The sequence below is a fragment of the Rhododendron vialii genome, chromosome 5a (assembly GCF_030253575.1).
Source record: "Rhododendron vialii isolate Sample 1 chromosome 5a, ASM3025357v1".
In the NCBI taxonomy this organism is placed as follows: domain Eukaryota; kingdom Viridiplantae; phylum Streptophyta; class Magnoliopsida; order Ericales; family Ericaceae; genus Rhododendron; species Rhododendron vialii.
In genome coordinates this window covers 3,292,523-3,436,701 of record NC_080561.1, presented here as the reverse complement: position 1 = coordinate 3,436,701, position 144,179 = coordinate 3,292,523, and the positions used below count along the sequence as shown (strand labels likewise).

The 144,179-nt window shown below is 41.6% G+C and overlaps 5 protein-coding genes across 7 annotated transcripts in view; all 5 read left to right on the top strand.

Annotated features, from left to right (window-relative positions):
• Positions 1 to 2,494, top strand: part of LOC131325766 (uncharacterized) — a 5,522-nt gene extending 3,028 nt beyond the window's left edge. Inside the window, exons 3-8 of one of the 2 annotated variants that reach the window (XM_058358206.1) lie at positions 320 to 646; positions 738 to 920; positions 1,012 to 1,194; positions 1,273 to 1,680; positions 1,798 to 1,920; positions 2,008 to 2,494. In XM_058358206.1, the coding sequence (XP_058214189.1) occupies positions 320 to 646; positions 738 to 920; positions 1,012 to 1,194; positions 1,273 to 1,680; positions 1,798 to 1,920; positions 2,008 to 2,342 (1,559 nt within the window). In that variant the 3' untranslated portion in view covers positions 2,343 to 2,494. Of the gene's footprint in view, positions 1 to 319; positions 647 to 737; positions 921 to 1,011; positions 1,195 to 1,272; positions 1,681 to 1,797 lie in introns of both variants that reach the window. The other variant, XM_058358207.1, reaches the window with a different exon arrangement.
• Positions 2,495 to 36,082: 33,588 nt separating this feature from the next.
• On the top strand, positions 36,083 to 142,701 carry LOC131326911 (uncharacterized). The gene is made up of 14 exons (XM_058359818.1): positions 36,083 to 36,989; positions 42,225 to 42,653; positions 42,736 to 42,876; positions 43,005 to 43,283; positions 43,434 to 43,528; positions 44,365 to 44,749; positions 44,872 to 44,946; positions 45,196 to 45,443; positions 45,832 to 46,015; positions 46,116 to 46,210; positions 139,938 to 140,319; positions 140,446 to 140,520; positions 140,842 to 140,994; positions 141,119 to 142,701. Exons 1-14 carry the CDS (start codon positions 36,083 to 36,085, stop codon positions 142,183 to 142,185), a joined length of 4,515 nt encoding a protein of 1,504 aa, XP_058215801.1. The 3' UTR covers positions 142,186 to 142,701.
• On the top strand, positions 97,358 to 99,208 carry LOC131325786 (inorganic pyrophosphatase 2-like). The gene is made up of 4 exons (XM_058358235.1): positions 97,358 to 97,450; positions 97,848 to 97,972; positions 98,067 to 98,256; positions 98,735 to 99,208. Exons 2-4 carry the CDS (start codon positions 97,854 to 97,856, stop codon positions 98,981 to 98,983), a joined length of 558 nt encoding a protein of 185 aa, XP_058214218.1. The 5' UTR covers positions 97,358 to 97,450; positions 97,848 to 97,853; the 3' UTR covers positions 98,984 to 99,208.
• On the top strand, positions 103,420 to 105,036 carry LOC131325789 (uncharacterized). Its single transcript, XM_058358239.1, has 2 exons — positions 103,420 to 103,849; positions 104,941 to 105,036. The coding sequence occupies exons 1-2, from the start codon at positions 103,577 to 103,579 to the stop codon at positions 104,980 to 104,982; spliced, it is 315 nt and encodes a 104-aa protein (XP_058214222.1). The 5' UTR covers positions 103,420 to 103,576; the 3' UTR covers positions 104,983 to 105,036.
• LOC131325772 (uncharacterized) lies at positions 105,968 to 108,736 on the top strand. Of its 2 annotated transcripts, none has more exons than XM_058358215.1 (7): positions 105,968 to 105,996; positions 106,518 to 106,826; positions 106,918 to 107,100; positions 107,192 to 107,374; positions 107,453 to 107,860; positions 107,978 to 108,100; positions 108,191 to 108,736. In XM_058358215.1, exons 1-7 carry the CDS (start codon positions 105,978 to 105,980, stop codon positions 108,520 to 108,522), a joined length of 1,557 nt encoding a protein of 518 aa, XP_058214198.1. In that variant the 5' UTR covers positions 105,968 to 105,977; the 3' UTR covers positions 108,523 to 108,736. The 2 variants fall into 2 exon arrangements, with proteins under 2 accessions (XP_058214198.1, XP_058214197.1); XM_058358214.1 differs by having other exon boundaries at positions 108,188 to 108,736.
• Positions 142,702 to 144,179: the final 1,478 nt, after the last annotated feature.

Genomic DNA, 144,179 nt, shown 5'->3' with positions numbered 1-144,179 from the left:
CTCTTTATAGTCTCCTATTTGGATAGTTGACAGGAAGGGAAGAGAAACCATGGTCCCCCAAATAGCCGATCTTTGAATCTTTCCAAAAGTTAAGGGAATTAAAGGGGACGTGAGTCATGGTTATTATAGGCACCCTTAACAGTTCTGAAACCCTCTGATTCGCATGATAACCAATTTTGTTCTTAAATCTTACTGACAATAGGTGTCTGTTTTTTATGATCGGTATAATTGAACCTTCTTTATTGTTCTTTCTATCATTTCTCTTTTTCTCTTTTATTTTCTCTCGTATCCAATTACTTATTTCATTTTCTCCAAACAGTCTCTAAACCCCCCGATCAACATGGAGAAAGGAATACATCAACCGCACGCGAGACGCCATCACATAATGTGCAGACTGGGATGGAGGTTGAACTGTTTGGTCAAAATGAGGTGGCAAATGTGTCTCGACGAGATTTTATGGGAGGCCCAATTGCTTTGAATACATCTACTGCACGTGAGACGCCATCACATAATGTGCAAACTAGGATTAATGTGCAAACTAGGATGGAGGGTGAACCGGTTGGTCAAAATCAGGAGTCAAATGAGTGTGGACGAGATTTTATGGAACGCCAAATTGCTCTGAATACAGAAAGTGGTTTAATAATGGGTATCATGAAATTTTCTTTCTAGTATCCATTTCTCTTCTTCTCTTTCATTCCCTCTCGTACATAAGTATTTCTTTTCTTTTCTCCAAACAGTTTCGAGACCCCCTGATCAACATGAAGAAAGGAATACATCAACCGCATGCGAGACACCATCACATAATGCGCAGACTGGGATGGAGGGTGAACTGTTTGGTCAAAATGAGGTGGCAAATGTGTTTCGACGAGATTTTATGGGAGGCCGAATTGCTTTGAATACAGAAAGTGGTTTAATAATGGGTATCATGAAAATGGCTTTCTAGTATCCATTCCTCTTCTTCTCTTTCATTCTCTGTCGTACATAATCACTTCTTTTCTTTTCTCCAAACAGTCTCGAGACCCCCTGATCAACATGGAGAAAGGAATACATCAACCGCATGCGGGACGCTGTCATGTAATGTGGAGACTGGGATGGAGGTTGAACCAGTTGGTCAAAATCAGGAGGCAAATGTATTTCAACGAGATTTTACAAAAGGCCCGACTGCTTTGAATACAGAAAATGGTTTAATAATAGGTATTGTGAAAACCCCTCCTTTTCATGATTCTTACCCTGGTAATTATCCTATTGATTACAAAGAAAGTGAAAACGCAGGGAGTTTCTCTGAATGGGCAAGTCAAGTGAATGATCAATCAACTTTGTCCACTCCTTATCAAAATCACAATGCTCTTGTATTTCCCCAGCCTCAAATAACATCGATGCTAAGTGAGAACAGGGGTGGTTCAATAGATTGGACGAATTCTTTAGCTTCACAAGCAAAGCCCTTTTCAGACAGACACATCTCTGGATCTAGTAATTTGGCATTTCCTACATGGTCAAATCAAGCGGCTCCTAGTCAACATGCGGAAGGTCAATCAGTGAAGTCCACTGTTTACCCAGATCACAATGCAGTCCACTGTTTTCCGGAGGGACATGTCTTTGAATCTATTTACTGGAATGAGCATACAAATTCTTTAGCTTCACAAGCAAAGCCCTTTTCAGACAGACTTATCTCTAGATCTGGTAATTTCGCATTTCCTACATGTTCTGAATCTTCTGATACAACTATCCATTTCTCTTCTTCTCTTTTAGTATCTTTCCAACCTAATTTTTTACCTTTCTTTTCTTTTTCCCTAACAGTCTGGAGACTCCCTGATCAACTGGAAGGTCAAACAATGCAGTTCACTGCCCATGCAAATCCAAATGCTCTTGGGCTTCCACAGTTTCAGATAGCATCGTCCCAGGTGCCAAGTGCGAACGAAGGTAGGATAGCTTCACAAGTTGAGGCCTTTATTATGGGACATGTCTCTGAGTCTAGTAATTTAGCATTTCCTGAATATTCTGATGCAGCAGCTCCTAGCCATCCTATGGCTACTATTCTCCCAGAAAGACAAGGTCCGAGGTCCGTGAAGGTAAAGGCAACATATGGGAATGGGAATAGGATAATAAAATTCCCGCTCCCTCTCACGTCTGGAATTAAGGAACTGATGCAAGAAGTGTCAAAGACACTGGACTGGGAGCTTGGTAGTTTCGATGTGGATTATAAGGATGAGGATGGGGAGTGGATTTCAATGGCCCGTGATGATAATGTAAGTGAATATCTGCAACTTCTCAAATCATTAGGAAATCAAGCAACCAAACTAGAGGTTCGTAAAAAGGTTCCCGATACCACAAATATTTTTTAAACCTGCGGATTATTGAAGCAGCAAAGACCATAGTTGTGTTAGTTCTAGGAATAATATTACAAGGTTGATGCCAATTCCATGTTCCTTGTGTAACGAAACATTTCCTTGCCAGATTTTAAACATTTCCTTGCGGGGATTCTTCGTGTTCACCATCATTGTTGCATTATCGTGTGCATGGTGACGGGGATGAGATTTTTGGGACCATAGGCCCTTTACGTTATGGTTTGTGGGGTTCATTGATGGAAGAGTTCAGTCCTAAATTGTTGTTTCTGCAGTGGCTATCATCAATCATCAATAAGATTTCTCTATCACGTTGACAAAGAAAGAAAAAACTTAAGCCAAAACAACCGCCCTAGTAATGTACAATCCTGGCTCAATACCGAAGTCATTTTCCATCGATTTGAAGTGTATAAAACCTTCTTCCACTGCCTCTGGGCTAGCAAGCCGATGAAACCGCAACGGATGTCTCTCCGCTGGGCAGCAACCCTGCCGTTCTGATTTTTCCGAACACAAGCAACCGGTTATCCCCTCCCTGTCTCCCCATTACTTGCATATATATATCTGTATAGAGTTGAGTTTTGTTTACCCTTCATTTAAAATGGTGAACATTTTCCTATTTTTTATTGATTGAAATGGTGTGTAGATCCCACCATAAAGTGATGTCATACTTACCAGAAAGTGTATTGCACGGGTGAGACCTATACCATTTGAATCAATAAGAGAGAGGGTGAACAAAATTGCACTCACCTGTATATCATCAAATAATGCCATGGCTGAACATTCCTCTTGGCGGAGGCGTCTGTACATTGAGGATTTAGTGGTCACATGAACACTTTGCTTAGAATACATGTAAAAATTATAGACTAATCTTGTTTTGAACGCCCAATTCAAATATCAATGAACACCCAATTCTAAAAGTTTTGAACATCTAATCCAAAAACAATTGAACACCCAACCCAACTAATTAAACACTCAACTACAACTCAATAACAGTCCATCAATGTAGGTAATTCATATTTGAGTACTTAACACATTACTTCAAATAAAGCTCACAATCCGAATGGAAAAAAATTGAAAAAAAGAAATCTATTGATTTAAGTATTATACTTTGTATTCTCTCTCCATCTCTATTGTTGATAGTCTAATTGTGTTAATGTTGCATTCGTGATAATAGCGACTTTATTATTTTTTGTCTAGTTAGCTTATAGATTACAAACAAAACTTTAAAAAATTCAACTACATGGCAAATCTCCGATAAAAAATTTAAAATGTTGGCCCCAACATACTCGCTACAATTTCTTTCAAAAGAATTTTAGTAGATTAATATGCCGGTTAAATATTGGAACAGAATATGAGAATTCGTCTAGGACAACTATAAAATTCAACACCCTCCATTCTCGAAACATTGTCTACTACGCAATACGATAACTTTTAAAAAAAATTAAAATATATATAGTATATATTTTTAAGTCCTCATTTCGCCTCATAGTTAATTTTTTTACATTATGGTTAATTTTTTTTGTCTATATTATTTATACTAATAAATGAGGTTATGCACATATATTATTGGTCAATACATCAGCTCATAGAGTTAAGGTAATTTCTAAACACCCTATTACAAATTCTTGGAGCCGTCACTACCTCTTGGGCAATCTAGATTTCCCAGCAAGCATCTCTTATACTCCTCTTTTTTTTTTCTTTTTTCTTTTTTTTTGAAAAACACTGTGAACTTGTTTAGTTCATTGTTTCCAACATTTAATATTATCATTAACAAGTTTTCACTGTGGATTTTTCACAATAGACCCTAATGAGGTATTGCGATTTATTGTACAAATGTGTATGTCTGCCAGATGAATATGATTTTTGGTACGCATGAAATGCTCAGGTTTCCAGAAAAAATGAATGGTTTATGTCACAAACTTAGACGTAGAGGACTCACAATTGAGCACACTTCGGGAGTGGAGAGCCTTGGAGCACTACAGTCCACAGGAACCCCAAGTCCCCCGGAGAGCTGTTCGGTGTTTGCGAATCCAAAGGAAAATAAGGACAACGACGCGTCGGTGAAAGTCTACACCACACAGAAGGGTAAAAAAAGGAAACAAACAAAAAACAAAAAGGGTCTACACCATACGGAGAAAGGTTTGTTGGGATTCACCGGCCGGCGACATTTGTGGAGTTTGGATTCAAGGGATCCGGAAGATGAGGGCAAAAAATTTCTGACTTGGTGAATTTTGAGAGTTATAAGGAGTTTGACAAGGGGGTAGGCAAGGCTTGGACGAGGTTTTACTGGTTGTACGAGCCTCCTAGTACTGATAGATCGAGCTGATTAATTGCTGCCATGGCCAACTATCCTAAATTTGACATCTCCTCCTTGGAGCTGAAGAATAGGTTTTACTCTCAGGTTCTTTCCATCTCTTTCCGTGAGTTTGAGCTGAGCTGAAAGTGTTGATGGCTAAAGTGAGAGAAATCATCTTCCTCCGAAGAGCTCAAGTAACTCTTGGATCCAACATGGTTCCCTTAATAGATCCAAGTATATTTTTTTTGAACAAGCAAAGAAAAATTTTATTAATAGAAGAGGAAAGGAGAGTACATATAAAAAGCTAAGAGAAAGCATCACAACGCAAAGAAATCCAAGTAGCCTAGCAAAAAAAAAAAAGAAAGAGATCCAAGTATATATTATGTTAATATGTTGGCACACTATGTTCATGTATTGTGAAAATCGTGATAATTCTAGGTTCTGTAATTATCGAGTTGTTCATTATACGTAACACAATTACGAAAACTTCAGATATCACTGCTATGGCAAACGATCCTAAATTTGAATCAATACATTGGTAGAAGGTATATATTCAACTTCTAGGATTGTTTTCCGTAATCCGGCCCACAATGGATGCAATTGGGCTGCTAGAATTACTGCTCCAAGTGAAGTCGAAACAGGGTTGTTAACTGACGAGATTGTCCTCGCATGGAGGTATTGGGGCAAAATGAAAGTCTCGGCGGTGAATCAATCATATCTTTCACTATGCAGAATAGGAGAAGCATGAAGATTAACAGTGACATCAGCTAAATCGTCGTGGATTTTTTGTTTTGCCATGACAGAATCCAGTTCTCCACGTACAGCGCTTTCAATCCATTGTTGAATCAACAGATTGGAAAGCTCCGTGAAAGTTCTGATTCTGTCGTGGAGAAACAAGAAATCCACGATGTTTCAGTTCCTTTCGCCATCAATTCTCCTGCTTCTCCTATTCTGCCTATAAAAATATGAATGATTTACCGCTCAGACTCTTGTTTCATCTCCAATCCATGCAAGGAAAATTTCTTCATTCAACAAAATTGTTTCGTATCCAAAATATTTTCTGTTTAATGTTTTATGCTTCAATTTCCAGTATTGAATAAAGATCGGATAACTGTTTTTTGCATTCTACATTCGATTGCGTCCAACAACATTTGCATCCATCGTCAGCTGAATCATGAAAAACGATCGGGGACGTTATAGTCCACCTCGCTATCAAGGTATTTATTCACGTGATTTTGATCTTACGAGTTGGTCCTCCTCCTTTGAGCTGGAGGATTTTCCGTTCTCCGCTAATCCCTCCTTGATTGCGATTAAGGATTTTAATCACTGTGCTCGTATGCTTCCCAATCTCAAGAATAAGGTTAGCTTTTTGTTTATATATGTAGACCACTGGTTATTAGTTTTTTAAGTGCAAATTTCACAATGATGAATTATACTGTTTTGATGACACTTGATTTAGTCGGGTGGTCTCGTTTAGAACTGACCCTTCAATTAATGACTTATCAATGCTACTCCTTATTTTTCTCTTTTTTCCCATTAATTTTTTTTTGCTAAGCTAAAAGGGTGGAGGAGTGGACAACCAGGCATAGCAATCCTCTCCTGGGTGTGATCATAGGGACGCCAGACTCGCGACGGATCCCGGGAGGGACCAAAGAGCTATAGCAACTACCGCCCCACTAAAGACTTAATAGTCAATTTGCAGCTCAATTTGGAGTTGTTATAGTCAGTGCTAACCATAGTTAATATGTGTGAATGAGTTTTATGATGTCGTTGCTTTTGTTTTAATCTAATCCCACTGCCGTCGTGTTATTTTTGCTGCCGTTGAGGGTCTCACGTTTGTTGAAGTACGTTGATCATGGCCTGTTGTCGAGCTGTGGTGATGAGCAGATCATCGTATTTACTATTTACCACTAACCACAGAGACCGACATGATGCCGCTCTGCTCTGCCCAGTTAACATGGATATTTACACTCATATGTCCTTACCCCAGCATGTAGCCTTACCAGATTAGGGAGAGATTGTGCAGCCTGATTCATTAGAACAAAAATCATATTGGTGGTATTTTTTGGTTACAAACAATAGGACGTATCAGAGAGGTCTCATTGTGTTAGTTCCGAGAAGAAAAATATGAGAGGCATCAAATGGTGCATGATTGACAATTGAGAGAGTACTTAGTTAAGTTGATCAACGACAAGAATACCATCGACGATTTTGATATTCCAGACAACAACGCACGTCTAGTGAGGGCATATATATCAGAGCGGGATTAAATAGGGTATGCTTAACTAAGAGTGAACTGAGTATAGATATAGATGATTTGACATTGCCGGATGCTACAGAAAACAAAGCTCATCTTGTCAAAGCATATTAGAGTTGATTTGTTTTGCCTCTTTCCAAAAAGCCAAATAGGGAAGAGGCATTAAAGAGATAATGCGTTACTAAGAATATACTTGGTTTGGAGAATCTTCAACAACATTGCGGTGGTAGACGCAGTGGGGAATACATGATTCGTACATAGCAAGCAAGTGTTTGATCAAACTCTGGTAAAGGTGCTGGATGTTCTGAGCAATGACCGCGACAGTCTCGGAGTATATCGAGCTATGTGTATATACTTTTAGCTTAACTTACACAAATTCTTTATGTAATTTCAGTCTCAAAATAAAACACGCTCTATTCACTGAATAAGTAAAAAGATTATTGGGTTTTCAATTCCACCCTGGCTTTTTAGTTTTTAGCAATAGTTTTGCAGTATTAATTAACAGTTTTGATATACACATTCAAATCCGTGGCAGCTGCAAGCTCTCCTGTATCGTCAAGAGGAGACGTATAACCATGAACTGGCATACTTTATCTTTTCTTGCCAAAAATTATTTGCACTAAACTAAAGCTAAATTAGGGCCCTATGCAAAATCAATCTTCTCGTAGCATAAACAATCTCAGCCCTCTAATGTAGTGTTTGAAATCACAAAAAAACAAACATCCGATTTTAGATACGTAATCCAAAATTATATTAACAAAAAATGGAAGTAGATAGTCTTTCGTTTTCAGTCTGACTCGCCCTTCTCAATTATACAAACAATTGGCCTATATTAAATATAAACAATAACATAAGAGTAAGAACATCTCCAACCCAATACTCTATTTGGGAGCATCAAAATAATGTAATTTATTCTAAGAGTGATTGTGAAGGAGTTCACTATTCATGTTTACTCCAACCAAATACTCTATTTTCTACCTCCATATTTTTCAAAAACTCACTTTAAAACTCAAATAGTTCGCTCTATCCCTATAAAATTTGAATTCTCATTTTTCAAAAACTTTTCAAAAATAGTTGAGATTGGCCTCATGTTAAAGATAATGAAATTGTCTTTTAATTTGAATGGTATGAACTTTATAACAAATAGAAGACAAATATATGTGTCAATTAATTCTAGCACCACACCCAAACACACACCCACACGTGTGGGGCCCACCACTCATGTGAGTGTGGGTGTGGTGCTAGCAAGGTGGTTTATAACATGGGGAGTGTTTTGGGGGTTCTCTATATTTCTCGAAAATCCTAAAGACCCTGACCGTGCATGTCCTAGCACGCAAGGTCCAAATTTCGGGTTCTGCATGGATAATTTGAGTCATTCAATTATTTTAAAATAATTTTTCGAGCGGCTTGTGAAATTAATCAGCTCAATCCGATACTTGTAAGTGCTTTATCCAGTCTTTAATTTTTTCATTAAGATTACAGAATCAAGCACCTACACGTATAGTATTTAGTTGATTTTTCACATCCTGCTCGAAAAATTAATTTAATGGCACAAAATATCCGTGCGGGATCCTAAATGGGCCCTGCGTGCCAAGGTGTGCACAATCGGTGCACACCTAATCGATGTCCATAGCAAGGGTTGTATATTTTCTCACATCCTCCAAATATAGATGGTGAAACTCTCATCCTCTCAAATAGAGAAGGGTTGAGAGAATGGATTGGAGTGATATGGTACTCTCATGGAGGTATAAAGTATGAGTTGGAGGTTCTTAAGGGGTTGGAAGAGAGAGAACGGAGAGAATTAAAGAAAGAAGAAGAAAACAAATCAGTGGCCCATCAGAGAGAGATAAGAGTGTTTGGAGTTGGAGCATTGGTTTATGCATGTGAACTTACTACATTATCCCTTGATGTTTGAAAATTGAACCAATGAAATGGTGTGATGATGATTTTATGATGCCGGTCAAAGTTTTTGAAGGCATTCAAGAAGTCATCGCGTTGATCGGAGAGCCTTTTTAAGTGTTTTTTAAGTTTCAAGAGTCAAACACATTTTTCAATTCGTCTATTGTCAAGTCCTTTTTAATTTATGTTTTGAAAATTGTAAGTGTCTTTCCTGTTCTTGGAGAGTTGTTCCAAGGCCTATATATTCCTTTGTTATGAATGAAATCCATAGTTTGTGTGTTTGGCTAGTGAGAAATTTATCTTTTTATTTCATTTATGTATCTCTTAGGTGGATTCCTTAGAGTGGCCAGCGATTCCTACGCATGTCTTGTATCCCTAGTTAAATCCTCAGGTGGTGAGTGGTGATATCTGTAACCTGTTGGCTTTCTAATTTAGGTGGTGAGCGTTTATCCGTTTATCCCTTTTTACGTTTTCTTACTTCCCACCTGAAAAATCAAACATCATTTTATACATGAGTAAAAGCAAATAAAAAGAGAGCACAAAGAGTATGGTTCTGACGTCCCATGGAAGAGTGTCAAGCATAATTCAATTATACAAAATAATAACCATATGAGACAAACCTTATGCTTCAACAGTGGAGTGATTTCGGACAAAATCACCAAAATAGCACAATTAAATAAAATTTATATGATCCTTGTATATCAACAACTGGAAAACCCGACAAGAACGAGTGTCAGATCAACTGTGATTAGGCCAATCGGAAAGATTACTTGCTTCGCGATTCGGAAGAGAAAATTTAGAATTTTGTATTTTTCTCCAATAATCTGACAAGAAGTTCTTATACCACTTGCAAGATTTTATAAGAAATCAAACCATTGAAGAAAAAGAAAAAATTATATCAGATGCGTATCTATCGCTATGGGGGATGAAAAGCTTTAGTGTGGTTCTTCGTCTTCCTCCTCAAAAGCTCTTGTCTTATCTTAACCTTAGTCTTACGCACAATAAGATGGTATAAGAAAATAGGCTAGGGTTTGGAGTGGGGACCTTGACCACATATTTATAATTCCTGATTCCATCATAGCCTATCATAATCATCGATGGAATCATATTAGGGCTCTTTTAATTGGTCTCTACATATAAAACAAGCCCACACCATTTAATGCACGTGATATGACCCAAATACGTGTTAATAGAGATGTGTCTATTACCTGGTCACATTAATAGAACGATCACAACTTAATGGGTAATACAAACATCACTCAAGTCTTATTCGACGACATACAATTTTTAATTTTACGATCTATGTAGGTCCACCAACACAAAATTGCTAACATGTAAGGCTTGGACGAGGTTTTACAAGTTGTATGAGCCTTCTGGTACTGATAGATTGAGCTTAATCGCTGCTATGGTAAACTATCTTAAATTTGAATCAATACCGTGCTAGTAGGAATAGAACGTCCCGGATTGTTTCCCATTATCCACATGACGATGAATGCAATTGGACAGCTAGCATTACCGCTCCAAGCGAAGTCAAAACATGGTTGTTGAATGATGAAATTGTCCTAGGCATTGGGGGTGTAACGAGAGCCACAGGCTTTTCCGATGGATTTCCTATTTCGCCAGGACAGAATCATGTTCTTCACAGAGTGCTTTTCATTGTTGAATTAACAGGACTTTGGACTGTGTTGATTCAACAATCAACAATGGAAAACTCTGTATATGAGTCATTTTGGAACAGGGGGACTATAAATTAAAGTGTTTTTTTGTTTTGTATAAGCAAAAAAACTAGGATAAGTTTTTTTTTTTAATTCTGAAATCTCTTGATGAACAAAGGAACATATTTGGCTCGTGGTTGAAAATGTTTGTAAAATCTGACAGGCGTAGAGAGGCACTGCGCCGTGTCAAGCTTGTTAAGAATTAACATAGCAAATGAAATGATGATGCAAAGGAAAATAAAAACTTAACCAACGAGTTTGAGTACTGGACTCGTATTCATAAACAAACTAAAAAAGCCTATCGCTGACCAAAAAAAAACAAAACTAAAAGCCTAACTCTTGCATAAGTACAAGAAGTACAATCTAAGTCCCACGCACGACGTCTTTCTGATTGGAGCGGATAACGTGTCATGACGTTGACATCTGAACCCCTTCTAGAAAGGGTTCGCGGTCAATTCCCACCACAGTTAATAATTTTTATGGCGAAAGGGATATATTTTGACAGCTGATTTTGCCACTCCCCTATTTGTTAATGTCACACTCCTTTTTGTTTTTATTAAGATGAATTTACTAAAATACTCCTGCATTTGAAAAGTGAGAAAAAACAAGAATCATAAAGTGCATGGGTATTTTATTGGCAAAATTATTAGCCTATATTTTTGAACATTAGTAATGATGAGTATATTTTTGAACACTTGTAATCGAGCACCGAGGAGCTGATGCATGTGACTGGTAGCTGCCCGGCCACACTGCTCTGGTCCTCTTGGAGGCTCTGCTTGGAACGACACGATGTTTACTCGGCCAAATTAATCTTCCCCGATTATTCCGAACATCAAGCATCGTGGGGAACAGTTACAACTTCCCACGATCCCTTGATCAGTGGTTAACAAACCGTGAAACTCACCACCTTCGTCCACCTGTGGAATAACCGCCATCCACTCCCACGATCTAATCCCATATTTGATCTCCGAGGTTGTCTAGCACTCCATATCACGTATAAATATGGTAACTAACGGTAAGAAAAGGTACACATTCTGTTCATCCTACTTGACAGAGCATTTCTATCAATTCACTCACTGACTTAAGTTTTGGACGGTCCACGACTGGAAGCACTCCCGGTCAATGGGCTTTGTTTTGCAGGAACTCCTTGAAGACGGAGCTCATGTTGATTCACCATTTTTGTGCATCAACAAATAACATATAAAGACCGTCTGTTCTAGTGAACGGAAAACCCCAACCAGAGTGAAGCGATCAAACCCTTTCAGAAAGAAACAAACAAACAAATGAAACGGATTAAACCGGATCAAAATTAGCACGAGGATAGGATAGCCATCCAGTGGCTGTCCAACTATCCGTAGCGAAGACCGTTTACCTTTCATACCCATGGACTTGTTGAACATTTATACTAAAAGTCATAATTTTATGTAACGGATTAATATTTTACTCCGTATTATTTTATATTAATCAATTTTATCCTTTTTATGAGAATCTGTTATGGGCAATGTTTGCAAAATATTATTCGATGTTGTGCTTGTGTGTCTCTTATTCTACATAGCAGATGATCCAGTGTATAGAGTGCGACTTACACACGGAAGATTGGATTATCGTTTATTGTGAAATATAAGATTTAGTTTACGGTCTTCAATGGAACTAGACACATCATCGGTAGGATTGTATTACAATATTTTAATAGGTCTGTCTCTTGATTATAAGGAACGGTCCAGTTCCCATAAGAAGACGTTCTTGGGTGGGCTTGACAAGGGGCGAGCTGCTTTATGTTGGTGCGCCGCACGTGAAGGTGTGTCGAAACAAAAAATAAAAAAGGTTCAAGTTGCTTAACATTAGGGTTTTTTTTTTTTTTTTTTCTATCATCTTTTAAACATTTACACATTGTGTGAAAAATAAGCATGGAAGAGATGAGAAAATCGGAGGCCTTCCCAGGAAACAAAGAAAAAAATAAGAGAAAATAAAGAAGAGAAAAGAGAAGGAAAATACTAAGGGGAGGGATGAAGTAAAAGTGAAGGCTAGATTTTACTTTCGTCCTCCCAATTAATGAGGACTCAAACAAAGAAGAGGGAAACTTTTCCATTTTGTCTTTATTATTTGTTTTCATGTTTTCCAAACAAATCCTTAACTTGAGGAAAAGAAGGAAAAATCTAAGTTTTTTTTTTTTTTTTTTTTCTTTTTGCCTTGGTTGGTTTGAGAAGAAAGAAAGGAGAAATTAACCAACTATAGTATTACTGAATAGTAAACTCCTTTTAACATTTTCCTTACAATTTCCTTGGTAAATCTTTTATCTTCTCTTCTCTAGCTTCTTTCATTCTACATAAGTTCCAATTGGCTCATCTTCATGAGAGTGGACAACGATCCGATGATCCAAATGTGGGCCGGTGAACTCTTTCTAGAAAGGGTTCACGGCGCTAGACACAATAAATTGTTAAACCTAAACAAGGAAGTGAGGGATCCAAACGCACGAGCCTATTGGCGGATTGAAAAAAAAAAAAAAAATCAAGGAAGCAAGGGACCAAAAAGGCTCAGACTCGCCTGTTATATAACTAATATGCGGAAAGCCCAAGCCCCAATGAAGCTAATCAAAACTCATTCCCCGATCAAAATATAAGCGAACGAGCTGAAGATTAGCAGGGGCGCTACTACTTGTACGACACTACGTTCTTTGATAAATCTTCGGAGTAGTAGTAGTAGTAATATTTCCGAATGGCAGAAGGTTGGTTCATGGACCTCTGAATTATTCGAATGGAGCGAACCAAATCAACCCCCCCGCCGGTTTTCCGTGAACCCATCATCTTTTCCCTTGAAAACCACTTAGTCAATGTGCTCACTATTACCCTTCTCTTTTCTCTCCTACTTTCTCTTGATATTTTTCTCTCATTTGATCTTCATCCTTTGGTTTTTGATGTTATCGAATGTTTATATTATTCGGTATGGGGCGTCTTATGTCTTTTTTTGCTCCCATATCTAAAAAAAATGTATACGCTTATGGTGCAAATACGGGACATGAATCCAAAAACGCTCCTGACAACTTTCTGTGAACGGGCCATCTTTATCAATGATACGTTCATGTACATCTGTGTCCTCTTGGCTCTCCTAGTACTTTTTGATGATTGGTCTTTCGAATTGGATCTTCATGATTCTCATTTGATTGTCCTCTACATTATTATTTTGCATTTGGTATTCGGCCTCATAGCGTACTTTCTCGGGGAGATTTTGCAAACAACATGGAATATGGATGGCACAAGAGGGGGCCCTTTCCTCTTGATTATCCTAGTTTCTACTGATTGTTCTGACGAACTTGATCATCCTGTTTTTTTTGTTCTTTTCATGGGCCTCTTCATTATTTTTCATAGGTTCCTGACACCCAAGACGCTAGCTATTTACCCGAAAATTAAGGGCATAATTTCAGACTTGTTGAAATTTGTGAGGGGGGAAAACAGGGAAGAAAAACCATTGGCGGATTCTGATTCTACAAACAGCAGGACATATCAGAGAGAATGCATTACTAAGAATATACTTGGTTTAGAGGATCTTCAACAACATTGTTGTGGTAGATGTGATGCTGCTGCAAAGAGCTTTTGCGGTAAGCTTCTATTTTTACCTAGAACATAAATTATTGCTCGTTTGTTTTGGTATATTATCTGGTTATGTGACTTATGTCGAGTTGGAAATGCAGGTATATTTTTGTTTCTCTGCAACAAAAGGTTTTGTGCTAAATAACAGTCCTTGATTGATAATCATGTTTCGAAGTCTCCTATGCTTTTCTGCAAAATTTTTGATTCCGCTATTGAAATTTGGTTTGTGTTAGTTACCCCCCCAGTCATTTATTTAGCTCCTAATGGCCTCAAAATTAATCCATTGCAGCTATTTGTGATCCGGGATTGCACACAACAGATTCCCTTACTCGGAAGTCATTCGAAGTACTAGAGAATCTTATGCCCTGGGAACAGCTGAGGAATGCTATAGACATAGACCAAGCGAGACAGATTCAGACACAAATGTGTTGGAAACTATTTGATGCATGTGGGGGCCACCCAATACATGTGGACACATACTTTGGATGGCTCCGGACACATCTATGTCTGAATTTGTGTGACTCTGTTTGTAGCCATAGCATTTTTGGGGAACAGACTATTGACTTTGTACACTTCGTATCTGTTCCCGAAAAGAAAATTGTGACAATTAAGACATTTAAGAGAAAGTTCAGAACTATGAGTGCTAGTTTTGAGGATCACAACCGACATTGTAGCAGCAGCTGTAAAGGAGCTAGCCTTGGTGGTAAGCGAATGCAATTTATGAAGTTTTTCTTGTGATCTCACTCTTGTTTATGAACCATCTAATGCTTCTGGCGACGCACATGAAATTTGCGTTTTCTTACCTACTTATTGGTGCTCATGCAGCAGAGCGCAGGGGATCAATTTGGTACACAGTGAAGCGCATATATTGGCAACATGTGATCCATTGGTGCCCATTTCGACGAGTAAATCACTTTTATTTTCATGTCTATCAAGTCTTCTTCATTTTTCATTTTTCTTTTTTATATGTAATAGGTAACAGTAGTGATTTCTCCCTAACGTGAGTGGCTTCTTGGGGGGGAGGATTTTGGAGATCTCGTTGGGTTCGCTACTCGTGCTTCATTGGTACATTGCTCATCGCCTGCTGGTGCAGTGTGGCAGTCGTTGTGGTGCGGCGTTCCATTTCGGTGAGGTCCCGCCTGCCAACACTGTTGGGTGTTGCCGGTTTTGCCTAACCACGTTGTGGATCACGTCAAGTGCCAGGTGGAAGGCTTGGTTTTCTCTGATGGGCCGAGGCTCTGATCAGTTGTCTGGTTTGGAGATGTGGTCCGGTGGCGTGGTGGCTGCAGTTGGAGGAATTGCTGTGGTGGTTGCTGCTTGTGGTTGGTGGAGGCTGGGATTGAAGGGGGGCGGCTGTGGTTGCTAGTAGGGTTAGTGTTTTTTTAGGTTATGGGCTAAACGTACTTGTTTAAATCTAGCTAGGAGAGAGAGAGAGAGAGAGAGAGAGAGAGAGAGAGTAAACGTACTTGTTTAAATCTAGGAGAAGAAGCCAGAAATTACTGAACATGAGTAACCATGTGTAAACTAGGAAAAGAAAGACGTGCAATGCATAAAAGTCCAGATTTACTGATTACCTTACTAAACTAAGAACTGGGTAACAATGTAGGGGTATTCTTTAGGAGGGGAAAGACCAGCTGAAGTTATCAGTTTCTCTATGGAAGCGAAACTTGTTTCAAGGCTTGAATTCTTAATCGCGTATGGCATTCGACGACTTCGCCGTTCTGCCTTACCAAGTGGAAGTGAGAGTGTGGGGCACATAGCCTTCTCATAAAGCGAATTTGCTGCTACAAACAACAGATCATGGGGCAGACAACATCGGTATGGCTCTAGTGCATCTCGTCCTGAGAAGGAAAGAACCAGGGAAACAACAAACTGGGAGGGTATAGCTTCCCGTGTAATTACTTTTGATCATCTCCAACAACGTTTTGGAAATAAGCGTGAAGATGTTGCGAAGAGCCTTGGCAGTAAGTTACTGCTTGCCATGTTTCTCTTGTTTTCGACTAACTCACTCTTCAAGGAGAGCTGTATCACTCGTGGAAGCAGATATAACCATACGGTTTTCTCATGTTTATTCTTGCTCATGCAGTTAGCGTATCCACCTTAAAGCGCGTGTGTAGGCATCATGGGATTCATCGGTGGCCAAATCGGATAAGAAACAGAGGTAATTCATCCCTCTCCTTCCTAGTCCCCTGCTTAGATTGTTATTTGTTAAAGAGGAGGGAAATTGAGAGAAACCATGATGCCCCCATAATCCAACTTTGGAATTCTTCAAAAAATTGAGGTACTTGCATTGAAAGGGAAAGGGAGTAATGGTTACTAATTTGGTCCCTAAACTTCCTGAAAAAAGGTTTCCGATTATATGATTCACATTTTAGAACCTTCTTTCCTTTTTCTTTCTATCATCTATCCTTCCGTAAGAAGACCCAAGGTTTTCTTCTTTTTTTCCGCTTATTTTCTCTCCTAAATTTTGCAAGTTAAAAAGTGTTTACAACTATCCATTTCTCTTCTTCTCGATCTTTTGTCATCTTTCCAACCTAATGTTTTCTCTTCTTCTTTTTTCTTTTCTCGAAACAGTGTTGAGACCCCCTGATCCACATGGGGAAAAGAATTCATCACTCACGTTCAAGACGCTGTCAACAATTGAGCAAATCACAGTGGACAACGAAATGGGTTGTCAAAATCCGAAGCCAAATGAGTTTCAACCAGATTCATTTGAAGACCTAAACTTCCGGAATACAGAAATTGGTTCCATAGCAGAGATGCTAAGTGATTGGGATTTTCTAGCTTCAGAGGAAGAGCCTTCTCTGGAGGGACATGTCTCTGGATCTGTTAACTTGACAGTGGCTGCATGTTCTGACCCAGCTCCGTGCCAACATCCCATGCCGACTTTTCCCGACACGATGACTACGACGTCCCACATGATGCCTCATCTCGCAGCGAAGGGAGATATGAGGTTTGTGACGTTGAAGGTAACATACGGGAAGAAAATAATAAAATTTCAGTTCCCTCTAATGTCGGGAATTATTGAATTGAAGGAAGAAGTGAAAAAGAGACTAAAGTTGGAGCTTGATAGTTTCGACGTTGAGTATAAAGATGAGGATGGGGACTGTATTTTCTTAGGCTGCGACGAGGACTTGAGGAACCATCTGCAACTTTTTAGCAATCAAATAATCAGGCTATTAATTGTTGATAGTGATGCCAATATCGCAAATTTTCGTTGAAGCTGTCGATCATTGAAGGGAAAAATAACCGTAGGTAGGTCTAGTTTTAGAAACAAAATGACATGGTTGTCACCAGTTCCATGTTCTTTGTGTAAAGGAACATTTCTTTGTAGTTGGTAAATCACGTAAAATCATTGTCCTGCATTCTTTTTTTCTTTGCTTAATTGTCCTAGCTTTGTATGTTTGTTGATTGGCGGATTAATCAACTATGCAGATAGTCATCACATAAAATCAAACGACCACTGCGTTTTACCTACTACCCAGCCTCTCCACCAGCTCTAGAATTCTTGCATGTGTTCATTCATCCTTGTACTCCAACCGTGAGACTGGGTCCAATTAATCAAAGCCAGTGCTTCTCCTGCAAATGAACGAGCGAGCTAAGGCCACAATTTTTAGCTCATTTAATAAACGGGATGAGCCCAAGCCATAAGATGCTCAACTCCAATGAGCTTGCAAGCTGACCTATGCATATCTATTTTTTTTTTGTACTTGGAGACAAGGTCCTCTCTCTCTCTCTCTCTCTCTCTCTCTCTCTCATATGCGATTTGTTCAATTACATAGCAATAATCTCATCCGTTTTCTGTGTTTGTTAGGGCTTGCGCACAACACTATACACAATTACACATACTGTATTCGCTTGTGTGTTAGTGGTGGTGGTGGGATTCACCAAGAAGCAATTAACATAGTGGAAGTGTGTGCAGTGTACACGGGGGGGGGGGGGGGGGGGGGGGGGGGGGGGGGGGGGTCTCCAAAGCCTTTGTTGTTAAGCTCTGCATAGTACACCAATGAAACACAATTAGAAGAGCTATTTGAAATCCTTCTCACCGTAACCTTTGATGCCATTGAAAGAGCTACCAGAACTTCTATAGGTTATGTGTTTCACAGACAAACAGGAATACGTTCACTGAAGATTCAATACGGCCATTGTGATCGACCAATACAGAAAGTTGAGTCTTACCTTCACACCAACTCTATATCCAATTTTTGATTTTGTTTTTTGTTTTTGGTAATGCAGAGTGTTCCGGGCCAGCCTATGCACACTTTATACTAATTCCTAGAGTTTCTTCCACAACCGTTTAACACGCCTACGAGTGGGGTGAGATGACCCCAAAAGTTGTTAGCAAGGAGAATCAAACCTGAAACCTCAGGATGAAGCAAACATGCATCTATGTCTCAGGCCAAGACCACTCGGCCAACCCCTAGGGTTAACTGTACATCCAATTGTTTGTTGATCGAGGACGGGAAATGGAAGAACCTTTCAAATCTTGTAACCGAAACTAATTCAGAAACACCCCGACCGTCAATTATTTGAGGATCTCCCTCCCTTTTTTTAATAATTTCCTCTGCTAACAAAATCAAGAACTAAATAATTCAATATTTGGGACCAAATTGAAAGTGAAATTAGAAAACAATTGGGGAGTGAAAATTAATTTAACTTTATGTTTTCTCTTACGTTGATTACTTAATTTGCACAATAATTATTGTCCAATATATGTGATTCTAGGCAATTGGCACCACTACTGCCTAATACGGATGGGCCTGGCATCGTACTTAACCGTTACGTAACCTACGTGTTTCAACTTGTTCACGCAATTAACATTTTTTTTCCAAATTTTGAAAAGGAAAAATGCTGTGCAACCTTCAATATTGCGTTCGTGCTTACATCTTCCCCCACAACCAAGAGAGAACCAGCTGAACCATAGTGTATTGGTTTCATCATGACTATTGAGAGAATGTAAGTATAGAATAAATACTTTGACATTTTCATGCTAACATAGTCATTGCAATGGCTGATACGATAGGAAAGCCAAAAGACTAGTATCATAAATAGCGGAAAAAATGCAATCAAAGCTATTTGAAAATTTTAGAAACTTGAATAGTAGATAAACTCCTGCAAGCATATGCATGCAATGGTTGGTGACATTTTCTTCGAGCGAAGAATTCCTACCCAATTCGACTATAGGTACGTACAGAGAGGAGGGTATAAAAATATGTAAAAAGGTAACGATTCCATGTTAATGTGTAAAAAATTAACTAAATTAGCTATTAGTAAATTTTTAATCAATTCGTTCAGTTTTTGGTTTTGAATTCAGATTTTAGAATTCTAAACAAAAAAAATGGACGGATTAATAAAACACTAAAAGACATCCCATTTTGAACATATTTATACGCATTTAGTTAAAAGCTTATTCTCTACCCAATAAAGGTCTCAAATCATCTAAGACGTCCCACAAAACAAAAAACACAATTGTTTCATTTTTTTTAATCTTTAGCGATTATTTTTTCCTTTTGGTCATACTCCTTTTAACCTATTTAGATTCATTTTGTCAAGAAAAATTATTCTTTCAAAAAAATTGAAGAAAATTAAAATTTAGTTAAAAGGCCCTCAATGGCTCGTCTTCATGGTTGGAGTGTATAATGCTTAAGCCCCTTCTAGAAAGGATCCACGGCAACACTGTATGCTTCAAGCAGTTAATAATTTTCCTCGAAAGGGACCAAAAAGGGTCTTCCAAAATAATATATACTATATGTCAGGGCAACCACGATGCGTGTGCAAAATGATTTCGATTAAAAACAAACTTAGAGATTGTTGCTCAACCATTTGCATATTTTGTATTCTATTCTTTCTTTTGGTTACAAATGAATAACGGTCAACTAAATATCAAAACAAATGAATTAATCCCTTTTTTAAGTGTTCCTTACAAGCAATTTTTTAACCAAAAAATAAAAATACATTTATGCATAATATTTTCAACGGTATTGCTAACCTCTGGCCACTAGACGGAGGGTAATACACAAATAGTTCCAAATAAATTCGGATATTAATACATATATCATGGATAGTAATACACATTTTGCAAATATCAATACACATTTCGCGAATATTAATACACATTTTACCAATTATCTTCTACCCTAAGAGCATGTACATGAGAGTCGATAAACCTCTAAAATAAGCTACTTTACCTATGGAAAGTGAGGAAACCAAATTGCAGCAAATTAGGTAAAGAGGATGGCAAAATACATTTTGCTACAGTTGTTAGCTTCTTCTACCGAAGCACTATTCACAAGGTACTCCTTATTTTATAGTTTCCTCTCTCTCTCTCTTCTATGGCGAGGTGGTGCCGGAATCGTCAGACTTGGTGGTGAGGCGGCGGTCCAGGTCGACCCAAAAGACGGCGTAGGGCTTGAGGTCCCCGTAGCGTCAGTTGTATGTCTTCTGGTGCTTGGTGGAGAACAATTGATTTTTCCAGTGGCTTGGGGATATCAGATGTTGAACTCTTCAACTTTCCTGAAGAAAATTTCTTCTGCAAACCAAATTTCTGGGACAAAAACAAACAGTGCTTATGGTCAAGAAGAACTGGAGCACAGATCGTGATGTCGGGGTCAAGAGGCTTCGACGGCGGGCGAGAGGTTGTCGTGGGTGGTAGCGGTTTGACGGGGAATTGGGAAAGTTTTAAAAGAAAAAAAAAAGTGAAAGAAAAAATAATATTTTAATAAATGGTAGGTGAAATAATAATGTTGAAAACAACTAAACAAGTTCGATTTGAAGGAAGTTTCTCCTCCTCTCAAGCTCTCTAAACTTCTCTCTGCTAGAGTTCATCGGCCGCCTCCACCGCCTTGGGGGAGGTGCCTCCCTCCCTCTCCCCCGAGCTCCTTTCTCCTCCTCTCTCTTCCACTATCTCTCTTTCTCCTCCCTCTCCTCTCCTGATCCAAACCCCCTCTCACTTTCTTCCCTCTTTCCATCTGTATTTCTCGGGCACCACCCTGTCTTGTGGGGAGGGTGTGGCAACTGAGTGATGCACTCCGCCACCGACCAGAGGTTTCCTTGACTACCTCTGGAGGCCTAGCAGCGCTGGGTATCTTGGATGATGTGTGGTCGTGGACGATGGTGTGGTGGGGTTTCTGATCTAGTTTCTTTGGGTGGAGGTGTCGGGCGGTGGTGTGGTGGAGGTGGAGGTGTAGATAGGGTTTTCTAACCTTTGTTGTTACAGGTTTTATTCAAAATCGATTGGCAAAGATGGCTGTCAGATCTGGTTCAGTTTCTCTCCGACTGCAGCGAGTTGGTTGCGGTCCTCATGGATGGTTTGCTCTTGGTCGTCTTTGTGTGCCAAATTCTGGCTGACGGCCTTTTTGAGATCTCATTCGAGCGAGGGATCGGTAGGTTGTCTTCTCTGTTCGATTGCTGCTGCTTGTTTGACCATGAAGCTTGGGGGTTATTTCTGGGTTTTCTGCTATGTTTCGGTGGTTGATTTTGGTACCCATGCCGTGGCTGCCTCGGTGGTCTCTCTCGTAGGCCGGATTTCTGCCGCCAGTTGCTATATCTGGGAGTGGCCGGATCGGCTTAACTGCAAGACTGGGTCCTCCGATGGTTTGTACAGTGGTTGCCGCCGTTGCAGTTAGGGTTATCAGGGTTGGCTTGGGTGGGCCGATCCACGGTTGGGCCGGAATTTGGGTGTTTGGGTTGTTCTGCTTTATTTGGGTGTTGAGTTGGACTCTATTGTTTCTATGTTGTAATCCCTTGTAGACCCTTAGGTGTTTGGGCCTTTACCCTTTTGTGGTGTTTTCCAACTTTTTGTTGGATTCCCTTTTCCCATTTTTAATAAAATTTCATCTTTTGCTGATCAAAAAAAAAAAAGAAAAGATAATGTTGGTGTAGTTGTGAAAGAAAAAATTGATAGCCAAATTAGAATTGTGAACTATTCACTGTGTATTTTATCTAGTGATTGATGTACATGCTCTAAGGTTGGAGATTAGCATTTTCCTATTCCCAATTCCTGATATCTTTAATTTTGTGCAAAAAAAATTAATTAAAAAATTATACATTGAAGTATTTTATTTTTTATTCAAAAAATGGAGTCTTTTCGTAGGGGCACATAAAAAGAGACAGGGAGTATTTAAAAATATTCTTGAAACGTATCTTCTCTTAGAATGTTGGAAATAACTTGTTAGAATTTCTGTAAACTATAATAATTGGAGACAACAACAAAATAATAAAATATTGAGATAATTATGTAAGTACAAAAATAGGAGTTGGGAGTTGAAGAGAAAAATTATGTGGATTGAGTAATGCATAAAACGCTATCCTAAAAGAAGATACATCCCCACTTGCACCGAATTATGTAACGTTCTACTCCCAAGATAAAACAATCTTAGAAAGGTTTGTGTACAGCTAAAACTTTTCTCAAACCAAAAACCGCCCATATGCTTAAAATATCAAATTATAAGTGTAGTGAATGTCAACAAGTATATGAACCAAAAAATCATTTGTGTTCCGCTCCATGTCCTTCTCGATCTGTTTTTATAACTACTAGAGGCTGGGACACATGCGATACATGTGCAAGTCAAATTTTGTAAAAATTCGATCCAACAACAAGAGATTTCAAAAGAAAAAAAAAAAAAGAAGCTAGGATAAGGTTTTCTGTTTTCTTCTGAAATCTCTTGATGAAGAAAGGAACTTGTTTGGCTCGTGGTTGAAAATGTCTGTAAATCTGACGGGCATGGAGAGGCACTGCGCCATGTCAAGCTTGTTAAGAATCAACATAGCAAATGAAATGATGATGCAAAGGAAAATAAAAACTTAATTAACCAACGAGTTTGAGTACTGGACTCGTATTCATATACAAACTAAAAAGAGTACAAGAAGTACAATCTAAGTCCAACGCACGACGTCCTCCTGATTGGAGTGAATAACGTGTCATGACGCTGACGGCTGAACCCCTTCTAGAAAGGGTTCACAACAATTCCCACCACGGTTAATAATTTTTATGGCGAAAGGGATATATTTTTGAACATTAATTAGTAATGATGAGTATATTTTTGAACACTTGTAACTGAGAGCACTGGGGAGCTAATGCATGTGACTGGTAGCCACCCGGCCAGACTGCTCTAGTCCTCTGGGGGGCACTGCTTGGAACGACATTGCGTTTACTTAGCCAAGTCTTCCCTGATCAACTACTCCAAAGTTCAAGCATCGTGGGGAACAGTTACAACTTCCCACGATCCCTTGATCAGCGGTTAGCAAGCCGTGGAACTCACCACCTTTGTCCACCCGTGGAATAACCGCCATCCACTCCCACGATCTAATCCCATATATGATCTCCGAGGTTGTCTAGCACCCCATCCACTCAAATTGATTTGCAATGATGTGCTCAACTTTGAATTAGCCTAAGATTGGTCTTCTAAGAACATAGCAAATGAAATGATGATGCAAAGGAAAATAAGAACTTACTTATCAAAAAAAACAAAGAACTTAACGAACGAGACGTTGAGTACTGGGCTAAAATTGGACTTTGCATAATTGCATCGTATTCATAAGCAAACTAAAAGCCTAACTCTTGTATATAGAACAATTTAATAAGTCCAAGACGTCTCCCTGATTGGAGTGGATGACGTGTGTTATGACGCCAACAATTGAACCCCTTGTAGAAAGGGTTCGCGGCAACAATTCCCCCAGCGGTTAGTAATATTTTGGTATTTTCCGAAGTACCAAAAAAAAAACACAAAAGAAAACCTATAACTGTAGTCGGGTTTGTTGATAAATAAAGCACATGACCATATAATGTTTTTTTGAAAGAGGGCAAGAGGGTAATTTCACCTATCAAACTCACCTAGACAATTGCTGACTAGGTTAATTTCAATTTTTTGTTTCTTTCTTGGGCCTGCGTCTATTGGGCTGGCTCCCACATCGGGAGTTTGGGTTTGTGTGTGTGTGTTTAAAGGGTTCATTCTACCTCTCCCTAGCCAGCAATTGCCTAGGTGAGTTTGGTAGATGAAATTACCCTCTTGCCCTCACTCAAAAAAAACTAAGTCATGCCCACCCGTTGTGGATGGATCCGACCTCTGGTGTAGGCCTCTTGAGCCCGCCGTCGTTTTGCTGCGTTTCACGGTGAGGCTCTTGAATCTGTGTCAATTGGGCTGACTCCCACATCAGGAGTTTGGGCTTGTGTGTGTGACCATATAATGTTCATAAGCACAAAAACCCCCCACATCAGGAGTCAAATCAATCAACTATAACTTGAAAAGTGGGTGGATGGTGGATGCAATAACATCCAAGAAAAGCATATGAGACAAAACTCATGCTTCAACAGATGACATGGATCTCTAAATAGCACACAATTAAATAAAATATATATGATCCTTGTATATCAACAACTGGAAAACCCGACAACAACGATTAGGCCAATCGGAAAGATTACTTGCTTCTCGATTCAGAAGGGAAAGATTAGAATTTTATATTTTCCGATCTACAATAATCTGACAAGAAAGCTCTATACCACTTGCAGGATTTCATAAGAAACCTTAAACCCAAGATCTCATGTCAAACTATTGAAGAAAAATTATATCAGATGTGTATCTGTTGCTATGGAGGATGAAAACTTTAACTTTAGTGTGTGGTTATTCATCTTCCGCCTGCAAAGTTCTCCTCTTGATCTTTAGTCTCTACATATAAAACAAGCATGCATCACTCAACGCACATGATATCAACACACATGATATGACTCAAATACGTGCTAATAATGACGTATCTATTACTCGGTCACATTAATAGAACGATCACAACTTAATGGGTAATACCAACATCACTCAAGCCTTATTCAACAACATACAAATGTTTAATTTTATGATCTATGTAGGTCCACCAACAGAAAATTGCTAACAGATAAGGCTTGGACGAGGTTTTACAGGTTGTATGAGCCTTTTGGTACTGATAGATTGAGCTTAATCGCTGCTATGGTGAACCATCTTAAATTTGAATCAATGCCTTACTAGTAGGAATAGATCAATGTCCCAGATTGTTTTCAATTATCCACATGACGATGAACGCAATTGGGCCGCTAGCATTGCAGCTCCAAGCGAAGTCAAAACATGGTTGTTGAATTACGAAATTGTTCTTGCATGGAGACCTTGGGGTGTAACGAGAGCCGCAACCGCTTTTCCGCTGGAATGCTTTATATCTTTAACCATGAAGAATGGGAAAAGCATGAAGATTAATGATAAGAAAAGTTTATTCATCCTGGATATCCTATTTCGCCAGGACAGAATTATGTTCTTCACGCAATGTTTTTCATTGTTGAATTAACAGGACTCTAGACTCTGTTGATTCAACAATGAAAAGGTCTGTGCATGAAAAACTTGATTCTATCATTGCGGAACAAGTTGGGATGCTTTCCCTATTAATCTTTATGCTTTCTCTCGCCATTAATCTTTATGCTTTCCCTATTCCTCAAGGTTAAAGATAAGAATAATTCCGGTGGAAAAGCCACCGAGGCTCTCGTTTCACCCCAATATCTCCATGTGAGGAAAATTTTGTCATCCAACAACCATGGTTAGACTTGGCTTGAAGAGACAATTCTAGCGGCCCAATTGCATCCATCATCAGCCGGATTACGGAAAACAAGTTGGGATGCTCTACTCCTCCTACCAAGGTATTGATTAACGTTATTTTGATCTTATGAGTTTGTCCTCCTCCTTTGCGCTTGAAGATTTTCTGTTATCCACAACGAATCCTTCCTTGATTGCTACTCAAGATTTTTATCGGTGTTGTGATGCTTCCCAATCTCAAGACAAAGGTTAGCTATTTGTTTTCCTCGACCACTGTTTTTCCTTTTTGATAGTGCAAATCGTTCATGGGAGATTAGTAGTAGCGAATTTCATTATAATGGAGGATTAGATCATTATAAGTACAATTTTGAAAACTTGATTTAGTTGGGTGTTCTCAACTTGAAACTTCATTTAAGGCGACTCAGAAACATCATTAGACGTCGTCATCGTAGTGAAGGTTCCATGCATCCATATTTTGATGTAAAAAGTTACAATGTGAAATGAATTTATCTATGTTATTTCCACTCTTTGGCATCAAACTGTGGAAACAAATTTTAGGATTGGGTTATGGCTATGGGAATTAAGACGGGGTATATTCCATTTAGTATTGGTTTGATTGTTTTCTGGAGGTTGGTTGATTGCTTGGTTAGGTTAATTTTTTGGAGTTGATGGTGTATTGGCTTGGTGAGGTATCACTAATTTGTGACCGACATGAAAAAATTCGTAGACTAAATCAACCGGGAGTTTCGGGACTGCATTTTGAAATTGGTTTCATAGCGGGTTGCTCAAATTGATTTGCAATGATGTGCTCAACTTTGATTTAGCAGCCTAAGATTGTTCTTCTATTAATGTACCTTCTGTACTACTCTGTCCGTCCCAAAAATGATGTCCATTCACATCTCTCACAAAAATTATCTATATTATTTTAATTTAGAATGTTTTTTTATATGCAATATAGATCTTACTTGATAGATTTCACTTAATAATACCATGCAAAGTTTCTAAAATTATAAAAAAGTATTATAAATTACAAGACATGGATAATTTTTTGAATGGCGTGATGAGTCATTTTGGACATTCTTTTTGGAACAAAGGAACTATAAGTTAAAGTGTTTTTTTGTTTTGTATAAGCAAAAAAGCCAGGATAAGTTTTTTTCTTCTTCTTCTGAAATCTCTTGATGTACAAAGGAACATGTTTGGCTCGTGGTTGAAAATGTCTCTGTAAAATCTGACAGGCATAGAGAGGCACTGAGCCGTGTCAAGCTTGTTAAGAATTAACATAGCAAATGAAATGATGATGCAAAGGAAAATAAAAACTTAACCAACGAGTTTGAGTACTGGACTCGTATTCATAAACAAACTAAAAAAGCCTATCACTAACCAAAAAAAAACAAAACTAAAAGCCTAACTCTTGTATAAGTACAAGAAGTACAATCTAAGTCCCACGCACAACGTCTTTCTGATTGGAGCGGATAACGTGTCATGACGTTGACGTCTGAACCCCTTCTACAAAGGGTTCGCGGGCAATTTCCGCCGCGGTTAATAATTTTTATGGCGAAAGGGATAGTATTTTTGAACATTAGTAATGATGAGTATATTTTTGAACACTTTTAATCGAGCACTGGGGAGCTGACGCGTGTGACTAGTAACTGCCCGGCCAGACTGCTCTGGTCCTTGGGGGGCTCTGCTTGGAACGACACAGTGTTTACTCAGTCAAGTATTCCCTGACTATTCCGAAGTTCAAGCATCGTGGGGATAGTTACGACTTCCCACGATCCCTTGATCAATGGTTAACAAGCCGTGGAACTCACCACCTTCGTCCACCCGTGGAATAACCACCATCCACTCCCACGATCTAATCCCATATATGATCTCCGAGGTTGTCTAGCACCCAAGATCACGTATAAATATCCCACGATTTAATCCCATATATGATCTCCAAGGTTGTTAACCATTTTTATGGGTTGTTCTAGTGGTTAAGATCTGTGACTAAAGGGTTTTTCCATTATTCACATGACGATGAACGCAATTGGGCCGCAAGCATTGCCGCTCCAAGCGAAGTCAAAACATGGATGTTGAATGACGAAATTGTTCTTGCATGGAGGCATTGGGGTCTAACGAAAGCCGTAACGGCTTTTCCGCTTATATCTTTAACCATGAAGAATGGGAAAAGCATGAAGATTAATGATAAGAAGATTTCATTCATCCTGGATTTCCTATTTCGCCAGGACAGAATCATGTTGTTGAATTTACAGGACTCTGTTGATTCAACTTTAGATTTCTTAGAAGGTTCCAACCTAAAATGTAGAGACCCGTATTTTCGAAAAAAATCGTTTAAAGATTTTATTAATGATAGAATATCGAATAAATGTGAAATTTGTTAAATTTATTTGATATGGGGTCAATGTGATAGAATTGAGAGTGGAGGGAGTGAAAGTGTGGTTACTGTGTGCCCTATTATATATATGTATATGAGGGTGTGGAGGATTAAAAATCCCCAACCCTCTCTCTCTGTTCCCGATCTCTCTCTCTCGCTCTCGGCTCTCTCTCTCTCTCTCTCTCTCTCTCTCTAACTCTCACGCTCCAATACCCCAAAATACTTCGAACCCACCTTGATCTGCCGTAAGGTTTTCGTATTCAAGTGTTCTAGAGCTTGGAAATTCGTGGGTTTGAGCTCGGAGAGGAGTATTCGGATGATTCGAAGTTTTCGGAGCTAGGGCTTGCTTGGTTGGGCTTGGATTTCGTTCTTCGACTTCGAGGTAGGGATTTCTCACTTCTGTTATGTGTTTATGTGTTGATTCGGTGTTTGAATCGTGCCCTAAATCATTGTTTTCGTTGTTAGAAATGCTCTGATGGAGTCTGAAAATCGTTCACTGAAAACCCAAGTCCTACCGGTAGAAGTTTTGGCCCTACCGGTAGAAAAGCTGTCCAGTAATGTCATTTTCGTGAAATTGTGGTCTCCTACCGGTAGGAGAATGTGTCCTACCGGTAGGGAATGAAAATTCAGCATTTTTGGCAAAACTTCGAACGGGCATAACTTTTTCATCCGAACTCCGTTTTGGGCAAATTTTATATCGAAATTCATGTACCGGAAATCTACTTTCCAATGGCGGTGGTCTCATATCCTAATTCTTAGCCGATAAGGTTTGGTAGCCAAAATAAGATAGATAGGTTCATATACGTTGGGTAATCTTTTTCCTTCGAATCGTGGAGTGAAATTTGGATGTTCTTAGATTCGCCTTGTAAGGACCCGTATTTTTTCGGATATTATTTGAACATTTTATAAAAAAAAAAAAAAAATAATAATAAAATAAAATGTGAAATTGATTGAGTTTATTTTAATTGTGGGTCAATGTGCAAGAGTTTAAAATATGTGGGTGTTAGTGTGATAAGGTGCATGTGTGTATAAGTGTGTGTGTGCCAGGGGAAAATAATTCCCAAAACCCCATCCCATTCTCTCTCCCGTTCTCTCTCTCGGCTCTCTCTACCTCTCTCACTCCCTCACCCAAAAACTCACCTCTAAATTCAAAACCCACAACAAATAACCTCCATTCCATCTTCTACTCGTGTATTGTGGTCCGTATCGCTCCGGTTCGAGCTCGGAGAAGTTGTATTCCGGTTGGAACAAGGTTTTCGGAAAGCTAGGGCTTGTAACTTCTTGGGTTTCGTGCTCCGACTTCGAGGTAGGGAATTCTACCTCACTTTATATGCTATTTGAGTGTTTTTATGCCTTATTCGAGCTGGTATTGGTTGTCGTTGAGATTGGATCGAAACTTAAAATTTTCTGTCGAAATCTGTTGAAATCGTCTGTAAGTAACTCCTCCTACCGGTAGGAGCTTTTACCCTACCGGTAGAACGATTGAGAAATTTTGTCAACCAGCTCAAACGTACAGCAGCAGCTCAAAAGCTGCTCAATGTATCGAACTTCTACCGGTAGGAATTCCTTACCTACCGGTAGGTCAAGCATGTATCGAACTTCTACCGGTAGGAATTTCTTGCCTACCGGTAGGTCACGCTCGAATTTGAATGTTGACCTTTCTGTTTCCAAGTTCTACCGGTAGGACTTGCTTGCCTACCGGTAGGTTGCGTGAATTGGAGTTTATACCGGTAGGACTTGTTCACCTACCGGTAGGTCTAGGTTTTACCGGAATGTTAGCCTTTCTGTTTTCAAGTTCTACCGGTAGGACTTGCTTGCCTACCGGTAGGAGACTAGAAGTTTCACCTGCTTTCACCTGCTTATTTGAGCTGCTGCAGTATCTTTCAGCTGCTTCCCTATATCCTTCAACTCGTATGTCGAAGCTTTTCTTTGACTCTTATGAGTTTGTTTACGCATCATTCCAAGTGTTTTGGTGAGTATTACTCGTTCCTCACTTAGAGTGGCATTCAATGGACTAGAGTGAACATGTCTAGGGATTTGATGAGTAGTTTTGCAATCCGTTTTCTCTCTTAACTCGTAAGATTCTTAGATTCCCACAGTGCATGCTTTTACAGACTCCGAGTATAGAAACTAGATAATTGGGCATCGTAGAGTCTAGTCGTGGGTTGATATGTGGTATGCGAAGGTACGGGGGTGTACTTAGGGGTACGGTGAGGACGTGTGTATTTGAGTATATGCGATATGGTAGATTGTTGGTCTTATAATACCATGCGATTGATTAAATGGTCTTTGGATTTAATTGAATGAATGGATGTTTGTGAAATGGGAAGCGGAATGAAAGTGAATAACTAATGGACAGAGTATTGTAGGAATTTATGTATGGGCTTAGTACGTCATGTAAGATGCGGGTATGTAAACAAAAGAGGAGGCATGAACATGTATATTTGTGGAGTCACATAATGACTAATTAAAATTCAGTGGTATAACCGTTAAAGGGATGATGAAATTGATTATGAAATGATGTCGATTGTGAAAAGTGTGAAAGGTGACCCAAGTGGTCGTTATTGAGGGAAAAGACTCGGGGTGACCCTGCGCTCGAGGGAACTAGACCCGAGGTGACCCAACTGATTCATATTATTGGAGGAAAAGACTTGGGGTGACCCTGCGCTCGAGGGAACTAGACCCAAGGTGACCCCACCTGATTATTGTTATTGCGGGAAAAGACTCGGGGTGACCCTGCGCTCGAGGGAACTAGACCCGAGGTGACCCTAGTGATTATTTGATGGGAAATACCGGATTAAAGGAAAAGAAAGGTTTTGCAATTAAGGGATTTAATGAAGATCAATGTGGACACGAGAAAGATTGTACTATCATACGGAGAATAATAAGATGTTTTGATTTGATTATAGACAAGTGTGAGATGACGTGAGTTTAATAATGTAACTAGTTAAAGAAGTAAACGGCTAGTGACATTGATGTGAAGTCTAGGACTCTTAGGCGATAATTCGCAGCTTGTTGGTAGTCATTTGTGGTATAGGCGTATCTGTCAGTACTCATTCATTCTCGGTGCATGGTTCATTCAAATTGCATATAGCTTGAGTTTAGAATTTTCTACTGGGCTAGTGTAGCTCAACCAAATCTTTCTTTTCAGGTTCTGATGCCGGGCAATAGACTGCATGCATTATGTGCTTGACAGTAAAAGACTTTTGGAAGCTGACATCACTGGTTATTTTGTCATCTTTGTGAAGATCTCATTTTGTTAAAGGTGGTTTTGTAACTAATTATTACTGAATTTTCTTTTGACTAAAGTTGTAATTATCTAAACTTAAGGACTTGTTTGTAAATTAAACAGGTGGGAAACTCATTTGGGTAACGTATATGATATGCGAGGTTTCTCTTTTATTGAAATGTACTACTTAATTATGTTGAAAATCGAGGGCGTGACACGCCTAAGTACTTAATTGAGTGGTTTGACGAGGCTAGTGGTATACGAGGCTTTGTAGTGGTTGTTGGGTTCCGCGTGAGTCCTTTGACACCGAAACGATGGTTTAAAGAACATAAGGAATATAGGTGGGAGATGGTTGTATGTTTTGTCATGCGATGTGAGAAACAAACACGTAGATCACTCTTTAGAGTTAAACAACGCTAGGCGTGAGTACATGAGACATTTTCCTTATGTTTGACATGGGATACATTTCTTGCGTAGCTTCTACGGTTTTATGAGTGGCAAGGTAGAAATCTATGAATTGCTGAGAATGAGTTTACTTTGATGTGAGATGTGTGGATAGGTGGATGATAATATGAGAAACTAATAGTGTTATAGTTGCGAGTAGTTTACAATGGGGTTGCCCTTACAGTTTCTACATGAACGAGTCTCGCCTATGGATCCATTGTATGTGGATTGAATTTGTTCCATCTGTGTGAGAGGTATTTGTGGGGAGTGATGGGACTCCATGAATAGCCCGAAAAGAGCATCTGCTCCTGACGTGTGGCATTGGTTTGCAACTGTAATATGGAAACAAATAAAGGGTTAACGGAATGAATCCATGAAAGAAATGATTGGTTGTTCGGACACGATACCGTAGAGATGTACTTGTTACAGTTAAATGTGAGTTGTCATCTATATTGCGACATGGGATATCGGACTAGGTTGAGAGGCATTGGTAGTCGTGAGTAAGTCATATGGGTATTAGATCTTCGAGGTGTACTTAAATATTGGGGTGTAGAAAGTGAGCTTTCCTTCTGTAGTCGACGGTGGGGCTTTTAGTATACCCGTTATGTTGCCATTTAAGACACTGTATCTACTTCTGTCATTCATTCTACCTGTCATCCCATTTGCATATAATAGTTGTGTAGATTTTTCTACTGGGCTAGTGTAGCTCAACCTATCATTTTTCAGGTGTGAACCCGGAGCAGTAGAATGGAGCGAAGTGCATGCATTCAAGTGCATATTTTGAAAGAAGTGGCGAAAGAGACTCATGGACTTTTGATAAAACATGTTTTGGGAATGTAATAGAACCTTAATTCTTTTTTTTTTATGACGTAACATATTCAAATTCTTGGAGTTGGATCTGTAATTTAATGATTAGGACATGGTGAACTCTTTTGGGGTATTATATAAGACAATGTGAGGAATTTATTTATGAAAAGCTATGTTTATTTAAGTTGAAAATCGAGGGCGTGACATAAAATCAATTGGCAATATGTGTAGTAGCCTCTAGAATATGTTAACCAAATTTGGGTGGCTTAGATGAGCAATGTGGGACAAAGTCTAACACTCTCCCTCATGTGTAGTCCAGATGCACGTGAATGTGCGAATTGAGCTGACCAGGAGATTTGCTTCGGGCAACAGAGACTCTTCCACGAGAGGTCAGGCCATCCAAGACCTAGCTCTTATACCATGTTAAATATGAAAGAAGAAATGTTTTATTAAAAATATGATCAAACTATACAATGAGCTCCTCTATTTATAGAGAAGAGGGAGCCTAATTAAAAAAGAAAATCGTACCAATTAATTATGGAAGAAAATTATCTTAATTACAATCAAATCTCAATCTCAATATCACGATAAGTTCATGATATTAATTATTATATCTATTTATTCTAACATCCCCCTTCAAACTCAATTAAGTCTACCAACTTGAGTTTGAAAAAGTCCAGAGAAACCAGAAGTAACCAAGCCAAGCCAAGAGACCGTACCGTACCTGCCGGTACGTACCGGATTTGAGAGAAACCAGTACCCTAACCCCCAATACCGTTCCGAGCCAAATACCGGGCATTACCGGCTGGTACCAATCATCTCGGAAAATATCGGTCGGTACCGGCGTTCCGCCCTTTAAAAAAATAAAAAAACATTTTTCAGAATTTTAGCAAAACGTGGGCTTAACCATATTACGTGCGCGAGGCTCAAATCCCGGATTTGCACCCCCCCTGCGCGCGAATAACCCGTGAGAATTTTAGCAAAACGTGGGCTTAACCATATTACGTGCGCGAGGCTCAAATCCCGGATTTGCACCCCCCCCCCCCCCCCCGGCGCGCGAATAACCCGAGACGCGCACCCGGTTAATTGATTTTTGAATTAGTTTTTCCAAATTACCTTCGGCCACGGCCCATTTTTCCGAGCGCGCGAGGCCTCTCTTTAGGTCCTCATTTACAAGTCCACTAGTGTGCAAAGTCACTTAAGATGGAAAAGAGTTTTGTAACTAGGTAATGTGGGACAAGATGCAAGCACATGGGTATTTTATGATGAATTGCATAGTATGATGGATTTTTTTGAATTATGATTATATATAATTATTATATATATTGTAGTTGCGGTAAATCCGAAACGGTATCCGGTATCTGACCGGTACCGGTACGTACCGTACCATTAAGAAAATCGGTATCCTGGCCGGTACGGTATTCAGAACATTGACTAGGAGCAGCCAAGCCAAGCCAAGCCAAGAAATCAGGAGTAGCTAGAAACTAGGAAAAACTGGAAGAAACCAAGAAAAACCGGAAAACAAAGAAGCCAGTAGAGAAGAGGTATGGTGGGTGCAGGCAACTAGAAGTGCAAAGGAGATTGACAAAATAATTAACTAAGTGCCTGGCGGATGGCAGCGAAGCTTAGGCTGCCCGCCAGGAGCGAATATCCACAGGGCCTAGATCTTACAGTTTTGATACCATGCTAGATTTCTTGGAGGGTTTTAACCCAAAATCAATTGGCAATATGTGGAGTAGCCTCTAGAATATATTAACAAAACTTGGGTGGCTTAAATGAGCGATGTGGGACAAAGTCTAACATGAACAATGAAAATCTCTGTACATGAAAAACTTAATTCTGTCGTTGCGAAACAAGAAATACATGATGATTCTACTCCTCTTGCTGTTAATCTTTATGATTTCTCTATTCCTCATGGTTGAAGATAGGAGTGATTCCGGTGGAAAAGCCGCCGAGGCTCTCGTTTCACCCCAATATCTCCATGTGACGAAAATTTCGTCATCCAACAACCATGTTTCGACTTGGCTTGAAGCGACAATTCTAGTGGCCCAATTGCATCCATCATCCGCAGGATCACGGTAAACAATCTGGGACGTTCTACTCCTCCTACCAAGGTATTGATTCACCTTACTTTGATCTTACGAGATTGTCCTCCTTCTTTGAGCTGAAAGATTTTCTGTTATCCACAACGAATCCTTTCTCGATTTCTACTCAAGATTTTTACTAGTGTTGCGATGCTTCCTGATCTCAAGACTAAGGTTCGCTGTTTGTTTTCCTCAACCATTGTTTTTCCTTTCATTATAGTGCAAATCGTCCAAGGGAGATTAGTAATAGCGAATTTCATTATAATGGATTAGATTAATATACCATTTTGAAACTTGATTTAGTTGGGTGTTCTCGACTTGAAACTTCATTTAACGCGACTCAGAAACTTCATTAGACGTTGTCATCGCAATTAAGGCTCCGTGCATTCATATTTTGATGTAAAAAGTTACTACTACTGTATGTTATTTTCCACTCTTTGGCATCAAACTGTGGAAACAAATTCCAGGATTGGGTTGTGGCTATGGGAAGATTCATCTGACAGGTATAGAGAGGCACTGCGCCGTGTCAAGCTTGTTAAGAACATAGCAAATTATGATGCTAAAAGCCTAAGAGCATCCACGTCTCCCTTTCCAATTTCCTTTTGACACTATAATAACGAACAAAATCCTAAAAAGTGAGCTGCATCAAACTCGTTAGTTTCCTTGCTATTCTACAAATTCTTTTAACTTTGCTACAGTTCCCCTCTTCTCCTAACGAGGCACTATTCATCCACTTTGCAATATTTTATTGCTTTAACCCACTTGTTGGTCGTTTATTATTCTTCTATTCGGTGCAATTGTTGTATTTGGTAACTATGCAAGTGTGAATGCATTATTAATTACAGTATTAGTTATTTTTACAACTCGACTTCGAGACCAGCTTGCGCACATTTCAATTAATTTTGAGACCCTAAATCTCCAGTGACCTCATGATTTCTCGGAAATAATCGGATTGAAAATTGGGAACTATAAGTGAATGAGGTGAAGATTAGCAGGGAGGTATACTACTTCTACTTGTATACACTACCTTCTTTCATAAATCTGTGGGGTAGTAGAAGAAGCATATTTCTTAATGGGAAAGGTTGGTTCAGAGATCTCCTAATTCCAATGAAGCCAACCGAGTCAACGCTCCCGACGACGACGACTTCTTCCCTCAAATCGGTCATCTCTTTCCGTGAAACCTTCTTCATCCATTATACTCCGTTTGTACCTTATCTTTTTTCTCCTATTTTGTCTTGGGTTATTTTCTCCCATTTGATCCCCGTGATGTTGTTTTGAGTGGCTTCGTGTTCAAGGAAGAAGAAATGAAGCCACTGACGGTTCAAGGTTTGGTTCCTTCTATGGCGTTGTGTTCGTCTTCTTCGTCGTAGTCCAGCTGCTAATTCTGTTGCTGCTCATTTCATTCCTCTCTTTTATTTACATAAATGTCATTGGATATTTTAAAAATAATAAATTTGGGTTAAAATAAGATTTTGCCATTGGAGAGGCTCCTATCCAAAATGAATTTTTCCTACCCAAATTTGAAAAAGGAAAAGGGTAAGAACTGGGGATGGACTGACTTTGACTTCGAAAATGGGGGAGAGCCATTAAAAAGGGAACGCATCACTGAGATTACACTTAGCATTGATGGTGCGGCTTTCTTCAGTTTCTTGGCCCATATCTCTGTCCATATGGGCATTCTTATCCTTTTGCTTTCTCTCCCATCTCCTCGTCATTTTATTACCTCATTTGATCCTCCTCCTTTTGTTTTGGTCGGCCTCCTTTTCTCTTATTATTTTCTAATCGGCCTCTCTCTCCATCTTAGCTTCCCAATTTTGAAAAAAATTATGAAGCCGATGCTCAAGACGCTAGCGATTACCGTGAAAAATAAGGGCATAATTTCAGTCTCGTCGAAATTCGAGAGCGGGAAAAACAGGGAACAAAGACCATTGGTGGATTTTGATTCTACAAAAAACAACAGGGCATGTCAGAGCGGCCTACTTGTCTCTAACTCAGACAAGACAAATGCGCGAGAGGCATCAAAGGGACCGTGCATGACGGAGGAGGGTGCACTTAGTTTAGTTGATTCAACGACAAGAATATCATCCACGGATTTTGGTACTCCAGAAAACGGTGCTCATCTCGTGAGGGCAAATCAGAGCGGCCCTATTACGCTTAATTCAGAGGAGAAAGATACGAGTAAGGGACTAATTGGAGAATGCTTAACTGAGAGTGTACTTAGTTTGGATGATTCGACAAAACGGAAATCGTTTCCGGATTTGGATGCTACAGAAATCGAAGCACATCTTGTGAGCGCATATCAGAGTGGCCCTGTTGTGTCTCTTTCAGAGAATAAAAATGAGGGAGAGGCATTGAAGAAAGAATGCATTACTAAGAGTAAGCAAAGAGCTGCAAAGAGATTTCGCGGTAAGCTTCTATTGTTACCTTGATCATAAATGATCGCTCGTTTGTTTTGGTATATTATCTGGTTTTGTCGAGTTGGAAAGGCAGGTATATTTTTTTGGGTAGTCCTATGGTACACACCTCTTATTAGGGGGTGTACCATACGCACCATGATTTTAAACCTTTGGATTTAAAAGTAAATAATTCGAACCACCCATTCATTAAATCAATTAATAAAATGAAAAAATGATTTAGCAGGTAATATGTTATTCTCTCTTTCTTGACTCTCTCTCCCTCTCCCTCATTTGTAAAATACTGCAAATTATATAATATAATCATAATTGTTACGACAACACAAAAAATTGACATTTTCTTACCACAATGTGTTGTACCAAAAGAACATTTAGAATTGTCCATTCAATATACATGATATAAAACCAATTTCTCTGTTGTAACTGAATGTACGGTTGACTTGCAACTGCGACACAATAATGACGATTAAAACCATTGATTTCGTTATATTTGTTGATTAAATAATCCACATAATTTTTTGGCTCGATAGGGTTTAGAAAGCCCTTTCATTGGCACCAGAATTCAATAGTAAAAGGATTTTTTTTGTCTGATTAAGGGTCTAAGGATAAACGATCAACTTCATTCTTGTATCTGGATAAATTAAATTTTTTCGATTACGCAGTTGTCGATATCTAATTTTGGTGACAATGCTGAATATTGTATGATTTGATTTTCTAACAATTATGATCGATCATTCTAAAAATATACTCGCTAACGACGTTTAGTTATGGTATGGTATTTTGCCGATTATAACTATCGTTAACTGAATATTCTGATTGAATTTTTTTATACGACACGTTGTGGGTATGAAAACGTTAATTTATGGTGTTGTCATAACAAATTTGGTTATATTACTGAATTTATGGTTTGATATTTTATTGATTATAACTATCGTTAACTGAACAATCCGATTGAATTTTTTTCATATAACACGTTGTGGGTATGAAAACGTCAATTTATGATATTGTCATAACAAATTTGGTTATATTACTAAATTTATAGTTTGGTATTTTGTTGATTATAACTATCGTTAACTGAACATTCCGATTAAATTTTTTTCATATGACACGTTGTAGGTATAAAGACGTCAATTTATGGTATTATCATAACAAATTTGGTTATATTACTGAATTTGTGGTATGATATTTTGCTAATTATACCTATCGTTAATTGAATATTTTGTTTAAATTTTTTTATACAACACGTTGTGAGTATGAAAACATAAATTTATGGTGTTGTCATAACAAATTTGTGGTTATATTACTGAATTTGTGGTTTGGTATTTTGCTAATTATAACTATCGTTAACTGAACATTCCGATTGGATTTTTTTTATATGACACGTTGTGGGTATGAAAATGTCAATTTATGGTGTTGTCATAACAAATTTGATTATATTACTGAATTTGTGGTATTTTGGTTTTGTTATGGAATATTTTAATCAATTTCATTTGCTACGACAGTTGTGGGCATGAAAATACCAAATTATGGTATTGTCATAACAATTATGGTTTGTTATATAATTTGTACTCCCTCCGTCCCTTTTTAAGTGTCTTGCTTTGTAACTCCAACTTATTAATAGGACATCATCATTATACCTTTCACATTAACTTTTTCCTCCATTTTTCCTACTTACCCATCATCACTATACTTTTACTTACTTTTCAAAATGGAATCTACTTTTAGTGGCAAAATAGACAATGCACCAATTCTTACCCACTAACTTTACAAAATGGACACTTATTAAGGAACAGCCCAAAATGGAATACTGGATTTTAAATAAGGGACGGAGGAAGTAGTATTTAAATATGTTTTCTTTTGATATGACACATTGTGGTAAGAAAATGACAATTTTAGGTATTGTCATAATAAATTTAAAAAATTGGTCTTAGGTCCACTATAGAGAACTTGTAACCTAGTTAGTCCATTTCTAATGTTTGTAACCCCTGTAGTCCACTAATATAGTTTGGTAAGGTCTTAAGTCCACTTTTTTTTAAAAAGAAATTATACCAAGACAAAAATACCCTTCTATATAACCATTCATAAGAGAGAAACCCTGGAAGGGTTACAAATAGATCTGGAGCACGCCTCTTTCTCTCTCTTTCCCTCTCTCTCTCAATTTGAAGAACCAAGCCGCCCAACCCTTCGGTTTCGACTCCCAGCACTCCAACAAGACCAACTCCTTCTACACCCCCGCCGCCGATCCACCACCCCCTTCAACAGTGCCGAGTTCCTTATCCCCAGAGGTGCTGTGGTTCTTCTCACGGATGGTTAGCCACCAAGAACGAGGCGGACGCGGGCATTACACTCCTCAACCCCTTCTCCGGTAAGTCATTTCGTTTCCCCAAGGTGAGTCATCAAAAATGTATTAATCCCACCATTCGCCATAAATTTCGTTACGAGATTTATATCCTTAAGGTTGTTTTCTCGCATGATCCTTCCCTGATGCCCAATAATGACTTCGTTGTCACGGCAATTTTTGATATGCCGAGGAGTTTAGCGTACATCAAACCAGGCGACAATAAGTGGACTTACATACCGCCGATAAAAATGTCCTCTTTGACGGATGCCATATATCATCTCGGAAAATTTTATGTCGTTGATGGCTATTCTGGGATATACTATAATAATATATAACGTTATATTGTTATATATAACATTCTAGATTAGAAATATTCTATGTTATTTAATAAAGAGAACATATAACGTTATATATGACCTTTTGTAACGTGTAACGTTATATATGAGCTTTTGTCATATATAACGGTATATACTCCGTTGTCAATCACTTATTGAATTGGTCTACGTAGCGCCCTCTCCGACTTATACTTGAAAATATGTGATTTGAAGCTTGGTTAGCGATGTGGTTTGGTTATAGATGATCTTCTCTACTGAGACATATATGTTATATGTGACAATTTGCCCTTGGTATCTAATTTTGTCCTGTAAAACTCCAAAACAAATGAACTAATAACGTTATATATTCTCTTATTGAATTGGTCCGCGCAGCGGCATCTCAAAAACGCATCTGGATATATCCATATATGATTATATATGGTTATATGAGAATATTTGTGACCATATCTACACACACACACACACACACACACACATATATATATATATATATATATATATATATGAGCTTGTATTGACATAAAAAAAATATTTCAATTTGCATAAAGAACATATAACGTTGTATATGAGATTTTGTCCTGTAAAACTCAAAAAAAAAAAAGAGGAACTAATAATGTTATATGTTCTCTTATTGAATAGGTCCGCGCAGCGGCCTCTCAAAAGCACATATGGATATATCCATATATTATCAGAAGCAAGTCGAAGAGGCCGCTGCGCTGACCAATTCAATAAGTGATGGACAACAGAGCATATAACGTTATATGTAAACTTCTGTCATGTGTAATATGTGTTTTTCCTAGGGTTAGACATATAATATTATATCTCGTATTTGAGATATATTAATTTTTTTTATGTTGTTTTGAATATGTATATATGTAGATATAGAGGTTATGAGAATGCTATTCGGAGGCAAAAAATCACAATTTTTGAAGGATTCGATGACGATTTTGATGAAGAAACGGTGAAAAAATGAAGCTCGACCCCCCGTGGTCTCATCAACATTCAACTTGGGATTCGAGGCGCGACTGAAAACAAGGATAATGGTGGCATGATATGTGAACATATAATGTTGTTTTTTGAGATATATATTTTTGTTGAAAAGATATGATGTTGTTTTGAAAACATATAATTTTATATGTCATGTTTTGTGAGACTTAGAGCTACAGAAGCTTAGATATAATGTTATATATTTTGTTTTTTGTGAGATTTAGAACTACCGAAGCTCGCATATAATGTTATATGTCCTCTTCTATTTTTTTGTGAGATTCAGAGTTGCAGAAGCTCAAATATAATATTATATGTTTTATTTTTTTTTGTTGCGATATTTAGATATTTAAAAGCTCACATATAATGTTATATGTTTTGTATGGACCAGTATATAATGTTAAAGACTAAAAATAAGAAAAACCAAAAAGAAATGTTACATGTTAGAAAATTTTTGCCACACATATAATGTTGTATGTTATGAAATTTTTATCACTCATATAACATTAAAAAATCAATACAACAAAAATAGGAAAAAACAAAAAGAGAAATTTGTCACATATATAACGTTAAATGTTAAGTGTAGCGGGTTCAATAAAAAAATCGAGAAAAATGAAAAAATACATTTTTTGTTACACATATAACGTTATATGTGGCATGATGGCAGCGGCGACGGTAGTGGTGGCGGCAGCGGCAGCGGTGGTGGTAGTGTCGGCGGCGGCGGCTTGATTGCAACAAAAACGAAAAAAAATTGAAAAAATATATTTTCGTGTTAGCCAAACAAGGTGTTTGGCTCTTGTTTTTTAAGTTGGGTATTTTTGTCATTAAAATTACTAGTGGACTTAGTGGGTTATGAAACTTAGAAGTGGACTAGATGGGTTTGGAAAGTGCTATAGTGGACTTATAAAAAATTCTCCCTAATAAATTTGGTTATTTTACTGAATTTGTGGTATTTTACACATGTATTTTATTTGGGTATAATAATTGTTGATTCTGATATGACATATTTTGATTTTATTACGGAATACCATACGTGTCAAAAAAAATTTGGTACGACTCATTGTGGTAAGATAATGCCAATTTATGGTGTTGTCATAACAATTGTGGGTAACATTATTTAATTTGTGATATTGTACACTTATATTTGGTTGGGGTATAAGTATTATGGTTTCTGGTATGAATAATCATGGTTACATAATAACAATAGTATTTTTTAACTATGGGTAACCTACTAATGATCTGTTCAACAGGTAAATTTTAACGTAGAAGTCGTAACTAGCATAAAAAATATGCATTAGAAAACCAAAAATCGTCATAATGAAAATCACAAATTGTCATAATTTAGACATACGGTATACCATATATACCATAGCTTTGTCCTATTTTTTTTCTTTGCAACAAAAGGTTGTGTGCCAAGTAACACTCCTCTTGATTGATAATCATGTTTTGAAGTCTCTAGTGCTTTTCTGCAAAATTTATGGTTTCACTATTGAAATTTGGTTTGGTGTTAGTTACACCCCTGGTGATTTATTTAGCTCCTAATGGCCTCAAAATTAATCCATTGCAGTTATTTATGATCCGGGATTGCACACGACAGATTCCCTTAGTTGGAAGTTATTCGAAGTACTAGAAACTCTTAGGCCCTGGGAACAGCAGAGTAATGCTACAGACACAGACCAAGAGAAGCAGATTCAGACACAAATGTGTAATGAATTATCCGATGCACATGGGGCCCACCCAATACATTTGGATACATACATCATACGGTTCCGGACACATCTATGTCCGAGTTTGTATCACTCTGTTCATATACGTAGCATTTTTGGGGAGCAGTCTAATGACCTTGTGCCCTTATTGTCACTGAGAAGATTAACACTCAAGGGTTGTGTACGACAAGACAAATCACCATGTTTTCCACGACTTCTGCAAATCAACGCGGTTGAACAAAAACTGACACAATTGCCCAGATACTCAGAAGGATTGACTGCTCAGGCTGGTCCTTTACCTGATATTCTGATATATATACTTAGAAATACACATCTATATATGAAGGGTATCCGATCATATATTTACTCCAGCTAGGTCTTCAAGCAATGCTAATATGATCCACATTGGAGAAGTTAACCTTTGTTCAAGTGCAGTGTCTGATCCTGATTATGCATTGTTTGTACTAGATATTGCATTCAAATGGTATGATAATACGACCTTTCAAATAAAATGTTAGAAATAAGTAAATAAATATCGATTTGATGAAGTGGTAGAGAAATAAAAAAGATTAGCCATCTTTTGGAAAGGAAAGATTAGCTGAAGTTATGTTCTGTTTATCCATCAGTATATTGATTAACAGCTTCAACTACCCAAATACTGCTGTCTGTTGGCTCATCCCGTTGGCCTATCGGCTTACAAGATGGAGCACACATTGTGCTGCTTGATCCATTAAAACAATCTGCAAAAAATGTAGCATATGCGGTGAGGCAAGATCAGTGCTCTCTTACAGTCTCTCTTCGAGAGAAGAAAATGGTGAGAAGGAAAATAAAGAGAGAGTACAGAACAATTAGTGTAATATTTGAGTATCACCAACAACATTTTGGCAGAAGATGCGAAGGCGCTGCAAAGAGCTTTGGTGGTAAGCTTCTACAATTGATAAAATGTTGCTTTCAATCTTGCTCGTTTATGAACCATATAATGCTTCTGGCGATGGACATGCTGTATTGTTCTCTTTATGGAAGCAGTACAACATTGTAGTTTTCTAACCTGTATATTGATGCTCATGCAGCGACGCGGCACTGTAGGAAGCATGGAATTCGTCAGGTATCTACAGTGAAGCGCATCCATAAGCAACACTGGATCCATCGGTGGCCATTTCGACAAGTAACTTATATTTTCATCTCCATCATTCAGTTAGTTTATAAAAGTCTTAGTCATTCTAACAAGAGTAGTGATTTCATTCTCAAACTTTTTAAAGGATTGTGGAATTACATTGGCAGCGGGTTCATAATTCACTTAGATTTTCAATTCCTCTTGTCACTTCAGGTTATAAAATTGTAAAATCGTACAGTGGGCAAACTTAGTTATCATAATTTCTATGCCTTCAGGAGCATCTCTGTGTGTTAGCTAGCATACATGTGTCCAACTTTCCCTCTGATTGAATGTAGAAGCATCGGTAATTAGATTCATTGATTTCAATGTACAGGGGACCAATTATTAAGATCTAAAAGTTTGTATGAATTATAGCCTTTTCAACTTGTACTTTTTTGTAGTTTAGTCTTCAAACAATACCCATATCATCCATAATCCCGAATTCTAAACAAGTTTTTTCCTTGGATATTTGAACTTGACTGAAGTCTGAAGTTCTGGGATACTATTCTTAATGCGTATATCCTTGGATTTTTCCTGCAGTTTGGGACATTTAGCACCATGCTCTATTCCCTCGGGAAATAGTTGCCTTTAAATAGCAGTGCTTTCAAATTGTAGGACCAAAAATGTATCTGATTCTTGTTACTACGATACCGGTCCAATGTAGTCATATATCTTCTTCTATAGGTGAGTTCATGACATTTATGAGGCTAATCACCTGTTAGGGCATCAACATTTTTATTGTTTATCTCTTTGGGAAAAAATTAGTAGACATGTGTTTTTAATACTCTAGAAGAAAGCAGTGCATTCTTTTAAAGTCCAAAATTACTGATTATCTTTTCTGGACTCAGAAAAGGGCAACAAGGAATGGGTATTCCTTGAGAGATGAAAGACCATTTGGATCTAGCAAGCTATCTATGGATGAGAAACTTGATTCAAGGCTTCTATTTATCCATATGTCCCAGTTTGCTAGATCGTCACCTCAGCCTTTAGGCTTACTAGATGGAGGCGTGATTGTCGGGCCTATAGCCTTATCATCAAGTGAATTTCCTGCTACAAACAACAAAGCACACTTTGTCAGACAAGATCAAAGCAGCTCCACTGCATCTTGTCGTGAGGGGAAAAGTGCAAGGGAAACGTTAGACCGACAAGGGATAACTATGAGTTTATGTATCGTAGATGATCTCCAACAACATTTTGGCGGTAAACATAAAGATGCTATGAAGAGACTTGGTGGTAATTTATTGCTTTCCCTCTATCTCTTGTTTTAACCATACTAACTGCCACAAGATGCTAGATTATTGTCTTGTGGAAGCAATACAAGGATACAAATTTCTTACATTTCTCTTCTCATGCAGTTAACATATCCATGTTTAAGAGCACCTGTAGGCTGCACCAGTTCTATTGGCGGGCATGTTGGGATGAAAAGAATGGTAATTTCTCCCTCTCCTTCCTTGTCACTAGGTCGATCTGTTTGGATAGTAAAGGAGAGAAATTGAGAGAAACCAATCTCTTAAGAATCCAATTTTAAATTTTTGAAAATTGGGGGATTTGCAGTGAAAGGGAATGCGAGTTAATTCAGTTTTTCATGATTCTCATAATAAAAACCTTCTTTCTTTTTGCTTCTATTTTTATCGTTCCCTAACCAGAGACAAGGATAACTGACATATTTTCTTCATCAGAACAAGTATTTGACGCTAGAAACAACAGAACACATCTTGCCAAAGCAGATCAGAGCGGCCCCACTATGTCGAATTCAAAGAAGGAAAATACAAGAGAGGCATTAAAGAGGGAATACGTACCTAGTAGGGTCCTTAGACACTTGGTGCGACAGAGAACACTAACACACAAGCATTGCGTACGAAGAAAGAAATCACAAGATCTGCCACGAAGTCTGCAAATGGACTGCTCAGGAGGATTGGCTACTCAGGTTAGTCCATGACCTGATCTACATGTAGAGTGTTTGAAACTACAATATGATCCATATTGGTGAATTTACCCTTGGTTCAAGTAGAGTGTTTGAATGCAGATTCTGATTGTTTGTACCAAGTATTGTCTTAGATGGTATGGTAAATTGAATTCAAACTGCGGATCCAAGTATTGTCTTTAAGGGTGCGATATAAGTATGATACTCTAGCAGAAGAGGAAAAATATCTAGATTAGCCATACCCTTAATTATGTGAGGAAATATTTATTTTTTTTATTTTTTGAACTGCAAGAGGAAAGGTTGGTCGACGTTATCATTCTGTTTATGAATCTGTATTTTGTATATTTATGGATGAGTACGTTGATAAATGGCTTCAATTATCCAAATACAGAAGTCTACTAGGTCTGTGCATTGGCCTCTCGGCTTACCAGATGGAGGACCCATCGTAACTCATTCGGAAAAAAAGATTGTGAGAAATTCATTTAAAAGGAAGTGCAGAAGTATGAGTGTTAGTTTTGAGGATCACCAACAACATTTTTGCAGCAGAAGTGAAGATGCTGCAAACAGCCTTGGTGGTAAGCGTCTACAATTTATGAAGTGTTGCTGGCCATCTTGCTCTTGTTTCTGAACCAAGCAAAATGAAGTTTTCTTACCTGCATATTGGTGCTTTTGCAGCGAAGCGCAACTGTAAGGGTCATGGGATCAATCTGGTATCCTCTGCGAAGCGCATCCACAGGCAACATGGGATCCATCGGTGCCCATTTCGACAAGTAACTCAATTGTTTTTTCATTTCTGTCAAGTCCTTCTAATATGGGTAGGTTGTAATTGCTACGGAAAGAGTAGTGACTTCTTCCTAAAGGCCTAACTTTTTAAGGATTATGAATCCCTTTTGTCAATTCAGGTACGTTTAGATTGTGAAACCATTTTCAGACATGTGTTTAAAACACTCCCTTTATGTGAGTTCAAAAACTTGGACAAACTTCCTTTCACAAAATTTCTACTCCTTGATGTCTCTAGGAATGATTTGCATGTCCAGCTTTCTTTCAAGTTGGATGTACAAGTACTCTGTTTTGAGAGTCATTGGTTTCAATAGACAAGGGACCATCTATTTATGTCTTAAAGTGTGTCTAAATTTATGGGCTGTTATTTATATATTGTTGTAACTTATTCTGTAATCAATACCCACATCATCCATGTTCATGAATTTTTACAAACTTTTTTCCCATCAACATTTGACCTTGGCTGAAGTTCTGGAATATCATACATAGATAGCTATGGGTTCATCCTCCTTATGTTCAGGCAGTTTGGAATGGTTAGCCCTATTCGAAACCATCAGGATTTAGCTTTCTTTAAATGCATTGTTTTCAAAATTGTCGGACAATAAACATGAATGTAAATATAGTGACGACTATTAGTTCAAGGTATTTATGTGTCCCCTTTGATTGGTTAGATAATGACATGTATGAGTCTACTCGCTAGTTAGAGCATCAATGTTATTGTTGTTCTTGTGTATTTGAAAAAGATGAGAAAACATACTTGTTTAAAACTAGGAGAAGAAACCATAAAAGTCCGAATTTTCTAAAAACGACAAAGTATGTTATGTAAACTAGGAAAAGAGAGCAAACCAAGCTTGTCAAGTTGGTAAGCTCACCCTCCTCCCTCAGTGAGACGGGAGTTCGAGCCCCGCAAGGAGCAAGTGTGAGGTTCAGGGCTATGGATAGCCTCTCGACCCTCTGTGAACTAACCTAGAAACTCACTAACTCCCCTTACCCCCTTACCCCGCTGATGTATAAACTATGACCAAAAGAAGAAAAAAACTAGGAAAAGAAAGAAGTGCAATTTTCAAATTTCCAAATTTACCGATTACTGTTACTGAACTCAGAACTGGGCAACAATGTAGGGGTATTCTTTAGGAGGAGAAAGGCCAGCTGAAGTTATCAGTCTATCTATGGATGAGAAACTTGTTTCAAGGCTTCAATTTCTCCATATGTCCTGGCTTGCTAGATCGTCACTTTACCCTTTCGCCTTACGAAGTGGAAGAGAGATCGTGGGGTATATAGCCTTTTCATCAAGTGAATTTGTTGCTACAAACAACAGAGCACACCCTGGTGGACAAGATCGGTGTGGCTCTAGTGCATCTCGTCCTGAGAATGCAAGAACAAAGGAAACAGAAAAGGGGGAAGGGACAGCTTCCCGTATAATTAGTCGTGAGGTTCTCGAACAACATTTTGGCAGTAAACGTGAAGATGTCGCCAAGATCCTTGGCTGTAAGTTATTGCTTCCCTTTTTTTTTTTTCCTTGTTTTCAAGTAACTAACTCTGAAAGGAGATCTGGGTTATTCTGTTGGAAGCAATATGACATTACGGTTTTCTTGTGTTTATTCTTGCTCATGCAGATAGCGTGTCCACCTTTAAGCGCGTCTGTAGGGATCATGGGATTCCTCGGTGGCCAAATCGGAGAAGCAATTACGGTAATTTATCCCCCTCCTTCCTAGTCACCTATTTGGATTGTAAATAGGAGAGAAATGCAGAGAAACCTCAATCCCCTAGTAATCCAATTTTGGAACCTTTCCAAAAGTTTAGGCACTTGCACAGAAAGGGAACAGAAGTAACGATAACTAATTTGGTAGCTAATCTTCCTGACTTTTGGGGGTGATTGGCAGGCCTATTTTCACATTTTCACATTCCCATTTTTGCATTTTTGGTGTTTGGCAGGTCTATTCTGAGAACTCATTCTACAAAATCCATTCAGAGATTTTGACAAAAGAAGCATAATCCCAGAATGAGCTCCGGACCTGTTTTTCACCGTTTTGCATTTTCTCATTTTTTGTTAAACATTATTATCGTTCCAAAATATATTCTGTACATATCTTTCAAACACTCTTTCATATTCTAAAATACATTCTAATCATAATTCAAAAAGCCAAAAAGCCAAAAAGCCAAAAAACTAAAAATGAAAAGCCAAAAAGTAAGCTCCCAAAGGTTTACATTTCTATAATTCAGATGTTGGAGCTTTTTTTTTCTTTTTCTTTGTATCATCTATCCTTCCCCAACAAGAGGCCCGGATGAGTTATCTTTTTCCCCATCTTTTTTCTCATAAATTCTGCAAGTTAAAAAATGCTAATACTATCCATTTCTTCTCTTCTTTTTTATTATCTTTCTAGCCTAAGTTTTTCTTTTCTCCAAACAGTTTGGAAACCCCCTGATCCACATGGAGAAAAAAATCCATCACCCACGTTCAATACACTATCAACTAATGGGCAGATCACGAAGAAAATGGGTGGTCAAAATTCGGAGCCAAAGGAGTGTCTACCACATTCTTTTGAAGACCCAAACTTTCGGAATACAGGAAATGGTTCAATAGCAGAATTTGAAAAAACTCCTACTTTTCATGATTCTTTGCCCAGTCATTGTCGCGATGCGGATATTTGTTTTCCAGCTGTGTATAGTGAAACTGACGCTGCAGGGGGTTCCTCTAAATGGGCGTTTCCACTGGAAGGTCGAACAACGCAGTCCACTGCCTATCCAAATCACAATGCTCTTGTGTTTCCACAATCTCAGATAGCATCAACAGAGGTGCTAAATCAGAACATGGGGAGTTCGGAAGATAGGAGAGATTTGTTAGCTTCACAAGTAGAGGCTTATCTTGAGGGACATGTCTCTAAATCTAGTGATTTGACGTTTCCTGCATGTTCTGATGCACCTGTGGCTACTATTCTCCACACGATGCCTACAATTCCCCACACGATATCTCACCTCACTGGGGATTCGTCTGAACTGATATTTCAACAAAAAAATCAATCAATGCAGTTCGCCGCATATCCAAATCCAAATGGTCTTGTGGATCCACACCCTCATATGGCATTGACACAAAAAATAAGTGAGAATATGGGAAGTTTAGATGATCGGAGAAATTTGTTAGCTCTGCAGATAGAGCCTCTTCCGGAGGGACATGTCTTTGGGTCTGTTAACTGGACAGTTGGTTCATGTTCTAGTCTTGCTCTGAGCCAACCCATGCCTACTATTCCCCACACAACGGGAAGTTCAGAATATTGGAGAAATTCGTTAGCATTCGCGGAAGGGCATCTTTCGGGGGGAAATCTCTACGGATCTGTTAACTTGACAGTCCCTCCATGTTCTGATCCTGCGAGCCAACTCATGCCTACTATTCATCACACAATGGCTACAATTCCCCACATGATGCCTCTTCTCACAGAAAGACCAGATACGAGGTCCGTGAAGCTAAAGGCAATATATGGGGATACCATGATAAAATTTCAGCTCCCTCACATCGGGAATTAATGAACTGAAGGAAGAAGTGTCAAAGTTACTTGAGTGCAAGCTTGGTAGTTTCAACATTGAGTATAAGGATGAGGATGGGGACTGGATTTTAATGGCCCATGACGAGAACTTGAGCGAATATCTGCAACTTCTCACCTCACTGGGAAATCAAGTAACCAAACTAAAACTTCGTGATAAGGTTCCCCACACGATGAATTTTTGTGATAACTGCGGATGTGATAATTGCAGATCGTTGAAGCAGAAAAGACCATAAGTATGTTTAGTTGTAGAATAATATTACATGGTTGACACCAGTCCCATGTTCTTTGTGTAACGGAGTAACGGAACATTTCCTTCCTTGCCAGTTTTTCCTTTGCTAAACCAAACTACTTTTGGTAATGCTGCATTTTGCAGGGCCTCCCTTTGTTTTGGCCTAGGTTTTACCTAAATTTGGTTGGTGATATTTGTTTGTGTAAATCTCGTTCCGTTGGGGTTTCTTTTTATCATCTTCCGATGCGGGGATTATTCGAGTTTGCCATCACTGTTAGATCATGTGTGTACATGGTGAGGATGGTGAGATTTTGGGGACCATGGGCCTTCAAGTTTAGATCTCATTATTGTTCGTGGGGTGCATTGATGGATCGAGGAGCTCAGTCCTAAATTTTTAGGATTCTTCTCGTACACATGTTGAAGCTAGTTCCCAAACGCTCTATTTGCAAAACTACATCTCATCGCATTTCGCATATCAATCAACAAGGGAAGGCCCAACAAAATACTCCTGTATCATCCGAAAAACCGATTTTGATTACCTCTACATGGACCCGTTCAACAAAAACAATATCCATACACATTGAACAACGTTTCAAGGCAGTAGCCAAGGAAAACCCATTTGGCCTCACGCCATCTTTCCTCACATCGCAGTAAAACTAATACCATACCTGTTATATCCATCAGCTATGAGTCCTGCAATTGAGGAGTCCAAGAAAAAACGTTCCCGTTTAGGCATATCGTCATTGACTTGACGCCCACATTGGTGATGCCCACGCTTGGCATAAACACTCATGGGCATCTGGGTTTATCCCATTCTTGATCACATTTCCATGAACTGTCTTTCCCTCGTCCAAAGACCATTTCAAAGCACAAATATGCAGGATACTCGAATATTCCTCTCTTTTATGCCACCATATACTCGTTTTTAAAATTCCGTTCCAAGTATAGAAAATAGAAGAGAAAAGAAAAGGAAAATAGTTTTCCCTCTCCTTGTTTGGTTCTTTGACAGAAAGGAAAACAAAAAAAATCCAAGAGAAACAATAAAAAAACCCGAACTGTACCAATGTCAACTGCCAGACTTCGTCTATGTTAGGTTTAATACTGTTCTCGTGTCTTTCAACCATATCCCATATCTCCTTTGGAATTTCAGTTTCGATATCACTTTCTATTCGAGCTTGCACAGTTCGTTTTTGGGTTCAATGTCTTTGGGAGATGATATTTGAATTTGCGCGGCTTGATTTTGGGTTCGATGTTTTTGCAGATGATCGACTGTTTGATAACCTAAACTCAATCTTCGTGTGAGAGCTGCTGGCCCAGAAGCTCTAAGACCTGTTGAAATTGATATAAAAAAAATTCTCTTTTCTTTTACTGTACTCACATGACACTATTTAATTCCCTTTGAAGTAATGTTCTTCTCGTTTTCCTCTCTTTTTCTTTGAAGAACCAAACAAAAGAAAATGAACTATTTTCCATGTACTTTCTCCCTTGTCCACTTTCTCTTCCTTTCATTTCTCTGAATTATTAGTTTCTTGATCAGCAGTACTACTTGACCCACAAAAATCCACCAAAAAAATCAATGGAACTCTCAAATAATCCAAAAATAAGATTTTGCCCAATTTTTCTAGTACTACCGTGGCAGTTATGCACTCATAGCTATACATGTACACACGCAAAATATTACAGGAAAGAGGTTGATGCTCAGATCTGTATTTTGATAGGAGAAGAAAAGGGGTTTTCCCCACCATGGCTGCAAAAACAGTTGCCCAGTTGAGAGAGGACCAAATTAGTCTTCTCTCCCACAGGCCCTCAGAATTGCCCCGCCAAGAAATGGGTCCCATTTTTCTCAACAAATATGAACTCAAGAGATGTTTATATCATCACAGCCTCTCATAGTTGAGGAAAAATTATCAGGCAGTCCTGGTTCATGCTGTATCACAAACAACAACAGCAGCAGCAGCAGCAGCAGCAGAAAAAAGAAGGAAAGGAAAAGAAACCATATATATATATATAGACACACACACACACATAAAGGGCTGTTGATTGAGATGAAATCATTGGCTTAGATGATCAGGTCATGGTTTTTTTGCAGAGAGGGCAACCACCCTTTGGAAAAATCCCTTCTCTCTCAGTCTCTCTGCTTATGAGCCTCATTCTTTTGAGTTCAATTTCTCAAGCTTGTTTGGGGGACCTTCTAGATGCATCAGAGTTTTGAGCCTAACCCTAGTTGCTGCGGAGCTGCCTGACTCCCAATCATACATTTTGCCTTCTGTTGACCACTTATTTGCATCTTTGTGGTGAGGTGAAAGGGCAAGACGCCGCATGAGGGTGAATGGTATTTTGGACATTTGGTGAAGGCAGAACAGCAGGAATGGAATGGACTTCTTCCGGCCCACTCAAAACTCAGCTCCGGCCCAACTCAACTCGGCATAAGTTTTCTTTCCACGATGAGGGATGAGGCATGTCCGGACTGATTTATGCGCATGACAATTAATCTCATTTTCATTTAAAGATAGGTCATTCATATCAAAATTAGAAAATTTACATGAAGTTACTTCCATGCGGCCTGCCCTGGTCAATGATGTAAGAGCAAATCTACTAACCAATCAAACTATTCACTTAGCTTTTTGGGGATTTTTTTTTAAAAATTGAATTCTACACTCCTTTTTTTGATCTCTACACTTTTTTTTTTTGAATTTTAGTGTTGAAAGTGTATGTAATTTTTTTGCAGTAAAACAAAAAAAGAGCATAAATGTCAAAAAAAGGAGTGTAGAATTCAATTTCGTTTTTTTTTATATCTTTATTCAAATTTTTTTTTGCATTTTTTAATTTTGATTTTTGAATCAAACTTTTGTAAATTATCGATTTGTTTGATCGAGAGGAACCAGAAAATAAAAAATTTATGACTTTGGCTTGAGTAGATTAGTATGTGTGTGGCCCGTGATCCTCGATCTTCTCCTCCGCTGGTGGCTTGATGGTTATTGAGTCTTCTCCTAGCCTGCACAGGGAGCGCACGACTAAGACCTGGCCGGGGGTTGCCCCGGCGAGGCCCTCCGGCGAGAGGATAAGTATTGTGCAGAGAGAGGAGGCAGAAGACTATGAGTGTGAGTATGTAGTAGCATGTACCTGTTTAGGGTTACCATTGCTAGGTATTTATAGAGCTCCCTGACTTGCTCTTTAAGCACAAGCACGTGCCTTGCGCGGGCCAGGCGATGTCATCGTGACGTCACCAAACAAATCTGGTAACCGTTTTTAGGGCTGAGCTGGCACACCCATGTGCGCCCATGATCATCTTCTGTTATAACCGCTTTTACACGTGGGAAGACGCGCAAGTCAGCAGCTGGCCGTGGTTGGCGGCGGCCGTGCTCCGAGGGTGGCCGAACACGCCTTTGCCGACCCTAGCACGTGACCGACGGGAAAGGACACGCTGCAAGGGATCCGCCGAGGAAGGTGGCCGAGAACGAGCTAGCCTTCTACCGAGCCCGTGGCAAATGAGATGGCGACGAAGAATAGGGCCGGGAGTCGTGCACAAGGTTCATGCTCGGCACGGAGTGGGCTCGGTCGTACCACAACGAATTTCTATGTTCGACCTGCTACAATAGCCCTTCAATCTCTGCCGATGCCGAACGCGAGGTAGGGATTGAAATCGAGCCTCGGCCGAACTTATCGAATGCCGAACGTGATTTTATTATTTTTTTTTTTTGTTTAAGGCGAGATTTGACCGAGCCTGACCCATCTTCTCTTTTAAAGTGATATCAGCCACTGGTGGAGAACTTTAGTGGAGGAGTGCCAGGTGTCGCTCCATGGCTGTGTATGGCTGGTGAGAGGACGGCTGGCAAGCTCTGCAGGTTGTCCTTTCTTTGCCACGTGTCAATCGTTTACTGGCTATTGGTTCGGCGGTATCATGATGGGCGGGAAATTCGAACTCCCAAACCCTAGCTCTATATATAGCGCTGGGGGCAGAAAGAGAAGTCACGATCACTTTCTCTCTCTAAACCTCCATTGCCAGAGCTCTGCCTCGCCCGTTCATCTTCCAGTCTCGATTCCCAGTAGATTTTTCATCAAATCTCGTTGAAATCTTCAGGTATGTGTTTGATATGTCATTCTCTCTTTATTCTTGCATCTTTTACGCCCTTTTTCGTTATCTTTCCTGGGTTTTTTGGGAGTTTTCTGTTCTGTGTGAACAGTACGAGAGCTGAGATGAACGACTGTTCATCTTCGCCTTCATCCTGTTCTTCCGAGCACAGGTCTCTAACGACGTCTGTGCTTGGCCAATGTTGGAATTTGCCGAGCACAGCCTCGGTGCTGATAGGCCGAGCGCCGCTTCGAGTCCTAGTATCTCCCGAGCTTGAATCTTGAAGAGACAAAATAGGGTGGGCCAATAGGATAGCTGAGCATAGAAATCCCTTGCCTTCTAGCCGACGACGAGATTTCTCTTTGTTTTCTTCTTGTTTTTGGTAGGTCTGGCTCACCCAATCATAGTTATTTCTTCCGACTCTGAAAGCTCGGGGGAAGATTCTGGAGATACGTTTTTTCGTGAGTGGTTGGCGAGGCATAGGCGCCGACGTCAGTCTTCTTCAATTGCTTCGAATATGTCGGACTCCGATGATTCCAATGCCGAGCGTGACTATGAGTACGGCGGATTTAACACCGAACCCGAGATCACCTTTTCACTTTCCACCAATTCTGACGCCGAGCCCGAGCTAGGACCTGAAGCCGAGTCTAGGTTTCATCTCCCGGCCGAGGCTACGACGTCGTCACATCCTAGGCCGAGTGACACTGCGTCCGAGGATAGGGAGATCGCTGATCTTTATGAGAGAGGTCAGGTCTGTCCTTATGCTCATTATTTTAGCGGGCAGCCCCATGAATACGCAGACTTTTGCCGTACGTACAACATCCCTGATGACGTTGTGGTTAGTCAAGTGGCCAGCAACCGTATTAGAGACCAGAAAGAGCACCACCCCGAGCACATCACGGTTCCATTGATGGCGATTTGCGAAGCCGGGCTTAGGTTCCCACTCCACCCACTTTTAAGGGAACTGTTGGCTCGGTTTAGCATTGTCCCTCATTATTTTGCAATCAATAGCTACAGGATTGTAATGTCCATGATTGCTTTGAAAGAGTTGCATAATCTTCAGTTCACTGTCGCCGACCTTTTTCACACTTATATCATGTCAAGACATGGTCAAACCGAGCGTAGGTATTTGTCCACGCGCCGAGACAAGGAACCCTTAATAGATGGGTTGCCCAATACTGATAAATGGGAAAACTTCTATGTCGAGGTCAGTGGCAACTTCGAGTTCGGCGACCAAGCTAACCGTAGGCACAGCGTTCCAAAGGTTAAAGATTTCAGAGGTAGCACGATATTTTTGACTTTGCCGAACGTGAAGTACCGTATTGTTTTTTCTAATAAATCATTTATTTGTTTTTATTTCTTCAGATCACCAAGCCATAACAAAGACTCAGCAGTCGTTGTCCGTTGAGAAGCATGTAGAGATCCTCCTATCACAGCTTTGCAAGGACGCGCCGACGCTACTCGGTTATGTTCCTTCTTACAAGGGGAAACTTAAGAGGAGGGAGAGAGGAGCCGTTCTGAATAAGAAAGCTGTTGGACAGAAGAGGGGTACAAAGGAAACAACAGTTGGCAAGCGTTTCAAGCCGAGCGTGGGAGGAAAGGAACCGAGGGTAAAGTTCCCTACGTTTAGGAAGCCGGCTGAATTCTGGTTTCGTGAGAGCCAGCCATCCGAGTGTCCAGGTATTAGTGTCCCTCTTCAAACACTTGTTCCCGAGTTTGGAGAGGAGATGGGAAGAAGGAATGTTGTTCGAGTTAACATTAGGGACGGCGCGGTGGTTCGGCAAAAGGAGTCTGATGCGTCTGAGCCCGTTGAGAAGAGGCAGAAAATCACACACGATTTCTTTTCGACCAAGCCGCCGACCCCACGCTCGACTGACAAAGAGAAGACCGAATCGTCGGCTACTGGTGGTTCGAGGGCGGGTCAGAAGTCTGCGGATTTGGCTGGACCGTTTGCTGTTCAGGAGTTTGCCCCATTGCTTACTACAGCCGAGGGCAGAGTGATTTCCATACAGGATAGTGTCAAACTGGAGCCTGGTTTGGCCGTTTCGATGCTTCAAGGTCTGGCTCTGCCGAACGACATGCAGAAGATACCAGATGACCTTCAGCCGAGCCTGATGCACGCGAGTGCGTACCTTGTTCAGGTACAGATATCCTAATTTCTTAGCAACCTGTTTGAGTTTGTTTCCGAGCTTGATTGATTTTTTATGTTCTAACTCTGTTTTTTCAGGCCGGCCAAGCTTTGCTTCGAGCTTCGAACAAAGCCGAGCTTGTCTCCGCCGAGCGCTCTCGATATCGTGATGATCTCAAGACCAAGCATGAGAAGATGAAGTCGTTGAAGAATAGTTTAAAGGCTGCTAAGTCTCGGGTGGTCGATCTTGAGAAAGAGAGAGATAAGGCTGCTAAAAAACCAAAGAAGGTTGAGCGTGAACTTGCCAAAGTTCTGAGAAGAGAGAAGAGGAAGATGAAGGAAGTTGATGAGAAGGCATATCAGGCCGGCTTTGACCGAGCCGGAGCTGAATACGTGCGGGATGCTCGGAAGATGGTTAACAAGGCCGTGGAGTTAAGGATGCCCGTGGCTTACAGGAAGGGTTACAAAGATGGCGTTGCTGCTGCTGCCAACGCTCTTCAGTTGGAGCCTGACTCTAATTTGTATAAGTCGATTCCAGCACCTGCTGTTCCCGAGCTTGTTCTCCCATACACTGAAGAGGAGTGCGCGCCACTTCCACCTGAGGAGTTCCCTGAGAGTGATGACGATGTTGAGGATGTTTATAGGGATGCTGCCAAAGGTGGAGATGGGGTTGCTGCAAAGGAGACTGGTGAGGTCAGGAATGAAGATGTGGCTGAGGACGCTGAGCAGCAGCCATGAATGTTGATAAAAACACCGAGGCCGATGTTGATGTTGCAAAAGAAGACGCTGCTAAAGCATGACTAGGAGATAACCGTTTTTCTTTCTCTTTGTTGTCTTTGTTATTTTTTGATTTTGAACTTTGAGGTTTTTTGTTGGGTTGGGTGGATCCGAGCTTGGATTTTACTGCGCCAGATGTAATAGTTTATGGGAAATTTGAATCCGAACGATAAAACTTGGCAATATCTCCCACAATAGGAGTTTTCTGCAACATTGTGGACAGCGTGCCCTTGGAATTTCCGGATTCCAAAGTGCAAGGGCCCAGATTGAGGGAGCGCGAGCGGGGAAGCAAGCGCTCGCAAAATACAGAGTCGCCACTCGGGTTTTGAAGGTCCGACACCCAAGGAACCGTATTTCGAAGCACTTGCCGCGCTGTTTGATTTTGAAAAAAAGTTAAGGAACCAGTCCGTCATAACCATATCTGGGTTCGGGAGCCAGATTACGAGAGGGGAAGGGTTTTATGGCACCCCTCTCGCACAATCCGGAGATCGGTCTCTACTTAGGCACTTGCGGAAAAGAGTTTGTTTGCGATTTTGTTTCATTAATCAATTTTTAGCCAGTTAGGGCGGGGGAACAGTTAATCGGAGATTTAAAACTGTAATAGTTTGCAGGATGTGATAGATATGGCGTGGATAGGTGAGATAGCAAATAATGAATGGAATAAAGTTCAACACATCAATCGTACATCAAGACACTGCTGTGTATGATTTTGGCACGAACAAACAGCCAGTTTGCATGCGTGAATCCATCTGCATGCAAGCAAACCATCGCGCGACAATACCATACACTCGCGCGAGTGTTGATGCCTAACCAATGGTTTGAATCTTACCCCCTTCTGGGCTCTGGAAGGACCAGTGCTCACCCAGGTGCAAACCAAGCAGTTTATAAGTACTTGAAAGTAAACAATATTACAACAGACAGATGGAAATATTATAGAAACACGACCCCTAAACAGTGGGGGTGACTAAACAGAGGCCAAGGCCAAGCTGCTCATGCAAAGGCAGTCCCTGGGAAAACAGAGAACCATCGCGTGAGGAAGTGAAACACGCGCGCGATTGTTCAGACTGGACTTCCAGGAATTGCTTCGCATGCTTAGGGCTCTGAGACATGTTCAAGAGCATCCCAAGAGCATTCCGAACCAAGTGAAGTTGTAAACTTAGCTAAACTATGATTTTTAACATGCAAAGCAGTGAGCTAATACTTTTAAAAGACTGGAAATTGACTATGAACATGACAATAAACTTAAAGACCAGCATCCCTTCCCCACGTGGTCCAATCTCGTGCAGACAGAACTGTCGTGCGAGTGAGCGGGACCATCGCGCGAGGGAGTGCTTGGCAACGGCTCTTGAAACCTTGCTAGCTTTAGGGCCAGAACTGGTATTGATTACCAGCCTCGACCCTGCCAGCCCCCCTCAGGGATTCGAACAGCAAGCAGAAAGGTATTATACCTTTGCTTGAGTGTCTTGGAGATGGCTTGAATGAGGTGGTGAGGCTTGGACTGGGATTATGTGGGAATGGGTGCAATATAGGGTGCTTGTGCTTAAACTTTCCTTCTTCCTTCTTGAGGAAAAATTGGTAACCCTTTAAAATGAAGCATGGGGGGGGGGTGTTCTTATAGAAGAAGGAGTTGGTTAGTGGCTAGACAAGGCCATGCAACCAGCCAACAAGGCTGGTCACAATTGCTTGGTGGAGAAGTGGGGTGGCAAAGGTGATGGGAGAATGGGGTAGAGGTGGTGCAAGGGGAGCCCCCCAGAACGATGTTCAGTCGACGAAACGGGGTCACATAGGCTTGTAGCCCCCTGATCACCACGCAATCCGGGTGAAAATGACAGGTGTTGACCATCATGCGAGACAGTGAGTCCATCGCGCGAGTGTCAAGCTACACCCCGCGAGGGTCAATAGTCAAAACTTTGACTTTGACTAACACCTGGTAAGCAAATCATCGCGCGAGGGTTCCAGTGCATCGCGCGACTGTAAAGCCTGAGGTCCAGGTTTGGATTCAAGGGTTTTCAGGGCTAAGGATGGGTTCCACGCACGCCAAACTCAAGCCATTCCATGTTCTCAAGACTGTTTTCGACCTGATTCATCATCGGGGAAACAAGAAACCGAAAAACGAAGTAAAACGATCGGGAAATCAGATTGGGGTGTCTACAAACATCTGTATTCTTTTTTGAATGAATGACTTGACTTCTGAGATTGCAATGTATCAGCTTTGCCGAACTTAACCAAACTTGACTTGACTTTTGATATGCTTGCATGTTTGAATAGTTGTTATCTTATAGCCCCTTCTATGATTTTGGGTCGGCCTAGTTATGTTGAAATGTAGCAAAGTAGAAAACTGCTTCATCATGTTGGTGTTTGCCGAGCTTTGAACAATGCATAGTGATAATAAAGCCGAGCTTGGGCCATATTAGATGTGTTGATGTGAGAGTTTGCCGAACCCTGGTTTATTGGAATAGTAGTTATCCTGTAGCCCCCACTTTGGTTTGGGTTCGGCCTAAATAGTAGGAATGTTTGTCCAATTGTTGAAGTTGATAGCTGTAGGTATTGCCGAGCCTGAACCAAAGTAGAGTAATAGAATGTAGAGATTTTGCCGAGCGTGTGTTGTTCTCGGCCAGTTGCTAGTTTAGTGGATGATACTTAGGTTTAGTCCGCCAAAGTTTGTTGAGTGTTCTTGCCTATGGTTTTGGGGCTCGGTCGAGGTGCCAGCCCCTAGCCAAGGTGATTAAATGTTGTAATGTTTGTGGGTGGTTTGCTCACCAAAATGTGAGTGTAACCCGGCTGTGGCCGACCTCAGAGTCTTGCCAAGCCAAACCGGAGCCCAAATTCCAGCCATATTGTTTGTCTTTGGGCTCGGTGGACCTGATGTCCGTTTTGCTTCTTTTGGGCAGTAATAGTGGCCGAAGCTGAGGCATAGGAGCCGTTTGTGGGTATGACCGAGGTCAACGTTTGTGGTTGGCTAAGTAAGCCGAGATAGAAAAGAAAGGAATTTTGGAAGTGTAAATGACGACAAGCAGATAAAATTTCTTTGATTCCACAAACAAGAAGTACAGGTTAAAATGTAAAGACTTGGGCCTGAAGCCAAATAAAGAAAAATAGGATAGGCAGTGGCCGAACATGAGGCACACTATAAGGGTTTTGGCCACATATATGCCTTCTTGAGGTTCTGTGCGTTCCATGGGTTAGTTAGGACTTTCCCATTCATGTCCTCCAGCACGTAGGCGCCTTCTCCAGCAATCTTGACGACACGAAAGGGGCCCTCCCAGTTGGGTTGAAATTTTTTCTTCTTGCTAGCTTGCACCATCTTGCGCCAGACCAAGTCGTCTGGTTTGAAGGTCTTGGTTCGAACACTTCGGTTGTAGCCTCTTACCACTTGTTGTTGGTATTCGGCGAGCTTTGGCTGAGCGTCGTCGCGTTTTTCTTCTGCCAAGATCAATTCTTGTTCTACGGCCTCTTCATTAGTCTTTGGATCGAAATTCTCAGTCCTCAGAGTGGGGAACTTGGACTCCAGTGGGATTACCGCCTCCATGCCGAAGGCCATTGAAAAGGGGGTTTGGCCTGTTGAGCGCCGTGGTGTAGAACGATAAGCCCAAAGAACACGGGGTAGTTCCTCAGCCCATTTTCCTCTCTTGGAGTTTAGTCGTCGCTTGATTCCGGTGCAGACGGTCTTGTTTGTAGCCTCGGCTTGTCCGTTCCCTTGGGGGTATGCTGGTGTAGAGTTGAAGAAGCATATCCCAAATTCCTCACAGAGGCTGGTCAGGTCTTTACCGACAAATTGGCTTCCATTGTCTGATACGATGGCGTACGGAACTCCAAATCTGGTAACAATGTTTCGCCAGACAAATCTGCGAACGTCAGATTCTGTGATTGTCACAAGAGGCTCGGCCTTTACCCATTTGGAGAAGTAGTCTGTTGCGATGATCAAGAACTTGAATCCTCCTAGAGCTGTTGGTAGTTTTCCGACAATGTCGAGCCCCCATTGTGCAAAGGGCCAAGGACTAGTGATGGGGGAGAGGTTCTGGGCGGGTTGCTTTGGAATGGGAGAAAATAGTTGGCATGGTCGGCATTTGCGAACTGTGTCTTCGCAGTCTTTCTTCATATTTTTCCAAAAGTATCCCTGACTCAATGCTCTTTGGCAAAGTGAACGGCAACCTGAGTGGCAGCCACAACTTCCTGAGTGAAGTTCGGCGAGGATCTCGAGTACTTGGGTCGGGTGGACCACGAGGAGATATGGTCCGGAGATAGATTTCCTGTAGAGTTGGCCGTACTCAAAGAGCCAGTAGTAAGCGGCTTTGTTCCTGATGCGATAGGCTTCCTTCTTGTCTGCTGGCAAAGTATCGTATTTGAGAAACGCAATGATCTCGTCCATCCAGCTTGGACCGAGTTCAACGTTGAGAACTTTTTGAGTAGCACCAAAGCTTGGGTGGTCGACGTTGCCAAAGCTTATTGTCCGGAATTCGGAGGCTTTAGAAGCTGAGGCAAGGCCAGCGAATGCGTCGGCATGCGCTTAGTGCTCGCGGTTGATCTGTTCGATTTTGAAATTGGGGAAGTGGGTGATTAGTTCGGCTGCGACGGCCTGATATTTTGACATGCGCAGATCCCGAGCCTCATAATCGCCCAATATTTGGTTTAACGATGAGTTGGGAGTCACAGTAAACAACAAGGTTGGAAATTTCCATCGCAACCGTAGAGCGTAAGCCAGGTAGGAGCGCTTCATATTCAGCTTCGTTGTTGGTGGCGGGGAAGTTAATGCTGATAGCACTTTCGTGTAATGTTCCACAGGGGGAGACTAGGACGACCCTGGCCCCTGCTCCGTTGCTGTTGGACGCTCCGTCAACATGTAGACGCCAGATGTCACCATGAAAAAGGTGCCAAGGTTTCGGCAACGATTGATGCTCGTCAATGTTGTGGGTTGAGATGGGTGTGTTGAGAAGTTCAGCGTCTTGTGGAGCAAACTCAGCAATGAAGTCAGCAAGTACTTGTCCTTTGATTGCCGTCCGTGGTTCGAAACGGATATCGTAGTTTGCTAGCTCAACTGCCCATTTGGAGACCCTGTTAGACAAATCAGCCTTTCGGAAGAGGCTTTTGAGGGGATGTTCTGTTGAGATGACGATAGGGTGTGATTGGAAGTAGGGCAGGAGCTGCCTAGCCGCCGAAACAAGAGTAAGGGCTAACTTTTCAAGTGGTAGGTAGCGAGTCTGAGCTGGGAGGAGTGTCTTGCTTGTGAAATAGATGGGCTTGTCCTCGGCGCCTTCCCGCCTTACAAGGGCAGAATTGGTTGCGTGGGCGGACACGGCGAGATAGAGATACAGAGTTTCGAACTCCTTAGGTTTTACCAACAGCGGGGCCGAACTTAAGTGGTCTTTTAGTTCAGCCAAAGCTGAGTCACAATCCAGGGTCCATTCAAAGCTGCGTCGACTTTTTCCCTTCAAGGCGTTGAAGAATGCATGGCACTTGTCTGAGGATTTGCTGATGAATCGGTTTAGGGCCGCTACCATCCTAGTGAGCCTTTGTACTTCCTTAATTGTCCTTGGTGGGCGCAAATCTTTAACAGCCTTGATTTGGTTGGGGTCGGCCTCAATTCCTCTTCGAGTAACCAGGTGTCCAAGGAATTTCCCAGCGCTCACCCCGAACGCGCATTTTTCAGGATTTAGCCATAGCTTGTGGAGTTTGAGGATGTCGAAGACTTCCGCCAAGTCTCGGAGGTGGTTGGATTCCTTTTTACTTTTGACGACAAGGTCATCAATGTAGGCCTCCACGGTATGGCCGATTTGTTCATCTAACATCTTGAATATTGCTCTGTTGAACGTTGCCCCTGAATTCTTGAGGCCAAAGGGCATGACGCAGTAGCAAAAGATGCCATGTGGTGTGATGAAAGCAGTTTTCTCCATGTCGTCAGGGTCCATGGCAATTTGGTGGTAGCCACGGTAAGCGTCCAGGAAGCTTAGCCAAGCATGGCCTGCCGTTGCGTCCACAAGTTGATCAATCTTTGGCAGTGGGAACCAATCCTTTTGTCACGCCCTCGATTTTCAACATAATTAAGTAATACATTTCAATAAAAGAGAAACCTCGCATATCATATACGTTACCCAAATGAGTTTCCCACCTGTTTAATTTACAAACAAGTCCTTAAGTTTAGATAATTACAACTTTAGTCAAAAGAAAATTCAGTAATAATTAGTTACAAAACCACCTTTAACAAAATGAGATCTTCACAAAGATGACGAAATAACCAGTGATGTCAGCTTCCAAAAGTCTTTTACTGTCAAGCACATAATGCATGCAATCTATTGCCCGGCATCAGAACCTGAAAAGAAAGATTTGGTTGAGCTACACTAGCCCAGTAGAAAATTCTAAACTCAAGCTATATGCAATTTGAATGAACCATGCACCGAGAATGAATGAGTACTGACAGATACGCCTATACCACAAATGACTACCAACAAGCTGCGAATTATCGCCTAAGAGTCCTAGACTTCACATCAATGTCACTAGCCGTTTACTTCTTTAACTAGTTACATTATTAAACTCACGTCATCTCACACTTGTCTATAATCAAATCAAAACATCTTATTATTCTCCGTATGATAGTACAATCTTTCTCGTGTCCACCTTGATCTTCATTAAATCCCTTAATTGCAAAACCTTTCTTTTCCTTTAATCCGGTATTTCCCATCAAATAATCACTAGGGTCACCTCGGGTCTAGTTCCCTCGAGCGCAGGGTCACCCCGAGTCTTTTCCCTCAATAACAATAATCAGGTGGGGTCACCTTGGGTCTAGTTCCCTCGAGCGCAGGGTCACCCCAAGTCTTTTCCTCCAATAATATGAATCAGTTGGGTCACCTCGGGTCTAGTTCCCTCGAGCGCAGGGTCACCCCGAGTCTTTTCCCTCAATAACGACCACTTGGGTCACCTTTCACACTTTTCACAATCGACATCATTTCATAATCAATTTCATCATCCCTTTAACGGTTATACCACTGAATTTTAATTAATCATTACGTGACTCCACAAATATACATGTTCATGCCTTTTCATTAATTTAGCCATTCACATTTGACATAGCATACTAAGCCCGTACATATAATCCTACCATACTTTATCCGTTAGTTTCTACACTTGAGCCTCATAGAGAGAGTGTCAAAAGGATTAAAAGGCTTGACGAGTCGAGAGGACACGAGTTATTTCCTCATTTCAAACAATTCTTTCTCACATCAATTTTCACTTCAAGCATTCCAAACAATCTACCAATCTACCACGTTGACTAGACTTTACGATGCCTGATCATCTAGTTTCTATACTTGGAGTCCGTAAAAGCATGTACTAAACGAATCTAAGAAATTTACGAATCGAGAGAGGGAACGGATTGCAACACTACTCATCGAATCCCTAGACATGTTCACTCTAGTCCATTGGATGCCACTCTAAGTGAGAAATGAGTAATACTCATCAAAACACTTGGAAGAATACACAAACAAGCTCATTAGAGTCGATGAGAGGCTTTGACATGCAAGTTGAAAGATATAGGAAAGCAGCTGAAAGATACTGCAGCAGCTCAAATAAGCAGGTGAAAGCAGGTGAAACTTCTAGTCTCCTACCGGTAGGCAAGCAAGTCCTACCGGTAGAACTTGAAAACAGAAAGGCTAACATTCCGGTAAAACCTAGACCTACCGGTAGGTGAACAAGTCCTACCGGTAGAAACTCCAATTCACGCAACCTACCGGTAGGCAAGCAAGTCCTACCGGTAGAACTTGGAAACAGAAAGGTCAACATTCAAATTCGAGCGTGACCTACCGGTAGGCAAGAAATTCCTACCGGTAGAAGTTCGATACATGCTTGACCTACCGGTAGGTAAGGAATTCCTACCGGTAGAAGTTCGATACGTTGAGCAGCTTTTGAGCTGCTGCTGTACGTTTGAGCTGGTTGACAAAATTTCTCAATCGTTCTACCGGTAGGGTAAAAGCTCCTACCGGTAGGAGGAGTTACTTACAGACGATTTCAACAGATTTCGACAGAAAATTTTAAGTTTCGATCCAATCTCGACGACAACCAATACCAGCTCGAATAAGGCATAAAAACACTCAAATAGCATATAAAGTGAGGTAGAATTCCCTACCTCGAAGTCGGAGCACGAAACCCAAGAAGTTACAAGCCCTAGCTTTCCGAAAACCTTGTTCCAACCGGAATACAACCTCTCCGAGCTCGAACCGGAGCGATACGGACCACAATACACGAGTAGAAGATGGAATGGAGGTTATTTGTTGTGGGTTTTGAATTTAGAGGTGAGTTTTTGGGTGAGGGAGTGAGAGAGGTAGAGAGAGCCGAGAGAGAGAACGGGAGAGAGAATGGGATGGGGTTTTGGGAATTATTTTCCCCTGGCACACACACACTTATACACACATGCACCTTATCACACTAACACCCACATATTTTAAACTCTTGCACATTGACCCACAATTAAAATAAACTCAATCAATTTCACATTTTATTTTATTATTATTTTTTTTTTTTTATAAAATGTTCAAATAATATCCGAAAAATACGGGTCCTTACACCCTACCCTCCTTAAAGAAATTTCGTCCTCGAAATTTGCTAAAACTAATCTAGCCATGCCAAATAACATATCAACACACTCGAACCGTAGCACTATCCATCACGCAACAATTCAATAATCATCGAAGTCCACGTCTAGATTCATATCAAGCAAACCACAACAAACACGCGTATATCTTTCGAACTTCGTACCCCCATTTCCACGTAACCATGCACTAACAACATCAGCTTACCTTTCAACAATGGACTACGCGAGTCTAAGGTACGCATCGGTTTCTTTTCATAGGACACTTGAGCTTCTAATTCAATTTCGGACCTCTCTAACACATGCAATGGATTTATTTCATACCTCCTCAATCTCCGTATACATAATGCATCATATATTTTGAAAAAGTCAGGCGGTAACGTCAAACGGTACACAGTTTCTAAACTTTTCTTTATTATACAAATCCTATACACAATTATCTATCTCACCATGGAGATCTTACCTCCTAAGTATAATCAGATAATCCATTTGACTTCCCGAGACTTCCATCTAGAATGGGCGGTGATCAAGCGCCTCTTCCAAGTGGATTTCACCGGTTGTCGCCTGGGTATCCCAAAACACGCACATAGTGTCCGACACTTAGACTATCCTTCTTACGGTGAACGCTTCCTTTCTGCCAGAACGAGACAAACCCCAACGCAACTATGCTTTACGAAATTCATGATTTCCCTTCTTCAAATAACATTGGGTGACGTCGACGGTCAACACAATCCTTTGGTCAGCCCTCCGCAGTTAGCAATCTTTGACGATCTTTACCTTTCTCTTTTCGGTCATTCTCCCTCGAGCTTCCAACTATCGTTGGCGAATCGAATTAATTGTTTTAGCGGGTCCATAACACAAGCCAATCCTTCTAAAGGCCGCACCAAATTTTCACTCTAGGTTGGGTCATTCTATATTACGAGAAGGATTCGATTCGTCATCTCAAATGAAACGAATAAGCTACAAAACTCAAGCAGCATTAATCAAGAATTTGAAGAACAGCAATAGGGCATCTGAAATTTAGAGAGCACTTGGAATCTTTACGGCGGTTCGGCAACAAACTCGAAGTACCTATTTATGCCAACTCACGAAGTTTGAAGTGACAGGTCATAACTCTCTTATTGCTTTACAAGTCAGAGGAGTCAACGGATAACATTTTTCAAACGAAAGATTTCGATATTATGAATAAGTTCCAGGTAATGAGACTGATCTCGCGCAAACCAATTGATCCAAAATAGGAAATTTTCCATACTAGAAATGAGTAGAACTTTCAACAATTTGAGACTAAGCATCACAAGATGAATCATGTGCCTCCAGAATCGAGGAACCACGACAGAGTAAAATACCACTGAAAGTAATTTCCACAATTGAATTTGTATTGAACGGTGTCAATGAATAGACATCAATAGATATGTCACCACAAGATTTGACTCCAACAATGGAAATTCGAACCAACCAAATAGGCAAGGGCAAACAAATAGATACAAAGAGGATATGAGTTCAAATCATATGACTTCTTAGTCATGGGACCACAATGAATGATGGCCCAAGCAGGCAATGATGGGTACAAGGTCTAAATTTTGATAGTGTTAACGAATTTGTATTTCATACGGTACATAGCTAAAGGTTGGGTTCAACAGATTGATGTTGCAAATTAAATACTCATATGGAATAACGGTTATAAGCAAACGACGAAAATGATAATCGCATCAAGGAAATCTAAACTGACCAATGAAAACTTATCTCAAGCAGGATGATGTCAAATAAGACCTCGAATAGGGAACGAGAAACACTTGTCAAATTTGATAGCAACAGTGTCATAAGATACTTCGCTATAAGAATTTAAGTATGCCCAAGAAAAGTTAGGAAGGGATCGCATGACAATTGACTCAAATACTGAGAATTATAACGGGTCATCCACCCACTGGATTTCATGGAAGAATAAATTACGATACAATTCTGGCAATATTCAGCTCGGCCAATGAAAGATGGTAATAAAAGAAACGACTCTTCTAAACTCACATTTGAGATGTCACCAATCATCATGGATACAAACAATCCCTGTCCAAATCAGACCAAATCTCGATATAAGCAATTTAAAGAGGTCAATGACAACACTTCAATACGGAATGATTAACCTCCAATCTCGGCAAATATGATCTATCGATATTTCTCAACACGCGTGGACTAAGATTTCTTATTTTCTATTCCAAACATGGACAAGAATAGGATTCTCAATGAGTGAAATGCTTCCAAGTCAAAAGTATTGTAGAGAATGAGTAGCACAACTAGGAATAAATGATACCTCAAACAAGTGACGCTTCTAAGAGCTAGAGAATAAGGGGGGGTGGTAGTTTAGCGGCGGAACTGCATCTGTTGCTGTTTCGACGTATGTGTTTCCTGCTGCATCGAGCTCGACTCACCATGTACTCCCAATCCCCGAGGACAATTCCTTGCCATGTGGCCACGTTCACCGCAAGTATAACAAGATCCCCCACGCCGTGGACATTGAGAACGAATATGGCCAAACTGACGACATCGATAACACATAGTCTGACACTTGAGAAGAGCTCTTGGAGTCCCGATATAAAGAGGTGGCTTAAAGCCCTGCTGGTCCTGAGTAAAGTGATTTAATACTCTAGGTTTCTGCCTTCCTGAACTCTCAACACTCTTAGAAGATGATTTTGTGCTAACGACTCGATGCCTAATTTCTCCCACATTCACACCACCTTGCGCACCTTCCAGTGTCTCGACACCTTTTCCGCACTCAGCAATCTCAGGAAACATCGCTTCATCCCTGGTGCATTGACTCACTTCATTCTCCCCGTTTGCACTACAGCCCTGGTGCTCACGATCCCCAGTCTCACCACACCTATCTCCACGTCTCGAAGACATCCTACTATGGAAGCATAAGAAATGAAATCATCAACATTAGCCACCTAATTATGTGCTACAGGTCTCCAACCTTTCCAACCGAAGTCAACAACTTTGTGCCACTCTATGTGATATATATATGCAATGTCACATCGACATACTGACTCTTCATGCAAGCACACATGTGATTTTTGTAAAAAGATGCATCGATTTTTTTTGAACCCATGAGACCAAAAGTCTCCCCACGGTCTCGAGGTGTTCTAAACTTATGCTTTGATACCAAGTTGTCACGCCCTCGATTTTCAACATAATTAAGTAATACATTTCAATAAAAGAGAAACCTCGCATATCATATACGTTACCCAAATGAGTTTCCCACCTGTTTAATTTACAAACAAGTCCTTAAGTTTAGATAATTACAACTTTAGTCAAAAGAAAATTCAGTAATAATTAGTTACAAAACCACCTTTAACAAAATGAGATCTTCACAAAGATGACGAAATAACCAGTGATGTCAGCTTCCAAAAGTCTTTTACTGTCAAGCACATAATGCATGCAATCTATTGCCCGGCATCAGAACCTGAAAAGAAAGATTTGGTTGAGCTACACTAGCCCAGTAGAAAATTCTAAACTCAAGCTATATGCAATTTGAATGAACCATGCACCGAGAATGAATGAGTACTGACAGATACGCCTATACCACAAATGACTACCAACAAGCTGCGAATTATCGCCTAAGAGTCCTAGACTTCACATCAATGTCACTAGCCGTTTACTTCTTTAACTAGTTACATTATTAAACTCACGTCATCTCACACTTGTCTATAATCAAATCAAAACATCTTATTATTCTCCGTATGATAGTACAATCTTTCTCGTGTCCACCTTGATCTTCATTAAATCCCTTAATTGCAAAACCTTTCTTTTCCTTTAATCCGGTATTTCCCATCAAATAATCACTAGGGTCACCTCGGGTCTAGTTCCCTCGAGCGCAGGGTCACCCCGAGTCTTTTCCCTCAATAACAATAATCAGGTGGGGTCACCTTGGGTCTAGTTCCCTCGAGCGCAGGGTCACCCCAAGTCTTTTCCTCCAATAATATGAATCAGTTGGGTCACCTCGGGTCTAGTTCCCTCGAGCGCAGGGTCACCCCGAGTCTTTTCCCTCAATAACGACCACTTGGGTCACCTTTCACACTTTTCACAATCGACATCATTTCATAATCAATTTCATCATCCCTTTAACGGTTATACCACTGAATTTTAATTAATCATTACGTGACTCCACAAATATACATGTTCATGCCTTTTCATTAATTTAGCCATTCACATTTGACATAGCATACTAAGCCCGTACATATAATCCTACCATACTTTATCCGTTAGTTTCTACACTTGAGCCTCATAGAGAGAGTGTCAAAAGGATTAAAAGGCTTGACGAGTCGAGAGGACACGAGTTATTTCCTCATTTCAAACAATTCTTTCTCACATCAATTTTCACTTCAAGCATTCCAAACAATCTACCAATCTACCACGTTGACTAGACTTTACGATGCCTGATCATCTAGTTTCTATACTTGGAGTCCGTAAAAGCATGTACTAAACGAATCTAAGAAATTTACGAATCGAGAGAGGGAACGGATTGCAACACTACTCATCGAATCCCTAGACATGTTCACTCTAGTCCATTGGATGCCACTCTAAGTGAGAAATGAGTAATACTCATCAAAACACTTGGAAGAATACACAAACAAGCTCATTAGAGTCGATGAGAGGCTTTGACATGCAAGTTGAAAGATATAGGAAAGCAGCTGAAAGATACTGCAGCAGCTCAAATAAGCAGGTGAAAGCAGGTGAAACTTCTAGTCTCCTACCGGTAGGCAAGCAAGTCCTACCGGTAGAACTTGAAAACAGAAAGGCTAACATTCCGGTAAAACCTAGACCTACCGGTAGGTGAACAAGTCCTACCGGTAGAAACTCCAATTCACGCAACCTACCGGTAGGCAAGCAAGTCCTACCGGTAGAACTTGGAAACAGAAAGGTCAACATTCAAATTCGAGCGTGACCTACCGGTAGGCAAGAAATTCCTACCGGTAGAAGTTCGATACATGCTTGACCTACCGGTAGGTAAGGAATTCCTACCGGTAGAAGTTCGATACGTTGAGCAGCTTTTGAGCTGCTGCTGTACGTTTGAGCTGGTTGACAAAATTTCTCAATCGTTCTACCGGTAGGGTAAAAGCTCCTACCGGTAGGAGGAGTTACTTACAGACGATTTCAACAGATTTCGACAGAAAATTTTAAGTTTCGATCCAATCTCGACGACAACCAATACCAGCTCGAATAAGGCATAAAAACACTCAAATAGCATATAAAGTGAGGTAGAATTCCCTACCTCGAAGTCGGAGCACGAAACCCAAGAAGTTACAAGCCCTAGCTTTCCGAAAACCTTGTTCCAACCGGAATACAACCTCTCCGAGCTCGAACCGGAGCGATACGGACCACAATACACGAGTAGAAGATGGAATGGAGGTTATTTGTTGTGGGTTTTGAATTTAGAGGTGAGTTTTTGGGTGAGGGAGTGAGAGAGGTAGAGAGAGCCGAGAGAGAGAACGGGAGAGAGAATGGGATGGGGTTTTGGGAATTATTTTCCCCTGGCACACACACACTTATACACACATGCACCTTATCACACTAACACCCACATATTTTAAACTCTTGCACATTGACCCACAATTAAAATAAACTCAATCAATTTCACATTTTATTTTATTATTATTTTTTTTTTTTTATAAAATGTTCAAATAATATCCGAAAAATACGGGTCCTTACACCTTTGGACAAGCGTCGTTGAGATTGGTATAATCCACGCAGACTCGCCATTTGCCGTTTTTCTTTTTAACGACAACAGTGTTGGACAGCCATGTTGGGTATTGTACTTCTTGGATGGCGTTGGCCTCCAGTAGGCGCTTGACCTCTTCGATGACGGCGTCAGCGTGCTCGGCTGCTGAACGTTGTGCTTTCTGGATCTTTCTTGATGTTGAGGGAGTGACTGATGAAATTAGGATCGACCCCCGGCATTTCGTTGGGGGTCCAGGCAAAAACTTCAATGTTTTTCTTGAGGTATTGGAACATTTCTTCGCGGTCAGCCTCGCTGATGGAAGAGCTGATGAGGAAGAATCGAGAGCCATCCTCGTTGATTGGCATTTGGACGAGGTCCTCCTCTGCTTTGTCTTCGGCTTTCTGGCCGACGTCGTCGATTACGGCCATGTTGGGGACTTCAACCCATTGTACTTGTTTGGCTTTTGCGGAGTTATGGACGGCAGAGACGTAGCATTTCTTGGATGCTACTTGGTCACCTTGCAAATCTTCCTGTCTTCCTGTGGCGCCGATGAAGCGGACGACCTGGTGGTAGGTAGAAGCAATCGCTTGCATTCCGTGGAGCCAGGTTCGGCCAAGAATGGCGTTGTATGGGCTCGGTACGTTGACGACGATGAATTCAACGGTCAGAGTTTTTGAGCCGGCGACGACTGGGAGGAAGATTCGGCCGAGCGGCCAGACAGGTGCACCGTTGAAGCCGATGAGGGGTACGTCGGTAGGTTGTAGGGCTGACTCAGGTAGATCCAACTTTTTGAAAAGGTCGTAATACATGACCTCTTGCTGAACTTCCTTGATCTATGAGGACGCGCTTTACGTCGTGGACGCCGATTTGGATAGTGACGACGAGGGCGTCCGAATGTGGAGTTTGAACATGTTCAAGGTCACGCTCGGTAAAGCTTATCGTCCACTTGGGTACGTCCTGTGGTCGTTGACGCTTGGATCCGCAACCGACTGAGAGTATCTGTTTGGATGTTGAGGCGTGGTCGATGTCAGCTTTGAGGGCGGTTTCGGATGCCTTCGAAACTGGACCGTAGATGACGTGTATCAGTGGGCGCTGTTCGTTGGGGTTGGGATTTGTCTGACGGGCGGGCGTTTTTGTTTGGTCAATGTATTGATCGAGATGGCCTTGAGCTACCAAACGTTCCAACAAAGCCTTGTAGGGAGCACATGCCATTGTGTAGTGGCCGAGCTCATTGTGATACGAGCACTTCTTTCTCGGGTTCTAATCTGCTTGGCCGTTGTCCGTGCCGAGCTTGCTTTGCGGCCACTCGAACCATGGTTGCCTCATGATTTCCTTCAGGAAGGACCAGATGGGTTCTTTGCAATGGGTGGTTTCGGCCACGTAGTCGTGCTCTTTTGGCTGTCGTTTCTTCCCTTATTTGATGTTATGTACCTGCTTCTTGGGTTGCAGGTGCTGGGTGATTACTGGTGCCGGCAGTTGGGGTGCGGTCGCGGTGAAGGATGCTGTCAAGCTCGGGATTCCCTGGGCCCCTCGGTCCACATAAAACTCTTCAAGAGCATAGAATCTCTCCACGACGCGCATCAATTCTCCCATGCCGTGTGGTGGGCGGATGGCGAGTTCGTTTAGGATATTGCTGCCGGTTTTCAGACCGTTTTTGAAAGTGCGTGCAGCCCAATATTCATCAATTCCTAGAATTTCGTTGAACAGCTGCCAATAACGTTCGGCATAGTGTCTGAGTGTTTCGTTTGGGAGCTTCCTCATCCGGGACAAGGACTCGGGCTCTTTGGCTGTCCTGTTACTGGTGATGAAGCGAGTGTTGAAAGTGCGTCCAAGGTCGGCCAGGTTCCGTATGGATCCAGCGGGCAATTTGTTGAACCACTGGAGTCCAAGGGAGCCGAGGCTAGATGGGAACGCTTTGCATTTGATTTCGTCCCTCGTGGTGCATAGCTCAATGGTTTGACGGAAGTGGATAAGGTGGGTGTAGGCTTCGCATGTGGTAGGATCAAACTTTGTAAACTTTGGCAGGTGGAAGTTGGGTTCGGCCGTCGTGTTGATTATGTGGGGTGTGAAGGGAGAAACGCCGAGATCCTTCAGCTGCCGCTCAAAACCAAGGCGTGGTGGCCTGCCGTGCTCATCTGTCTTTGTTCTCTTGGACTCTCTATCTGGAGACTTTTCGCGGTTTCGATGCCGGAGTTTGTCACGTAAATCTGATGTCACCCGGCGATGTTCGTCAACCGTTTCTCCTCTGTTCTTACGGGATTTAGTCTCGTTGTTTGGTTCGTCAATACGCACGCCCTTTCCGTTTCGTCGAGCCTGGTTGCTGTTGTCGAACTTTTCTGCAGGGATTTCTCCGAGTCGTTCAGATACATGGCGTCTGGTCCCCACAGAATCTCGGCTACGGTGGGAAACCGTTGTGCGAGAGAATTCTGCGCGACCAGTCGAGTATGTACTTGTAAATGACTCGGTATCCCTAGTGTTGGTTCGATCGTGGTGTTCTTTTGAGCGGTGTGTTCTAGATGCGGTTGGTTGCTTGTAAAGGATTATTTCTCTGGCGTCGCCCGGTGCCGGGGTGAAGCCTAGGCGGTCTTTTATGGATCCGCGTTGGCCTCCCTCATTCTGACGCCTTTGTGGTGGTGATGGAGGTGGCGTTCGCCTTCTCCTACCCCCACCTCCACCAGATCTGGATGCGGAGGGGGTGGTGTGGGCATGCGTGCCCGTTTTCGGAATTTTCGGATTCCGAGACGCGAGGCAAGGGGCCCGGGTCGAGGGAGCGTGAGCGGGGAAGCAAGCGCTCGCGAAAATACAGAGTCGCCACTTGGGTTTTGAAGGTCCGACACCCAAGGAACCGTATTTCGAAGCACTTGCCGCGCTATTTGATTTGAAAAAGTTTAAGGAACCAGTCCGTCATAACCATATCTGGGTTCGGGAGCCAGGTTACGAGAGGGGAAGGGTTTTATGGCACCCCTCTCGCCCAATCCGGAGATCGGTCTCTACTTAGGCATTTGCGAAAATGTTTGTTTGCGATTCTGTTTCATTAATCAATTTTTAGCCAATTAGGGCGGGGGAACAGTTAATCGGGGATTTAAAACTGTAACAGTTTGCAGGATGTGATGGATAGCATGCACGAGCGAGATGACGAGTAGTAAATAGAACGAAGTTCAAAACATTGATCATACATCAAGACAGCGCTGTGTATGATTTTGGCACGAAGAAACAGCCAGCTTGCATGCGTGAGTTCATCCGCATGCAAGCAAACCGTCGCGCGACATTCCCATACACTCGCGCGAGTATTCATGTGTCACCAATGGTTTGAATTTCATTCCCTTCTGGGCTCTGGAAGGACCAGTGCTCACCCAGGTGCAAACCAAGCAGTTTATGGGTACTTGAAAGTAAGCAATATTACAGCCAACAGATAGAAATATTATGAAAATGCAACCCCTAAACAGTGGGGGTGTCTAAACAAAGGCCAAGGCCAGGCTGCTCATGCAAGGGCAATCCCTGGGAGAGAGAGAACCATCGCGCGACAGAATGAGACAGACGCGTGTAGGGGGATGAAAACAATTGGTACTTCGAATCAACTGGATCGCAACGGCTTATTCGTGCCTCTTCACCGGAACCCTAACTCGTCGTCTGAACCCTAATCTGCAAAATAGACAGGGGGTGAGTGCACCTTTGCCTCTCGTGGCAAAGGCCCTCCGATGCCTTTGTTAGTATCACGTACTAGCAATTAAACCCTAATTATCAGTAGGAAAGTAATAATAATGCAACGTATTGCGTACCTTTCACCTCTAGGTTTTCCTCATATTTATAGATTTATGGATGCTTGCTGTCCAAGCATCCTTATTGCCATAGGATTCCTAACTCGTATAGGAAACCCAGGATATCAAGGAATCTCGTTTCCTTTATCAGTTTATGGAAAAGAGTCCTTTTAGGATTCTTTTCCTTTAAGAGCCGAACATCCCATACTTGTTGGGTATCTTTCTCAGATCCTATATTCTTGGGATCTTTTATCCCTATATGGGACATGACTATTCTGGAATCTTCCAGAGTATTCCCTTTGCTCCTACTCTCGATTGGAGCTCCATCTTTGTTCGGCCGTCTCATGGCCGAACAGACGGCTTGGACCAGTTACTTCACATGTAACTGGTCCTTGAGCCCGTACAACCTTTCTGGACCATTGACTTCTCATGTCACTGGTCCATATTGCCGAACACTCGTTTAGCATGATGACTGTCCTGTCTATATTCAAACTATGGTCCCACGTACCATTTATTCGGATATCAATTGCATTGCTTTTAACCCGTGATCATTCGTATCACGTGCTAGGTTCTTTACTACATCTGTTCGGCTGTATCATAACCGAACAGTCTGCTTGGACCAACTACTTCACATGTAACTTGGTCCAATGTAATCAGAATGTCTCTAACTGCCGAACAGTCTATTTATAGCCATGACTTCTCATATCACTGGTCCATATCGCTGTTCACCGAACTGCCCGGCGGTAGGTCCTATCGTACTTACCGCGTGCTTCCAGACATCTCGTGTTCGGCAACTAAATATATGTGCTTGGGAATACCTCCCTACAACGCGCGATTGTTCTGACTGGACTTCCAGGAATTGCTTTGCATACTTAGGGCTCTGAGACATGTTTAGGAGCATCCCAAAAGCATTCCAAACCAAGTGGTGTTATAAACTAAGCCTAACAATGATTTTCAACATGCAAAACAGCAAAGCGGTGGGCTAAATCTCTTTTAAAGACTTTTAAAAGAGCTATATGCACAATAATAAACTTAAAGACCAGGGTCCCTTCCCCACGTGGTCCATTCTCACGCAGACAGAATCGTCGCGCGAGGATACGGGACCATCGCGCGAGGGTTTCCCAGCTAACAGCCCTTGAAACTCTGCCGGCTTTAGGGCCAGAACTGGTATCGATTACCAGCCTTGACCCTGCCAGCCCCCCTCAGGGGATCGAACAGTGAGCAGAAAGATATTATACCTTTGCTTTGAGTGTCTTGGAGATGGCTTGAATGATGAGATGGTGAGATTTGGAGGGTGATTATGTGGGTTTGAGTTGTGTGAAGTGTTTGTGCTTGAGTTTTTCTTCTTCTTTCTTGGAGAGAGCTTTTTTTGTAACCCCTTTGCAAGGAAGCATGGGGGGGGGGGGGGTATTTATAGAAAAGAAGGGGTTAGTGGATGGCTAACCAAGCCCTTGTAACCAGCCAACAATGCTGGTTACAAATGCTTGGTGGAGGAGTGGGTGGCAAAGGTGATGGGAGAATGGGGGGTGAGGTGGTGCAAGGGGAGCCCCCCCAGAACGCTGTTCAGCCGAGAAAACGGGGTCACATGGGTCTGTAGCCCCCTGACCAACACGCAATCTGTGTGAAAATGACAGGTGTTGACCATCGCGCGATGAAGTGAGACCATCGCGCGAGGGTCCAGCCAACCCCGCGAGGGTCAATGGTCAAAGCTTTGACTTTGACCACCACCTGGCAAATGAACCATCGCGCGAGGGTTCCAGTATGTCGCGCGACATTCAAACCCAAGGTTCAGGTTCTGATTTAAGGTTTTAAGGCTAAGGATGGGTTCCTCACATGCCAAACTCAAGCCATTCCAAGTTCTCGGGACTGTTTCAACCTGACTCATCATCGGGGAATCAAGAAACCGAAGAACAAAGTAAAACGATCGGGAAGTCAGATTGGGGTGTCTACAGTAGTCCCTCTTTGACGGCACGCGGAGCACCATTGGCTGGTAGGGGTAACGTCAAAGATTTCTAGACACCCATCTAATCCACCCAAAAGCCGATTTAAACGAAAAATGCTAGCAAGTATATGTACAAATACCGTGCACCAATGGATTGGGGAGCAGATTGATTGCTGATCCGAATTTGGACGGATAGATCGTCGCTGATTGATAATGGGACGGATAGATCGTCGCTGATTGAAAGTCGGACGGATAGATCGTCGCTGATTGATAATTGGACGGATAGGCCGTCGCTGATTGAAAATTGGACGGATAGATCGTCGCTGATTGAAAGTCGGACGGATAGATCGTCGCTGATTGAAAGTCGGACGGATGGATCGTCGCTGATTGATAATTGGACGGATAGGCCGTCGCTGATTGAAAGTTGGACGGATAGATCGTCGCTGATTGAAAGTTGGACGGATAGATCGTCGCTGATTGAAAGTCGGACGGATAGATCGTCGCTGATTGAAAGTCGGACGGATGGATCGTCGCTGATTGATAATGGGACGGATGGATCGTCGCTGATTGAAAGTCGGACGGATGGATCGTCGCTGATTGATAATTGGACGGATGGATCGTCGCTGATTGAAAGTCGGACGGATGGATCGTCGCTGATTGATAATTGGACGGATGGATCGTCGCTGATTGAAAGTCGGACGGATAGATCGTCGCTAGGGATATATAAATGTGTTTCGGGCTTTAAAAAGACATCAACTCACAATAAACTTCAAAATTGTTGCAGCGCCTAAGTGAGAACCTATGGGCCCTTAAGGGTGAATAAGCATGATTGGGCCTATCCAGAAGTTGCATTGGGCCGGGAGGCCCAACCAAACCATCGCGCGACATATTCATACCATCGCGCGGGGGTTCCTTATTCAGGCCCGGATCTGTTAAGAGCCCAGACCCGGCCCGGACCTGCTTTCTTCCATACAACCGACGGGGACGTTCGAAAACCGCTCACAGCAGTTTCGAACTCCCTCCAACACTATTCTCTCCCAAACTCCTCCTCTCCAACCCTTGATTTCGTCCCAAAACCAAGCAAACCCACGTGCGTACCATCATCCATGGCTGATCACGACGTTACTCGGGGCAGTGGGGAAGTAGTTGATCGTCCGGAGGACGAGGGAAAACCAATGGTGGTCGAAACAGAGGATCGGCCGGCAACGGGGGTTGTTGTAGACACCAGTGCAGAGGTAGCGGGCGGCGGTGATGGCGAATGGGGTCATGAGCAGGAGGCGGTTGGCGGCGAGAATCGTCGCGCGACGCAGTCAGACCGTCGCGCGACGGTTGAGATCGGGGCCGTGAGGGCTGGGGTCGTGCAATTGGACCCGAGCGAGGCCGTGAGTGGTTCGATGGTGGTTGGTAGCAGTTCCGAGGGTGTAGGCAGTGGAGGTGCCGAGGATGGTGGTGCCGAGCCAAGCGAGACTCCGCCAAGGGATCCGGCGAAGGGTAAGGGCGTAGCGAGCGAGGAAGAGGAAGCCACGGAGGTTCCACTGGAAGAGGTACTGTTTCGGCCGGGGGCCACGTCATCGGGCCACAGGCCGATCATAAGACAGGATCTTGCGGAGTTCCTGAGTGACGAGAGGCTAGCCCGGCTGCTTGAGGAGGATCCCATGATTGGGGCCGCCGTTTTGGAGGCTCGAGAGGAGCGAGAGCGAGAAATAGCCGCTTCAGAGGCTACGGCGAGGGCCGAGAGGGCGAGAGCCGGTGAGGAGGAGGTTTTAAGGGACGCGGAGGCCGAGGAGCGGGCTGGAGCGAGGGGGCAGGGACCCAGAGTGACCGCAGTGTCAGAGGCGGAGAGCTTGACTCGTGCTCCGTTTTCAGCAGAGGGGTACAGGTCACCAGTTCCACACCTGTTTGTACCGTCAGGATTTGCGGCATACAAGCCACGGCAAGCGGAGTATGACCCCGAGCTCGTTCTGAGAGACCCCGATACCCACATTTCTAGCAGCTGGGCTGAGGTAAATTTCTGAAAATCCCTCATTTACTTTTGTGATTGCAAATTCAATACAATGCATGTGCTTACATACCGAAAAACGCAGGATAATCCTTTGAAGTAGATTCGAATAGTGACACTATAGCTTCACGTTAAATGCCATGCATGAGACATAATAACTTGAACCAACCATCCACTGCCAAGTTGTATTGATTACCTAGAACTTGAGAATGAAAGCCTCACATGTCGATATATTTCCTGTTGCTTGTTTCCGTGTCTAATGCAGGATAGAGCGAGACAGAGGGACATCCGGGGTTTCGGGGGCGCCTGTAGCTCCTTGGCGTTGTACCAGAGTTTGCCGGAGAGGGTGAGGCAATTGGTGGATATGGCAGGCTTTGGGGAGTTCATACAGACCTTGACTCGGGCCAGAAATGACCACGCGGTCTTGGTTGCGCTTGCAGAGAGATGGAGAGATACCACCAACACTTTTCACCTACCGCTCGGGGAGATGACAGTGACGCCTACTGACTTCGCGGCGCTTACCGGTTTGAGGGTTGGAGGTGACCCTATCCCGTTTGACTCGGGCATTCAGGAGGACGAGGCGGCCCTGGAGTGGTTCTTGGGAGAGGTGCCCAAGGTTGAGGAGGGGATGGCGAGATATGGCCAGTTCACTAGATACCTTGCAAAGGAGGTGGCGACGGAGCAGGAGGCGGAGCAGATGGCCCGGGCATACCTGTTGTACCTTTTTGGTGCCACCCTGTATCCGAATAGGCGCAGCAAGGTCCACCTATCGTACTTGCCTGCACTGAGGGATCTGAGGACGGCCTCACGTTTTGACTGGGGAGGAGCTGCGCTTGGTGCGGCCTATGGTTTCATGGGGGACTCGTCGAGGACCGAGATGAGCACAGCTGGATACTGGCGGATTTGGGAGGTATGATCATAATTGAGTAAAGCACATTTCCAATATGCACTTATCTTTTTGAATACATAAACTGCTCAAAAATATTCTTGCATTGTACTAATGATTTGAACCTTGATAACTGTGCAGCTCTGGGCCTACGAAGTTCTGAACATGTGCCGTCCAGTGACAAAGAGCCTGGACTTGGGGATCCTCCCACGTGCTCATATCTGGAGCAAGAAGAATATGGGAGAGAAAAGAGGGCGAGGCGACCTGAACGGCTTCAGGGTATACCTAGACGAGCTCCGACCCTCACAGGTATGACACGACTTCATCAATTTTAAATATGCGTCCCTTTTATTGCTTTAATGCTGTCGCTGACCGACGTTTGCGTTGCTTGCTTGCGCAGGTAGAGTGGGATCCTTGGAAAGTGGCAGAGTCAGAGCCCGAGTACTTGGCCAGGAGCAGGGCCGTGACGGCGAGCAGAGTGCTGCTGGAGTCAGCTTTTGGTTGGCAGTGGTACTTGGGTGACCGAGTGACACGCCAGTCGCTTGGCCATGCAGGGTTCCAGGTGCCGGGACCGCTTCCACCACGGGCCTCACACACAGGGGAGTACACGTTGGCCGAGCTAGAGGTCTTCACACGGCCCGACACTGACTTGACACGCTACCTGCGTCCCGGCATGGACTATGCGGTTTACCAGAGAGAGCGCTTGGCGGGGCCGTTGAGAGTACGAGAGTTCAGGGAGGTCCGGAGTCAGGCCCGGGGAGCTGCTGAGGAGAGGAGGGCCGTCGCTGCGAGGCAGAGCAGTGGCGAGAGTCGCGCGAGGCGGGGTCCGAGTGGACCTGTGAGAGGTGGGCCACCAGAGTTGACATGGCGTATAGCCGTGGTGGATTCTCAGGGCAATCCGGCCGAGCTACACCTAGTTCCTGCCAGAGTTGAGCCAGCGCCCGTCACTGTGTCGGTAAGGCATTGTATCCTTCATCATTGTACTTCCAATAAAGCTTTGAGATATTGCTCCATAACTTATGCTCAGGTTATTCTTGCAGGTGCCCAATGAGTGGGCGAACGAGGCCGTTCGGCGCATGCTTGCGCTGGAGAACGTGATAAGGCGGGCGGCAAGTGGCCTGCCTTTGGACTTGCGCTATCCACCACCGGCAGCTCAGAGATCTCAGGTATATACCCTTCAGAGAAACGATACATTCCTGCATTCGATACTTGACATATGCATGCTTTGCTCGATACATAGTGTACTTTAATTGCCGTCAACTTTGAAATAAATTGTACCTGTTTGCAAACATACAACATATAGAATGTATACTAAATGCGCAAAATTTTACAATGCAGACACAGGGACAGGCGGCTCCTAGGAGGAAGAGCGCAAGAGAGCCTCCGCAGAAGAAGCTAGCAAGCAGGACTCCCGCTCCTCCACCTACTACTAGACCACAGACGCGGGGCGTACAGCCACCCGTCGCGAGTGAGGAGGCGGCCCGAGAGGCCGTGGCGCGCAGAGGAGAGGTATCAATTGAAGATGCGCCAGAGGCCCTCGCAAGATGAGCCGGGCCCTCGCAAGATGAGCCGGTCCGCAAGAAGCGGCTGATCCTGCCCGAGGATTCCGAGGAAGAAGAGGAAGAGGAGGGAGAAGAAGAAGAGGAGGACGAGGAGGCGCCTGACAGCAGTGGTTCAGACGACTCAGCCAATGACCCTGGTTTTAGACGGGATCCTAGAGAGGGAGACGACGACGACGACGACGACGGGGATGGTGACTGGTTCGGGGAGGACTGAGGGCTACTAAGAAGCCTCACTTGTCTCTCCGCATCTTTGATTTTTGCTTTTGGGCCTGCGTGCCCGCGTAGATAGATGGAAGGCCAGAGTGCCTTAGTTGATACTTGATACATGTTTTTGGGGCCTGCGCGCCTTTTTGATTTGATGGGCGAGTGTGCCCGAGCTGACATGATGACTTTGACCGGCCAAAGCGCCGCATGCACAGTAGTGTTCCTTGTTTCGACATGGATAGATATGGATTAGCTATAAAATTTGCATTTTCAGTTCATTTTACTCTTGCAATGATCTTAGAATAAATAAACGCTTGCCACTAATACCACACTTGCATTGATAATGTACCGAGACTGTTCACAAACGCACACACACGCACACACGTGATTGACTCGGAGAAAAACAAAAATGTACCCCAGGATACGGTTAGGATACGAGGATACGAAATATTGGACATTTAAAAGCCAAAACCCAGAATATTCTAACTTGGATAAAAGAACACCTTCATGAGGTCGTGAATACACAAAATGACTCAAGAGAACCGACGGATTCGAGGAATACCTCCCGAAACGCAAAATTGCCCAAAATCCTTACGAAAGACACAAAAGGGACACGAGATGGGAAAACAAGACTCTATTATGTCCCGGACTGAAACCGACACCTCCGTACAGTCACAACAGGTCACCATGACTTGTACGGCCTGAGAGAAAAGGACACGACCCTCCGGAACGAGTTTCGACCTTCCGAAACACACATTTGGCCTTGAAACGAGCCACCGAAGGTTCAAAAACCTCGTAAAACGTGATATCTCGAATCCGATGCTTGGACATGGTTGCATATGCTCATATTGACTTGCTGGAACCACAAAAGTTGCAAAAGTACCCTTGGAATAGGATGCGACCAAAATTGGACAGTAGCTGGTGAAATCTGTCAAAATGCAGACTGAACCATCGCGCGAGGGTTTGAGAATGTCGCGCGATGGAGTGGATGGTGCTCTGTCGCGCGATGGACTGAGACCATCGCGCGATGGTTGGGCCGTGCCAGGCCACCTTTATTTGACCATCTTAGATATTTAGACGTCCAAGCCTTGTCATCAACCTTTAACTGCTCAGAGTACTTCAGGAGGAGGGGGGGCAGTGCAGAGATGCCCTCACTTTGAAGAAGAAAACGCCACATGGCACGGAGGTTTGTACTGGGAAGGGACGACACTCTATGCATTCCGTCTATAAAGAGGCCAATATTCTGCAAATGAAAGGCATTTCTCCCACAGTTGGAAAGTCCCACGAGGAAGCAAAATGGCAAATAATCTTCCGGCCTTGATCAGCCCTTGGCTTACGGCCTTTGTTGCTGGAGATTGGCTGTCATTCCGGTTTCACGGGCTGGCCGCATTCCGTTTCCTTCGCAATATGAGGGTCCGTCCAGAGTTTCTGAGGGCAGCCCTACAATTCTGGGACCCTGAGGTTCACGTGTTCAGGTTTGGGGTTAACGAGTTGTGCCCAACCGTGGAGGAATTCCAAGCATACCTCCAAGGAGTCGCCTCGAGCGTGATTGTCGTGCCGCCTTATAGGAAGAGCATGCCAAAGCTATTACAGTCAAGTCTTGATATCACTAGAGGGGCGGCCGAAAGTTTGCTAACTGGAGGGCAAATCAACATCATGCGCCTAATGGAGTGGTATGGGCCAGAAGGTGACGTAGAGAATATAGCCGTGCAGGCTCGACGTCGATTTGCCCTGGCGATCGGCGTGCTGGCTGCTTATTTACTGGTATCTCCAAATGGGCAAGTCAACCCCATGTTGGTGAGCGTCGCCGCTCAAATGGGTGCTCGGAGAAATGTGGTACCACTGGTTTTGGCAGAGACACTCATAGGTTTGGATTTGGTTTCTTCAGGCCAAACAGACGTGTTCGGCGGTAGTCCACTACTACTGCAAGTTAGCTTAATTCTCACTCAGCTCTCCTTTTTCCGACTTCCACACGTTCTGTTTTTACCTCATCTCTCAGCTAAGGCTATATCGAAGCTCCTTACTTGTCTTTTCTCTCAAGCTTTATGTGACTTCTCACTTGTTTTTCCACTCATGCAGCTCTGGTTATCTGACAAATTGGGATTGCTCACAGCACTGGAAGCAAATTGGCCTCATCTGCCCGGCCGAATGCACCAGCGGGGTATGATCTATCCGGAAATGTCTGTGAATCAATGATGCGCATTTATGAGAGAAATGCGGCCGAACGAGATCATATGGCGGCATGAAGCTTTAAACATTCCAGACATGGCGCTGAGTTCTGCAGGATTCGAGAGGGTAGTGATAGCTGGGCTGACCGCTTTCACGTTCTACATCCCCGGGCGCATCCTTCATCAGCTAAGAATGAGCCAAGGACTCCACCGAGCTGGGACTGAAGATTTCCAAGTCCCCGCTTTCACTGCCCAGAATCTGAGAGGGTATGAGCACGACTGGGGCCTGCGGCAACTCGGAGGAGCTGACCCAGACTTTAGTACGGAACTTACGCACCGATATCAAACACGGCTAAGAAGGGAAATCGCAAGCAGGCAAAACAACAATTGACTTCTGACGAATCCTGATGATCTAGAATAAACTGTGAGCCTGTTAAGGCCTCGAGCACTTTGTTCTGTTTTTATGCTTTAATCTTTTTAAGACTGCTCAGCCTGTGTAATAGAAGTTATAATTTGAATAAAAGTGAAAGTTCGAGAGTTTTCCCCTTTTGATCCAAGCGTTGAACCGCCGTGTGACCCAAGTATCGCGCCAACCCCTGGTAATGGGAAACCGTGGATCAAGTTGATGGATTGTGACCGAATCTCACAGAGAGATTGCCTACGTATCCCCTTTCAGGGAATCAGGTCAGCACGTAGTTCAGGCTAAGGTTCACTCGAGTATTTTAACTCTCCTTTTGCGCTCTAAATTTTGCCTAGTGCTGCCACTTCGGGTTTTCAGCCTAGCGAGCTTTGATTGATGCCTATTTATTTTTGCCTAAACCGCCTTCTCAGGTTTTCGGTCTAGCAGGCTTGCTCTAATTTTTGCTTGGAACCGCCCACCCTTGTGGTTTTCGGCCCAACGAGCTTCTCTCAGGGATAGTATCGTTTGAGTTGATCCAGGTTAACCAGAGAGCTGAATTCGTTGCCGTCAAGATCAATGAGCTGAGTTGCTCCCCCAGAAAGGATGGTCTTGATGATGTAAGGTCCGGAACGCTTGGGTCGAAACTTGCCACGGGGGTCAAAAACTGGTGCCCGAATCTCTTTCGTAACCATGTCCCCTTCGACCAAGTCTCTAGACTTCACTTTTTTGTTGAATGCCCGGGCAATTCTCCGCTGATACCCCTGAACATGATACAGGGCCCGAAGCCTCCTTTCATCGAAAAGCATGAGTTCAACAAATCTCCCACTGAGCCATTCAGATTCCGAGAGTTCCGATTCTACCATGATCCTCAAAGACGGCACCTCAAGCTCTATAGGGAGAACTGCTTCCATCCCGTAGACCAAGGAATAGGGGGTTGCCCACGTTGATGTTCGAATCGACGTTCGGTAACCCCAAAGAGCTAAAGGCAGTTGCTCGTGCTAGTCCCTGGCGGACTCTGCAGACTTCTTGATGATTGTCTCGACATTTTTGTTGGCCGCTTCAACCGCACCGTTTGTTTGGGGACGATAGACCGTTGAGTGATGGACTTGGATCTTGAATTCTTCAAAGAGCTCCAGGACCCTACCCTTGAAATGACTCCCATTGTCTGATACGAACGCTTGCGGAACCCCATATCGGTAGATGATGTTTTTCCTGATGAAGTGAGCGACTTGAACCGCGGTTAGGGTCTTGTAAGATTCGGCCTCCACCCATTTGGTAAAATAATCTATCGCCACGAGGATGAATCTATGGCCATTTGATGCAGACGGTCTAACCATGCCGATGACGTCGATACCCCACACAGAGAAAGGCCAAGGCGAAGCCATGCCAAATAGGTTAGAGGGTGGAACATGCATTAGATTAGCATGAATTTGGCATTTGTGACATCGCCGCACATAATCTACACACTGAGATTCCAAGGTAGACCAGAAATAACCCTGGCGCAAGATTTTCCTAGCCAGCATGACGCCGCTCATGTGAGGGCCACAGACCCCCTCGTGGATCTCTTCCATGATTCTAACAACCTCGGCCCCGTTGACACAGAGCTTGTGCATTCCGCAATGAGACCTCCTATATAACTTTCCCCCACAAATGATGTACTGGGCGGCTATTCTTCGCAATGCGGTCTGATCCTTCTTGGAGGCCTCAGCCGGATAGGTGCCATTCTCAACGAAATTCCATATGTCATGGTACCAGGGTAGGCCATCATCGACATCATCGATGGCGTTGACATATTGATAAGCGGGGCGGTCCCGTTGTTCAATTAAGACTGGGCGGAGTTTGACTCCGAAGGGTAGTTCGACCATGGAAGCCAAAGTCGCGAGGGCATCGGCAAACTGGTTCTTCAAACGGGTGATGTGGGTGAAAGTCACTTTGTTAAAGCGAGGAATTAGCCCCTCCAAATCCTGATGATAAGGTTTCAACCCCTCTTCACGCACCTTCCAGTCCCCATTGGCTTGAGATACAACGAGATTGGAGTCCCCGATGACTTCGAGTCGTTCAACGCCGAGCGTGAGTGCAGCCTCCATACCCACGATACAGGCCTCATATTCAGCTTGGTTGTTTGTAACATCGAAGTTAAGTTTGAATGCAAGCGGAATATGAGAACCATCGGGGGCGATTAGCAAGACCCCGATCCCGAATCCTTTCTGATTGGCTGCCCCATCGAAGTACAGAGTCCAGACGTCCTCGACAACTGTTAGCACCTCCTCATCTGGGAACACGAAATCTGCATCTTCCGGTCCATCCACGGGGTGATCAGCCAAAAACTCAGCGATGGCTCGCCCCTTTACCGACTTCCTCGTGACGTATTCGAGGTCGAATTCTGCCAGAAGGAGCAACCATCGTGCTAACTTACTAGTGAGAGCCGGTTTCTCAAACAGATACTTGAGTGGATCCATCCGAGAAATCAATTTCACTCGGTAAGCCAGCATGTAGTGTCTCAACTTCTTAGAAGCCCAAACCAAAGCCCAACACGTTTTCTCCAAGGCGGTGTAGCGCTCTTCAGACCCAACCATTTTCTTACTCAAGTAATAAACGGCCTTCTCAACTCCCTGGTCACCCTCTTGAGCTAGCAAGCATCCCATGGATGTAGAACTCACAGATAAGTATAGAATCAAGGGCTTTCCAGGCACCGGTGGCATTAAGACAGGCGGGTTTTGCAGATAGTTCTGAATGGACATGAAGGCTGCCTGACATCTGTCCGACCATACGAACGGGGTGTCCTTCTTGAGTAGACGAAACATCGGCTCGCAAGTCAAAGTTAACTTGGCGATGAATCTGCTGATGAACTGAACCTTCCCCAAAAAGCTCCGCACTCCCTTTTCAGTCTCTGGTGGCTTCATTTCAAGCACCGCTTTGATCTTGGATGGATCGACCTCAATCCCACGCGAAGTGATCATGAAACCGAGCATCTTACCTGCCGTGACCCCGAAGGTGCATTTCTGTGGATTGAGACGCATGCGGAACTTTCGGAGCCTCTCGAAAAACTTCCTCAGTACAGGAACATGCCCTTCCCGAGTTTTTGACTTAGCAATCATGTCGTCCACGTAGACCTCAACTTCTTTGTGCATCATGTCGTGCAGAATGGTCGTAGCGGCTCTCTGGTAGGTGGGACCAGCATTTTTCAAACCAAACGGCATGACCAAGTAACAATAAGTCCCCCATTCGGTGATGAAAGTCGTCTTCTCACGGTCTTCCGGTGCCATAAGAATCTGGTTATATCCGGAGAAACCATCCATGAACGAAAGCAGGGCATGGCCCGCCGTATTATCAACCAGTACATCGATATGAGGCAGGGGAAAATCGTCCTTGGGGCTAGCCTTGTTCAAATCCCTGAAGTCCACGCACACTCGAATTTGCCCATTCTTTTTAGGAACTGGAACAATGTTGGCAACCCACGTAGGGTATTGAGAAACCATGAGAAAACCGGCGTCGATCTGCTTAATGACCTCTTCCTTGATCCTCTGCACCCAATCTGGCCTCATCCGTCTCAACTTCTGCTTCACAGGTTTGGCATTTGGTAGCAAGGGGATTCGATGCTCCACTATCTCTGGGTCGATGCCGGGCATGTCTTGATGAGACCACGCGAAGATGTCACTGAATTCTGAGAGCAGCTCTTTGAAATCATGGTGTTCCTCTGGAGATAAAGTGGAGCCCACCTGAACCATTCGGGGATCGTTCTCGTCTTTCAAGTTTATTAAGACTATTTCTTCTTTTAACGGCTGAGCATGCCTTTCGTCTTCCCTTTCGATGAGGGCACGGATTTCCTTGGGAATGTCCCCATCGAAATCTATCCCTTCATCGTCGGGATCGACACAGTTTATATAAAGATCATTCAAGTAGTCAGAAGAGGATTCCTTCATTTCATAAGACCCTGCAGGGTCGCCAAGTACAAGGGAATCAAACTCAAAGTAAAAGCCATGACGTGGAGGGCCAAGAGGCACAAACTCCGACTCAGAGCTAGACTTAGACTCAGAGGACTCAACAGACTCAGTGTCAGACTCTGATACATCATCAATGCAAGTAAGGCCTGGTTTGAAAATGCAATTTTTAAGACTACCCTTTGCTTCTGTGATGAGGGAGAGGGGATCCTTGAGATCGTCGGAACCGAGCATGAACACCTCGGCCTCTTCAGCTTCCTTGGCCAAACCCACCTGGGAGAACTCATAAAATAGCTACTCCAAGCTCCCTTGATCAAAAGACACCAGCCAATCAGTCTTTAGCTTAGGCTGGCTAAGCTTCCTTTTGAACTCCGCCCTTGCTGGCTCTTCATCACTAGAGGACCAAGTGTCATCAGCGAAAACCTCAAACCCAGGCAGCAAATCCCCAGTGACTGAATCGATAAAAGGCTCAGGCTGTCCGGTGTAGACGTCATTCCCCACTTCGCGCACAAAGTAGCTGTCGGGTTCACCATAGAGAGATCGAGGTTTTCCCGTGCATTTCCTTCTTTTGGCATCCTTGGTAGAAGAAGAGTACCCCAGACCAAAGTGGCCCTCGCAGGAAGGAAAGGCAGGGAACTCCGGAATCCCTTGTTGGTGAATCCCAAGGCCAAGACCAGGCAGATAGGACATCCTCCTCATGATGTCTAAAGCAACAGAGCTTATGATGAAGTCCCCATCCACGTTGATAGCCAAAACCGAACCAGAAGTATCGAAAGAGAAACCCCCGAGATCGACATCTTCCTCGCCGTGAGCAATTCCCAAAACAGGCGTGCCATCTTCCTTAAGCGGGCGAATGCCCGAGTCCCCGCAAATAGTCAAAGTTCCAGTAGGCAGTCCCAACATAACCTTTTGGTGAAGAGTAGACGGTACAGCCATGATGTCAGATCGGTGAAGCCACGGCCTTCCCAGCAGAAGATTAAAGGTGGCGGGGATGTCGACCACATGGAACTCAACATCCATCTCAAATCCCTCAGCGTCAAGTTTGAGCACGAGCGTGCCCTCGACCACGCGACGAGTGCTGTCGTATGCCTTAATAGCCAGATTGGAAGGTGCAAAGTCTTTCTTGGTTAGTCCCAAGCGGTAAGCCACTCTCAACGGGCAAACATTGATCGCCGATCCGTTGTCGATCAGAACAGTTGGAATCCAGAGTCCCTTACACTTAACAGTGATGTGCAAGGGGCGATTGTGATCAACCCCTTCAATCGGTAGATCCTTGTCGGTGAAGACCACAGTGTGCTTCGAAGTAGGCGGGAGAATTATGGATATCATAGCTTCAGGCGTGACATCAGGTTGAATCTCAAGGCGAGAGAGAGTATGGCAAAACTTTTGACGATGCTCGCGGGAGGAACAGATTAACCCCCAGAGTGATATAGCAGCAGGAATCCGCTCCAGCTACCTCTGAATCAAGTCATCATTCGGGGAGCTAGGAGGTGCCTCAAACGGTGCGGACCTTGAGAACGCAGAAGGTTCGTTCCTTTTGTTAGAAGGATTGGACGAGCTCCCAGCCTGAAGATTGGAAGGCTGAAAAATTCGTCCACTCCTCGTAACGTTGTGAACGTTCTCTAAAGAGGGTATCGCTTGAAGGTCTTGACGGTCATCCCAAAGATCAGCAGGGACCTCCCCCAATTTGCGTTTTCCTTTGTCAGAAGGCAGTGGGGCTACAGGTGCTTCCATGCCTAGATCGAGGTCTTGAGCTAAATCGTTCCACAGCAGCGACTCCCAGAAATCTGGCTCCTTAACAGCTACAGCCTCCCCAACAGGCTCCGTGTTAGCAATAAACGGGACGTCCCAGAGTCCCCCATCGGCAAGAGAGCGGTTGACAGTCCAAACCTCAGACCCAACTTGGATATTAACCACATCATCTACATCCCAGAGATCTGCTGGCGGAACAAGGTCCGTAACCATAATGCTGTGATCTTCCTCGGTCGGATAAGGCGGTGCGGGGCGCGAGAGCTCCTCGCTAATGATGTAGAATGTAGGATCGTACTCAGTGTTGGTTACAGAGCCAACCAGCCTGTCAAGAGTAGAAGGGAGAAAGCATTCCCCCAAGACGCGAGTTTCCTCCTGAACGAGACCCTCTTCTATGAATTGAATCTCGTGATCGGGCAGAGCATATCCTTGAGGAGGATTAAGGTCGAATTCTAATGGAAACTGCCACGCGGGTTCGGGATCCCAATAGTACTCCTCCTCAGGCAGAACGGGCTCAGGCTGTTGGAAAAGCATGTTCAAAGAGAATCCATCCAAAGGGTCAAGCATGCCTGCCTCATAATTAGCCATCCAGGCGTCATACCAAGCATGGTTAAATGGGACATATTCGGGGTTCTGGGGGAAACCGTCTAACTCTAGCTCCGTCCATTCATTGATTATGGGGGCCGCATAATCATCATTATCGGCGATAGCCCATCCTACTGCTTGCATATCAACCTGCTGTTCCGGTAGAAAAGGGACGGCAGACCTAAAGCGGCTTATCAAATTCGGAGAGGAGTTTGGATCCGTCACATCAAAATACGGGCTGTCCAAGGAAGAAGCAGAGTTGAGCTGCACGACAGGAATGGACTGGTGAAACAGCTCGCTGATGGAGGCGTTGAACACAAACGCCCCATTCTGCAAGCGTGCGAGAGGCACATCGGGATTGGACGACTGTCCTTCTTCAAGATGGATGTAGGAAATCTCGGCTTCGGGCTGAGAAGGGATAGGCACGACCGGCCTGGGTTGGTTTGTTGAGGTTATATTGTCAGTGGGGTTGAATATAGTGGAGCTAGGGTTGATATGAGTGGAGCTGATGGATATTTGGTTGATGCGGGGAGCAGCATTGTGCTTTGGCAGGGAGTTGGAAAGGATGTTTGGTTTTTGGGTTGGTGGAGGTGGAGCATGGAGAGTTCCTTCATCTATGAGATCCTGGATCGCATGTCGGAGGCGGAAACAGGAGTCCGTAAGATGTCCAACCCCTTGGTGGTAGGCACAATAAAGGTTAGCTTTGAAGTTGGGTGAAGGGTTCTTAGGCAAAGGAGTCGGGTCAAGGGGCTTCAGATGCCCTGACTGGATTAACTTCTCCATGACAGATGACAGTGGAGCTTCAAACGCAGAGAAACTGCGGGACTGACCACGGGGCCGGTTATTTTGTGGGGTTTGCACCTGGTTAATCTCAGCGACACGATTGGTTGTATTGGAAGAGGAAGCATTAGTGCCGCTAGTTGCTGTGTTGGAAGATGTCCCACTGCCAAACAACGCATTGGTGTTTCCTGAGTAGACCCGAGGCTTTGGTTTCGAAGGGTTAGAAGACTCCCCTCTTGACAGGATCCCGCTTTGTAGCGCATCCTCGATGGCCATTCCAGATTCGAAGAAAGTATCGAAATTGGAGGAAGCTTGGACAAGAACCAAATGCCTAGCATAATCAGGCTGAAGATTGCGAGAGATGATTCGGAGCTGATCTCTCTCACTCGGGCAATCGGTCATCTGAGCAGCCTTCGTCCTCCATCTTTTGACAAAATCCGCAAAGGATTCCTTAGCTTCCATTTTCGTGGACTCAAGCTCTCGGGTTGTCATTTTGAGCTGGGAGTTGTAACTATACTGCGAAATAAACGCAGCACCGATATCCTCCCACGTCCTCCTTTTAGCGATGTCGAGCGACAAAAACCAGTGAAAAGCGGGTCCTGAGAGAGTCTGAGGGAATAGCTGGGACATGGCTTCGGGTTCAACAGCCAAGAGTTTCATGGCGGCATGGTAGTCATAGAGATGAGTCTTCGGGTCGCCACTCCCATCAAACTTGGCGAGATCAGGCATTTTGAACTTGTCGGGGAGCTTAGCATTAGGATACAAGCAGAGGCGGTCTAAATCAATTCCCCCGGCGCTGATCTTTTCAGACTTGGACACAGATTCCTCTAGCTTGACGATCTTTGCCATGAGAGCAGTCATGTTAGGATCCAGAACGGGTCTTGCCACAGCGAGATTCAGATTCGCAACCTCCGGGTGAGCCTCTCTCGGGTTGGGCTGAATTATGATCCGCCCCGCATGGTTAGGGTCTTCAACAAAGACCTGTTCCGCATGGTCGTCCTCATCGACCTCGCCTCCCACTTCTGCAGCTGGTGGAAGACGAGTGTTGATAAGGTCATTGAGCCTAGCGAGATTTGCATCAGTCTGAGCACCCCTTTGCTGCATGGTGGCGATGCTGTTCTGGATGTTCATGAGCATGGTTTGAGACTCAGTGGTTGCGGATGATCTGCCATGATGGAGGTCCCGGATGAACTTGACGAGGACGGGGAGGTTGGTAACGCCGGAGATTCAATTTCCTGGAGAACTAACGGTGATCCTGATCGTAAAGCGGCCAAAAGAGAGCCCGGAGAGTCTTCCGTTGTGACTGACTGAGCTTGCAACCTGACTAGCCTTTGAACGGAATTCTGATGCAGACGTTCCCAAGTGGGTTTGGCTTTCTGCCTCGATACTTTCCTTGGTGGCGCAATGGTTCAGAATTCTGCTTTGCTTTGCTGTAAGAAAAGGTTCGATAAGGGCCCTGCAACAACCTTACTCTAAGCAAAAGACTTTAAAGTGATAATGCAGCCATCGTCGTCAGTGTCGCCCTTAGACTCTAAGACTACAGACGGGTCTGTCTCATGATGTTCGGACGCTGCTAAAATCCTCGGATTTCTTTTCGAGAGTGTATCCTCGTTTGAATCGAATAATACTAAGAGATGTCGAAAATAGTCTAAGCCTTTGATTTTTCCGCTCTTGAAGTTCCAACTTTGAACTTGGAATGACTCGGGGTGAATGACGTGACACCTTAACCGGGGCGGCGTAGGCAACACAGTGCCATAGCCTGAGCGATGTACGTGCTGTGCACGATAACCAGGGTGGTGTGAGCATCACGGCATTCTCTTCGTCGTTCCTTGTTTTCTGTTTGAGACTTCAATCGGGATGTGGCCAAGGACTTAGAAAGTTTTGATTTCCCAAAGTCTTGTTGATCCTAGGACTTTTGAAAATCTAACAACATGCACCGCGAAGATGCATGACTCTTCATCGGACCTAGCAGCGTCCTAATAAACATAAGACAGACTCGAAAGAGAGACAACCTAGAAGCCGCCCTAAACATGCCCCTACGCAAAACGGTATGTATGTACAGTGCATGCGATAGGGAAAGCAGTAACACGTAGACAGTATATGGGGGTTAGATGCAAGTAGATCTTAACCAGTAGGTACCTGTCCTAGTTTGGAGAGTTCTAATGCTTTGTATATGCAAAGGCTGGTTTTGGCTTGTAACGGGTTCCTTGGACTAGAGCCAAGATATACCTCCCGCTGCCCGCGTAATCGCAGAGCAACAGTCAAACGGTAGAATGACTCATCATCGTCGAAGGTTGTTGGTCATTCGGGGTCCCCGAGCTCCGATAAACCGTGCCGGATTGCCAAAACGATCCAACGAGGCTTTATCCCACATCGATGCAAATGAAGATGCTAAAAAAGTTGATTAATGAAAATAGAACCGCAAATTCGCAAACGCCTTTTTCAAATTTGGCTCACTTTATTTAATTAATGCTTAGAAGAAACTACACGAGAGAACAATCGGAAAAGTCCCAGATTGGATTGGCCGGACACGAGGTCCCGTTAAATCACCATTCCAACCTTCGGCAGCGCGAAGCTCACCGTTTTGACAAACTTTTGCGGGATTGTTCCTTACGTGTATTGAAACCTAAACATAGACCAATATTGGTTCGGATCCCCAGCAGAGTCGCCACTGTGGGCATGCGTGCCCGTTTTCGGAATTTTCGAATTCCGAGACGCGAGGCAAGGGGCCCGGGTCGAGGGAGCGCGAGCGGGGAAGCAAGCGCTCGCGAAAATACAGAGTCGCCACTTGGGTTTTGAAGGTCCGACACCCAAGGAACCGTATTTCGAAGCACTTGCCGCGCTGTTTGATTTGAAAAAGTTTAAGGAACCAGTCCGTCATAACCATATCTGGGTTCGGGAGCCAGGTTACGAGAGGGGAAGGGTTTTATGGCACCCCTCTCGCCCAATCCGGAGATCGGTCTCTACTTAGGCATTTGCGAAAATGTTTGTTTGCGATTCTGTTTCATTAATCAATTTTTAGCCAATTAGGGCGGGGGAACAGTTAATCGGGGATTTAAAACTGTAACAGTTTGCAGGATGTGATGGATAGCATGCACGAGCGAGATGACGAGTAGTAAATAGAACGAAGTTCAAAACATTGATCATACATCAAGACAGCGCTGTGTATGATTTTGGCACGAAGAAACAGCCAGCTTGCATGCGTGAGTTCATCCGCATGCAAGCAAACCGTCGCGCGACATTCCCATACACTCGCGCGAGTATTCATGTTTCACCAATGGTTTGAATTTCATTCCCTTCTGGGCTCTGGAAGGACCAGTGCTCACCCAAGTGCAAACCAAGCAGTTTATGGGTACTTGAAAGTAAGCAATATTACAGCCAACAGATAGAAATATTATGAAAATGCAACCCCTAAACAGTGGGGGTGTCTAAACAAAGGCCAAGGCCAGGCTGCTCATGCAAGGGCAATCCTTGGGAGAGAGAGAACCATCGCGCGACAGAATGAGACAGACGCGCGATTGTTCTGACTGGACTTCCAGGAATTGCTTTGCATACTTAGGGCTCTGAGACATGTTCAGGAGCATCCCAAAAGCATTCCAAACCAAGAGGTGTTATAAACTAAGCCTAACAATGATTTTCAACATGCAAAACAGCAAAGCGGTGGGCTAAATCTCCTTTAAAGACTTTTAAAAGAGCTATATGCACAATAATAAACTTAAAGACCAGGGTCCCTTCCCCACGTGGTCCATTCTCACGCAGACAGAATCGTCGCGCGAGGATACGGGACCATCGCGCGAGGGTTTCCCAGCTAACAGCCCTTGAAACTCTGCCGGCTTTAGGGCCAGAACTGGTATCGATTACCAGCCTTGACCCTGCCAGCCCCCCTCAGGGGATCGAACAGTGAGCAGAAAGATATTATACCTTTGCTTTGAGTGTCTTGGAGATGGCTTGAATGATGAGATGGTGAGATTTGGAGGGTGATTATGTGGGTTTGAGTTGTGTGAAGTGTTTGTGCTTGAGTTTTTCTTCTTCTTTCTTGGAGAGAGCTTTTTTTGTAACCCCTTTGCAAGGAAGCATGGGGGGGGGGGGGGGGGGGGGGGGGGGGTATTTATAGAAAAGAAGGGGTTAGTGGATGGCTAACCAAGCCCTTGTAACCAGCCAACAATGCTGGTTACAAATGCTTGGTGGAGGAGTGGGTGGCAAAGGTGATGGGAGAATGGGGGGTGAGGTGGTGCAAGGGGAGCCCCCCCAGAACACTGTTCAGCCGAGAAAACGGGGTCACATGGGTCTGTAGCCCCCTGACCAACACGCAATCTGTGTGAAAATGACAGGTGTTGACCATCGCGCGATGAAGTGAGACCATCGCGCGAGGGTCCAGCCAACCCCGCGAGGGTCAATGGTCAAAGCTTTGACTTTGACCACCACCTGGCAAATGAACCATCGCGCGAGGGTTCCAGTATGTCGCGCGACATTCAAACCCAAGGTTCAGGTTCTGATTTAAGGTTTTAAGGCTAAGGATGGGTTCCTCACATGCCAAACTCAAGCCATTCCAAGTTCTCGGGACTGTTTCGACCTGACTCATCATCGGGGAATCAAGAAACCGAAGAACAAAGTAAAACGATCGGGAAGTCAGATTGGGGTGTCTACAGGTGGTCTCTTGCTGCATGCGCTGTTTCATTTGGGTCACCTCCGCCTTTAGCGCAGCCAACTCGTTATCACGTTCGTCGTCGCGACGTTGTAGCAAACGGATATAGCCGCCGTTACGTCGTCCGCGACTGGTGAGAGACCGGATCCTGGGGCGAGGGACATGGACATGTGCCTCTCATGGGGTGTTGTGGGGATGACATTTCCGCTAGCTTCTTTGGTCCCTAAGATGGCTACATCCGTCTGATCTCCGCCCATGGTGAGTGGTTTGGTCGTTTTTTCACTGAGGAGTGGGGGGGGGGGGGGTTTGGAGGATGTGAGAGCCGTTTGAATCAGAAGCGATTCACGTCGGGTTCACCAATTGTGTGGCCCGTGATCCTCGATCTTCTCCTCCGCTGGTGGCTTGATGGTTATTGAGTCTTCTCCTAGCCTGCACAGGGAGCGCACGACTAAGACCTGGCCGGGGGTTGCCCTGACGAGGCCCTCCGGCGAGAGGATAAGTATTGTGCAGAGAGAGGAGGCAGAAGACTATGAGTGTGAGTATGTAGTAGCATGTACCTGTTTAGGGTTACCATTGCTAGGTATTTATAGAGCTCCCTGACTTGCTCTCTAAGCACAAGCACGTGCCTTGCGCGGGCCAGGCGATGTCATCGTGACGTCACCAAACAGATCTGGTAACTGTTTTTAGGGCTGAGCTGGCACACCCATGTGCGCCCATGATCATCTTCTGTTATAACCGCTTTTACACGTGGGAAGTCACGCAAGTCAGCAGCTGGCCATGGTTGGCGGCGGCCGTGCTCCGAGGGTGGCCGAACACGCCTTTGCCGACCCTAGCACGTGACCGACGGGAAAGGACACGCCGAAAGGGATCCGCTGAGGAAGGTGGCCGAGAACGAGCTGGCCTTCTGCCGAGCCCGTGGCAAATGAGATGGCGACGAAGAATAGGGCCGGGAGCCGTGAACAAGGTTCATGCTCGGCACGGAGTGGGCTCGGTCGTACCACAACGAATTTCTATGTTCGGCCTGCTACAGTATGACTTTTTTTGTATCTTATCGAGACGAATTAATAAATCATAAAAATTTGACAAAAATTAATAAATGCGAAATTTTTTGAATGGAGGAAAAAAAAGAGAGGCCATACTAATCTACTTTAGTTGCGTTGACGCGAGCAACAAATCGAGACGCAAAAGACAAACAGCCAGTTTGACTCTCCTCATTTTCGGAACGAAAATCGCCCAGTCATTCTCCGGTGGTGGCGCCGCCGCCGAAAAAATTGCTGGTACAGTAAAGAAATGGCGGGAACCACCGTGGTTGTGTTCGATTTCGATCACACAATGATCGAAGACAACAGCGACACCTGGTAGTGGACCAAATGGGCCTAACCCCTCTGTTCAATCAGCTTCGTCGTACATTACCTTGGACCTCTCTCATGGCTAGTATTCTCTTACTATTCCCAATCTATTCAGTTGTTTTTTGTTTAAAGAAAACTTCTTTAATTTGAAGTCGATTGTTAGTTTAACTGTATTTGGTTAGACCATCTCCAATCGTTATTCTATATTCCCATAAACAAAATTTGGGTATGATTTGCGTGTAAAGCTTGGTTTAATATGAATAATTCCAATGGTTGTGCATCAAATCTTTCAAAAGTTCCTAATTTGTCCCGCAAACCCTTTGTATGAATTTTTCACGTAAGGGTTTAATAATCCATTCCTTACTCCTTTAAACATTTCATCAAATACTTCTTTAGTATTTTCAAGCTCATCCTCAAAAGCTTCTTCACCAAATTTGGTAGAAAACTTGTCTCTTGGTTTGAAAGAAAAAATCTGGTTTCTTGCTTAGTTTGATACCCTCTTGTGAAAGAAATGGAGCACATATTTTGCCCTTTCATTTTCTCTCATCCATATTTTCAATTTGTTGAAACATGCTGGGAACCGATTACGGAGGTTTACTTATAGGTCTTATTATCAATTGTAGGACAGGATGATGGAGGAGCTCCACGCAAGAGGGAAAACAATTGAGGAAATCACGGAGTGTTTGAGGCGGGTTCCTATGAATCCCAGTGTAATTTCAGCCATCAGAAAAGCCCATTCTCTGCCTTGGTACTTTTTCCTAGTTAGTTCATTCTTATTTCGGAAGTAAGCTGGTTATCTAACCAAGAAATATTTATGAAAAGATGGAATGTGGTTATTTCAGGTGCGAATTAAGAATAATCAGCGACGCGAATCAGTTCTTTATTGAGACAATCTTGAAGCAATTTGGGTTGTTTGATTGTTTCACGGAGATAGTTACAAACCCTAGCATTATTGAAGGAGGCAGGCTGAGGATATTCCCTTACCATTCCTCTCCTCATGGTTGCAGTTTATGCCCTCCCAATTTATGCAAGGTATTCTGTTTGGTACCATTCAGCTTTTTATGCTTCTTTTTAACTGATACATTGTTCTCTTAACGGTAATTCGTATCGAGTTCTTTATTTCTCAGTTTATTTAGTTTTTGAGATGCTTTGTATCGAGCTGAAGTTCTGCTTGTTGTCATGAGATTCATACTGGCAGCTATTTTCCCAGCCCCACGGCATAGGGTGGAATCTCAATCGTTTCACCGAGCACCGTTTCTTTTAGATAAAAAGGTGTTACGACTCTATTGGATCAAGTCATAACCCATGCTTTCCTCTAGTATACTACTATGGAGAGACTAAGTTCAATTTCAGTGATTGGACTCTCATACGAACGCTGCACATACACATGATATAACACCATACACCACACATCTATGTCCCTGCGTAGAACTCATATTTTCTGTTGGGGGTGTTCTCTATATTCATCTGTTGACTTTGAACACTTTCTGTTTGGTTTTTTTCACAACAGGGTCTCGTGATAGAGCAGATCCAAGCTAAAGGGAAGATAAGAATGATCTACCTTGGAGATGGAAGAGGTGATTTCTGCCCAAGTCTGCAGCTTGGAGAGGGAGACCATGCGATGCCAAGAAAGGATTTTCCTTTATGGAAGAGGATTTGTGATAACCGCACGATTATCAAGGCAAAGGTCGATGAGTGGAGCAACGGAGAGGAGCTTGGGAGGATTCTAAGCCAGCTTATTGACACAGGCACCATATAAGGAAACTTGGATACTTCGTCACCGCAATTCACCATCCGATACGTGTATCATCTGAAACTTTTCAATGTTAGACTAGTACTCTTTGGGTTGACGTAGAATGACTTTGGATATCATTTTCCAATATTTCGCATCAAACTTTAAAAAAATATTTGAGGATTGGGTTGTAACTCTGCAAAGAGAGCTAGATTATTCTCGTGGAAGCAATATAACAACACGGTTTTCTTATGTTATTCTTGCTCTTGCATTCAACATAGGCACCATGGGATTCATTCCAAAATGGATAAAAGACCGTGGTAATTCCTCTTTGGTCTCCTTTCTAGTCGCCTTTTCGGATGGTTAAGACAAGTGAAATGGAGAGAAACCATAATCTTCCCGACAAAAGGTTTACGTTTCTATAATTCACATATTAGAACGTTCTTCCTTTTTCTTTCTATCATATATCCTTCCCCCATGAGAGACGAGGAAATTGGCTCGGGCAAGTTTCGGGGTAAAGCTCTTCCATATCTCCATTAGGAAATTGGCTTGGGTTGCTAGGGTCTATTTTATCTGGCAAAAGAGGAATTGCAGAGTATTTCAAGGCATTAGGAGGCCGTTATCCTCTGTCCTCCATAAAACTATCCAGTTTCAAAATGTATAAAGGCTTCTCCCCTTAACATTGCTCTCTGCCATGCTTGGCAGTTTAAGTCCTAGGATTTTTTTTCGTCCTCTAATTGATAATACACTCCAACAAAGTCATTGATATTTCTGGCTGTCTAGAAATAGGAAAGTCTTCAATAATATCGAGCCCAATCCTTATGAAATCTGTTCCGGTAGTGTAAATTTTACCACTGAGATCACGACTAGTTTCGCAGCCCTTAGTTGTGCCACTGAGAACGGGAAAGCTAAAGTTGAATACAGACAGTAGCAGTGAAAGAAACCCAGGACAAGCTGTGGACAACCATGTTGCTCCCATGGGTTCCTCATTCTCTGATGTTTAGTCTTTTCCTACCGATAAATAATATTGTTCCCTTTTTGTCAGAAAAGATAGCCAAGATAACAACATAATGGACTCATCGGGTATTTTCATTAACCAACAAGTTGTGAACCACGATTTTTTAATTGTCTTCATTCAATTTTTTTGTGTCTGTTAGTTTCGCGCCAATTTTTTTTTATGTATTATTGGTTCTCAATGTGAGGAATCGAAAAACTAAAAAATTATGACTTTTATACAACCATTTGTTAAAAATATCCAATAAAAAGACCAAAAAACTGACTTTTTGAACTTTTCCTTGGATTTTTTTTAAAATACTTGTGTAAAAGTCATAATTTTTTACTTTTTCGATTCCTCTGGTCGGGACGAATCAATATTATATGAAAATTTAGCGTAAACCTAACAAATGCAAAAAAAATAATTGAATAAGGAAAAAAATAAATTGTGGTCCACAACTTCTTGATCAGTAAAAACACCTTGATCTCCATCTTTCAAACAATGAGAGGATTTGAAATGGAATAATGTTACGGATATAACATTTTACAACACCAATCGTAACATCTATATGGCACTGCATGATTGGTAATTGCAAAATAGTTTCAAATTAAGTGATTATTTTTCTATTACCAATCATGGTATGACACAGTTGTAGTTGGTATTGTGTTCTAGCACACCACAGCACTAACCACAATCGTCTACATGGTACCGCATAATTGATAATTGCAAGTAGTTTCCAAACGCTGAGATCTATTCATAAATCATAAATCTAAAGTAGATGTACCACTTTGAGGTGGAAAGTGAGAACCAATCTCGACCGTTTGATCAAAGTCTACTGAAGTCTACCGTCAAAAGCCACATAAAGGTAGTAGATTTTTCTTTCTTTCTACATCAACTTTTGGAAATTTAGTTGCAACAGCTAGTCAAATTTCCACCGTATTAGTTAGTGTGTCATCATCATGTTTGGAGAGGATGCGTTGGGATTAGCAGATGCAGACCAAAATCGAGGAGAAACCTAAGGTCCCATCGCAAACGAAAAATTTTCAATACAGAGGGATACCATATGGTGTTCGCTCGGTGCATCCGAGCTGTCCATTTAATTTTTGGACGGCATGGATTTAGAGAGAGAGAGAAAGGAGAGAAAATATTGGGGTGGGGTGAGATGAGAGAGAGGGTTTCAATCCGAGCCGTCCAAAAGTGTATTGAACGGTTCGGATGTGTCGAACGAGTACCACGTGTAATATACCCATCCGGCACCCAAAAATTTCTCCATTGCAAAACACACATCAATAAAGACTCCTTGTTCTAAACGGGAAATCCTAAATCCTAACGAAGCCAATCAAACCCCTTCCCCCAGCCCCACCCCAACAAAGAAGGTTAAAAAAATTAAGCGAATAAAATCCGATGGAAACTAGCACTAGCAGGGGGATGGGAGAGCCGCCCGGTGGTGCGAATGCCTGTCCGAGGGCTGTTCAACTATCCCTAGCGAAGACCATTCACCTTCGCATTCAAAGACCACCGTGGTAACCAATGGTTCAATTTTAATCTGTCTGGCAAGGCTCATCTTTAGTTTACGGGCTAGAGACAACTTTAAAAAGCTACTAAAAATTACTCTTAGTAGCTTTTTGTTTTTTCCTTCGATGCTCCTGCTTTTGATTTGTTCATGGTTTGTCGGTTAACGCAAGAAAGCGCAATGAGATGATATGCATACAGAGTGTTTACTTCTTGTATAAATTACCCTTTTAACCATAAAATTGTTTTTAAATTATTTATCTCTCTGTTCCAAACGGTGAAGAAGTCCATACAAGAGGATGAAGTCTTTCCCGTATCGACTATATTTTTATATTTTTTTGATTTCTCATATTGGAACAAATGATATGACGCAATAATTTTATCCGAATCTCGTAAAAATTAGAAGAATATAACCAACAAACTATGCAAAAAAGTCACAAAAAAGTTTGACCCGCGGGGCAGTTAAATCATGGAGAATTTACTTAGTGGAGTCGCGGACTACTTGGCTTCATAAACATCGAATGCCACACTTGTCACTTTTTAGTTTTTCTAAACCGTGGTTTGTATTATTCATTGATCTTTTGTTTAATTAAGGAGAAAACGCCTTCGTATTTGGACAATAGGAAGTTTCTAATTTGAGTCCAGTCAACTTGTGAGCTGTTTAAGGCAGCTTCCAAAAGGCATTTTAAAAGATTTTTAAATTAGCCGAAATCGGAAAACTTTTCAACCTCAGTTTATTTTTTTAATAACAAATCAAGCACCTTTGTACATAATTTTTAAAGTTTCTTGAATTATCCACGGAACTACTTTATTTTTTATTCAAAAATTATACTTCTTGTTGAATTTAACTATTTTTATGGAATGGAGAGAGTATACATATTTTTCTTTTCCATCAACTTTTGAAAGTGTAGTTTGATCAACTAGTCAAATTTTGGCTTTTCAAGAAAAGGAAAAAAAAACTAGTCAAATTTCACTCTTAGAGTGAGTTTGGTTTGAATTAATTTGGTTTAAAGAAAGTTCGTTTTATTAACTGCTAGTCAAAAATTAATTAATTTAAACATTCATCTTAACGAGAGAAATGAGAAAAAAAAGAAAGGAATCACGATTGAGAAAAGTTCTGATAAGAGGACATTTAAGATAACGATAACGAAAGAGTTGTTTCAATTTTTTTTTTTTTTGGTTTTTTGCGAATTATCTTTATTTTGTATCGTAATTCTTTACTTCTTAAATTGTCCCGTTAAGACAAATTGTTAATTAAAAAATTAAAATTTATTTTGTATCGTAATTCTTTACTTCATAAATTATCCCGTTAAGCCAAATTGTTAATTAAAAAATTAAACAAAAATTTCAAAGAGATTCAAAAGGAAAATATAAATATTGATCCTTTCAAAAAAGAAGAAGAGGAAAATAGAAATAAAATTTAGTCAAAGGGCGGCTTGTCTTGAGGATTGGAGTGGTTGACAGTTGAACCCTTTAAAAAAGGGTTCACGCAACAGTGTTAAGTTTTTCAGTGCTGACAAGAGTATTAGAGGTAATAAGTGGAGAAAAATAGAAAGAAAAATAATTGAAAGTAAGGAGAATTTTTAAAATTTTTTTTTTTAAAAAGTAAAACAAACAAGGCACAACAGCTAGTCAAATTTCCACAGTATTTAAGACGCATTGGGATTTAGCGGATGCAAACCAAAATTGAGGAGAAACCAAATTTAGTTGAGTTGATTGTCTTATTTCTCTTTCCAGTGGTAGTCAAGATTCGAGGCTTCAAGTCCCGTGGAGAGCATGTTTAGAGTTCAGAACTATGGATGTACATCATTTGAAAAAAAAAAAAACCAAAATCTCGAGATTTAAAAAGAAAATGATTGACACCGACCAATCGAATCCATTTTTTGAAAGGGTTCATTCATTGGGAACCCATGAACCCCTCTTCTTCTATAAAGGGTCCTGTTAGTATAAAGCAAATGTACCTGGACATTTTACCCTGCCGAGAGGGTATAAAAAAGGAAGAGGGTAGGAAGTCCAACCCAAGCACGCTAACCATCTGTTGAAGATAAGCAGCCCCCTTCCCTTCGGCCTGTCCGTAGAGAAGGAAAGTAAAGTCCAGAGACCACTCAATCCCAATGAAGCCAATCGGCGCCTGCATCTTTGTGGTCTCTTTTTTGATGATATTCGCTTCCCTGGTGAGGTTTGATGTCTTTGTTATGCCGCTGGGAGGGTCGAAAATGTTGGTCGTCGATGTCTCCATTGGGCCGTATCAGTGGCTGGGCCGGTCGCCTAGCCACCATGAAGTACTAACACCGGTGCAGTTACTGCTACGACTCCAAAACCACCACCACCATACCCAGGCGGCGACGACAACGACGCCGCAAACGTCGCTGGCGATGGACCAGGAGGTAAAGAATTTGAAATATTGGGGGGTCTGGAATTTAAAGTGACCCTTGCTCTCCAGTGCTAAAATCCTGATTCACTAGCAGTAGAAAAATTTGCTAAAATCCTGATAATAGTAGAGAAGTTCGTATTCGTGAATTATATAATTTTGACCCTTTAATCTTGCAATTCCTGTTGTCACTTCTGGTTGTAATTAAATTCTGAAATCATACGATTGACAAAATTCCTTTTGCAAAATTTCCACGCCTTTAATGGACATCGCTGTGAATGCTAGCTAGCATCCATAGGTGTCCTTAGGTCCTGTTCTGCCAAATGAAAAATGAAAGAAGTACTTATCTTTTGACATAAATGACTTTTTTTGTAAAGCGGAAAACAATTACTTGAAAAATAAAAATTTTAGCGGAACAATGCCTTACTGGATGTAGATGCATTTGCATTTAGAGTCTTTGGTTCAACGCAATCTATTAAGATCTAAATATATGGACTTTTTAAGTTATGATTACTATTTTTTGTAGCTTAGTTTTCAAACAATACCCGTATCATCCACATCTGTGAATTTTAAACCACGTTTTCCCATGAGTATTACTTCACTAAAGTTCTGGGGTGTTAATGTCCATTGGGTTCTGCCTTTGATCTTTTCCGTACTTCGGGACTTTGGCACCATTTTCAAAGCAATCGGGTTTTAGCTGCCTCAAAAATGTTACGCGCACAACTGTTGAACAACATTCGTTGTCCAAAAATGCTACACGCACAACCGTGGTGCAAAACGTTTTGCACAATTAATCTCTGACCGTTCATTGTAGTAATTAATGGTCTTCTTTCTTTCATTTATGACTGGTAATGCATTATTTTTAATCCGGAGCGTCCAAAATACATTTGGACGGCCACAATTAGTTGCACAACCAACACAATAGTTGTACGTGTGGCATTTTTGGTGTAGTATCCAGACGTACATTTAATTTTTGTCCTACACTTTGAAGACCGTTGTACAAAAATTAAATGTAGGTCTGGTTACTACACAGCTATCAGAGGTAGTCATTTTTTTCTTTGATTAGGGACTTTATGACATTTACGAGGCTAATTAATTACTTATTAGGACACCAGCGTCTTCTGTGTGTGTCACTTCGGGAAAGATTGACTGATTGAGTATCATGAAATATTCTTTCCAAACTAGGAGAAGAAACAAGTGCAAAGCGGCTCTACTGCATCTGAGAGGAAATCTACAAGAGAAACACCAGACAGAAAAGGGAGAACTTTTAGTTTATTCAGTATCGAGGATCTCCGACAATTTTTTGTCGATGAATTGATAGTGCTGTTTCTGATGTTGTTTATGTTTGTATATCGTTTGCAATCTGTCTTGCCATCTATCTCGTGTTCAAAAGTATCACAGCTTGTTAGATCTTCACCAAAAACAGTAGAAAAACCGAAAGCACCAGAAAAACCAAAAGAACCAGAAAAACCGAAAGCACCAGTAAAACCAAAAGAACCAGAAAAACCAAAAGAACCAGAAAAACCGAAACCACCAAAACCAAAAGCACCAGAAAAACCAAAAGAACCATAAAAACCGAAACCACCACCTCCACCTCCACCTCCACCTCCATATCCATATCCATATCCATATCCATATCAAAGTTACATCCCTCCAGAGGATCTTGAACAATATTTTGGCCTTACACGCAAGGATGCTGCGGCGAGACTCGGAGGTAAATATTGCTTGCCATCTCTCTCTTGTTTTCAACCATCCCAACTGTGTTACTAGATGCTGGATTATTGTCTTGTGGAAGCAACATTATGATACTGATTTCGTACGTTTCTTTGCTCATGCAGTTAGTGTCTCCAAGTTTAAGCGCATGTGTAGGTGGCAGGGGATTATGCGGTGGCCTGGGGCCAGGGGCGGAGCGAGAAATTTTGGTTAGTGGAGTCAAAAATAAATTTATATGCACTTAAAACAAGTTGGTGCAATTTAGAGATTTTTTGTGGGGTCAAAATAGCTAAATTATACCTATTCCTATGAAAATTTGGGATCAAATTAGTAAAAATTGGGAAAAAATTATACCTATCACAAGGGAAATTTGGCTGCCAGTAGGATCGGCCGCCCTCCCTTGTACCCATGTGCCTCCGCTCCTGCCTGGGATGGGAAGCAGTGGTAGTGGTAATTCTTCCCTCTCTTTATAGTCTCGTATTTGGATAGTTGACAGGAAGGGAAGAGAAACCATGGTCCCCCAAATAGCCAATCTTTGAATCTTTCCTAAAGTTAAGGGAAATAAAGGGGACGTGAGTCATGGTTATTAAAGGCATCCTTAACATTCTTATGATTCACACTATAAGACCTTCTTTCCTTTTCCCTATAATACCTACATTTCCCATAAAAGGGTTAAGGATAATTCAATTCTTTCCCTTCTTTTTCTCTCTGATACCTATATACAACTATTTGTTTCTTTTCTTTTCTTTTATTCTCATTCCTACCTAATTATATCTTTTACTTTCTCCAAACAGTTCTGAAACCCTCTGATCCACATGATAACCAATTTTGTTCCTAAATCTTACTGACAATAGGTGTCTATTTTTAATGACCGATATAATTGAACCTTCTTTATTGTTCTTTCTATCATTTCTCTTTTTCTCTTTCATTTTCTCTCGTATCTAATTACTTATTTCCTTTTCTCCAAACAGTCTCTAAACCCCCTGATCAACATGGAGAAAGGAATACATCAACCGCACGCAAGACGCCATCACATAATGTGCAGACTAGGATGGAGGTTGAACTGTTTGGTCAAAATGAGGTGGCAAATGTGTTTCGACGAGATTTTAAGGAAGGCCCAATTGCTTTGAATACATCTACTGCACGTGAGACGCCACCACATAATGTGCAAACTAGGATGGAGGGTGAACCTATTGGTCAAAATCAGGAGTCAAATGAGTGTCGACGAGATTTTATGGAATGCCAAATTGCTCTGAATACAGAAAGTGGTTTAATAATGGGTATCATGAAATTTTCTTTCTAGTATCCATTTCTCTTCTTCTCTTTCATTCCCTCTCGTACATAAGTATTTCTTTTCTTTTCTCCAAACAGTCTCGAGACCCCCTGATCAACATGAAGAAAGGAATACATCAACCGCATGTGAGACACCATCACATAATGCGCAGACTGGGATGGAGGGTGAACTGTTTGGTCAAAATGAGGTGGCAAATGTGTTTCGACGAGATTTTATGGGAGGCCCAATTGCTTTGAATACAGAAAGTGGTTTAATAATGGGTATCGTGAAAATGGCTTTCCAGTATCCATTCCTCTTTTTCTCTTTCATTCTCTCTCGTACATAATTACTTCTTTTCTTTTCTCCAAACAGTCTCGAGACCCCCTGATCAACATGGAGAAAGGAATACATCAACCGCATGCGGGACGCCGTCATGTAATGTGAAGACTGGGATGGAGGTTGAACCGGTTGGTCAAAATCAGGAGGCAAATGTATTTCGACGATATTTTACCGAACGCCCAACTGCTTTGAATACAGAAAATGGTTTAATGTTAGGTATTGTGAAAACCCCTTCTTTTCATGATTCTTACCCTGGTAATTATCCTATTGATTACAAAGAAAGTGAAAACGCAGGGAGTTACTCTGAATGGGCAAGTCAAGTGAATGATCAATCAACTTTGCCCACTCCTTATCAAAATCACAATGCTCTTGTATTTCCCCAGCCTCAAATAACATCGATGCTAAGTGAGAACAGGGGTGGTCCAATAGATTGGACGAATTCTTTGGCTTCACAAGCAGAGCCCTTTTCAGACAGACACATCTCTGGATCTAGTAATTTGGCATTTCCTACATGGTCAGATCAAGCGGCTCCTAGTCAACATGCGGAAGGTCAATCAGTGCAGTCCACTGTTTACCCAGATCACAATGCAGTCCACCGTTTTCCGGAGGGACATGCCTTTGAATCTATTAACTGGAATGCGCATACAAATTCTTTAGCTTCACAAGCAGAGCCCTTTCCAGACAGACTTGTCTCTAGAACTAGTAATTTGACATTTCCTATATGTTCTGAATCTTCTGATGCAACTATCCATTTCTCTTCTTCTTTTTTAGTATCTTTCCAACCTAATTTTTTACCTTTCTTTTCTTTTTCCCTAACAGTCTGGAGACTCCCTGATCAACTGGAAGGTCAAACAATGCAGTTCACTGCCCATGCAAATCCAAATGCTCTTGGGCTTCCACAGTTTCAGATAGCATCGTCCCAGGTGCCAAGTGTGAATGAAGGTAGGATAGCTTCACAAGTTGAGGCCTTTTTTATGGGACATGTCTCTGAGTCTAGTAATTTAGCATTTCCTGTATATTCTGATGCAGCAGCTCCTAGCCAACCTATGGCTACTATTCTCCCAGAAAGGCAAGGTCCGAGGTCCGTGAAGGTAAAGGCAACATATGGGAATGGGAATAGGATAATAAAATTCCCGCTCCCTCTCACGTCTGGAATTAAGGAACTGATGCAAGAAGTGTCAAAGACACTGGACTGGGAGCTTGGTAGTTTCGATGTTGATTATAAGGATGAGGATGGGGAGTGGATTTCAATGGCCCGTGATGATAATGTAAGTGAATATCTGCAACTTCTCAACTCATTAGGAAATCAAGCAACCAAACTAGAGGTTCGTAAAAAGGTTCCCGATACCACGGATATTTTTTAAACCTGCGGATTATTGAAGCAGCAAAGACCATAGTTGTGTTAGTTCTAGGAATAATATTACAAGGTTGATGCCAATTCCAAGTTCCTTGTGTAACGATACATTTCCTTGCCAGATTTTCCCCTCGAACCTGCTAAATTAAAATATTTCCGGTAATGCTGCCTTCGTAGGGACTCTCTTTGTTTTGGCCTTGGTTTTACCTGGATTTAGCCTGTGATATCAATGCATAAAATCTCATTCCATTGAGTATCTTTTATATCATTTCCTGATGCGGGGATTCGTCGTGTTCACCATCATTGTTGCATTATCTTGTGCATGGTGACGGGGATGAGATTTTTGGGACCATAGGCCCTGTACGTTATGGTTTGTGGGGTGCATTGATGGAAGAGCTCAGTCCTAAATTGTTGTTTCTGCAGTAGCTATCATCAATCATCAATAAGATTTTCTATCACGTTGACAAAGAAAGAAAAAACTTAAGCCAAAACAACCGCCCTAGTAATGTACAATCCTGGCTCAATACCGAAGTCATTTTCCATTGATTTGAAGTGTACAAAACCTTCTTCCACTGCCTCTGGGCTAGCAAGCCGCTGAAACCGCAACGGAAGTCTCTCCGCTAGGCAGCAACCCTGCCGTTCTGATTTTTCCGAACACAAGCAACCGGCTATCCCCTCCCTGTCTCCCCATTACTTGCATATATATATCTGTATAGAGTTGAGTTTTGTTTACCCTTCATTTAAAATGGTGAACATTTTCCTCTTTTTTATTGATTGAAATTGTGTGGATTCCATCACAAAGTGTGTAGATCCCACCATAAAGTGATGTCTTACTTACCAGAAAGTGTATTGCATGGGTGAGACCTATACCATTTGAACCAATAAGAGGGAGGGTAATGTTCACTCTCTTCTAAGGAGGATGAACAAAATTGCACTCACCTGTATATCATCAAATAATGCCACGACTGAACGTTCCTCTTGGCAGAGGCGTCTGTACATTGAGGATTTAGTGGTCACATGAACACCCAATAATATTTATTTTGCTTAGAATACATGTAAAAATGACAGACTAATCTTGTTTTGAACGCCCAATTCAAATATCAATGAACCCCCAATTCTAAAAGTTTTGAACATCTAACCCAAAAACAATTGAACACCCAACCCAACTAATTAAACACTCAACTACAACTCAATAACAGTCCATCAATGCAGGTAATTCATATTTGAGTACCTAACACATTACTTCAAATAAAGCTCACAATCCGAATGGAAAAAAATTAAAAAAAAGAAATCTATTGATTTAAGTATTATACTTTGTATTCTCTCTCCATCTCTATTGTCGATAGTCTAATTGTGTTAATGTTGCATTCGTGACAATAACGACTTTATTATTTTTTGTCTAGTTAGCTTATAGATTACAAACAAAGCTTTAAAAAATTCAACTACATGGCAAATCTCCGTTAAACTTGGATAATATTCCTTTGAATTTAAGACTACGATAGAAAATTTCATCATGTCAACCTAACGAACAATATATTTTTTTAAATGTCGGCCCCAACATACTCGCTACAATTTCTTTCAAAAGAATTTTAGTAAATTAATACGCCGGTTAAATATTGGCACAGAATATGAGAATTCGTCTAGGACAACTATAAAATTCAACACCCTCTATTCTCGAAACATTGTCTATTACGTAATATGACAACTTCTAAAAAAAATTAAAATATACTCCCTCCGTCCCTATTTTATAGTCCAGTATTTCATTTTGGGTTGTCCCTTAATAAGTGTCCATTTTGTAAAGTTAGTGGGTAAAAATTGGTGAATTTTCCATTTTGCCCCTAAAAGTAGATTCTATTTTAAAAAATTAGTGAGTAAAAGTGTAATGATGATGGGTAAGTAGGAAAAATGGAGGAAAAAATTGATGTGAAAGGTATAATGATGATGTCTTTTCAATAAGTTGGAGTTACGAAGCAGAACACTTAAAAAGGGACGAAGGGAGTATATAGTATATATTTTTAAGTCCTCATTTCACCTCATAGTTAATTTTTTTACATGATGGTTAATTTTTTTTGTCTATATTATTTATACTAATAAATGAGGTTATGCACATATATTATTGGTCAATACATCAGCTCATAGAGTTAAGGTAATTTCTAAACACCCTATTACAAATTCCAGGAGCTGTCACCGCCCCTTGGGCAATCTAGATTTCCCAGCAAGCATCTCTTATACTCCTCTTTTTCTTTTCTTTTCTTTTTTTTTTCTTTTCTTTTTTTTTTAAAAACACTGTGAACTTGTTTAGTTCATTGTTTCCAACATAAGATGAAAAAATCAAGAGAAGATGGCCCTATCTCAAGTCCAAGCGACTTAGGGCTTGCACCGTAGTGAACGTGTGCTTCCAAAGTAGTTGCGGAGTGACAAATATATGTCCAGGATAATTGCTAAGGACAATCTGAACAATTTTTTGAAAACTATGGAAAAATTTAATATTATCATTAACAAGTTTTCACTGTGAATTTTTCACAATAGACCCTAATGAGATATTGCAATTTATTGTACAAATGTGTACGCCTACCAGATGAATATGATTTTTGGTACACATGAAATGCTTAGGATTCCAGAAAAATGAACGGTTTATGTCACAAACCTAGACGTAGAGGACTCACAATTGAGCGCACTTCGGGAGTGGAGTGCCTTGGAGCACTACAGTCCACAGGAACCCCAAGTCTCCCGGAGAGCTGTCCGGTGTTTGCGAATCCAAACCCCAAGTCTCCCGGAGAGCTGTTCGGTGTTTGCGAATCCGAAAGAAAATAAGGACAACGACACGTCGGTGAAAGTCTACACCATACAGAAGGGGAAGAAAGGAAACAAACAAAAAACAAAAAGGGTCTACACCGTACGGAGAAAGGTTTGTTGGGATTCACCGGCCGGCGACGTTTGAGGAGTTTGGATTCAAGGGATCCAGAAGATGAGGGCAAAAAATATCCGACTTGGTGAATTTTGAGAGTTATAAGGAGTTTGACAAGGAGGTAGGCAAGGCTTGGACGAGGTTTTATTGGTTGTACGAGCCTCCTGGTACTGATAGATCGAGCTGATTAATTAATTGCTGCCATTGCCAACTATCCTAAATTTGACATCTCCTCCTTGGAGCTGAAGAATAGGTTTTACTCTCAGGTTCTTTCCATCTCTTTCCGTGAGTCTGAGCTGAGCTGAAAGTGCTGATGGTTAAAGTGAGAGAAATCATCTTCCTCCGAAGAGCCCAAGTAACTCTTGGATCCAACACGGTTCCCTTAATAGATCCAAGTATATTTTTTTTGAACAAGCGAAGAAAAATTCTATTAATAGAAGAGGAAAGAAGAGTACATATTAAAAGCTAAGAGAAAGCATCACAATGCAAAGAAATCCAAGTAGCCTAGCAAAAAAAAAAAGAAGAGATCCAAGTATATATTATGTTAATATGTTGGCACACTATGTTCATGTATTGTGAAAATCATGATAATTCTAGATTCTATAATTATTGGGTTGTTCATTATACGTAACACAATTACGAAAACTTCATGTATCGCTGCTATGGCAAACGATCCTAAATTTGAATCAATACATTGGTAGAAGGTATATATTCAACTTCTAGGATTGTTATCCGTAATCCGGCCCACAATGGATGCAATTGGGCTGCTAGAATTACTGCTCCAAGTGAAGTCGAAACAGGGTTGTTAACTGACGAGATTGTCCTCGCATGGAGGTATTGGGGCAAAATGAAAGTCTCGGCCGTGAATCAATCATATCTTTCACTATGCAGAATAGGAGAAGCATGAAGATTAACGGTGACATCAGCTAAATCGTCGTGGATTTTTTGTTTTGCCATATGACAGAATCCAGTTCTTCACGTACTGCGCTTTCAATCCATTGTTGAATCAACAGATTGGAAAGCTCCGTGAAAGTTCTGATTCTGTCGTGGAGAAACAAGAAATCCATGATATTTCCAGTTCCTTTCGCCATCAATTCTCCTGCTTCTCCTATTCTGCCTATAAAAATATGAATGATTTACCACTCAGACTCTCATTTCACCTCCAATCCATGCGAGGAAAATTTCTTCATTCAACAAATTAAAATTGTTTCATATCCAAAATATTTTCTGTTTAATGTTTTATGCTTCAATTTCCAGTATTGAATAAAGATCGGATAACTGTTTTTTGCATTCTACATTCGATTGCGTCCAACAACATTTGCATCCATCGTCAGCTGAATCATGAAAAATGATCAGGGACGTTATAGTCCACCTCGCTATCAAGGTATTTATTCACGTGATTTTGATCTTACGAGTTGGTCCTCCTCCTTTGAGCTGGAAGATTTTCCGTTCTCCGCTAATCCCTCCTTGATTGCGATTAAGGATTTTAATCACTGTGCTCGTATGCTTCCCAATCTCAAGAATAAGGTTAGCTTTTTGTTTATATATGTAGACCACTGGTTATTAGTTTTTTAAGTGCAAATTGTCCAATGGTTAGCTAGTATTAGTAAATTTCACAATGTTGAATTATACTGTTTTGATGACACTTGATTTAGTCGGGTGGTCTCGTTTAGAACTGACCCTTCAATTAATGACTTATCAATGCTACTCCATATTTTTCTCTTTTTTCCCATTAATTTTTTTTTGCTAAGCTAAAAGGGTGGAGGAGGGGACGACTGGGCATAGCAACCCTCTTCTGGGTGTGATCATAGGGATGCCAGACTCGCGACGGTTCCCGAAAGGGACCAAAGAGTCATAGCAACTACAGCCCCACTAAAGACTTAATAGTCAATTTGCAGCTCAATTTGGAGTTCTTATAGTCAGTGCTAACCATAGTTAATTAATATGTGTGAATGAGTTTTATGATGTCGTTGCTTTTGTTTTTATCTAATCCCATTGCTGTTGTGTTATTTTTGCTGCCGTTGAGGGTCTCACGCTTGTTGAAGTACGTTGATCATGGCCTGTTGTCGAGCTGTGGTGATAAGTAGATCATCGTATTTACTGCTCCCTCCATTCCAAATTGATAGTCCATTATTCCATTTTGAGTTATTCCAAAATGATGGCCCTTTTCCAAAAATGGAAGGAAAATTTTGGTGATTTTCCAAAAGTGTCCTTCACAGGTGAATATAAGTGTTATAAAGTAGATAAAATATATGAATAATGGTGGAAATAATAGGTATTGTAGGTGTAATCATTGCATGTCCCCTTAAATAGTTGGAATTTCCAAAAGGGACTCTCAATTTGAAACGGAGGGAGTATTTACCACTAACCACAGAGATTGACATGATGCTGCTCTGCTCTGCCCCGTTAACATGGATATTTACACTCATATGTCCTGACCCCAGCATGTAGCCTAATTACCAGATTAGGGAGAGATTGTGCAGCCTGATTCATTAGAACAAAAACCATATTGGGGTTTATTTTTGGCTACAAACAATAGGGCATATTAGAGAGGCCTTATTGTGTTAGTTCAGAGAAGAAAAATATGAGAGGCATCAAACGGTGCATGATTGACAATTGAGAGAGTACTTAGTTAAGTTGATCAATGACAAGAATATCATCGATGATTTTGATATTCCAGACAACAACGCACGTCTAGTGAAGGCATATCAGAGCGGGATTAAATAGGGTATGCTTAACTAAGAGTGAACTGAGTATAGAGTATAGATGATTTGACATTGCCGGATGCTACAGAAAACAAAGCTCATCTTGTCAAAGCATATTAGAGTCGATTTGTTTTGCCTCTTTCCAAAGAGCCAAATAAGGGAGAGGCATTAAAGAGATAATGCGTTACTAAGAATATACTTGGTTTGGAGAATCTTCAACAACATTGTGGTGGTAGACGCAGTGGGGAATACATGATTCGTACATAGCAAGCAAGTGTTTGATCAAACTCCGGTAGAGGTGCTGGATGTTCTGAGCAATGACCGCGACAGTCTCGGAGTATATCGAGCTATGTGTATATACTTTTAGCTTAACTTACACACACAAATTCTTTATGTAATTTCAGGCTCTCAATAAAACATGCTCCATTCACTGAATATGTAAAATGTTTATTGGGTTTTCAATTCCACCCTGGCTTTTTAGTTTTTACCAATAGTACTGCAGCTACAAGCTCTCCTGTATCGTCAAGAGGAGACGTATAACCAGGAACTGGCATACTTTATCTTTGCTTGCCAAAAATTATTTGCCTAAAGTACTAACGCTAAATTAGGGCCCTCTAATTATATCTTACGCGAAAACTTTTGTATAACGTAGTGTTTGAAATCACAGAAAAATAAACATCCGATTTTAGAGACGTAATCCAAAATTATATTAACAAAAAATGGAAGTAGATAGTCTTTCGTTTTCAGTTTGACTCGCCCTTCTCAATTATACAAACAATTGGCCTATATTAAATATAAACAATACATAAGAGTAAGAACATCTCCAACCCAATACTCTATTTGAGAGCAACAAAATAATGTAATTTATTCTAAGAGTGATTGTGAAGGAGTTCACTATTCATGTTTACTCCAACCGTATACTCTATTTTCTACCTCCTTATTTTTCAAAAAACTCACTTTAAAACTCAAATAGTTCGCTCTATCACTATAAAATATGAATTCTCATTTTTCAAAAACTTTTCAAAAATAGTTGAGATTGGTCTCATGTTAAAGATAATGAAATTGTCTTTTAATTTGAATGGTATGAACTTTATAACAAACAGAAGACAAATATATGTGTAAATTACAAGTTATACTCATTTTAAAACACAATAATTCTAGCACCACATCCAAACACACACCCACATGTGTGGGGCCCACCACTCATGTGAGTGTGGGTGTGTGTTTGGATGTGATGCTAGCAAGGTGGTTTATAACATGGGGAGTGTTTTGGGGGTTCTCCTCTATATTTCCCGAAAATCCTAAAGACCCTGACCGTGCACGCCCTAGCACGCAAGGTCCAAATTTTGGGTTCTGCATGGATAATTTGAGTCATTCAATTATTTTAAGATAATTTTTTGAGCGGCTCTTGAAATTAATCAGCTCAATCCGATACTTGTAAGTGCTTTATCCAGTCTTTCATTTTTTCATTAAGGTTACAGAATCAAACACCTACACGTATAGTATTGAGTTGATTTTTCACATCCCGCTCGAAAAATTAATTTAATGGCACAAAATATCCGTGCGGGATCCGGAATGGGCCCCGCGTGCCAAGGCGTGCACAATCGGTGCACACCTGGTCGATGTCCATAGCAAGGGTTGTATATTTTCTCACATCCTCCAAATATAGATGGTGAAACTCTCATCCTCTCAAATAGAGAAGGGTTGAGAGAATGGGTTGGAGTGATATGGTACTCTCATGGAGGTATAAAGTATGAGTTGGAGATTCTTAAGGGGTTGGGAGAGAGATAACTGAGAGAATTAAAGAAAGAAGAAGAAAACAAATCAGTGGCCCATCAGAGAGAGAGAAGAGTGTTTGGAGTTAGAGCTTTCGTTTATGCATGTGAACTAACTACATTATCCCTTGATGTTTGAAAATTGAACCAATGAAATGGTGTGATGATAATTTTATGATGCTAGTCAAAGTCCTTGAAGGCATTCAAGAAGTTATCGCGTCGATCGAAGAGTCTTTTTAAGTTTTTAAGTGTTTTTTAAGTTTTAAGAGTCAAAACACATTTTTCAATTTGTCTATGGTAAAGTCTTTTTTAATTTATGTTTTGAAAATTGTAAGTTTCTTTCCCTATTCTTGGAGAGTTGTTCCAAGGCCTATAGATTCCTTTGTTATGAATGAAATCCATAGTTTGTGTGTTTGGCTAGTGAGAAATTTATCTTTTTATTTCATTTATGTATCTCTTAGGTGGATTCCTTAGAGTGGTGAGCGATTCCTACGCATGTCTTGTATCCCTAGTTAAATCATCGGGTGGTGATATCTGTTACCCGTTGGCTTTCTAATTTAGGTGGTGAGCATTTATCTGTTTATCCCTTTTTACGTTTTCTTACTTCCCACCTGAAAAATCAGACATCATTTTATACATGAGTAAAAGCAAATAAAAAGAGAGCACAAAGAGTATGGTTCTGACGTCCCATGAAAGAGTGTCAAGCATAATTCAATTATACAAAATAATAACCATATGAGACAAACCTTATGCTTCAACAGTGGAGTGATTTCGGACAAAATCACCAAAATAGCACAATTAAATAAAATATATATGATCCTTGTATATCAACAGCTGGAAAAACCGACAACAACGAGTGTCAGATCAACTGTGATTAGGCCAATCGGAAAGATTACTTGCTTCACGATTCGGAAGGGAAAATTTAGAATTTTGTATTTTTCTCCAATAATCTGACAAGAAGTTCTTATACCACTTGCAAGATTTTATAAGAAATCAAACCATTGAAGAAAAAGAAAAAATTCTACCAGATGCGTATCTATCACCATGGAGGATGAAAAGCTTTAGCGTGTGGTTATTCGTCTTTCACCTCCAAAGCTCTTGTCTTGATCTTAACCTTAGTCTTGCGCACAATCGGATGGTATGAGAAAATAGGCTAGGGTTTGGAGCGGGAACCTTGACCACATATTTATAATTCCTGATTCCATCATAGCCTATCATAATCATCGATGGAATCATATTGCTCTTTTAATTGGTCTCTACATATAAAACAAGTCCACACCATTTAACGTGCGTGATAAGACCCAAATATGTGCTAATAGAGACGTCTCAATTACCCGGTCACATTAATAGAACGATCACAACTTAATGGGTAATACAAACATCACTCAAGTCTTATTCGACAACATATAACGTTTAATTTTACAATCTATGTAGGTCCACCAACACAAAATTGCTTACAGGTAAGGCTTGGACGAGGTTTTACAGGTTGTATGAGCCTTCTGGTACTAATAGATTGAGCTTAATCGCTGCTATGGTGAACTATCTTAAATTTGAATCAATACCGTGCTAGTAGGAATAGAACGTCCCGGATTGTTTTCCATCATCCACATGACTATGAATGCAATTGGGCTGCAAGCATTGCCGCTCCAAGCGGAGTCAAAACATGATTGTTGAATCACGAAATTGTTCTTGCATGGAGGCATCGGGGTGTAACGAGAGCCGCAACGGCTTTTCTGCTGAAGAATGGGAATTAATGATACGAAGAGTTGATTCATCCTGGATTATTCAACCGTTAGATTTTTTGGAGGGTTCCAACCTAAAATCAATTGGCAATAGGTGAAGTAACCTCTAGAATATATTAACCAAGCTTGGGTGGCTTAGATAAGCGATGTGGGACAAAATCTAACACTCCCCCTCACGTGCAGCTCAAATGCACGTGAATGGGGATTATTCAACCGTTAGATTTTTTGGAGGGTTCCAACCTAAAATCAATTGGCAATAGGTGAAGTAACCTCTAGAATATATTAACCAAGCTTGGGTGGCTTAGATAAGCGATGTGGGACAAAGTCTAACACTCCCCCTCACGTGCAGCTCAAATGCACGTGAATGTGCGAATTGAGCTGACCAAGAGATTTGCTTCGGGCGATAGAGACTCTCCCACGAGAGATGAGATCACCCAAGACCTAGCACTGATACCGTGTTAAATACGAGAGAAGAAATGTTTTATTAAATACAATCACACTATACAATGAGCTCCTCTATTTATAGAGAAGAAAGAGCCTAATTAAGAAAGAAAATCATACCAATTAACTATATATGAAAGAAAATTATCCTAATTACAATCAAATCTCAATCTCAATATCACGATATGATTTATTATATCTATTTATTGTAACATTCCCCCTCAAACTCAAGTAAGTCTACCAACTTGAGTTTGGAAAAGCCCAGAGAAACCAGAAGTAACAAAGCCAAGCCAAGCCAAAAAGAGAAACCAGGAGCAGTCAAGCCAAGAAATCAGGAGTAGCTAGGAACCAGGAGAAGTTGGGAAGAAAACCAGGAGAAACTAACAAAAATCGAAAAACATAGAAGCCAGAAATCGAAAAGCCATGAGCACTGGTGGAGAAGAGGTATGGTGGTTGCAGGCACTGGAAAGTGTGAAGGAGATTAACAAACTAATTAACTAAGTGCCCGACAGACGGCAGTGAGGCTTAGGCCGTCCGCCAGGAACGAATATCCACAGGGCCAAAATCTTATAGCTCTGATACCATGTTAGATTTCTTGGAGGGTTCCAACCTAAAACCAATTGGCAATAGGTGGAATAGCCTCTAGAATATATTAACCAAGCTTGGGTGGCTTAGATGAGCGATATGGAACAAAGTATAACATCAACAATGAAAATCTCTGTACATGAAAAACTTGATTTTGTTGTTGCGAAACAAGAAATACATTATGATTCTACTCCTCTTGCCGTTAATCTTTATGCTTTCCCTATTCTTCATGGTTAAAGATAGGAATGATTCTAGTGGAAAAGCCGAGGCTCTCGTTTCACCCCAATATCTCCATGTGAGGAAAATTTTGTCATCCAACAACCATGTGTCGACTTGGCTTGAAGCGACAATTCTAGCGGCCCAATTGCATCCATCATCAGCCGGATCATGGTAAACAATCTAGGACGTTCTACTCCTCCTACCAAGGTATTGATTCACCTTACTTTGATCTTACGAGTTTGTCCTCCTTCTTTGAGCTGGAAGATTTTCTGTTATCCACAACGAATCCTTCCTCAATTTCTAATCAAGATTTTTAACAGTGTTGCGAAGCTTCCCGATCTCAAGACTAAGGTTCGCTATTTGTTTCCTCGACCACTGTTTTTCCTTTCATTATAGTGCAAATCGTCCAAGGGAGATTAGTAATAGAGAATTTCATTATAATGGATTAGATCAATATACCATTTTGAAACTCGATTTAATTGGGTGTTCTCGACTTGAAACTTCATTTAACACGACTCAAAAACTTCATTAGACGTTGTCATTGCAATTAAGGCTCCGTGCATCCATATTTTGATGTAAAAAGTTACGATGCAAAATGAATTTATCTACTGTATGTTATTTTCCACTCTTTGGCATCGAACTGTGGAAACAAATTCCAGGATTGGGTTGTGGCTATGGGAAGATTCATCTGACAGGTATAGAGAGGCACTGCGCCGTGTCAAGCTTGTTAAGAACATAGCAAATTATGATGCTAAAAGCCTAAAAGCCTAAATAAACAAACTAAAAGCCTAAATCCCTAACCCAAAAAAACAAAACTAAAAGCCTAACTCCGACGCACGACATCTTCCTGATTGGAGTGGATAACGTGTCATGACACTGACGTCTGAACCCCTTCTTGAAAGGGTTCGCGGCAGTTCCCATGCACAGCGGTAAATTTTGGTGAGAGGAATCAAAAAAGGACTCTTGCAAAATAAACATTAAACCAAACCAAACCGATCAAGTCCCAATTAACTGGGGTCAGCTACATAAATCATTTTTCTTCCTTAAGCTATGTCAAGGGATACTAGTTCACTCGAGTCTCAGACCCAATAGACTTATATCTTTGCGCACAACAGCATCTAATGTCAATTTAACTCTTCGTCTCTCTGTAGCATTGCTACCCAAAGTAACTCTATCTGCTCTTTTAACTACTGCATTTCCAGGTTTACGGTAGACATGTCCAAATCTCACTTTAGCCTAATTTTCCTCAACTTCTCCTCTATAGGTGTTACACCTACCATCTCACGAATCATTTCATTTCCAATCTTGTCTGTCTAGTTTTACCACAAATCCATCTCAGTATTCTCATTTCCGCTACACTCATCTTGCTCGTATAAGTACCCACTATTCTAGTGAACGGAAAACCCCCCAACCAGAGGTGAAGCGATCAAACCCCTTTCAGAAAGAAACAAACAAACAAATTAGTTCCAAGTTTCCCACTGGGGCGTTGGTATAACCAGCTAGTCAAAATTCAATAACTATACAACAAAAAACACATGTACACTCAAACTCTCACTTTAAGTGTGGAGTCCATACGTACTGTATGATGTGGCGTGTGGGTTTCAAATGTGTGAGAATTTGTGTGTATGTATTTGTGGTCATCAGGCTGTAGCATGAATGGTCAAATTTTCATTGTTAAATGGCCCATCTTCATGATTGGAGTGGACATCGCTTCAATTTTTCAGTGCCGAGGTACAAAGCCGTTCATTGCATTTTTGAACAGCTCAGATTTTGAGAGAGAAAAAAAAGAGATAAGTTGCGGTGAGATGAGAGAAAAGATTTCAATCCGAGCCATCGTCAAAATTCAATAACTATACAACAAAAAACACTTATACACACAAACTCTCATGTTAAGTGTGGAGTCCATACGTACTGATGTAGTGAGTGTAGATTCCAAATGTGTGAGAGTTTGTATGTATGTATTTGTGGTAGTCAGGCTGTAGAATGAATCGTCAAATTTTCACTGTTAAATGGCCCATCTTCATGATTGGAGTGGACATCGCTCCAATTTTTTAGTGCCGACGTACAGAGCCATTCATTGCATTTTTGAACGGTTCGGATTTTGAGAGAGATAAGTTGGGGTGAGATGAGATAAAAAATTTCAATCCGAGTCATCCAAAAATGTGCCGCGCGGGTACCAAATGGAATATACCGACCGGGTACCTAAAAGTTTCTCCCTAGAAAGGGTTCGCGGCAAAAAAATGTAAATTGTCAAACACGAAAAAGCAAAGGGACCAAGAAGGCTCTTTTTCGTTTTCGCTTTCGTTTGCCAATAAGTACTACTGCTATACTCCTCAGTAACTCTCCCTATTCTAATGAAGCTGAATCAAAACACATTCCACTATCAAAATCTAAGCCAAGTAGTGAAGATTAGCAGACACTAGCTTCTTTCATAAAAATCTGTGGAGTAGTAGTATTTGGTAATATGGGGGAAGGTTGGTTCAGAGACCTCCCGTAGGAGCTCCGTTCCAAAAATCCTCTTTGAAGGGGCATCCACTTGTCCTTCACTCTCTATTTCATTCCTCAAAAATATATACCTCTGGCTTCCATTGGCTTTGAGTGGATCATCGTACTTACCACCAACCACAACCACATAGACAGAGTTCACGCCACTGTACTAAGCTTGATCTACAATGATTCAACAAAACCTAGGTTGTTGCCGGATTTCAATGCTACGGGAAACAAAGCGGTAGAGGTTTACACCAGACGGGAAAGGGATAGTTGGCATTCAATGGAACTCGAACAGCGGACGACGTTGGAGGAGTTGGGAATGGACCCGGAAAATGAGGGTATAATTTCTGACTTGTTGAGATTTGTGAGGGATAAGGAGGAGTTTTTCAAGAAGGCAGGCAAGGATTGGAAGAGGGGTTACTTGTTCTGCGACTCTCCTGGTACTGATAGATCGAGCTTAATCGCTGCCATGGCGAACTTTCTTGAATTTGACATCTATCATTTGGATCTTACGGGTTTGACCTCCATCTCGGAACTGACGAATGTGCTGGTCTCCATCCGGAATCGCTCCTTAATTGTCATTCAAGATTTTGATCAATGGGCTGGGAAGCTTCCGGATTTCAAGACTGAGGTTAGCTATTTGTTTCTTTCGACCAATTTTTCTTTCCCCCCATTTTTAGTGCACATCTTCCCCTGGTTAATTGGTAGTAGCACTAGCGAGTAACATTCGCATAGAAGAGTAGTCCAAAAATAAAAAATCATGACTATAAGGAAAAAAAAAATCGCTAAAACGGGAAAAAATAGAAACAACTATTCACTCCGTCCTTTTAAAGTATTCTGATTCGTAATTTCATTTTATTAAGGAGATATCATTATTACACATTTTACATCAACTTTTATCTCTACTTTTCCTACTTACCCTCTATGGAGACATCATTATTACACTTTTACTCATTAACTTTTCAAAATAAAATCTACTTTTAGGGGCAAAATGGAAAACACACCAACTTTTATCCACTAACTTTACAAAATTGACACTTATTTAGGGACAATCCAAAATGAAATACTGAACACTAACAAAGGGACATAGGGAGTATCTTTATGCTCTCTCCTCTTAAATTTTTTTTTTATGAAAGTACAAGGAGATCCCCTCAATTATTATTTTTTCACGAATACCCCCTAACATTTAAAACTGTCTATACATACCTCCTTAACTATAACCGTTAACCAATTAGCACTCTTCTGTGTAAAAAAAAAAACCGTTACGACAAAGGTGTTAGCGTGGACAATTTTTATAGATGAAGGGATCAGTGTGGGAGATTTTTGAGAGGTAGAATCGTCATTTTCCCTCATTCCATTAGCAGAATTGTCTAAATTTTTATTTCATATAGTTGTGGGGTCTATATGGCGGTTTTTAATGCCAAGGGGTTTCTGTGGAAAAAAAGTGATAGTTGAGGGTGTCTCCGCGTACTTTCACTTCTCTCTTTTTCATGTTTGGTCCATGTTTTTATACTTATCTCATTCCCCTTGTTTTTTTTTTTATTGCTCGGCAATCTCATTCCCCTTGTTGAGACAAATGATTGATCCCAAAAAATTCGACGGAAAACGAAACAAAATTTTAGTGTCTATCTTACATGATTATTTTTTTTCCAAGTTCAGTCCATATATTTATACTTTTTGTAGAGACCCGTATTTTAGGCCTATATTTTTTTTTATATAATTGTACGGCTTGTCGAGATAAACGGTGTGGATATATGGAATGACGTATTTGTGGAAGGATATAAAGGTAAATGGATGAGAGGTGCATGTGTGAGTGTGTGGTGTGAGGGCATGGGATTATTCCCCCCCACCTCTATTATTTCTAGGGAACACTTTCCCCTTCTCATTCTTTTCCTCTCGGCTGTCTCTCTCTCTAATTCTCTCGTCTCTCTCCGGCTCTCATCTCTCTCTCCCGACCTCTCCATCAAAGCCCACCAAATTGGTGCAAAACCCATACAAACCCACCTCCATTTTGGCTTCTATACGCGACTTCAACCTTGAATCTCGTGGGTCTAGCTCGGAGGAGGAGTATTCAGTTTATTTCGAAGTTTGGAGAGCTAGGGCTTGCTCAAATTGCGTGGGTTTCGCTTCTCGACTTGAGGTAGGGAATTCTACCTCTCTTTATATGTTTTATGAGTGATTTGGTGCATGAATCGTGCTTGTAATGTCGTGTTTAAGTTTGGATTGAAAATTTGTAGTTGCTGTCAGAATTGTCTGTTTTTCCTGGATTCCTACCGGTAGGCCCGTCCTTTCTACCGGTAGAACGTTGTTACTTTACCAGAAAATCGATTCCCTACCGGTAGGAACTCTTCACCTACCGGTAGAACGATTGAGGAATTCCTTCGTAACCAGCTCAAACGTACAGCAGCAGCTCAAAAGCTGCTCAACGAATACAATTTCTACCGGTAGGAATTCCTTACCTACCGGTAGGTCAAGTACAAAAATTGTTTCGTCCAACTGTTGACCTTTCTGTTCCCAATTTCTACCGGTAGGAACTTCTCACCTACCGGTAGGTCAAGTGCTTCTACCGGTAGGAACTTTTTACCTACCGGTAGGTCAAGCGGTTTTGTTCAGATGTTGGCCCTTTTGTTTTCAAGTTCTACCGGTAGGACTTGCTTGCCTACCGGTAGGAGATTAGGAGTTTCACCTGCTTATTTGAGCTGCTGCAGTATCTTTCAGCTGCTTTCCTATATCTTTCAACTTACATGTCGAAGCCTCTCATCGACTCTAATGAGTTTGTCGTGTATTCTTCCAAGCGTTTTGGTGAGTATTGCTCGTTTCTCACTTAGAGTGGCATCCAATGGACTAGAGTGAACATGTCTAGGGATTCGATGAGTGGTATTGCAATCCGTTCTCTCTCTCGACTCGTAAAATTCTTAGATTCCTTTAGTACATGCTTTTACGGACTCCGAGTATATAAACTAGATAATCGGGCATCGTAGAGTCTAGTCGTGGATTAATATGTGGCGTGTGAAGGTACGGGAAATGTACTTAGAGGTACGGTGAGGACGCGTGAGATTATGGTGTACTTAAAGGAATAGGCGTGTAATAATAAATTAGTCCGAGTCTTGATATGGATGACAGTTAGGAACGGTTTGAGATGTAATCAACGTGGTAGATTGGTAGATTGTTTGGAATGCTTGAAGTGAAAATTGATGTGAGAAAGAATTGTTTGAAATGATGAAATAACTAGTGTCCTCTCGACTCGTCAAGCCTTTTAATCCTTTGACACTCTCTCTATGAGGCTCAAGTGTAGAAACTAACGGATAAAGTATGGTAGGATTATATGTACGGGCTTAGTATGCTATGTCAAACGTGAGTGGCTAAATTAATGAAAAGGCATGAACACGTATATTTGTGGAGTCACGTAATGATTAATTAAAATTCAGTGGTATAACCGTCAAAGGGATGATGAAATTGATTATGAAATGATGTCGATTATGAAAGGCGTGAAAGGTGACCCAAGTGGTCGTTATTGAGGGAAAAGACTCGGGGTGACCCTACGCTCGAGGGAACTAGACCCGAGGTGACCCAACTGATTCATATTATTGGAGGAAAAGACTCGGGGTGACCCTACGCTCGAGGGAACTAGACCCGAGGTGACCCCAACTAATTATTATTATTAAGGGAAAAGACTCGGGGTGACCCTGCGCTCGAGGGAACTAGACCCGAGGTGACCCTAGTGATGATTGATGGGAAATACCGGATTAAAAGAAAGGAAAGGTTTTGCAATAAAGGGATTTAATGTAGATCAATGTGGACACGAGAAAGATTGTACTACCATACGAAGAATAATAAGATATTTTGATTTGATCATAGACAAATGTGGAATGACGTGAGTTTAATAACATAACTAGTTAAAGAAGTAAACGGATAGTGACATTGATCTGAAGTCTAGGACTCTTAGGCGATAATTCGCAGCTTGTTGGTAGTCATGTGCGGTATAGGCGTATCTGTCAGTACTCATTCATTCTTAGTGCATGATTCATTCAAACTACATATAGCTTGAGCTTAGAATTCTCTACTGGGCTAGTGTAGCTCAACCAAATCTTTCTTTTCAGGTTCTGATGCCGGGCAATAGATTGCATGCATTGTGTGCTTGACAGTAAAAGTCTTTTGGAAGCTGACATCACTGGTTATTTCGTCATCTTTGTGAAGATCTCATTTTGTTAAAGGTGGTTTTGTAACTTATTATTACTAAATTTTCTTTTGACTAAAGTTGTAATTATCTAAACTTAAGGACTTGTTTGTAAATTAAACAGGTGGGAAACTCATTTGGGTAACGTACATGATATGCGAGGTTTCTCTTTTATTGAAATGTATTACTTAATTATGTTGAAAATCGAGGGCGTGACAACTTGGTATCAGAGCGTAAGTTTAGAATACCTTGAGACCGTGGGGAGACTTTTGGTCTCATGGGTTCAAAAAAAAAAAATTTGCTGCATCTTTTTACAAAATCACATGTGTGCTTGCATGAAGAGTCAGTATGTCGATGTGACATTGCATATATATATCACGATAGAGTGGCGCAAAATTGTTGACTTTGGTTGGAAAGGTTGGAGACCTATAGCACATAATTAGGTGGCTAATGTTGATGATTTCATTTCTTATGCTTCCATAGTAGGATGTCTTCAAGACGTGGAGATAGGTGTGGTGAAACCAGGGATAGTGAGCACCAGGGCTGTAGTGCAAACGGAGAGAATGAAGTGAGTCAATGTGCCAAGGATGAAGTGATGTTTCCTGAGATTGTTGAGTGTGGGAAAGGTGTCGAGACACTGGAAGGTGCGCAAGGTGGTGTGAATGTGGGAGAAACTAGGCATCGAGTCGTTACCACAAGATCATCTTCAGAGAGTGTTGAGAGTTCAGGAAGGAAGAAACCTAGAGTATCAGATCACTTTATTCAGGACCAGCAGGGCTTTAAGCCACCTTTTTATATCGGGACTCCAAGAGCTCTTCTCAAGTGTCAGACTGTGTGTTATCGATGTCGTCAGCTTGGTCATATTCGTTCTCAATGCCCATGGCGTGGGGGATCTTGTTATACTTGCGGTGAACGTGGCCACATGGCAAGGAATTGTCTTCGGGAATTGGGAGTACCTGGTGAGTCGAGCTCAATGCAGCAGGATACATATACGTCGAAACAACAACAGATGCAGTTCCGTAGCTAAACTACCACTTCCTCATATTCTCTAGCTCTTAGAAACGTCGCTTGTTGAGGTATTGTCTTTTTCTAGTTGTTTTACTCATTCTTTACAATACTTTTGATTTGGAAGCATTTCACTCATTGAGAATCCTATTCTTGTCCATGTTTGGAATAGAAAATAAGAAATCTTAGTCCACGCGTGTTGAGAAATATCGATAGATCATATTTGCCCAGATTAGAGGTTAATCATTCCATATTGAAGTGTTGTCCTTGACCTCTTTAAATTGTTTATATCGAGATTTGGTTTGATTTGGACAGGGATTGTTTGTATCCATGATGATTGGTGACATCTCAAATGTGATTTTAGAAGAGTTGTTTCTTTTATTACCATCTTTCGTTGGCCAAGCTAAATATTGTTAGAATTGTATCGTAATTTATTCTTCCGTGAAGTCCAGTGGGTGGATGACCCGTTATAATTCTCAGTATTTAAGTCAATTGTCATACAATCCCTTCCTAGCTTTTCTTGGACATATTTAAATTCTTGTAGCGAAGTATCTTATGACACTGTTGCTATCAAATTTGAAAAGTGTTTCTCGTTCCCTATTCAAGGTCTTATTTGACATCATCCTGCTTGAGATAAATTTTCATTGGTCAGTTTAGATTTCCTTGATGCGATTATCATTTTTGTCGTTTGCTTGTAACCGTTATCCCATATGAGTATTTAATTTGCAAACATCAATCTATTGAACCCAACCTTTGACTATGTACCGTATGAAATACAAATTCGTTAGCACTATCAAAATTTAGACCTTGTTCCCATTATTGCCTGCTTGGGCCATCATCCATTTTGGTCCCATGACTAAGAAGTCATATGATTTGAACTCATATCCGTTTTGTATCTGTTTGTTTGCCCTTGCCTGTTTGGTTGGTTCGAATTTCCATTGTTGGAGTCAATCTTGTGGTGACATATCTATTGATGTCTATTCATTGACACCGTTCAATACAAATTCAATTGTGGAAATTTCTTTCAGTGGTATTTTACTCTGTCGTGGTTCCTCAATTCTGGAGGCACATGATTCATCTTGTAATGCTTAGTCTCAAATTGTTGAAAGTTCTACTCATTTCTAGTATGGGAAATTTCCTATTTTGGATCAATTGGTTTGCGAGAGATCAGTCTCATTACCTAGTACTTATTCTTAATATCGAAATCTTTTGTTTGAGAAACGTTATCCGTTGACTCCCCTGACTTGTAGAGCAATAAGAGAGTTATGATCTGTCACTTCAAATTTCTTGGGTTATCATAAAAAGGTAGTTTGAATTGTTGCCAAACCGCCCTAAAGATTCCGCGTGTTCTCTAAATTTCGGATGCCTCGTTACCATTCTTCCAATTCTTGATTAACACTGCTTGAGTTTTGTAGCTTATTCGTTTCGTTTGAGATGACAAATCGAATCCTTCTCGAAATATAGAATGACCCAACCTAGAGTGAAAATTTGGTGCGACTTTTAGAAGGATTGGCTTGTGTTATGGACCCGCTAAAACAATTAATTCGATTCGCCAACGATAGTTGGAAGCTCGAGGGAGAATGACCGAAAAGAGAAAGGTAAAGATCGTCAAAGATTGCTAACTGCGGAGGGTTGACCAAAGGATTGTGTTGACCGTCGACGTCACCTAATGTTATTTGAAGAAGGAGAATCATGAATTTCGTAAAGCATAGTTGCGTTGGGGTTTGTCTCGTTCTGGCAGAAAGGAAGCGTTCACCGTAAGAAGGATAGTTTAAGTGTCGGACACTATGTACATGTTTTGGGATACCCAGGCGACAACCGGTGAAATCCACTTGGAAGAGGCGCTTGATCACCGCCCATTCTAGATGGAAGTCTCGGGAAGTCAAATGGATTATCTGATTATACTTAGGAGGTAAGATCTCTATGGTGAGATAGATAATTGTGTATAGGATTTGTATAATAAAGAAAAGTTTAGAAACTGTGAATCGTTTGACGTTGCCGCCTAACTTTTTCAAAATATGTGACGCATTCTGTGTACGGAGATTGAGGAGGTATGAAATAAATCCATTGCATGTGTTAGAGAGGTCCGAAATTGAATTAGGAGCTCAAGTGTCCTATGATGAGAAACCGATGCGTACCGTAGACTCGTGTAATCCATTGTTGAAGGGTAAGCCGATGTTGTTAGTGCATGGTTACGTGGAAATGGGGGTACGAAGTTCAAAGGATATACGCGTGTTTGTTGTGGTCTGCTTGATATGAATCTAGTCATAGACTTTGATGGTTATTGAATTGTTGTATAATGGATAGTGTTACAGTTGGAGTATGTTGATGTGATGCTTGGCATGATTAGGCTTGCCTTATCTAATTTCGAGGACGAAATTTTTTTTTAAGGAGGGTAGGGTGTAGAGACCCGTATTTTAGGCCTATATTTTTTTTTATATAATTGTACGGCTTGTCGAGATAAACGGTGTGGATATATGGAATGACGTATTTGTGGAAGGATATAAAGGTAAATGGATGAGAGGTGCATGTGTGAGTGTGTGGTGTGAGGGCATGGGATTATTCCCCCCCACCTCTATTATTTCTAGGGAACACTTTCCCCTTCTCATTCTTTTCCTCTCGGCTGTCTCTCTCTCTAATTCTCTCGTCTCTCTCCGGCTCTCATCTCTCTCTCCCGACCTCTCCATCAAAGCCCACCAAATTGGTGCAAAACCCATACAAACCCACCTCCATTTTGGCTTCTATACGCGACTTCAACCTTGAATCTCGTGGGTCTAGCTCGGAGGAGGAGTATTCAGTTTATTTCGAAGTTTGGAGAGCTAGGGCTTGCTCAAATTGCGTGGGTTTCGCTTCTCGACTTGAGGTAGGGAATTCTACCTCTCTTTATATGTTTTATGAGTGATTTGGTGCATGAATCGTGCTTGTAATGTCGTGTTTAAGTTTGGATTGAAAATTTGTAGTTGCTGTCAGAATTGTCTGTTTTTCCTGGATTCCTACCGGTAGGCCCGTCCTTTCTACCGGTAGAACGTTGTTACTTTACCAGAAAATCGATTCCCTACCGGTAGGAACTCTTCACCTACCGGTAGAACGATTGAGGAATTCCTTCGTAACCAGCTCAAACGTACAGCAGCAGCTCAAAAGCTGCTCAACGAATACAATTTCTACCGGTAGGAATTCCTTACCTACCGGTAGGTCAAGTACAAAAATTGTTTCGTCCAACTGTTGACCTTTCTGTTCCCAATTTCTACCGGTAGGAACTTCTCACCTACCGGTAGGTCAAGTGCTTCTACCGGTAGGAACTTTTTACCTACCGGTAGGTCAAGCGGTTTTGTTCAGATGTTGGCCCTTTTGTTTTCAAGTTCTACCGGTAGGACTTGCTTGCCTACCGGTAGGAGATTAGGAGTTTCACCTGCTTATTTGAGCTGCTGCAGTATCTTTCAGCTGCTTTCCTATATCTTTCAACTTACATGTCGAAGCCTCTCATCGACTCTAATGAGTTTGTCGTGTATTCTTCCAAGCGTTTTGGTGAGTATTGCTCGTTTCTCACTTAGAGTGGCATCCAATGGACTAGAGTGAACATGTCTAGGGATTCGATGAGTGGTATTGCAATCCGTTCTCTCTCTCGACTCGTAAAATTCTTAGATTCCTTTAGTACATGCTTTTACGGACTCCGAGTATATAAACTAGATAATCGGGCATCGTAGAGTCTAGTCGTGGATTAATATGTGGCGTGTGAAGGTACGGGAAATGTACTTAGAGGTACGGTGAGGACGCGTGAGATTATGGTGTACTTAAAGGAATAGGCGTGTAATAATAAATTAGTCCGAGTCTTGATATGGATGACAGTTAGGAACGGTTTGAGATGTAATCAACGTGGTAGATTGGTAGATTGTTTGGAATGCTTGAAGTGAAAATTGATGTGAGAAAGAATTGTTTGAAATGATGAAATAACTAGTGTCCTCTCGACTCGTCAAGCCTTTTAATCCTTTGACACTCTCTCTATGAGGCTCAAGTGTAGAAACTAACGGATAAAGTATGGTAGGATTATATGTACGGGCTTAGTATGCTATGTCAAACGTGAGTGGCTAAATTAATGAAAAGGCATGAACACGTATATTTGTGGAGTCACGTAATGATTAATTAAAATTCAGTGGTATAACCGTCAAAGGGATGATGAAATTGATTATGAAATGATGTCGATTATGAAAGGCGTGAAAGGTGACCCAAGTGGTCGTTATTGAGGGAAAAGACTCGGGGTGACCCTACGCTCGAGGGAACTAGACCCGAGGTGACCCAACTGATTCATATTATTGGAGGAAAAGACTCGGGGTGACCCTACGCTCGAGGGAACTAGACCCGAGGTGACCCCAACTAATTATTATTATTAAGGGAAAAGACTCGGGGTGACCCTGCGCTCGAGGGAACTAGACCCGAGGTGACCCTAGTGATGATTGATGGGAAATACCGGATTAAAAGAAAGGAAAGGTTTTGCAATAAAGGGATTTAATGTAGATCAATGTGGACACGAGAAAGATTGTACTACCATACGAAGAATAATAAGATATTTTGATTTGATCATAGACAAATGTGGAATGACGTGAGTTTAATAACATAACTAGTTAAAGAAGTAAACGGATAGTGACATTGATCTGAAGTCTAGGACTCTTAGGCGATAATTCGCAGCTTGTTGGTAGTCATGTGCGGTATAGGCGTATCTGTCAGTACTCATTCATTCTTAGTGCATGATTCATTCAAACTACATATAGCTTGAGCTTAGAATTCTCTACTGGGCTAGTGTAGCTCAACCAAATCTTTCTTTTCAGGTTCTGATGCCGGGCAATAGATTGCATGCATTGTGTGCTTGACAGTAAAAGTCTTTTGGAAGCTGACATCACTGGTTATTTCGTCATCTTTGTGAAGATCTCATTTTGTTAAAGGTGGTTTTGTAACTTATTATTACTAAATTTTCTTTTGACTAAAGTTGTAATTATCTAAACTTAAGGACTTGTTTGTAAATTAAACAGGTGGGAAACTCATTTGGGTAACGTACATGATATGCGAGGTTTCTCTTTTATTGAAATGTATTACTTAATTATGTTGAAAATCGAGGGCGTGACACTTTTCTTATTCCTTTCATCGAGACAAATGATTGATCTATACAAGTTTGACCAAAAAACTAAACAAAAGATCATGGAAGGGAAATTATACCAACTGTCTTTAAGTGGCCCTTGCTCTATTTTTCTTGGGAAGTGATTTTCGAACTCCCTTTTAGTGTTAAAATTATATGTAATTTTTGTTTTTTGGCTAAAAGACAAGGGATTGTGGATATAAAAAAGTGGTGTGTGAAATCATTTCTCTTTTTTCTTTGTTTTCCCTTTATTATTTCAACTCAAGTTGGTTGGTTGAAACTAGTCGTTGAATTCGGATATTGCATAATGTATGAAACTTATGTTGCCATCTGTTAGAAAAATATAACTATAGTGCAGAAGCGGGTGGTTTGGGTTACCTTGCGAATTTTAACTGAACCGGACCTTGGTGTGGATGGATTACAAACTCTTGATCATGTACCAAATGAGCGACCTGTGATGGAGTTATACTACGATGATCGAGTATCACCCTCTATTCCACGGTGCAAAAGCTCGAATTGCTCTTTAATGGTAGAGAGAGAACTATCGAAGAGAGAGCAAGAGTTTTCCAGAACTCTATATCTCTTTTTGTATACCTCTGGTGTATATAATTGTGTATATCTTGTGTATGTTCTTTATGAACATCCTGCAGGAAATAAATAGAGAGAGCATCCTAGATGCTTTAGAAGTCTTCTAATCCTAAGAGATTAGAATTACTTCAACTTCTCCTATCTTATCTACAAGATGAGATAGGACTCTCTAATATATGGGTCACTGGGTCATGCCCACATGGGTGGCCCGATTGGTCCCGGACCGGCCCCAAATTCCAACATCATCTGTAGCAATATTTATACTGCTTATATAGCCATGTGTATGTGGTTTTTTTTTTTAATAAGCACTTTCTATTAAAAAGCTCAAACCCATGCAACTACAAACTCAAAGGGGCATTCCCCGTAAAGAACAAGGCACCTGTACATCAGAAAACTAATGCCAATTGAAACGAGCAAGAATACAAACTAGAAAGAAATCTATACATCCAATTCTAATTTCCTAACTCCAAAGCTACTAGTGCGAAGGGCAAAACTCTTGTCCGTGAGTCCCCAACTACTGCAACGAGCTCCGTTTAGTTGTGTCAAGTCATGTGTATGTTATCCTCTAGCTATGGGAAACAAGATGAATCAATGTACCACGAAGTTCTGTGACATCGCCCTGTTTCTGTGAAGTTCTCACACTGAAACCTCAACTCCGGTCTCTTCGTGACGAGAAGAGGCCCTCTTCAGTAACTTGAGATCTTTATGATGATGATGATGTTTCTGTTTTAATCTAATCCCATTGCTGTTGTGTTATTTTTCTTGCAGTTGACGCTCTCAGGTTTGTCGAAAATCATTCATGGCTTGTTATCGAGCTGCGGGGATGAGCAGATCCTCGTACTTACCACCAACCACAACCACATAAAGAGTGTTGATGCCGCTCTACTGCGCCCTTTGAACATTGATTTATACATTCACACGTCTTCACCTCAGCCTAAAGCCGTACCAGATGGAGGAGAGATTGTGTCGCTTGATTCATCAGAACAAAAACCATCGGTCGATTTTAATGCTACAAACAACAGGGCATATCAGAGCGACGTTCTTGTGTCTAATTCAGTGAGAGAGGCGTCAAGGAGACAGTGCATGCCTGAGCATGTACTTAGTTTAGTAGATTCAACGGCAAGAATATCATCGACTGATTTCGATGCTTCAGACAACAGTGCACATCTTGTGAGGGCATATCAGAGTGGCCCTATTGTGTTTAATTCAGAGAAGAAGGATACAGGAGAGGGATTAAACATAGAATGCTTAACTAAGAGCGTACTTAGTTTAGATGATTCAAGTAAACAAAAATCATTGTCAGATGTTGCCGTTACAGAAAAAAGATCACATCTTGTCAGAGCATATCAGAGTGGCCCTGTTGTCTCTCTTTCAGATAATAAAAATATGGGAGAGGCATTAAAGAGAGAATGCGTCACTGAGAGTATACTTGGTTTAGAGGATCTTCAACAACAATCTGGTGGTAGACGTGATGTTGCTGCAAAGAGTATTTGCGGTAAGCTGCTGCTGTTAAGTAAAATATTAGTTATTGCTGCAATCTTTAAATATTTGTTATTGCTGGCATAGCGCTCATCGAAGGCTGCACCAGCCCTAAAAGAAGAGAGTGGGGGGTGCCACCTCTGAGAGAGAGAAAGCGAGACATGGAAAAGAAGATTCAAGACAGCAAACTGAAAGAAGAACATTGAACAACCAGTCCGAATAGACTCTCAAACCACAGAACAGAGAGCCAAACCAACAAACTAATAAACAAACCTTAGAACAAAGCAGTCGTTAGAAAATAAGGAAGACATTATCACCACATTAGGAAAGGAAATCCATACAATTCACATCAACAACCCAGAATGAACAACACATCAACAACATATGGACTTGAATTCAGAGCTTAGACACCCTCCATTCAACTGAGACTCAACCACCATAAGACTACGGAGGATCATCCATTACTGAAGAGCCTTCATCGAGGAAAGCCTCCGAATTCCCATTGGTACATACAATCATATGCAAAAGAACTAGCATGGTTGAAAGAGAAGCTTAGTTAGTTATGCATTTAGATTTGAATTTCCAAAGAGAACTATGAAATTGAAATTGTTTTTTTATAATATTATCTGGTTATATCGAGTTGGAAATGCAGGTTTATGTTTTTCTCTTCAACAAAAGATAGTATGCCGAGTAATAGTCCATCCTGATTTATAGTCATGTTTCTACGTCTCCTATGCTTTTCTGCGAAAACTTCCAGTTCCGGTATTGAAATTTGGTTCGTATAGTTACCCCCCTTGTGTTTTATTTAGTTACTAATGGCCTCAAAATTTAATTCATTGCAGCTATTTATGATCCAGGAAGCCATACGACAGATTCCCTTGCACTGCCATCACTCGAAACTCTGCTGATCCGGGAACAGCCTAATGACTGTGTACCGTTATTGTCAATGGGAAGATTAACACTTCAGGGTTGTGTACAAGAGAAATCACCAGATCTGCCCGGAGTTATGCAAATTATCGGAGTTGAACAAAGAGTGAATAAATGGCCTAGATACTTAGGAGGATTGACTGCTCAGGTTGGTTCTCCCCTGATTTATTTGCACATGCACACGGGGCATCTTTTGTATACATTATTTTCCAGCTAGGTCTTTATACAATACCATTATCATCCGTACTGTTGGATTTAACCGTCGTTCAAGATTAGTGTTCAAACTCAGGTTTTGATTCTTTTGTACTAGGTATTGCATTGAAATGATATGATGAATGAATAACAACAGTGGATCCAAGTTTTTTGTGTCATTTGCGAAATTTGGTAGTGGTTAGACCCTCAATGTTTTTATTGTTTAAATATAAGTTTGAAACAAATGAATAAAAATCTACTTGATAAAGTAGTAAAGAAGTGCAAAGAAATCTAGATTAGCCACAATAAAGGGGTGTTCTTTAGGAGAGGAGGTTTAGTTGAAGTTATCATTCTGTTTATCAATCAGTATATTGAATGATGGCTTTAACTTCCCACATACTGCAGTCTGCAAGCTCTTCACGTTTTCCTATCGGCTTACCAGATGGAGGGCACAGCCGCATTGTACTGCTTGATCCATTAGATCAATCTGCAAAATATATAGAACATGCGGCCAGAGCAGATCAATGCTCTCCTACATTGTCTCTTGGAGAGAAGAAAATGGTGAGAAAGACTTTAAAGAGAAAGTGCAGAACTATGAGTGTAATACTTAAGGACAACCACCAACATTTTGCCAGAATATGTGAGGCTGCTGCTAAGAGCCTTGGTGGTAAGCTTCTACAACTGATAAATGGTAGCTTTCATTCTTGCTCGTTTATGACCATCCAATGCTTTTGCCGAAGGACATGCTAAAATTTTAGCCATCCACCTATATATTGGTGCTCATGCAGCAACGTGCACCTTTACGAAGCATGGGATCAATCAGGTATCCACAGTGAAGCGGATAAAGCGACATGGGATCCATCAGTGGCCATCTTTTCGACAGGTAACTTACTCATATTCAGATTTCCATCTGTTAATTATTTTTAAAAGTATTTATCATTATGTCAAGAATAGTAATTTGGTCCATAACTTTTTAAGGATTGTGAATTACACTGGCAGTTGGTTCATAATTCACTTAGATTTTCAATTTCTCTTTCACTTCAGGTAATTAAAGTTTGAAATCATAGGATGGACAAACTTCCTTTTGCAAAATTTCTATGTCTTTAATGAGCGTCTCTTTGTGTTAGCAAGCATACATGTGTCTAACTTCCCCTCAGATAAAGAGTCTGATGTAGACATATATCTTCTTCGATAAGTGAGTTCATGACATACACAAGGCTAATCACTTAGTAGACACATTTTTTGAATGGTTGAAGAAGAAGCAGCACATTCCTTAAAAGTTCAAATTTACTGATTACCTTTACTGGGTTCAGAAATGGGCAACAAGGAAGGGGTGTTCTTTGGGAGAAGAAAGACCATTTGAAGTTAGCCGTCTATCTATGGATGAGAAACTTGATTCAAGGCTTCGATTGATCCACATGTCCCAATTTGCTAGATCTTCACCTTGGGCTTTTGCTTTACAAGATGGAGGTGAGATTGCCAGGCCTACAGCCTTATCATCAAGTGAATTTGCTGCTACAAACAACAGAGAACACCTTGTCGGCCAAGATCAATGCGGCTCTACTGCATCTCATTATGAAAGTAAAAATACAAGTGAAACGTCAGATAAACAAGGGTTAGAGGATCTCGGACAACATTTTGGCTGTAAACATAAACATGCTTTGAAGAGCCTTGGTGGTAATTTATTTCTTGTTCTTAACCATAGATGATAGAACCATACTAACTCTACCACGAGATGCTGGATTATTGTCTTGCGGAAGCAGTGTAAGGATACAGATTTCATACTTTTTTGCTCATGCAGTTAGTGGATCCATGTTTAAGAGCACCCGTAGGCAGCACTGGTTCTATTGGTGGCAGGTTCGGTTCGAAAACAATGGTAATTTCCCTCTCTCCTTGGGAGATAAATTAAGAGAAACGATAGTCCCTTAAGAGTTCAATTTTTAAGTTTTCTGCAAAGTTGAGTGATTTGCAGATAAAGGGAACGTGACTAAGTGAGTTAAATCTTACATGACGAAATCCTAATTTTTGTGCTTCACATTATAGAACCTTCTTTCTATTTCTTCCTTTCCCTAACCAGAGGCATGGATAATTCACATTTTTTCCTCATCAGAACAACAAGCATTTGATGTTACAAGCAACAGAGCACATCTTGTTAAGGCAGAAGAGAGAGGCCCCAGGCCTAGCCCCCCCCCCCCCCTACTGTGTCTAACTCAGAGAAAGAAAGTACGAGAGAGGCATTAAAGAGAGAATGCTTCACTAATGCACTAAGTTTAGAAGATCTACAACATCATTTTGGTGCTAGACGTAAAGATGCAGCAAAGGGTCTTTCTTGTATATTTCTATTGTTGAAATAATGCATTGGTTTCAAGTTGCAACATTGACCTCTTTTCAATTTTCAACCATACTAGTTCTTCTGCAAAGTAGAAGCTTCATTATTCATTTATTTGGATTCTTGTGTTCAAACTGTAAAAGTTGAATTAAAATAGATCATCTGTATCGAAAATTATCCGGTTATGAAAAGTTCGAGCAGCAGGTTTACCTTATTTTTTCTTCAAACCAAAACTATTGTGTACAAATAATAAGTAGTCCATCTCGATTGGTAACAATGGTTCTAAGTCTGCTATGCTTTTCTGCTAAAATTTTGCTTGCGCTACTAAATTATGGTTTGTATCAATTATACCAATTTACTTCCTCTCTAAGTTCCTACAATTTAATAAGTTACGGTTTCGCACGCCAGATTCCCATTCATGGAAGTCATTCGAAGTACAAGACAGTATTTTTCTTGGGGAACAGTCTAACAGCATTAGACATTTAGCCCAGCGGAGAACAGTAACACACAAGCATTGTGTACGACTAAAGAAATCACAGGATCTGCCACGAAGTCTGCAAAAGAGTCGCTCAGGAGGATTGGCTGCTCAGGTTAGTCCTCGCCCTTATCTACATGTATATGCAGATTTAAGTATGTTAATTCCAGCTAGGTGATAAACAATAATATGATCCCTGTTGGTGAATTTACCCTTGGTTCAAGTACAGTGTTAGAACCTAGATTCTAATTCGTTTGTACTAAATATTGTCTTCAAGGGTATCATAAAATGAATTCAAACTATAGATCCAAGTTTGTGTCAGATGCAATGTCAACAGTTATTAGACCCTCAGCAATTTTTTGTGTATATAAGTTTGAAAGAATATTTTACCATCTGTTGGATAAACCACTAGAGTACATTTTAAAACGTAGATGAGCCAAAATTAACAAGTGTTCTTTCTGGAGAGGAAAGATAAGTTGACGTTTTCATTCTGTATATTGTTGAGTACAATGAGTATTTTGATTGATGGCTTCGACTATCCAAATGTCGCAGTCTGCTACTGGCTTACCAGATGGAGGACACATCCTCTCTCTTTCAGAGAATAAAATTGTAAGAAAGACATTAAAGAGAAAGTGCAGAACTATGAGTGTACTGAGTTTAGACGAACACCGACAGCCTGTTGGCGGGAGATGGGAAGATGCTGCAAAGTTCTTTGGTGGTAAGCTTCTACAGTTAACTAATTCTTGCTCGTGTATATGCCATCTAATACGTCCTGTGAAGGACATACTGGATTGTTCTCTTTATGGAAGCAGTACAAAATTGTAGTTTCTTACCTTATGTATTGGTGAGTGCTCATGCAGTGAAGCGCATCTGTAGGCAGCTTGCGATCCATCGTGAATCAACGGCGAAGCGAATCTGTAGGCAACATGGGACCCGCCAGTGGCCATTTAAACAAGTAACTCAGTTGTATTTTCATTTCTATGAAGTCAATTTGTTTTATAGGTCGTAAGCATTAAAGTGTTCTTTCGGAGAGTAAAGATAGGTTGAGGTTGTCATTCTGTGTATGGATTAGTACATTGATTTTTTACAGACGAGTATATTGATCAATGGCTTCAACTATCAAAATACTGCAGTCTGCTATCGGCTTACTAGATGGAGGGCACATCCTATCTCTTTCAAAGAAGAAAACTGTGAGAAGGACATTAAAGAGGAAGTGCAGAACTGTGAGTGTACTTAGTTTAGAGTATCACCAGCATCTCAACAGTAGATGGGAAGATGCTGTGAAGAGCCTTGGCGGTAAGCTTCTACAATTAGCTAAGTCTTGCTCTTGTTTATGAACCATCTAATTGTTAGAATGTGTCCCACATCGCCTAGACATGCCTCATATGTGCTGGTTATAAGGCCCCAGTTTCACTCTTCTTAACACTTGGGTTTTAAGGAGTAGTGTGGATTGGGCTTTTCAACTTGGTATCAGAGCTTGGTTGGGCCTTTGTTTGGTGGACCGTTGTCCGGTTGCCATGTGTTGTGGTCCAGGAGGGTGTGTTGGAATGTCTCCCACATCGTTTAGACATGCCTCATCTATGCTAGTTATAAGGCCCCAATTTCCCTCTTTTTAACACCTGGGTTTTAAGAAGTAATGTGGGCTGGGCTTTTCAACTCTAATGGGCATCTTATGAAAGATAGCTAGCTTGCACATGTGTCCAGCTTTCTCTGTAAGTGTTGTAGAAGCATTGTCTTCAATATGAAAGGGACCATCTACTCAGCTTGGCTATGTTTCAGAGCTTTTTAACGTATATTTTGTTGTAGCTCAGTCTTCAACCAATGCTATATTCTCCATATTCGTGAATTTTTATCCAACTTTTCCCATCAATATTTGTACTTGACTGAAGTTATGGGATGTTATTATTCATAAGTATGGGTTCATCCTTTGAACTTTGCAGCAGTTCGGGACTTTTAGCCCCATATTCACAGCCATTGGAATTTGCCTGCCTTCAGATATCATGGTTTTCCAAATTGTGTAACGGAAAGTAATTATGATTACTACTTGGAAGTCCGAGGTAGTCTTATATTTTCTTTGATAAGTGAGTTTACCAAGTTTATGAGGCTAATTACTTGTTAGGCCAATAACGTTTTTGTTGTTTGTGTATTCCAAAAAGGACTAGACTGGGAGAAGAAAGGAGTGTAATCAATAAAAGTGCATATTAATAAAATAAATGAGTAAACATATCTTTTGTAATCTAATTACCTTTACTTGACTCAGAACTGGGCAACAATGGAGGGGCATGCTTTAGGAGACAAAAGGCCCTTTGAAGTTATGAGTCTTTCTGCAGATGGGAAACTTGTTTCAAGGCTTCAACGTATCCATATATCATGGCTTGGTAGATTTGCACCTCGACCTTCAGCCCTACCAGGAGGAGGAGAGATTGTGGGGCCTATAGCCTTATCATCAAGTGAATTTGCTTCTACAAACAACAAAGCACAGCGTTTTGGACAAGATAAAAGTGGCTCTGCTGCCTCTGATTCTAAGAAGAAAAGAACAAGAGAACAAGAAGACTGCGAAGAGATAAATACGAGTATTACTTTAGATGATCTTCGACAACATTATGGCCGTAAACGTAAAGATGTTGCGGAGAGCCTTGGCGGTAATCTACTACTTGCCATGTTTCACTTGTTTTCAACCAAAATACCTCTGCAAGGAGATCTCGATTATTCTCTGGTTGGATCAATGTAACAATACAAATTTCTTATGTTGATTCTTGCTCATGCAGTTAGTGTATCCACGCTTAAACACACTTGTAGGCAGTACGGGATCAAGCGGTGGCCAAATATTATCAGGAAAAAAGGTAATTCCACATTTCCACCCTAACTTACTAGTCACCTAATTGAATAGTTAAGAAGGGAGAAATGAGAACCAGTAATGCCCTAATAATCCCATTTTTAAACTATTCGAAAAATAAGTAATGATCACCATAGTCCTGGCAAAAGGTTACCATTTTTTGGATTCACGTAATATAACCTCCTTTGTTTTCCTTCAATCACCTATCTTTCCCTAACAGAGTAACAGAAGCAAGATACTAAACAAAAAAGATAAAACACAAATATCCATTTTTTTTCCCTTTTATTCTTTCCAACGTTGGTTTTTTCTTCTTTGTTCTTTTCTCCAGCCGGGAGACCTCCTGATCAACATGGAGAAAAGAATTCATCACCTACATGCAAGACGCTGTCAACTAATGGGCAGAACGAGATGGAAAATGAAATTGTTGGTCACCTTGAGGAGACGAATGAGTTTCTCCTGGATTTTGTTGAAGGCCCAAACGGTAAGAATATGGAAAATGCTTCAATGGTTGAGATAGTAACAATCCCTAGTTTTTAATATTCTTGCTCTGGTAATTATCCTGATGTGGGTTTTTCCTGTGTCATATATGTACAATGAAAATGAAGGGGGGGTTTCCTCTGAATGGGCATTTCAACTAAAAGATCAATGGACAGTGTCCACCTCTTATCCAAATTCCAATGATCCTGAGGTTCCACACGCTCATATAGCATCAACACAGATCCTAGGTGAGAATATGGGAAGTTTAGGAGATGGGAGAAATTCTTTTGGTTCACTGGAAGAGCATCTTCAGCAAGGACATATCTCTGGATCTATGTGGACAGTCCCTCCATGTTCAGATCCAGCTTCAAGCCAACACATTCCTACTAGTACCCCCACAATGGGAAGTTCAGAAGATCGAATAAATTTGCTAGCTTTCCTAGAAGATGTTTTTCTAGAGGAAGATGTCTCTGGATCTAAGAGGTGGACAATCCCTACATGTTTTGAACCAGCTCCGAGCCAACTCATGCCTACTGTTCCCCGGACGACGGGAAGTTCAGATGATTTGAGAAATTTGTTACCTTCAGTGGAAGAGTGTTTTTCGGCGAGACATGTCTCTGGATTTACTAACCGGACAGTCTGTTCCTGTTCATATCCAGGTCCGAGCCAACCCATGTCTACTGTTCCCCACACAACAGGAAATTTGTTAGCTTCAGTAGAAGAGCCTTTTTGGGCTGGACATGTCTCTGAATCTATTAACTTGACAGTCCCTTCATGTTCTGATCCAGGTCCAAGCCAATCCATGCCTACAATTCCCCACACAATGCCTACAATTCCCCAAATGATGCCTCTTCTCACAGGAAGGCAAGATATGAGGTCTGTGAGGTTAAAGGCAACATATGGGAACACCACAATAAAATTCCCTCTCCCGTCTGGATTTAGTGAACTGAAAGAAGAAGTGTCGAAGAGACTGGAGTTCGAGCGTGGTAGTTTCAAACTTGAGTATAAAGATGAAGAAGGGGACTCAGTGTTAATAGCTTGTGACGAGGATGTAAGGGATTATCTGCGACTCCTCATCTCAATGGGAAATCAAGTAGTCAAACTATTTGTTCTTGATAAGGTTCCTAATACCACAAATTTTTGTGATAACTGTAGATGTGATAACTGCAGATCATTGAAGTGTAAAAGACCATAGGTATGTTTAGTTGCAGAATAGTATTACATGGTTGACACTAGTTCCATGTTCTTTGTGTAACAGGACATTTTCTTGCCAGATTTTCCTCTGCTAAACCAGAATAGTTCCAGTAGTGCTGCATTCGGTAGGGCCTCTCATTGTTTTGGCCTAGGTTTTACCTAAATTTAGCTGGTGATGTTTGTTTGTGTAAATCTCTGTTGAGGTTTCTTTTTATCATCTTCTGGTGTGGAGATTATTTGTGTCCGCCATCATTGCTAGGCGTGCATGGTGAGGATGATGAGATTTCGGGGACCATGGGCCTTTAAGTTTAGATCTTGCTATGGTTTGGGGGGTGCATTGATGGAGGAGCTCAGTCCTAAATTGTTATTGTTTTGTTTCAGCAATGGTATGTTATTTAGGATTCGTCTCGTACAGGTTGAAACTAGTTCCCAAACCTCATTTCTATGATGGTCTCCATGGTTTCTGAATGAAGCTGGACTCTGAATGAAGCTATTTGGAGGATTTCTTTGGCTGCAAGATTATCACTTCTTGGCTCAATGGCTGATTTTTTTTTTTCCGTCTTTCTTCAGGGTAAATGAATCGTTCGATGTCCTATTGCTCATTTTTTTTGTTTTGTTCGTTGTTAACTTGGGACGAAGGGAGTACCAGCTAACTAGCTAAATGCTCGAGTCAAATAGCACTCCTCCAAAAAATTTCGTATGTGTCTTTTACTTTGTGAAACTGAACACAAAAATCTATATCCAAATCCCAAGTTCACTTCAATTTTTCAATATTCATGATCAGGTGATCACTCGAGTATTCGAATTCTTGACGGAGAAAGCTACCATATAAATATTACGCAATTTTTGTTGGGTTATGTTATGTGTAACTCTGACAAATGTTACATACATTTTTGTTAATTGCACAGGGGCATATCTTGGAAGTGTATTGGGGATAATACCCATATTTTTTTAGTGCATGACATGCATATTTTTGGTGTATAGAATGCGTATTTTTAGCTCATTAGCTACCCATATTTTCTATAATATTACGAATAGGGGTGTTAGGTGTACGGTAACCCCAATAATGCATTTTTTAGTCCTACTTACGTTTATTTTTTTTATGTTGGATGTGCATTTTTTAATTTGTGACATAGGCTTCTCCTAAATTTATATTTCCACTTCGAAATTTAAAGAACGTAAACTAAAATTTAAAGAGTAAGATGATATTAGAAAAGATTAATTTTATCTATAAAGATGTCAGATTCATCAATAATTTTAGCACTTGTTATTTGAAGAGTTAACAAACTTTTAAAAATTCAGTTTCACCAGCTTGTCAAATCTCCAACGCTCTCATCATTTGTTGGAGAGGGAAATTTCGTTTCACCTTGTTGAATGGGTTCGCGGGGACCAAAAAGGCTCATCTCTGAATAAGCACATTAAGGAAAAAAAATTTAGTGTTGGGTGGGTATATCTCACGTGGTATCCACTCAGCACATCTGGGCTATCAAATATACTTTTGGAAGGGCTCATATTGAAACTCTCTATCTCCTCTCATCCTAACACTTTCTCTCTTCAAATCCGAGCCGTTTAAATACGCAATGGATGATTCGTATGCGCCGAACGAGCATCACGTGGTACTTACACAACACTAAATTTGTTTTCAACATTAAGAGTATCTTCAACCCAGAGTCTCCAAAAGACCCAACATACTTTTTTGCTTTTAAAAAGTAAATTTGGAGCTAATTTTGAGAAGCCACAACTGCCATGCTTTTCTGCCTGAGGGGAGGCGTCCCGCTCCCTCCTCCCTCGCTTAAATGTTTTGATTTTTTCAGGGCTCATAATTTCTTGGATGATGGAGAGGAGGTGGTTGATGGAGGTTATGAGGCTCTCGGCGGGGGATTTGCAGAGGCTGTTTTTGCGGCAGATTTGGAATAGGACTTTGAGGAGCTTAGAGGCGATTCCGTCAGTGAAGAAGTCCGTCACCGCCATCTTTTCCGGTGGGGGTGGATTTGA

Bases quoted from the DNA above. Each gene is read 5' to 3' on its own strand.
- LOC131325789 (XM_058358239.1), top strand. From the start codon at position 103,577: ATGAAGCCAATCGGCGCCTGCATCTTTGTGGTCTCTTTTTTGATGATA. The intron at 103,850-104,940 runs GTAAAGAATTTG...ATTACTTATTAG, and splicing joins CGCTGGCGATGGACCAGGAG to GACACCAGCGTCTTCTGTGT.
- LOC131325772 (XM_058358214.1), top strand. The intron at 107,375-107,452 runs GTATTGTGAAAA...GTGAAAACGCAG, and splicing joins AGAAAATGGTTTAATGTTAG to GGAGTTACTCTGAATGGGCA. The intron at 108,101-108,187 runs GTAGGATAGCTT...ATTCTGATGCAG, and splicing joins GGTGCCAAGTGTGAATGAAG to CAGCTCCTAGCCAACCTATG.
- LOC131326911 (XM_058359818.1), top strand. From the start codon at position 36,083: ATGAATTTTTCCTACCCAAATTTGAAAAAGGAAAAGGGTAAGAACTGG. The intron at 43,284-43,433 runs GTAAGCTTCTAC...ATGCTCATGCAG, and splicing joins CGCTGCAAAGAGCTTTGGTG to CGACGCGGCACTGTAGGAAG. The intron at 140,995-141,118 runs GTAAGAATATGG...ATGAAAATGAAG, and splicing joins TTTTGTTGAAGGCCCAAACG to GGGGGGTTTCCTCTGAATGG.
- LOC131325786 (XM_058358235.1), top strand. From the start codon at position 97,854: ATGATGGAGGAGCTCCACGCAAGAGGGAAAACAATTGAGGAAATCACG. The intron at 97,973-98,066 runs GTACTTTTTCCT...TGGTTATTTCAG, and splicing joins AAAGCCCATTCTCTGCCTTG to GTGCGAATTAAGAATAATCA. The intron at 98,257-98,734 runs GTATTCTGTTTG...TTTTCACAACAG, and splicing joins GCCCTCCCAATTTATGCAAG to GGTCTCGTGATAGAGCAGAT.